This window comes from Salvelinus namaycush, chromosome 6 (genome assembly GCF_016432855.1).
Source record: "Salvelinus namaycush isolate Seneca chromosome 6, SaNama_1.0, whole genome shotgun sequence".
NCBI classification, from domain to species: domain Eukaryota; kingdom Metazoa; phylum Chordata; class Actinopteri; order Salmoniformes; family Salmonidae; genus Salvelinus; species Salvelinus namaycush.
The window spans coordinates 19,098,147-19,241,398 of NC_052312.1; the positions used below are offsets into that span (position 1 = coordinate 19,098,147).

At 43.3% G+C, this 143,252-nt stretch overlaps 8 protein-coding genes across 10 annotated transcripts in view; 4 read left to right on the plus strand and 4 right to left on the minus strand.

Annotated features, from left to right (window-relative positions):
• The first annotated feature begins 6,930 nt into the window (after positions 1–6,930).
• dhrs4 (dehydrogenase/reductase (SDR family) member 4) lies at positions 6,931–10,287 on the plus strand. Its single transcript, XM_038996083.1, has 9 exons — positions 6,931–7,046; positions 7,588–7,730; positions 8,025–8,202; positions 8,373–8,474; positions 8,850–8,920; positions 8,990–9,041; positions 9,146–9,280; positions 9,441–9,496; positions 9,787–10,287. Exons 2-9 carry the CDS (start codon positions 7,591–7,593, stop codon positions 9,899–9,901), a joined length of 849 nt encoding a protein of 282 aa, XP_038852011.1. The 5' UTR covers positions 6,931–7,046; positions 7,588–7,590; the 3' UTR covers positions 9,902–10,287.
• tinf2 (TERF1 (TRF1)-interacting nuclear factor 2) lies at positions 10,239–15,073 on the minus strand. The gene is made up of 9 exons (XM_038996082.1): positions 14,769–15,073; positions 14,078–14,280; positions 13,725–13,823; positions 13,465–13,560; positions 13,022–13,256; positions 12,124–12,901; positions 11,746–11,813; positions 11,498–11,583; positions 10,239–11,222 (listed from the first exon to the last, which is right to left on the minus strand). The coding sequence occupies exons 1-9, from the start codon at positions 14,794–14,796 to the stop codon at positions 11,037–11,039; spliced, it is 1,779 nt and encodes a 592-aa protein (XP_038852010.1). The 5' UTR covers positions 14,797–15,073; the 3' UTR covers positions 10,239–11,036.
• A 6,519-nt stretch (positions 15,074–21,592) lies between these two features.
• Positions 21,593–31,586, plus strand: LOC120049724 (cell death activator CIDE-B-like). The gene is made up of 5 exons (XM_038996086.1): positions 21,593–21,725; positions 26,926–27,049; positions 27,294–27,452; positions 30,679–30,869; positions 30,976–31,586. Exons 1-5 carry the CDS (start codon positions 21,700–21,702, stop codon positions 31,115–31,117), a joined length of 642 nt encoding a protein of 213 aa, XP_038852014.1. The 5' UTR covers positions 21,593–21,699; the 3' UTR covers positions 31,118–31,586.
• Positions 31,587–31,647: 61 nt separating this feature from the next.
• LOC120049723 (zinc fingers and homeoboxes protein 3-like) lies at positions 31,648–37,561 on the minus strand. 2 transcript variants are annotated; one of them, XM_038996085.1, is made up of 4 exons: positions 36,205–37,561; positions 35,751–35,855; positions 34,057–34,349; positions 31,648–33,864 (listed from the first exon to the last, which is right to left on the minus strand). In XM_038996085.1, the coding sequence occupies exons 3-4, from the start codon at positions 34,312–34,314 to the stop codon at positions 32,470–32,472; spliced, it is 1,653 nt and encodes a 550-aa protein (XP_038852013.1). In that variant the 5' UTR covers positions 34,315–34,349; positions 35,751–35,855; positions 36,205–37,561; the 3' UTR covers positions 31,648–32,469. The 2 variants fall into 2 exon arrangements, with proteins under 2 accessions (XP_038852013.1, XP_038852012.1); XM_038996084.1 differs by lacking the exons at positions 35,751–35,855; positions 36,205–37,561 and having other exon boundaries at positions 34,057–35,532.
• Positions 37,562–43,591: 6,030 nt separating this feature from the next.
• LOC120049725 (GMP reductase 2-like) lies at positions 43,592–59,930 on the minus strand. The gene is made up of 10 exons (XM_038996087.1): positions 59,821–59,930; positions 54,623–54,762; positions 54,254–54,373; positions 52,379–52,462; positions 52,052–52,225; positions 51,725–51,806; positions 51,497–51,603; positions 46,293–46,335; positions 45,958–46,117; positions 43,592–45,560 (listed from the first exon to the last, which is right to left on the minus strand). Exons 2-10 carry the CDS (start codon positions 54,707–54,709, stop codon positions 45,371–45,373), a joined length of 1,047 nt encoding a protein of 348 aa, XP_038852015.1. The 5' UTR covers positions 54,710–54,762; positions 59,821–59,930; the 3' UTR covers positions 43,592–45,370.
• A 272-nt stretch (positions 59,931–60,202) lies between these two features.
• Positions 60,203–63,219, plus strand: LOC120049726 (NEDD8). 2 transcript variants are annotated; one of them, XM_038996090.1, is made up of 4 exons: positions 60,203–60,396; positions 60,623–60,670; positions 60,815–60,897; positions 61,187–63,219. In XM_038996090.1, the coding sequence occupies exons 1-4, from the start codon at positions 60,379–60,381 to the stop codon at positions 61,305–61,307; spliced, it is 270 nt and encodes an 89-aa protein (XP_038852018.1). In that variant the 5' UTR covers positions 60,203–60,378; the 3' UTR covers positions 61,308–63,219. The 2 variants fall into 2 exon arrangements, with proteins under 2 accessions (XP_038852018.1, XP_038852017.1); XM_038996089.1 differs by lacking the exon at positions 60,203–60,396 and having other exon boundaries at positions 60,406–60,670.
• Positions 63,220–65,783: 2,564 nt separating this feature from the next.
• On the minus strand, positions 65,784–100,328 carry LOC120049727 (large neutral amino acids transporter small subunit 2-like). Its single transcript, XM_038996091.1, has 11 exons — positions 99,293–100,328; positions 84,033–84,237; positions 81,283–81,434; positions 76,112–76,237; positions 74,664–74,817; positions 74,283–74,406; positions 73,820–73,923; positions 72,057–72,153; positions 69,814–69,963; positions 68,270–68,447; positions 65,784–67,464 (listed from the first exon to the last, which is right to left on the minus strand). Exons 1-11 carry the CDS (start codon positions 99,432–99,434, stop codon positions 67,310–67,312), a joined length of 1,587 nt encoding a protein of 528 aa, XP_038852019.1. The 5' UTR covers positions 99,435–100,328; the 3' UTR covers positions 65,784–67,309.
• A 37,119-nt stretch (positions 100,329–137,447) lies between these two features.
• Positions 137,448–143,252, plus strand: part of svep1 (sushi, von Willebrand factor type A, EGF and pentraxin domain containing 1) — a 131,634-nt gene continuing 125,829 nt past the window's right edge. The window contains exon 1 of the mRNA XM_038995253.1: positions 137,448–138,201. Coding sequence (XP_038851181.1) covers positions 137,659–138,201 — 543 coding nt within the window. The 5' untranslated portion in view covers positions 137,448–137,658. The remainder of the gene's footprint in view (positions 138,202–143,252) is intronic.

Here is a 143,252-nt window from a genome sequence, read left to right on the forward strand (position 1 = left end):
GATGCCAGGGCACACTCAACGCCTCTCTACCCTAGAGGTGCCACGGCAAAGGACCTCATGGCAGCTCAAGAAAATAAGGTGCAGAGAGAAATGGATAAAGCTGTTGACAAAATCAGACGACATTGCGATGATAAAGACAGAGACAAAAGGATAAGTCGAAGTAACTTAACGAAGGGAAAGAAGAGAAGAGGAGATAAGACGAGAGAGAGCGGAAAGTGAAGAAAGAGCAAGAAGTGAACAATACATAAGACAGTGGGAAGAAAAGAAGAGAGAGGAGAGAGAACGTGAACAATTAAAAGAACACGAAAGTGGAACTGAAGATGAAGAAGATGGGTCTTGCGAGAGTCACAAGGACTCCCAAGCGCATGCCGGCGGCCAACAGAACATAAAACAGCAACTGGATCAATCGAGGGAGACATTGAGGCGCCTATCAAACATGGTGCAAAGTGAGGTAGCACTATTACAGGGTGAATTTAAAAACATACAGCCCCGAACATCACAGAGACTGGAGATGAAACGAACTGAATGGATGTAGACACAGCCAGGTGAAGATGACCGTCCTGTGGGAACTTACCCTCTGGTGATAAAAACAGGACAACCGTACTATGATTACAAACCATGGAGTTTTGGGAACTTGGACACAGCAGCGAAACCATTGCCCCGCCTATCTAAAGGAGCAGACAGGTGCATTCACACCTTTGAGACTGTTATAGCCTCACACAATCAGCTGTGCCTGGGTGACCTCAGAGCTCTCATGGCTAAGGTCCTGACCCCTGGACAGTGTGACACCGTTTGGAATCAACTACAACTTACTCAAGGCCATGTCGAACTGCCGTTTACCCATTTCAGACAAGCTCTCTACCGGCAGTTGAGGGAAATGTTTCCCACCACCAGGGACGTTGCCAGACTGGGTTAACTTCTTTTCACTGATATGATGATATCCTCGACTGGATTGATAAACTTAAGACAGAGTGGCAAGGAGAAACCACTGAGAGGTTCGACTCCTCTGATACCACTGAAAACCTCCTCTATGCCCGGACTCTGCAGGAATCTCCCTGAGTGGGTCAGAGATAAACTGATGAATGTTGTGGGATGGGATAGATTTGAAGGCCCTACTAAAGAGGACCACATTAGACATCACTACAGAGCCTGGAAAAATATGAATTATGAAGAAAAAGCAAAGAAGGCTGGCCTTGACACACAACTCAAGAAAGCCCAACTAGACAAAGGAAAAATCAACAATCTAATGGTGGCTGTAACCCCAGCTGACCTGTAGCAGCAACATCCTCCACCGCCTGCTCCACAGTTCACCCAAGCACCTGCTACTCAGTTCCCTCCTCAACCATATGGGAACCCACAACCATACCTACCCACACAGAGACAACCGCTGGTGTGCTGGTACTGCGGTGTGGCAGGCCATATGAGAAACATGTGCCCTCACCAACCACAGCAGCAGCAGCCACCCTGGCAGCAGAGAGGGAGAGGTCAATGGAGAGGAAATACTGTCAGGTGGAAGATCAGCCTACACTGGACAGCCTCAGCCTGCCTTTTCCCAGACTCAACCAATGAATGGTTGACAATATGGATGGCCCAACAGCCTCCTGCGACAAACCAGGCGTTGTTCCCACCACAGAATAATCAACAATAGGGATGCCCTGAACCCCTTCTCCAGTGTCACTAGTACATATTTCCGGATGGTACCAAAGAACCAAACATTACAGCCTCACCTTACGATTCAACAATGCTCTGTTGTTAACCCAGAACAACTGCAAGTGTCTCTGGAAGATGGAGAACCACACAACTGCTCTGATCTGGTCCAACGTGACTGATCTTTACGATGAACCTCTTGTGCTCCCTGATGTTACTCTCTTTGTTGATGGCTCTACCTTTATTGATAGGGAGACTGGTAGGAAACATGCAGGGTTTGGTATAGTTTCACTAAATAGGACATTGTTGATTGAACAGCCCTTGCCTGAACATTGCTCAGCACAACAAGCTGAGCTCCTGGCCCTTACTGAAGCAAGTATATTAGGTAGTGGTTTGAAGATTAACATTTATTCTGAGTCTGCATACGCCGTTGGTGTTTGCCTCTCCTGGGTTGGCGTTTGGAAGGGTAGGGACTTTGTTAGCGCATCTGGTACCCCTATTAAACACCGTTTACAGATTGAAGCCCTGCTGGAGGCCACGTTGCTTCGAGCTGAGCTGGCTATTTTTAGGGTCCGTGCCCACACAGGTAACACTGACAGCGTTAGTTTGGGTAATGCAGCTGCTGATGCTGCTGCTAAGAATGCTGCTTCCCGCTGCCATACTCATGCTGTTCTGCTTGCCTCCCTGTGTACGTCTGAAATCACTGATCTGGACCAACACCAGGCTGCGGATGCACTTAATCATCCCTTGTGGGAGTCTAGAGGTTGCTCTAGGGGCCCTGATGACCTGTCGAGACAATCCCTCTCTGGCAAACCAGTTCTGCCTCTACCTCTCGTCTCCTCTGTGTGTCGCCTGGCCAAGGGGTGGGTCACGCGCCAAGTGGGGAGATGGTAAGACTAATATCTGACACCTGGTTTTGTCCAAATCTGATTGAAATGTGCAAAACACACATGTTAAATGTACTACATGCAGGCAATACAACACTGGTAAGGGTACCCCCCTGAAAACAGGAAAATGTCCAGCACCGGCCGGCCCGTTCACCCATTTACCTATGGATTTCATAGACATGGCTGAACAAAAAGAAAGACAGAAAGAGATACTGTCTGGTAATAACTGACCGCTTTACCAGGTGGGTCGAAGCATTTCCAACAGTACACTGTGATGCGAAAACAGTAGCGAAACTTCTGGTAAGGGAAAATATCCCTAGATTTGTTATTCCGGAAGTTCTTTCCGCAGACACCCATTTCACAGGAGATGTGGTTCCACAGGTGGCTGGCCAAATGGGGATAGATCTGAAGTTTATTTCTATCTACCACCCACTGTCACGCTGGAATAAAGGATTTGGAGACAGACGCTGTAGGGGTTTTTAATACACCCCAGGAAAACACGTATACAAAAAACACTAGGCTGTACCCAAACAAAAGAGCGAGGGTAAACCTCGTTGAACGACACGGGATGATACACGTAATACACAATATATAAAACACGCAGCATAACAGCTGCACCAACGCATACAGTTGAAGTCGGAAGTTTACATACACCTTAGCCAAATACATTTAAACTCAGTTTTTCACAATTCCTGACATTTAATCCAAGTAAAAATTCCCTGTTTTAGGTCAGTTAGGATCACTTTATTTTAAGAATGTGAAATGTTAGAATAATAGTAGAGAGAATGATTTATTTCAGCTTTTATTTCTTTCATCACATTCCCAGTGGGTCAGACGTTTACATACACTCAATTAGTATTTGGTAGCATTGCTTTCAAATTGTTTAACTTGGGTCAAACGTTTCGGGTAGCCTTCCACAAGCTTCCCACAATAAATTTTGTGAATTTTGGCCCATTCCTACTGACAGAGCTGGTGTAACTGAGTCAGGTTTGTAGGCCTCCTTGCTCGCACATGCTTTGTCAGTTTTGCCCACAAATTTTCTATTGGATTGAGGTCAGGGCTTTGTGATGGCCAATCCAATTCCTTGACTTTGTTGTCCTTAAGCCATTTTGCCACATCTTTGGAAGTGTGCTTGGGGTCATTGTCCATTTGGAAGACCCATTTGCGACCAAGCTTTAACTTCCTGACAGATGTCTTGAGATGTTGCTTCAATATATCCACATAATTTTGCTCTTCATGATGCCATCTATTTTGTGAAGTGCACCAGTCCCTCCAGTAGCAAAGCACCCCCACAACATGATACTGCCAACCCCGTGCTTCACGGTTGGGATGGTGTTCTTCGGCTTGCAAGCATCCCCCTTTTTCCTCCAAACATAACGATGATCATTATGGCCAAACAGTTCTATTTTTGTTTCATCAGACCAGAACACATTTCTCCAAAAAGTACGATCTTTGTCCCCATGTGCAGTTGCAAACCGTAGTCTGGCTTTTATATGGCGGTTTTGGAGCAGTGGCTTCTTCTTTGCTGAGCGGCCTTTCAGGTTATGTCGATATAGGACTCGTTTTACTGTGGATAAAGATACTTTTGTACCTGTTTCCTCCAGCATCTTCACAAGGTCTTTTGCTGTTGTTCTGGGATTGATTTGCACGTTTCACACCAAAGTACGGTCATCTCTAGGAGACAGAACACGTCTCCTTCCTGAGCGGTATGACGGCTGCGTGGTCCCATGGTGTTTATACTTGCATACTATTGTTTGTACGGATGAACGTGGTCCCTTCAGGCATTTGGAAATTGCTCCCAAGGATGAACCAGACTTGTGGAGGTCTACAATTCTTTTTCTGAGGTCGTGGCTGATTTCTTTAGATTTTTTCATGATGTAAAGCAAAGAGGCACTGAATTTGAAGGTAGGCCTTGAAATACATCCACAGGCACACCTCCAATTGACTGAAATGATGTCAATTAGCCTAACAGAAGCTTCTAAAGCCAAGACATCATTTTCTGGAATTTTCCAAGCTGATAAAGGCATAATCAACTTAGTTTATGTAAATTTCTGACCCACTGGAATTGTGAAACAGTGAATTATAAGTGAAATAATCTGTCTGTAAACAATTGTTGGAAAAATGTACTTGTGTCATGCACACAATAAATGTCCTAACCGACTTGCCAAAAGCTATAGTTTGTTAACAAGAAATTTGTGGAGTGGTTGAAAAACGATAATGACTCCAACCTAAGTGTATGTAAACTTCCGGCTTCAACTGTATATATACAGTACCAGTCAAAAAGTTTTTCTTTATTTGTACTATTTTCTACATTGTAGAATAATAGTGAAGACATCAAAACTATGAAATAACACATATGGAATCATGTAGTAACCAAAAAAGTCTTAAACAAATTAAAATATATTTTATATTTGAGATTCTTCATAGTAGCCACCCTTTGCCTTGATGACAGCTTTGCACACTCTTGGCATTATCTCATCCAGCTTCATGAGGTAGCCACCTGGAATGCATTTAAATGAACAGACATGCCTTGTTAAAAGTTAATTTTTTAAATTATATTTCTTCTTAATGCGTTTGAGCCAATCAGTTGTGTTGTGACAAGGGAGGGGTGGTAACAAAATATAGCCCTATTTGGTAAAAGACCAAGTCCATATTATGGCAAGAACAGTTCAAATAAGCAAAGAGAAACGACAGTCCATCGTTACTTTAAGACAGAAAGGTTAGTCAATCTGGAAAATTCAAGAACTTTTAAGGTTTCTTCAAGTGCAGTCACAAAAACCATCAAGCGCTATGATGAAACTGGGTCTCATGAGGACCGCCACAGGAAAGGAAGACCCAGAGTTACTTCTGCTGCAGAGGATAAGTTCATTAGAGTTAACTGCACCTCAGATTGCAGCCCAAGTAAATGCTTCATGGAGTTCAAGTAACAGACACATCTCAACATCAACTGTTCAAAGGAGACTGCGTGAATTAGGCCTTCATGGTCAAATTGCTTCAAAGAAACCACTACAAAGAACACCAATAATAAGAAGAGACTTGATTGGGCCAAGAAACACGAGCAATGGACAATAGACCAGTGGAAATCTGTCCTTTGGTCTGATGAGTCCAAATTTGAGATTTTTGGTTCCAACCGCCGTGTCTTTGTGTATGCAGAGTAGGTGAACGGATGATCTCTGCATCTGTGGTCCTTCCGTTAAGCATGGAGGTGTGATGGTGTTGCGGTACTTTGCTGCCAACAGTGTCAGTGATTTATTTTGAATTCAAGGCACACTTAACCAGCATGGGTACCACAGCATCGATACGTCATCCCATCTGGTTTACGCTTAGTGGGACTATCATTTGCCAATTGAGATGGTTTGGGATGAGTTGGACTGCAGAGTGAAGGAAAAGCAGCCGTCAAGTCCTCAGCATATGTGGGAACTGCTTCAAGACTGTTGAAAAAGCATTCCAGGTGAAGCTGGTTGAGAGAATGTCAAGAGTGTGCAAAGCTGTCATCAAGGCAAGTCATGGCTACTTTGAAAAATGTCAAATATAAAATATATTTTGATTAACACTTTTTTGGTTACTGCATGATTCTATATGTGTTATTTCATAGTTTTGATGTCTCCACTATTATTCTACAATGTAGAAAATAGTACAAATAAAGAAAAACCCTTGAATGAGTAGGTGTGTCGAAACTTTTGACTGGTACTGTATATATATAATTGTTTACATTGAATTAAGCATAATGATTATGGCTTCATACAGCAGGAAAAATCTGTTTCAGGTGTTAGAAAAATGCAACATTCTCCAACTTCTGGACTGGTGGCCTACCTCCCCTCTGGACCACACCCAGGCATTTCTCACATACTTTGTGCCACCTCAGATTTTTTGGGTGCATGATGCCCCTGGTCAATAGCGATTTAATGTTATTTTTTAAATCATCATTGCAAACATTGGCTAAACAGGAGGAAAACTTCTGGCTATATGACAGAAACTATAAGGATTATATCATCAAACAAAATGCTAATTGTTTTGCCCCCAATGCAATGTGTAGACTGCATATTGCTTGTGCTACTACGGCAATATCCGTTACAACAGACAGAGAACGTTGTAGCCTTCATAATATTTTTGGAACGTTCGTTTAAATCGCAGCTGTTCAGAAATATGAGGAAGAGACATAGGATTCATCATCATATCGATCAAATTGGTTGAGGGTTCAGAAGAGGGTGAGTAAAAGAGATTTCAGAAAGTTTCCAGAGGGGCGGGGGCGAAAACTCAGTTTTCCAAACATTAGCCTTTTTCCAATGGTAAACTGCCTGAGTAAGTAATCTTCATTTATCCATCATCGTTGGTGTGGCCCATAGGCTGCCGTACAGAGGAAAGTACAGGCGCGAGACCAATTGTTGCAGTTAAATCATATTTGGAACACCCAATGTAGGACTTTTATTTTGAAAAAGTGCCGGAAACGCCGTATCCCTCGTCTTTAAACTCGTGTTTTTGTCGCTGTACTGAACGGACTCATCAACAGAGGTAGATTTATTTTTATTTTTTATATAAACCAACATTATGCCCAAACGTTGATTATTGGCTTTTCATGTAGCTCTTGTTGAAGGGAAGGTCATCTCTTTGCATTTTGAATTCAGCACAAACTATAGGCTACTGTAGTCGCGTGCTTGCACAATTCAACTTTCACCTAATTTCATATCTTCAAGCTCGTCGACTGCTTGACAACTACAATAAGGAAGCACATAAATTCAGTTTAAACATATTTGTGTCCTCCATCATGGATAAAGCAATGCAATAACTAAGGTAGCCGATTAAACTCAACTCCAGGATTTACGATGGAGTTGAGCGGTGACTAGTGTTTTTCTCAAAAACTCTGATTTCAGCACTCAAAGAATAGGCTGCAATTATACAAGTCACCGCTCAACTCCATCGTAAATCGTGGAGTTGAGTTTTAGTCTGCTATTATTAAGGGAGCTTGTAAGTAAGACATTCAGTTGTGTTTTTGCATCCTGAATATGTGAGCCTACTGTATGTGTGTGCATTGAGAAATGTTCTCTATTTCCAGGTAATGCTGCGGTGTCTTGTTAGCAGGTGCCTTTTGACCAATCCCGTCGCAGGTCAGACAAGAAAGATGTCAGGAGGCAGTCTTGCTGGGTCTCAAAGCAGTCTTGCAGGGAAGGTTGCCATAGTCACTGCCTCCACAGATGGGTAAGTAATGGCTGTACCAACCGTTTTGCTGGGGTTGTAGTTCATTTGTTTATAGTGAATTGCTCTCCTGCTCTATGTTCCTTATAGTGAGTTTTTCCTGACTACTTGGCCTGACCTGGAAAAAATCTGGACACTTAGTTAGCCTATATTGTGTAACTAGGGTATATCTACAGTATAGGGCCCAGAGTTTTCCCTGATTAGGTCATCCTGGCAGGAAAACTCTGGGCCCTACAGTATATCATGCAAAATATACATATTTCTCCTACTGACTAGGACTTGTGGCATCTCTTCCAGAATCGGTTTGGCTGCAGCCCAGGCTCTGGGGCAGAGAGGGGCTCACGTTGTGGTGAGTAGCAGACGCCAGTCAAACGTCGACAAGGCCGTGGCACTACTGCAGAGTGAGAAGATACAAGTGACCGGGACGACTTGCAACGTTGGGAATAGTGAAGACAGAGCTAGACTTGTTAACATGGTAAAGAAAACATCCATAAAGTTTGGTCCCATTCTAACAGTTGCATCCAGAGTAAACATCAATTGATAATTCTGGCTTGGCCTTATACAGGGAGACTTAATACATGATCACAGGCACAGCCATCAGTCACAAGCCTAAACTGAATTTCAGTGTTATTATTTTCTGTTTAGACAGTGGAACAGTGTGGTGGTGTGGACATCTTCGTTTCGAACGCGGCAGTCAACCCTTTCTTTGGGAACATTATGGACTCGACAGAAGCAGTCTGGGATAAGGTGTGTGCCTGGCATCCCTATTATCTAGGTCAGTGTTTTTTAATCTTGTTCCTGGCTCACGTTGTGGTGAGTAGCAGACGCCAGTCAAACGTCGACAAGGCCGCGGCACTACTGCAGAGTTGATGATTTGAATCAGGTTTGTAGTGCTAAGGCAAACACAAAAATGTCAACCCCTCTGTGTCCCCAGGACCAGGATTAAGAAACACTCATTTAAATAACCAAACACAAAATGCATCAAATAACCATACATTTAGGAAGATATAGTTTCACTTAGTCTGAGAAGGATGATAGCATATGAGAAAAGTGGTATTTGAGCTATGTCCAAAAAAAGAGTGTTGCGATATCAGCTGATATTATATTGTGCACTTCACACAGATCCTGGATGTGAATGTAAAGTCGGCCTTTCTTATGACCCAACTGGTGGTGCCTCATTTGGAGAAGAGGGGGTAAGAGAGAGAAATAGGAATAGAAAGTTCGGAAATTGTTTTGTGAGCTATAAAATATCTGTTTTCCAGGGGTGGGAGTGTTGTGTTTGTGTCCTCTGTCGCTGGGTACCAGCCTATGCAGGTAAGTTCTTCTGATTTGACCTCTAAATTCCTCTTGGTTTGATCATTAGATCAATTTGCATTGTTATGGAGAATTCTTACTTTCTTTGACCTCCCCACCACCAGGCACTGGGCCCTTACAGCGTGAGTAAGACGGCCCTGTTGGGACTAACCAGAGCCCTGGCCCCTGAACTGGCCCAGAGCCACATCCGGGTCAACTGTGTGGCCCCTGGCGTCATTAAGACCCCCTTCAGCCAAGCAGTGAGGACCCCCCTCCCTTTCTATTCTGTCATCTTTACCTGTGTACCCTTTTCACTTCACCTACCCTCCTTACCCTCACTCCTCTTCCTGTCACACATTTATCCTTTGTTTCCCTCTATAATTCATAGAGTAGGGTGTTTTGACGATTCTGTGTTCTCAGTTGTGGCAGGACGAAGACATTGTGGACGAGTTCAAGAAGCAGCTTAGCATTAAAAGGTTGCCTTCAACTTCATTCTTGGTTGTGTTATTTAGGGCACATTCTTACCTTCAAGTGTTATTGTTTTTGTGATGTGTGGCCACAAGTGCCTCATTGTGACTGAATTGGTAGAAATTGTGACATGGTCTGTGTTTATTGATTTATTTTAGTGGCGTACACCATGAAGTAATCTGACACTATTCATCAAGTACAAAATTAAATGCATAATCGTAGCATGTGCAACTACCACCTTGTCACAAGGTTATTTCATACAAAAAAAAATACATCCATTCTTGTTATATTCTCCCAGGTTTGGCAAGCCAGAGGAGATCGGTGGAGTAATCGCCTTCCTGTGCTCTAAGGATGCGTCTTACATCACTGGAGAGACAATCACTGTGACTGGAGGGATGAGCTGCAGACTGTGAGGCTGATTGACTGGAAAGTGTTAATAGAATCTGGCAACGGTGACTGTAACACTCAAAGGAAACGATGCTTTTGTAATATAATAATGGACTGTAAGATTCACTATACATTGTCATTTCTTTCTCTCAAAATAAAATGACTTGAGGACACGAAGCCAGGAAGCAATGGGGAAGTGGACAGTCGCCACCACTGATATTCTTTCTGGGTATGTTTTTCAGTGGGCACTATACAGTGCAGTCAGTTAACAAATAAACGCCATGTTTTTTTACTACGCTTTTAAAAATCTGTCACAGCACATTGTAAGCATTTGATCTCACAAGCAGGATCCAAACTCAGGCCAGTTTATACCTACATTGCCTTAATAAAAAGGACTACACTGCTATTCATGTTTTGGCTTATTGTACCTCATTAAGAGAACTACATGGTAATTAGTGAAACCAAGAGAAGTGTGTATAAAAGACAGCCAAAACAGTGTAATAGTTTACACAGTAATAAAGACATTGAATGTGAAAAAGGTATTACTATACTACTTGGCAGATGCTTAATTTACATTTAATTCATGACATTATAGCTTAAACAGTTCTTAGAATACAGTTATGAAAAGTTATGACAAGATACAAAAGTACATATTAAAACCCCACTCATTGAGTACATAAAATAATTAACAAATACTTGATTGAAAAATATGTTAGAAAAAACATTTTCTCCAAGTTATTACAATCAGGCATCAGAATCTGAAGATATTGAGCTGAAATAAAAATTGGTTGAACTCTTGACAATTACTTAAATTGTCAACCAATATGAGAAAGCTCTTGCCTCAGTTATCGCAGCCATCAACATCTGAAGATATAAGTATGACCCCAAAAAGAAAATGTGTTGGGACATCTGAACTCTTGACAATGACAGCACACAGGCTGTAAGTATTGGTGACATAGGTTAATCCTCTTGATTTCAAAATAAGTCACAGGTTTTTAAATAATGCTTATTGCAAAGTGATTCAGATACAAAGAATCCTAAAACTGCCAATCATACACTTTTACAACCATGGTTGTGTTCAGTTGGCCAAACTGTAGCAAAATGTTTTTGCAGCAAGAAACGTGTTCCTATTGGAGAAGTTCAGATGGTACCCTTCCTGTTTCAAAATGCATTTTTTGCTCCCCATGGTTGGTGAAAGGATTTTGCCATAGGTCTGTGAATTATTGAGCGTGTCATCGGTGTCCGTTGCCGGGAGACAGCAGGTCGTGCCAGGCCGGGCTTCCAGAACTCCCTGAGAGTGGGTACATAGGTGTCGTGCTTGGTCTTATAGTAGCGCTTCATAAACAGCTAGAAGAGACAGAGCACATTAGAAAGACATGGTAGTAGTCCATTTTATTATCCCACAATGGTAAATTTGTTAGTGGCCATTTTAAAAAGACATGCCAAACATGATAGCAGCAGTAGGGTCTCAGTAAGGAGGAAACAATTTGAAACAGAACCTTTACTTTTTTTTGGTCTTCAGATGCAAAATGTTTTGTTACGATGTAACCTACTGAACATGAGGGGGGAACTAAAGGTGCATCTCGATATTCTAAAGTAACTTCAACAGGATCAATTCTTACCCTGCCTTTGAAATTCTTTGTCGCTTCATCCTCTGAATCTCCTATGACGTCATCATTGTCACTGGTTACTGGTGAGGTCAGTATTTCTAGAAGGAGACAAGATGGAAAAACATAAGGCTTAAAATAACAAATCTAAGAGTGTTACTGGGTTACCATTGCACTGTAAACTAATTCATAAACAGTACAATGAGTTCATGCTCACAGAAATGATGAAACATTTATCATCTTTTAGGGGGTGGGGAGATTACCTGTGCTTCTTCTCATTTGAGGCAGAGGAACAATGGAGGGAGAGCTAACTGAAGGAAGCACACAGTTCCTGAAAAATGGGAGGTGTAACAATGAGTTAAATGTCCTACATTTCTGTTAGTATTGATAATCTTTTTACAATATACATCGTTATGGCTCTAGTTTTAAGTATTGGTACTAGTAGTATTTTACTAGTTTAGTTGCCAGATCTGTTTGAGCTTTAATCAATTCCACAATTGTTTGTCGTCATGCCATGTATGAAATGACAATGAACAACAGCGGAGTTGGCTAAAGAAACCACAGCCAGATCTGGCAACCAGGCTAGCATAAAAAAAGTAGTCTTGGTTGTTTAATTAAATCAGCACCCGTCTCTCTCTTACTCTTTGTCAGCTGATGCTGGAAGCGCCACATCTAGGGTCAACGAGCTGTCATTCAACTTCCGTTGCTGGGTCGAAGGAAGCCGACGCACCGTTATCGTCAGCCTCTTGTTCTGTCCCCATGGAGATCTCCCTGCTGTTGGTGTCTTGTTGCTGCAGGAAGGACTGCGAGGTTGTGACCTCACATGTGCAGTGATGTCTGTGGAAGTCAGTCGGGGGATGAGCACTCTGGGTTGGTTAAGCAGACAGGATGTGATGTAAGAGCAGAGGTGCTGGTCTTCCGGAACCTTGAGGCCTGCAATCCCCAACTGAACCAAACAGTCCCTTTGAACGTCCCTCTCAGTCTCTTCATCTGTATCACTCGTCAAATCCTTCTCTTCACTCCTCCTCCTCCTCTTCCTCCCTCTTCTCATGACTATCACCTCCTCGTCCTCTTCAGATTCCCCCTCAGTATATTTTGACCTTGCCGTTGACTCGGCTTTCTTCTCCACTTCTCTTGAATCCGATTGGATAGTAACGTCTTCCTTGCAAGTTCTTGGCCTGTTATTGGCTGAAGCCATGACTGGCAGTTCTTCGTTGCAAATCCCACCTATCACAGGCGTGATGGGTGATGACCTGTTTTGTGTCTGTCTGCGATTGGTCAATGGGGTTAAAGACTGAGGGTTTGGGGTGGAAACAAAGGCAGGCTTAGATCCTGATTGTTCGCTTTGCTGAGATCTTCCAGAGGGAGGGAGAGATAGGGATGAAAGGATGGAGTCGCCCATACAGGGAGGAAGAGAAGCTGAAAGGAGATAACAGACTGATGAGGTTAGCTGATAAGTTAAACACCTAACCAGGTGTTGTGAGATATGGCTGGTGACGCCAACGTAGTCTGCCTGGAACGCGCCCTATGTAGACCCACCTGCCAAATCCAGGTGTCCCAGGCAGATCTGGTGCTGGAGCAGTGTCCTCAGGAGCTGGGGTTGGGAGGCAGCCTTCGCACACTCCTCTAGGACAGGAGGGGCAGCAGTGAGCCAGGACACTGTCTGAGCCAGGTTAGGGACTGGGAGAAGTTGGTTCAGTCTGAGCAGGAACTCCCACAGCAGTTTCTCCAGTTCCTGATCAAACTGAGGGCCATACTCTGAAGGAAACTCCACCTGAAGGGAAGACGAGAGAAGAGTGAGGTGGAGGGAGGGAGGGAGAGAGAGAGAAAGGGACAAACAGAGAGCGTGAGTGAGAGAAAAATAGGGGGAGAGAAAGATGGAGACAACCAAAGAGAGCGAGAAGGGGGGCAGTTCCTAATTTGATGGTCTCTCAATAAAATCTGTTCATTTAAACATTGCATCTGGGAGGAGGCAGTCTCACCATGTAGAACAGTGCTCTCTCTGTGGGGTCTCTCAGGAGGACTTCCACCAGGCCATGCAAGTTGGTGACTGCGGTCTCAATCTTCACATCCTTCTTCTGCAACATAGGCATGCAAAAACATAACTTACAGCAAACACTGTATTTCTCACAAAATGATTGGGAAAAATGTGTTAAAAGGGTGATAAAGGCCCATTCAAATACCACACTCTTGGTACAGAGAATTGCTGACTTAGAGGGGTCAGTATTTGACTGTCACTCACCAGTGCAGAGGAAGGAATAAGGGCACGGATCCTGTCCAGCTGGGGAAGGATAACCGCTGGATCTGGTGGGTCCAGGCCATGGCACACTTCTAAGATCAGCTATAAACAACCAGAGCAGTGAAAATTAGGGACTGAACAGAGATAGACAATAGTTCATACAGTGGAAGCACATACTGTATACATACAAGGTTGTATTCATTAGGACACACCATAGCAAAAGAAAACAAAATCGAGTCTCTTATTGGACAAGTTGAGATAGTCCCACCATGTTTCAGTTTGTTTTCTTCCGTTATGTGCCAAATTAATACAACCCTTTTTCACTACAACATAACTGTCCCAAAAGTCTCACCCACCCGTGCCCTCAGCCCCAGAGCCAGCTTGGCCTGGTGTCTAGATGTGAGCAAGCCAGGGACTGTCTCGCAGGTTGACGTCACAAACTCCTCCAGCGTCCCATAATGCATCACATCGCGTTCCTTTATCACCTTCCACATGGCGGCAGAGACCAGCCGGAGAGGAGGGGCCAGGAGGCGTAAGGAAGATAAGGGGAGGGAGATGTCTGAGGGTGAAGGAGAGGGATGAGTGACTGGCTGTTCTTTAAAAAAAAAAAAACATTACTGACAACTTCCTACCACAGTAACCACACAAATATCAATACAAACAATGTTGGGCAAAATGATACAAATGTAAGTAGTTGTGCAAGTTACTGCAAGCCCTTAGCCAAGCTAACGTTAATGGTTGATGACACCAGAATTTATTGACTGGGTTGTAAAACTGTCTGGCAACTGTCAATGTCACTGATTTTACACTGACTAGCGGTCTTGTTTTACGAGACTAATTGCTACTGGTAAAATAAATGGTTGAACAAGCTAGTATGGCAACCACCGCAGGGTTTGGAATGTTCTGAACTGATTAAAAGTAATTTAGCCCGCCACGGCAGTTAGTTATGCCGTGTCTTTACTGTCAATGGTTGCTAACTACTGCTACTAGTTCACTAGTGTCAATGCAGAGAACAGTTAGAAACCAAATATAATCAAAGTTAATTACCCATTTCAGATAACTTCTTAGTTGCCATATCGTCCAGTCCGAATTTAGGCAAAGTTTGCTCGATTTCTATAGCTGGGATAGTTAACGTTGTATGCTAACAACGTTAGCTAGCTAACAAAGTGCTTATTCTGAGATTGCTGGATATTGTTAACGACGAGGTTACAACAACAGTGATTAACTAGCTATACAAACTGAAAATATGCAACTCTTGAAGTTCTGTAACTATTACACTGACTTTGAAAGTTTGGACATTTTAAAAAGAAAAACAATCTGTGTTCTTTTATAGCTCAATCACCATGTCTTCTCCCGCCTTGTCCAGAAAACTTTCCTTTCAGGATGTGACGTATTGTGATGGCTCTCGCAGTAGTATTGCCGCGTTCAAAACAACTGGGAACTGGGAAATGAATTAAATTTCAATTGAAGGGGATTTATTGGCATGGTAAACATATGTTTACATTGCCAAAACAAGTGAAATAGAGAATAAACAAAAGTGAAATAAACTAACAAATTAACAGTAAATATTACACTCACAAAAGTTCCAAAATAATAAAGACATTTCAAATGTCGTATGTCTATATAAAGTATTGTAATTATGTGCAAAGAGTTAAAGTACAAAAGGGAAAATAAATAAACATAAATATAGGTTGTATTTACAATGGTGTTTGTTCTTTAACTGTGATTGGACACTGTGGTATTTCACCCAATAGATATGGGAGTTTATCAAAATTTGATTTTTTTTTCAAATTCTTTGTGGGTCTGTAAAATCTAAGGGAAATATTTGTCTCTAATTTGGTCATGTATTTGGCAGGAGGTTAGGAAGTGCAGCTCAGTTTCCACCTCATTTTGTGGGTAGTGTGCACATAGCCTGTCTTCTCTTGGGAACCAGGTCTGCCTTCAGATAACTTCTTAGTTGCCATATCGTCCCGTTTGAATTTAGGGAACGTTAGCAAGATTTCTATACTTAGCTAGGATAGCTAAGCAAGGCTATACTCACTGAGTGTGTACATAGTCAAAGATTTCCTTAATTTTTGGTCAGTCACAGTGGTCAGGTATTCTGCCACTGTGTACTTACTCTATGTTTAGGGCCAAATAGCATTCTAGTTTGCTCTGTTTTTTTGTTGTAAATTCTTTCCAATGTGTCAAGTAATTATCTTTTTGTTTTCTCATGATTTGGTTGGTTGTGTTGCTCTCCTGGGGCTCTGTGGGGTCTGTTTGTGTTTGTGAACAGAGCCCCAGCCAGATCCTAATTGGTACGTCAAATTTATTTATATTTTTTTAATGCATAGAACGCCCTTCTTGCCTTGTCTCTCAGATCGTTCACAGCTTTGTGGAAGTTACCTGTGGCGCTGATGTGTAGGCTGAGGTTTGTATAGTTTTTTGCGTGTTTTAGGGCAACGGTGTCTAGATGAAATTTATATTAGTGGTCCTGGCAACTGGACCTTTTTTGGAACACCATTATTTTTTTCTTACTGAGATTTATTGTCAGGGCCAAGGTCTGACAGAATCTGTGCAGAAGATCTAGGTGCTGCTGTAGGCCCTCCTGGATGGGGGACAGAAGCACCAGATCATCAGCAAACAGTAGATTTGACTTCAGATTCGAGTGAGGTCGGTTAGGGAGGTCAACCCTCCCTAACCCGGACGACGCTAGGCCAATTGTGAGTCGCCCCACGGACCTCCCGGTCGCGGCCGGCTGCGACAGAGCCTGGGCGCGAACCCAGAGACTCTGGTGGCACAGCTAGCGCTGCGATGCAGTGCCCTAGACCACTGCACCACCCGGGAGGCCAAAACGTTCTTAATATTAGATTTTGTGCACCAGCTGTTGTTTATAAATATACACAGATCGCCACCCCTTGTCTTACCAAAGGCAGCTGTTCTATCTTGTCGATGCAGCGTAAATCCCACCAGCTGTATTTTATCCATGTCGTCGTTCAGCCACGACTCGGTGAAACATAAGATATTACAGTTTTTAATGTCCTGTTGCTAGGATATTCGTGATCGTAGTTTGTCTATTTTGTTATCCAATTATTGTACGTTGGCTAATAGGACTGATGGTAGAGTCAGATTACCCACTCGTCATCGGATCCTCACAAGGCACCCCGACCTATCTCCCCGATATCTCTGTCTCATGCGAATGACAGGGATGTTAACCTTGTCGGGTGTCTGATGAAAATCCTTTGCGTCCGACTTGTTGAAGAAAAAATCTTTGTCCAGTACGAGGTGAGTAATCACTGTCCTGATATCTAGAACCTCTTTTCGGCATAAGAGACGGTGGCAGAAACATAATGTACAAAATAAGTTACAAATAACGCAAAAAAACACACACAATAGCAAAATTGGTTGAGAACCCGTAAAACGGCAGCCATCTCCGCTGGCGCCATTATTCTAGTGTCCTCGTTAATTCGTTGATATATATGTTGAAAAGGTTGGGGCTTAAGCTGCATCCCTGTCTCTGTGGAAAGAAATGTGTGTGCGTTTTTTGCCAATTTTAAAACGCACACTTGCTGTTTTATAATGTCGTATGTTTTTCCCCCAACACCACTTTCCATCAATTTCTATAGCAGACCCTAATGCCAAATTGAGTCAAAAGCTTTTTTGAAATTAACAAAGCATGAGAAAACTTTTACCTTTGTTTTGGTTTGTTTGTTTGTCAATTAGGGTGTGCAGGGTGAATACATGGTCTGTCGTACGGTAATTTTGTAAAAAGCCAATTTGACATTTGCTCAGTACATTGTTTTCGCTGAGGAAATGTACGAGTCTGTTGTTAATGATAATGCTTAGGATTTTCCCAAGGTTGCTGTTGACGCATATCCGCCGATAGTTATTGGGGTCAAATTTGTCTCCACTTTTGTGGATTGGGGTGATCAGTTCTTGGTTCAAAATATTGGGGAATATGCCAGAGCTGAGGATGATGTTAAAGAGTTTCAGTATAGCCAACTGCAATTTGTGGTCTGTATATTTTATCATTTCACTGAGGATAACATCAACACCACAGGCCTTTTTGGGTTGGAGAGTTTGTATTTTGTCCTGTAGTTCATTCTTTGTAATTGTAGAATCCAGTGGGTTCTGGTAGTCTTTAATAGTTGATTCTAAGATTTGTATTTGATCATGTATATGTTTTTGCTGTTTGTTCTTTGTTATATGCTATAGAGACAAAAAGATTGGAGAAGTGGTTTATCCATAGATCTCCGTTTTGGATAGATAACTCTTTGTGTTGTTGTTTGTTTAGTTTTCCAATTTACCCAGAAGTGGTTAGATTCTATGGATTCTTCAATTACATTGAGCTGATTTCTGGCATGTCGTTCCTTCTTTTTCCATAGTGTATTTCTGTATTGTTTTAGTGATTCACCATAGTGAAGGCGTAGGCTCAGGTTTTCTGGTTCTATGTTTTTGGTTGGATAGGTTTCTCAATTTCTTTCTTAGGTTTTTGTATTCTTCATCAAACCATTTGTCATTGTTGTTAATTTTCTTAGGTTGTCTGCTTGAAATGTTTAGATTTGATAGGGAAGCTGAGAGGTCAAATATACTGTTTAGGTTTTCTACTGCCAAGTTTACACCTTCACTATTACAGTGGAACGTTTTGTCCAGGAAGTTGTCTAAAAGGGATTGAATTTGTTGTAGCCTAATTGTTTTTTGGTATATTTCCACACTATTTTCCTTCCAGCTATAGCATTTATTAATATTATTCTATTCCTTTTGCTTTGATGCCTCATGATTGAGCATTGCTCTGTTCAAGTAGTGTTATTTTGCTGTGATCTGATAGGGGTGTCAGTGGACTGACTGAACGCTCTAAGAGACTCTGGGTTGAGGTCAATGATAAAGTAGTCTACAGTACTACTGCCAAGAGATGAGCTACAGGTGTACCTACCATAGGAGTCCCCTCGAAGCCTACCGATGACTATGTACATACCCAGCGTCCGACAGAGCTGCAGGAGTTGTGACCTGTTTTTGTTGGTTATGTTGTCGTAGTTGTGTCTATGGGGGCATATGGGGGAGGGAATGCTGTCACCTCTAGGTAGGTGTTTGTCCCCCTTTGTGGTGAGGGTGTTGGGTTCTTGTCCAGTTCTGGCATTTAGGTTGACACAGACTAGTACATGTCCCTGAGCCTGGAAATTGTTGATCTCCCCCTCTAGGATGGAGAAGCTGTCATCGTTAAAGTATGGGGATTCTATTGGGGGGATATAGGTAACACACAAGGACATTTTTCTCTGTTGAGATCATTTCCTTATTAATTTCTAGCCAGATGTAACATTTTCCTGTTTTGACTAATTTAATAGAGCGGGTTAGGGCTGCTCTATACCAAATTTGCATACCCACTGAGTCTCTTCCCTGTTTCACACCTGGTAGTTTGGTGAATGGGACTACCAGCTCTCTGTAACCTAGAGGGTAACCAGTGAGTCCGTCTCCTTTATACCATGTTTCTTGTAGGATGACAATGTCTGTATTTCCAATTTCTTTGATGAAGTCTGGGTTCCTGCTCTTTAGGCCAAAAGCAGATGACCTCACACCTTGTATATTCCAGGATGAGATAGTAAAAGCTTTCTGTTCCATAGTGTCTGGTGTTGTTTTTGTGTGGTTTAGGCCCGGACCATCACAGTAGGTGTGAGCAGAGCATGTTGAGCATCTGATACATACTTCTTAAGTCACAGGATGGGGCTTGGACGGGTGTAATAGTGGGAGTTGTTGCTCTGCTCACGGCCTGGTCATATGTCCTGCTGTCATGTTGAGGTCCTTGCAGCAGGGGCGGGGGGCATGGGGTGGGCAGAAGTTGCATAGGTCTGATATGGGGGGGCCTATATAGGGTTTGGCCAGGGTTTGCTTGGGGTGGTCTTAGCTGGTTGCGCTGGTCTGTTTTGTAGGCTTGTTCTGTCTGGATTGTGTGGACTAGCTCTCTGAGCTCCACCATGTCTCTCTCCAGCTCTGTGAATGTATCCCTCTCAATGATGGAGAAGCGGTGCAGTTGTGGGACCTGGGTGTGTTCAGTGCTGAGGGGGTGACTATCCTCGTCTGCAGGACAGTTTGAAGAGGTGTGATCAGGCTCACTCAGGATGGGGAAGTCGTCACAGTATGAGAGCTTTTCCTGGGCCAATACCTTCTCTCTTTACATTGGGGTAGTTCTTATTAGCACTGTGCCATGACAGGGGATGGTTTGTGTGAAAATTGCTTACATTCCCTTTTTTGTAGCAGTCAGCAAATAGTGTCTCTGGATTGTCTTTGAGGAGTTTTTTTGTAGTTATTCCTTGCAGGGTTATTTTTAATATCCATGGGGTACTGTATTGATCTCTGGACAGGGATAAGCCATTGGGGCTTCTAAGGCCTCTGCATTTGGGTGGGGGTCTGTGAAACTCTCCTGCTATTGTTGGGCTCAAGAATGTTCACACTTCTGACTTCACACTGTTCTGTCTGTCCTAGCAGCTTGGTAGCTTAGTATACTTATTTTCTTAGCTTTATATAACAGAGATGATTGTCTTTTACTTTTTGGCTTCAGAAGTAGCTTCAGACTGAATATTACTCATTCAGTTTTGTGTTGGAACTTCATCTGAATGGAAATCTCTGACTTTCAACTTCAGTGCGTTAAAAAAAACAGGGAACTCAGAAAAAATTATCTCTGACTGGGAAAATCTATTTTTATATTTATTTAACAAGGCAAGTCAGTTAAGAACAAATTCTTATTTCCAATGATGGCCTACACCGGCCAAACCCGGACGACGCTGGGCCAATTGTGCACCGCCCTATGGGACTCCCAATCACGGCCGGTTGTGATACAGCCTGAATTCGAACCAGGGTGTCTGTAGAGACACCTCTAGCACTGAGATGCAGTGCCTTAGACTGCTGCGCCACTCTGCCATCCAACTCGGGTCTCGTTTTTGAGCTCAGACTTTCCAGCCTGATGATCTTTTGACGTCAATATTTGACCTAGTTTTTTCCGAGTTCCCAGTTGTTTTGAACCAGACATAAGGAACGCTGTTTGGGTCTTTTTCCATGTTCAAAACAACTGGGAACTCAGAAAAATACGAGGTCAAATCATGACGCAAAGTCAGAGCTCTAGAAAGAGGCCCGAGTTTACGAGTTGGATAACTAACAGGTCAAATCCATTTCCCCTGTGGGAGCTCGTTTATTTTCCGAGTTCACAGTTGTTTTGAACACACGGGTCGAAAACCAGAGATTTCCGAGATCACAGTTGTTTTGAACGCGGTAAAAGTAACATTAGCACGCAATCAATGACTCTGAAGATTCGTTTGATCAAGTCGTTTTTCAAACCGTGTGCTACTGAAAAAGAGATCCCACTGATTTCGCTATGATTCCGGTGTTTTCTTCGATTCCAAGTTGGTTTCAAACACCGACCTCTAGTTGATACCATACTTACGATGTAGTTAGGATTTTTGTTCATGATACGTCATCTGAACGGTATCTCGAAACACTGCGGCACTAAGATTTGATTGACATTATGGAGAGAAAAAAAACGTTTATATGAACGCTGATTTTCATTGTTGACCAGCAGGTGTCACTGATCTGCATTGTGTTAATCTCCGAGTAATGAACCGTTTCTCCGCTTTTCGGCACAGTTTGCTGAAGCCCCAAAGGCTTCTGAAAGCCACCGTTTCACATTACTAGTGACGTATGCTCTTCATTAGTATTATCGTAACTTCACTGAAAGAGGGTATAAAACTGCTGAAAGGTAAAACGTTTTACAAATGTGGATTGAATGCCATGCCACAGTAAATTATATGGTCAATGTTATCATCTCTCTCACGCACGCACACAGAGAGACAACTTTGCTCTATGCGCGTTTATCTGATTCATCGTCATAGGTCACTCACGGCAAAGTCCATCCAAAAGAAATTGGTGAGTCAGACACGCAGAAATCGAGAGGCCACAGCACTGACACAACAACAGGAGGAAAAACAAAAAAAAGAGTTAGAAAAAGTGGGATATGGAGACAACGTCATCACTAATAAAGTAAGTAGTTACTTCCTCCTAATTTCCCACATTTTGGGTTGCAACAGCTCATTCTGAGTATTTACGATATAAAATATCATTGGATTTTCAATTGTTCAATCAATTGTTATATTTTGAGATTCTGATTTGGTAAGCACGCTATTGTATACTATATCACTCACCGTTGGTTACTTGTTTAGGTGTGGGTTGTTGAAGGACCAGGGTAGGAATCATCAACTATAATGAACAAAAATATTTTTTATTTAACCAGGTAAACTAGTTGAGAACAAGTTCTCATTTACAACTGCGACCTGGCCAAGATAAAGCAAATCAGTGCGACACAAACAACAGAGTTACACATGGTATAAACAAGCGTAGTCAATAACACAATAGAAAAAATAGTCTATATTGAAAGAGATTTGCGTCAGTTCAAATCTGGCATCAGGACAAAATGTGATTCATAGTCACCGAAGATATTTTAATTAAACTCAAACTATAAATGGTAAATGCAATTTTCGTATATACGGGTTCACTGGATCTCCGCGCAGGGTAGATCAGAGAACTGTGGAATGTACTCAAAATAGTAGTTTTATACTATAACACTTTCATTCTCTCCTTGTCCAGTTGGCCTATCATAGTAGAGGTTTAGCATGGTTCATACTCTTGCTCCTCCTTTGTGGGCCCCCAAACTTGTCCAAGCCCCTTGGCGTTTTCCTTCTCCACATCTGGTTGTTGGGTAGAGCAGCTCCATCTTGTTTCCCCCTCGACCATTCACTAAAACAGTTCCTAATATGGTATTGTCCAGTATTCTAAACTCCTGGTTGGTCTAGAGCAGGGGTGTCAAAGTCAAATGGACGGAGGGCCAAATAAAAAATTTAGCTACAAGCCGAGGGCCGGACTGTTCGAATGTTCATTGAAATTTTTTTAAATGACGCATATAGTCTAGTGAACCTAATTGAACCTACTGAAAACCTAACAAATATATTCCAATATGATCAGATAAATAAAGCAATATTTTCTTATGGCTCTGTCAGTAATCTTTAATTTTCAACAGACACAAAAGACAAATTTCCTTTATATAAAAATCCCCATAACATGAACATTAAATGAAAGAAACCGGTATTCAAGGCACCATCAGTAGCCTATATTTTCTATTTTAGCAAAAGTGGGCTAAATTTACTTCAAAGAAAAAAACAATAATAGCAATTTTCTATCATCCACTCAACTGAAATATTTTTAAAATATAATTGGATTGAAATACAATAAAATAAAGTGCAAAAATCTAGCCTTTTGTAGCCTTTGTTCCATGTCCATATTCTTGTTTTTGTCCGCGTGTTTCGTTTCATAATGTCGTCTCAGATTATACTCTTTCAGTACCGCCACACTTTCTCCACACAGAAGACACACAGGTTTTCCAGCTACCTCCGTGAACATATACTCCGACTCCCACCTTGTTTGAAACCCCCGGTTCTCAGTGTCCACCTTCCGTTTTGCCATTTTTGATGGGTATCTGAAAGTTAATTTTACTGTGATGCTGACGACTGCTGTGCCAATAAATATTGAAATGAAGCAGCCTACTGCTCGGTGCGTCACCGTTGCATTGTGGGAAATGTAGTATTGGTGCGTGTAAAAGATCTGCGGGCTGCCGGCTTGCTGCGGTCTGCGGGCCGGTTCTAATAATAAATCAAGATCATCCCAGGGGCCGTAAAAAACCTTCTCGCGGGCCGGATGTGGCCCGCGGGCCTTGACTCTGACATATGTGGTCTAGAGAGATGCACCCCTCCCCTCTCCAGACTGTCCACAGCTTTTATGGCCTGTGGTGGTCAGTTCTTACACACCTACCCCCTCTGTATTGTGTGTGTGTGCAACAAAACATCATTCACCTTCAACTAATATGCTAACAGCCTATAGTGCATAAACATAAATCCTAACAATATACAGTGTGTGCAAATGGCGTGCCGCAGTGTTTCGAGATACCGTTCCGATTTACGTTCCATGAACAAAAATATAAACACAACATGCAAAAATGTCAAAGATTTGACGGAGTTAAAGTTCATATGAGGAAATCAGTCAATTGAAAAATGTATTAGGCCCTCATCTATGGATTTCACATGACTGGGAATACAGATATTAATCTGTTGGTCAAAGATACCTTACAAAAAATGGGCCTCAGGGTCTCGTCACGTTATTTCTGTGTATTCAAATTGTGTTTGTTGTCTGTAGCTTATGCCTGCCCGTGCCATAACCCCACCTCCATCATGGGGCACTGTTCACAACGTTGACATCAGCAAACCGCTCACCCACATGACTCCATACATGTAGTCTGCTGTTGTGGGACCAGTTGGAAGTAATGTCAAATTCTCTAAAACAACATTGGAGGCAGCTTATGGTAGAGAACTGAACATTCAATTTTCTGGCAACAGCTCTGGTGGACATTCCTGCAGTCAGCATGCCAATTGCACGCTCCCTCAACTTGAGACATCTGTAGCATTGTGTTGTGTGACAAAACTGCACACATTTTAGAGTGGCCTTGCACCTGTATAATGATCATGCTGTTTAATCAGCTTCTTGATATGCCACACCTGTCAGGTGGATGGATTATCTTGGCAAAGGAGAAATGGTTACTAACAGGGATGCAAACAAATTTGTGCACAAAATTAGAGAGAAATAAGCTTTTTGTGCGTATGGAACATCTCTGGAATATTTTATTTAAGCTCATGCAACATGGAACCAACGGTTTACATGTTGCGCTTATATTTGTGTTCAGTGCAGATTCAGCTATGGGCCAATTTGTTCTGGTGCAGGTGGTTGGGGGGCCGGGACATAATAAAAAATGTAGACTGCAAATTGACCTCAAGAAGCCTAAAGTTATATATTTGACTAAAACATAATCATTTCAAACCTTGATTACATTTGGGAACATTGTCCTGCGTAGGGTGCCGGCTTTCGGATGGGACGTTAAAATGGGTGCCCTGACTGTCTGTGGTCATTCAAATTCCCATAGCTCTTGTAAGAGTAGGGGTGTTCACCCCGTTTTAATGGCTAATTTCCCAACCTGTCCAAATTCCATCATGGCCACCTAATCATCCCCCTCATTCCTAATTGGCATATATCACTCCTCACCTCTCCACCTGATAGCTGATGTGTGGTGAGATTTCTGGCACAAAAATAGTCGCCGTGCATCACTGAGGTTGGTGCTACACATTGATGGTGGATGAGGTGAGTTTCTCCCTACTATGTAAATACTTTGAGTACCTCAGTTGATAGAAAAGAGCTATATAAATCCAATTAATTATTATTATATGTATATGATCACATACAGTATGTCTCTCTATTATGCAATACTTGGGAACAGATTTCCCAATTTAAAATCACTTGGAGCTGATTTCCTGGTGTTTTTACAGTCTTTTATGGCCAACAACTAAAAAATAAATAAATCATTATATATAGTTTTTTTTTCTTTTTCGGGCCACCAGTTGGGGAACCCTGGCCTAGGGAGTTGGCAAAAAGGCACAGTGACAACAAACCACTGGAACATTTATATAATTGGGGCCTCTAATTGGAGTTGGACTTATTTCCACACTTTGTCTCACAGACACTGTATTGTCTCTACTACCACATTCACAGACGTTAACTGCTGTAGCGCCTATTGACGATAGCAAAACTCCCCCGGTCAGAAGAGACTAAATGCCCCAACGCTTGCTGTAAACATTATCACACATCACTTGTGGTACTGTTTTGGAGACATAAAGAAGTATCTATCATATCAGCGAGAAATGTTTTTCAAAAAACAAAAGTTTAAATTACTACACACCTCTTTAAAGGGTTAGTGCTCACAGCCATATCTCCATGTTACAGCACTTGTGTAGTGGAAGTGTAGTTTATTCGGATGGAGGCACCCATAGCTGTATGATCTGTGCAAAACTGCTACAGTTACTGCATATTTCTTTATTTGAAGGGTTCTTTCTCGCTGATGAAAGGGCCATATGTTTCGAAACCCGTATCGCAAGCGATGATTATTGACTTTTTCTAAACTTTAAAACACAGCGTCTGGATTGTAGTTCACACGAGCCAGTCGTGGGCGAAGCTAATCGCTTAAACCTGTAAGGAGAAGGCAGAATGCCTCAGAGTTTTCGAGAGCTACACTACATGGCCAAAAGTATGTGGACACCTGCTTGTCGAACATCTCATTCCCGAAATCATGGGCATTAATATGGAGTTGGTCCCCCCTTTGCTGCTATAAGAGCCTCCACTCTTCTGGGAAGGCTTACCACTAGATGTTGGAAAATTGCTACGGGGACTTCCTTCCATTCAGCTACGAGCATTAGTGAGGTTGGGCCCTGATGTTGGGGCGATTAGTCCTGGCTCGTAGTCGGCGTTCCAATTCATCCCAAAGGTGTTCGGTGGGGTTGAGATCAGGGCTTTGTGCACTTCCACACCAATCTCGACAAACCGTTTTTGTATGGACCCTAGCTTTGTGCAGGGGGCATTGTCATCCTGAAACAGGAAATGGCCTTCCCCAAACTGTTGCCACAAAATTGGAAGCACAGAATCGTCTAGAATTCCATTGTATGCTGTAGTGTTAAGATTTCCCCTCACTAGAACTAAGGAGCTTAGCCCGAACCATGAAAAACAGCCCAAGACCATTATTCCTCCTCCACCAAACTTTACATTTGGCACTATGCATTGAGGCAGGTAGCGTCCTCCATGCATCCGCCGAACCCAGATTCGTCCGTGGGACTGCCAGATGGCGACGTGTGATTCATCGGTGGAGGAGAATGCGTTTCCACTGCTCCAAAGTACAATGGTGTCGAGCTTTACACCACTCCAGCCAATGCTTGGCATTGTGCATGGTGATCTTAGGCTTGTGTGTGGCTGCTCGGCCATTTTATCACTCTTACTAGCTCTCAGTGAAATATTTGTATACCAAATCAATCTTCCATAGTGCATTTGTATCTATGGACTAGGTAGAAGTTGTCCCTAACCGCTGATACAGTCAGGTTGTACATCCCCTTCATGGTTCTGGTTAGGATTGGTGTGTGTGGTAATCTGATACAAGAATAGGGCAACTTCAAGCCTTCCCCGAGACCTGTTTGCGTGACAATGACCGTAGGCGTTGATAAAACCGCATAAACAGATCTGGGACCAGGATAGGCAAATTCTACATCAAGCTGGCTGTGTCTGGCCTTGTGAACATCTTCTTACTCCTCTTCCTCCACAGGTCTGTGACCAGGCGGGTGTGGTTGTCGGCCCCTGCCCATCAGAGACCGTTCAGGGTGTGTTCCCATGACAGGGGCACCAGGAAGGGCATCACAGCAGGAACCCTGGAGGAGTTGAGAGAGAGGGTGAGAGAGAGACGGACATGATGAAAATACACAAAGAGAAAAAATTAAGAAAAAAGGGGTTTATTTTTATTATAAGGCCATGAGTGACCATGTGACCTGACCAGGAAAAGCTCTGGGCTGTAGTTGTATAAGGACAGGTCTGGGATCTGGAGCACTTGCCAGAGAAGAATGTATTTGTGCCTTCAAAATACATACACTGTGTCTGTATGTCCTCTGAATATATCTACCTTTGTTGCTACCCCAGGTGTGCCAGGCTTTGATGCTGTGTTTGTCCAGTCTGGCTGTGGTGCTGGTGTGTGAGGAGGATGGGACAGTGGTGGACTCTGAAGACTTCCTGATGTCTCTGCCAGACAACACAGTCCTCATGGCCCTGGAACCTGGACAGACATGGAAAACCCCTCCGGTAGGTATGTCCTGATCTACACTACCGGTCAAAAGTTTTAGAACACCTACTCATTCAAGGGTTTTTCTTTATTTGTATTATTTGTACTACATTGTAGAATAACAGTGAAGACATCAAAATTATGAAATAACACATGGAATCATGTTGTAACCAAAAAAAAGTGTTAAACAAATCAAAAAATATTTGAGATTCTTCAAATAGCCACCCTTTTCCTTGATGACAGCTTTGCACACTCTTGGCATTCTCTCAACCAGCTTCCCCTGGAATGATTTTCCAACAGTCTTGAAGGAGTTCCCACATATGCTGAGCACTTGTTGGCTGCTTTTCCTACACTATGCGGTCCAACTCATCCCAAACCATCTCAATTTGGTTGAGGTCGAGGGATTGTGGAGGCCAGGTCATCTGATGCAGCACTCGCCTTCTTGGTAAAATATCCCTTACACAGCCTTGGAGGTGTGTTGGGTCATGGTCCTGACGAAGAACAAATGATAGTCTCACTAAGCCCAAACCAGATGGGATGGCGTATCGCTGCAGAATGCTGTGGTAGCCATGCTGGTTAAGTGTGCCTTGAATTCTAAATAAATCACAGACAGTGTCACCAGCAAAGCACCCACACACCATCACACCTCCTCCTCCATGCTTTACGGTGGGAAATACACATGCGGAGATCATCCGTTCACCCACACCGCGTCTCACAAAGACACGACGGTTGGAACCAAAAATCTCAAATTTGGATTCCAGACTAAAGGACACATTTCCACCGGTCTAATGTCCATTGCTCGTGTTTCTTGACCCAAGCAAGTCTCTTCTTATTATTGGTGTCCTTTAGTAGTGGTTTCTATGCAGCAATTCGACCATGAAGGCCTGATTCACACAGTCTCCTCTGAACAGTTGATGTTGAGATGTATCTGTTACTTAAACTCAGAAGCATTTATTTGGGTTGCAATATCTGAGGCTGGTAACTCAAATTAATTTATCCTCTGCAGCAGAGGTAACTCTGGGTCTTCCATTCCTGTGGCGGTCCTCATGAGATCTAGTTTCATTATAGCGCTTGATTGTTTTTGTGACTGCACTTGAAGAAACTTTCAAAGTTCTTGAAATATTCTGTATTGACTGACCTTCATGTCTTAAAGTAATGATGGATTGTTGTGTCTCTTTGCTTATTTGAGCTGTTCTTGCCATAATATGAACTTGGTCTTTTACCAAATAGGGCTATCTTCTGTATACCCCCCTACCTTGTCACAACACAACTGATTGGCTCAAACGCATTAAGAAGGAAAGAAATTCCAAAAATTAACTTTTAACAAGGCCCTCTGTTAATTTAAATGCATTCCAGGTGACTACCTCATGAAGCTGGTTGAGAGAATGCCAAAAGTGTGCAAAGCTGGCATCAAGGCAAAGTGTGGCTATTTGAAGAATCTCAAATATAAAATATATTTGGATTTGTTCAACACTTTTTTTGGTTACTACATGATTCCATATGTGTTATTTCATAGTTTTGATGTCTTCACTATTATTCTACAAAGTAGAAAATCGTAAAAATTAAGAAAAACCCTTGAATTAGTAGGTGTTCTAAAACTTTTGACCAGTAGTGTAGGTATCTCAACTTGAATGTGTTTTGTTAGCACAATATGTACATGTGTGCACACCCTTGTCAAATGATTAAAGATAGGTATGGTTCTGAGTTTTTCTCTCCTACATGACCCGATCAGGAAAATCTTAAAGGCCCAGAGTTTTTCCTGGTTAATAATGTATAATATATGCCATTTAGCAGACACTTTTATCCAAAGCGACTTAGTCATGCATGCATACATTTTACGTATGGGTGGCCCCAGCGTGAAACAAACAGTAGCAGTGCATGGGTAAAATCACTGGGGAAGCCAAGCCAGAAAAAAAGCCATATTACAACCTACGTGTTGTGATAATTGCGTTGTTTGCTCTATAACCTGTTAGTTCATATGCCTTGCGACCGTGATAGATAGGCCTAATGCCGAGACAATAAGAAAAGACACTGGCAGAATAAATTAAACCACACCTTTGTTTCATCACAAAACCGGAGAGCAACCTCTGTCCGGTGAAGTCCACAAAGCATATTACATGTAACAAACAGTTAGGTGACCTACAGCATGGTCAAGCAAGTTAATGTTTCCAAAATTTTCAGACTACTAAATAACTATTGATTTAGAACCACGGAGTTACCACCATTCTAGCACCATTTCAACATCATCAAATCATGCTTAGTCTAATACAGTGACAATTGTATTTAGTCCAATCAGCGTAAGCTAAATATGATGTGGCTATCCATGGTTCTGATTTCTGTGTGTGTGTATGTATCTGTGTGTGCGTTCGTGCAAGTAGAAAAAACATGTTGACTCACCCTACTTGTTGAGAAACGCCAATGCCATCCTCTCTTTCATGTTGACGAAATGGTCTATGTCATACAGTACACGCTTGTATTTTTTGTTTTCTTAAGCTACCTGGCTAAAATGCTTGCTGGCTAACCTACCTTCCTTTCATGGGCAATGTTAGCTATTTAACGTTAGCCTTCTACATCTAGCTACATATTGAACTTACATCATCTCAGGCCAGGGGCCCATTGTATACATTTATGGTTGGATCAGAATCGCCATTATAATCATTGGCCAGTACGGAGAATTAAGTAAAACCACAAGTACAAATCCCTGTCTACATCCATGGCTAATTTAGGAAAGGGACAATTTTAGCTAGCTAGCTAGCCACTGGAGGACAACAACACAACGAGATATAACAATTAAAGTTGTTTTTGTCAGTGACCTATTGCTCTCGATGTGATTGGAGTGAAGCCAAATCCAAACTGGCTTCCCTTTACATTTTTTTTTTGTGTGCCAGGACCATTCACAGTTGAGTTCACTCGGTTTAGCTCAACGCTGATTGGCTATTATTTGATACTTTTTTTATCAAGGGAGGCCAAACGCTCGCTGGCATCCTTTGCATTCAATGCTACGGGCGGCAACAATCTTATACTCTTTTTGACCTGACAGCATCAGATAGATGGCCTACACATATAGAGACAGAGGGGCGCTGTGAGCTCTAAACTAACAATGCTACCGTCTCTCCTGGAGTAGGGTGCTGATCTCGGGTCAGCTTTGCATTTCCCCCACTAACCTGATCCTAGATCTGTACTTAGGGGACACTTCACCCTGGAGTGTCTCTCCCTCTCACACCATATCCTATGCTAAACCTACAGGGTACAACGCTCTCTAAAGCCCAAGACCCCAACCAGCCGCGGACAGGAAAGGATATAGCCTGCGTGACCTTTGACCTGTACCGGCAGAACCCCAAGGATGTGTTTGGCTCCCTGAACGTGAAGGGCACCTTTTCAGGCCGGTACTCTGTCAGCGCCGACTTCAAATGTCTGGGGCCCAAGAAAGTCCTCAGGTGAGTAGAGTGGAACGGGATGGGAGGAAGTCTTGTCCCTGGTGGAATGTGTCTGTAACAATGGTAATTTATAATACTCTCTCTTTCCCCCTTCTCTCTCTCTCAGAGAGGCCCTCCGCGTGGCCTCCACCCTCCTCCAGGCGGCAGGTCAAATGTTGATCTCCTCAGCTAATCTGATCAAGCGGCTCATCGAGGAAGCAGAGTTCTGGCAGCCCCAGAGGGCGGAGGTTACAGAGTGCTGGAACTGAGACAGTTGAGGCTGTAATTAAGGCTTTTGAGGCTAGAATTGAGTTTATGTACAGGTCCAATCTTAACACGAGCTCAAGTTAGGACATGGCCCTATAAAGTATTGCTCTAGGATCAATGAAGAAGAGAAGAGATCCAATGTTTATTAAAGCTGAACACAACAACCACACTCGTAGTAATACCAATTGCTGCAGCGCAACATTCCTATTTGTCTGTTGCATTTTAAATACTGTACCATGTGTATGATAGCGTGATGCAAGGTTGTGATGAAGCTATGTGCAGAAAGACAATTACTCACATGGGCGTGTTGTAAAATAGGATGTATCTATTTCTATAAATCTTGGGAATTTCCCATGAAAGTAAGGAATTGAATAAGAAAAAAAAGAGTAGGCATAAATGTTTTACTTTCTTTGTAGTTTCTCATCACTGTCTCATTTTGTGTTCAATAAATGCTTTCAGTTGTTACATTCAGACGGTCACCTGTCAACAAGGTAGAGGTTCGCGATCCAAAATATAAAAGAAAGATACCCAATTGCAGAACAAGGAGAACAGTTATTTTTATTCACAAAAGGGAAGAAACCTGTTCACCACACAAAGAACCAGATACGACTCAACATGCTAGCTCTGAGATTTTGATACTGCAGGCTATAGCGGAGTTAGTGAAGTCAAAATAAATGATCGACTTTCTTACTACCGATAAGGACACACCTTATGCTATGTCCCAATAATCTCTGTTCTCCCAAAGTGTGCACTTGTTCACTTCCCTTAATGGACTCACCCCTAGTCTACATCAATCTAATGATTTTAACTTTATGGGGAGGAATGAACGCGCAAGTGCACACATCAGGAGGAAGGAGAGATTATTGGGACGCACCCAAGGACATAGGTTGTAGCAGGTCTGGTAGTTTCCCCAATTCTTTACACCCTGAACATATCAAACAAGGAACATCAATGCAATGTCATAGAAACTTCCCAGCATAAACCCGTGATGGAGCTGAAACATGAATTGACATTTGAATGAATAACTGAACAGGAAGTGCCAGTTTCAATAGCGCTACAACTAAAGTAGACTAGATCATAAACATAATCAACAACTTGTAACATACAAACAAAATGCTGCCTCATTCGTAACAATTCCTAATATGTAGCCTAACAGTCCCTTTTCAGCACCCTCCAGGCCTCTCCAGCTTTACAGCAGGGGTGTGACTCAATACTTAGCTTCCTTCTCCATCACTGCAGACAAGTGAAAGTTTCAGATCGATTTCAAGTTTCAACAAATAACATTTCACCTGTTAGGCCATGCTGGATCAGTGCTCCTAGACGAGAGAGCACAAGGAGAAGAAGCCTTTTTATACTATTGAGTACCCCAAGTCTGTCTCAAAGTCCCAGCTCCATCCTCCTCCCTACCAGCCTCCCCATTAGCACTATGAGTCACGGTACGCAAAGACGGCACGGAGGAGGACCCCGATGGACCTGTTTCCTCAGTCATCAACCAGTCCCTCTGCCGTTGCCTCTGCTTCTCCCTAATCTGCGCCAGGACCTTCCGGTGCTCCTCCCCACTCATCCAGCGTTCCATGCCCTTCTTGACGTAGTAGCGGGTGTCTCCGAACCACTGGGTGAGAGCCTTCCGCGAGAGGCCTGTCTGCTGCTGCAGTTGCGTGTAGTCCCCTTTGTTGGGCCACTGGCAGGTGAGGAAGAAGTGTCTCAGGAGCTCCAGCTGGGCTATTGTCTTGTTCTTCGGCCACGGGCCCATTTTGATAACTTGCTCTTTTCCGTCGTCATCGATGAATTTGGTGATCCCCACCGCGTTCCGCTCCTCCTTCAGTTCCTTCTTGATGTTCTTTTCCCATCTCTTAACTCCAGCTCTGGCCGTTTCCTCTTTGTCTGCTGTTCCCGTCTTCTTCTTCTGTACTTCCGCTGGTTCTTTCTCTTTTTCCTTCACGTTTGACCTAATCTGGTGGGTGGTGTTAGCGGGGTTGCCATGGACATGGTTACCATTGCGGCTCCTGCTTAGGAAGTCGACATCATCTACTTGACAGACCCTTTTCTTCGTCGGTGACGGTCTGACCCTGCTGTCAGTTGGCGGTGGTGGTTGTGTCAGACGCTGAATAAGCTGTGTCTGTGACGACAGGAGGTCGTTGGGCTGTGACTGGCCGTTCTCTTCAGACTCTGGGTCGGCCTTGACGCGGTGGTGGAGCAAGAAACGCCGGTTGCAGAACCACTTGCGGATGTACTTCATGTGGAGCCTGGTGAGGGCCTGCAGACGCTGGAGCTCCTCCTTCGGAGGATTTGTGTTACAGCCGAAGCTCCGCCACAGCTCTGAGTGAAAATCCTGACAGTGCCTCTGGGGTTTGAGGTTTTCGTGGGCTTTGTCGGGGGCTTCTAGGGTTTGCCCTGTGGTTGTGGGGGGCGCCACTAAACACAGAGGGACTGGAGGTGAAGGGTGTTGCGGATTGGAGTTATTGGGTGCAACAACAGGGTGGCGTTTACGGCGTTTTCGAGGAACGGGTGAGGAGGGCTCAAAGGTCAGGCTGCTAAGCTGATTGGAGGTGGAGACAGGTGAATGTTCACTCCTGTTTCTCCCATCACCCTCCTTACTGAGGGGAGGCAATACCTTCTCTTCTTTCTCTTTTTTGTCCTTCTCCTTCGCCTGGTTTGGTCCGCAAATCTTGCACCGTGCCATACAGATCTCTTCTGCATCCCAGCTGATCCCATAGCGGAGCCGCTGGACCATGAACCACACTCTGACCTAAGATAAGGACAGGATAAGATTGGTTGTTTTCACAAGAAATGTGCTGCTGACTCCTAATGACTACAGGAAGGGGCTGCAAATGGAAAGAAGCTGAGCAAGGACCATGTGTTGGTAGTTTGCCCATGCTATGTCGAAGTGGACAGCCATGTATCAGGGCAAGAGGACTGGGGACTGTACAGGGGACTATACCTGGTCCAGATGCAGAGAGCAGCTCTGGGCGAGCGACGCCATCTCCCCCAGGGTCGGGTATGGGAACACGTTGAAGGCCTCTATGAGATAAGCCACGCCGTCCAGTTCCTGGGTCTGGTCTGAGCACGCCCACAGGAGCTTCAGGTGTTCGGAGACCAGAGGCAGACACACCACGTGGTTCTGGTTGAGGTCGAAGGGAGCCGGAGCCAGATTGTAGGGGGACGCTGTGCCTACCCTCCCCTGACTTTTGGGGTACATTATCCCTGTGCCCCCCTTGCTGCTGTCAGCGGGGCCTACAGGAGGGAAGGGAGTGGGGTCAGGGATGGAGGCTGGGTACCGTGGTTGTGGTATAGGGGTAGCTGATGTTAGGGCTGGAGCTAACTCACTCTTCTCTGTGAGCTTAGCAGCTGGATCTGGATGCTTGTCCAGCTCTGCTGTCCGCTTTGTTCTGGTCATCACAGCACTCTTATGGTAATGAATATATATAATTTAAAAACTCCTATGTTTTTTGTATATTCTTTTCATAATGTAAAAAACAAAGTTGGCTAGCTAGTTTGCTACTATAGTTAGAACTGCTTTGGACAAATTAGCTAGCTACACTTCCATCCATGTGTTGTTGTCATTGTTGTGTGTATATGCATTCCGTGCATAGGTTGTGTGCAATGCAATGTAAGTAAGCTACAGTATTTGCTACTGTTAACCAACAATGCTAGCTTGCTAGCTAACTATTTGCTAGCTACTATAGCTAACTGGGATTTATAGTTAGCTAACTAGCGCTACTTATCACTGTTATTATCCCAACAACAAATATTTATCTAACAGTACTTAACGTTACCATTAGATACCATTAATCGAACTCACAGTATGGCTGTTTGCTGTGCTTCAGTGTTGTTTCTCATACCATGGGCACCGTATCCATGACCACGTAGCTAGCTAACTTTAAGCGTCAACCCTAGCTACATGCCACCGATTATTATTTTTGATTACAGGATGGATGGATTCAGGTTTACATGTAAACTTGCACTTTGTCTCCCCCTGTTGGCTGTGTTGTACATCTAACATGAGTTCCATTAATTTATGCCCTGGATCCCTTTCTCCCGGTTTCCACTAGATACAGTGGTGGAAAAGGTACCCGATTTTCATACATGAGTAAAAGTAAAGATACTGTACCTTAATAGAAAACGAATCACGTAAAAGTGAGTCACACAGTAAAATACTACTTGAGTAAAAGTTTCAACGTATTTGGTTTTAAATGTAATTAAGTATCAAAAGTAAATGTAATACCTAAAATATACTTACGTTTTAAAAGTAAAAGTATAAATCATCCAACATTTCTTATATTAGGCAAAACAGATGGCACAATTTCCTTGTTATTTTAATTTATGGCTAGGCAGGGGCACACTCCAACACCCAGACATAATTTACAAACGAAGCACTTGTGTTTAGTGAGTCCGCCAGATCATAGGCAGTATGGATGACCAGGGATGTTCTCTTGACAAGTGCTTGAATTGGAGCATTTTCCTGTCCTGCTAAGCATATGAAATGTAACGAGTACTTTTGGGTGTCAGTGAACATTTATGGAGTAAAAAGTACATAATTGTCTTTAGGAATGTTGTGGAATAAAAGTAAAAGTTGTCAAAAATATAAATAGTAAAGTACAGAGACTTACAAACGACTTAAACTATAACCCTTACCTAACTCTTACTTTAACCATTTAAAATGTCAACTTCAATGGTGTAGGTACTCTCAAGGATTCAGGATGGCACTGACCGATTCCACAGCCACAAAGTCCAAATTTGCTACAAAAAGTTATACAAAATGTGTGTTATACATAAGGTTAGCAGTGTGGTTAGGATTAGGTTAAAAATACAATTTTAAGAAGATACATTCTAGAAATGGGTGGGGTTTAGACATAATATTGGCTGTATTTAAGAGGATCAAAACGACTGCAGGCGACTGCTGACTGACTGATCTACAAAGCACCTTTCATCAAAACGACTCATTATTATTTGTAGATCAGTCAGTCACAATTTACCCATGATGCGTTGCGGGTTTGAGCCTCTCGAACACGGCCTATGACTGTTGCTGTGTTAATGATACATTGGAGCTGAAGATTCGAATCACGTTCTTTACCACTACTTTACGCACATTTTGGTGGTCACCCAACCTCGAGTCCGTTCACATTTCCCACTGTCCATCGTGAATGATAATTCTTCAAGTTTTCACTTAGGGCCCTCAAAGGGCTAGGGCCGGCTTTGACTGCATGTGCTGGTATGGATGTGGGTACTCAGACCTGCAAGCCACTGAGGGCCCTCATGAAGACTTCAGATTTTTTGTGGCCCCCCACCCCTATCCAAGTTGGCATCCCTGATTTAGCTCTTCTTGAGACGCTGTTGAGTTTTGGCAACATGAGAGAAGCATGTAACCACGTGCACAATCATCCTAAAACCTCCTAAGGAATTTGGTGGTGTTTTTTGTCTTCCAGTAATGTTATACTATGCTATTACTATATTTGGGTATGTTATGTAGAATACTATCATTATGTGATCTTGCAGCCATTGATTCGGCTTTGACCTAACTTTATTAAACAAGCACCATTCGCCAGAGTAACATGTTCTCAGGAGATGACCCAGCCATTGCCAGACAGTATGGAGCGCAGCAGTGGGGATGCCCATGTGGAGAGGTCTATCAGTTTCAACAGCAGTCTTACCACCACCGAAACCTAATGAGTGAGTCTCATCAGGGTCCGATGTGCAAGTGTGAGAGGGTTACTGGTATGCTGTATATAGAGGAATTCTGTGAGCTTGTCTAGGCAATATCTTAAATGTATTGAATTCAGTTTGGATCCCGACTATTGTGCTGCCATGCTATGTTGTCGTCTTAGGTCTCTCTTTATGTGGTGTTCTGGCGTCTCTCTTGTCATATGTGTTTTGTCCTATATTTTTATTTAATTTTTAATCCCAGGAGACTTTTTGCCTTGTGGTAGGCCATCATTGTAAATAAGAATTTGTTCTTAACTGACTTGCCTAGTTAAATAAAGGTGAAACAAAATAAAAAATATTGTGTCTTACACTGGCTAGATTTCAGTTAACATACAAGGCAGGACTTTGTCTCCCCCTGCTAGTTAAATTACCCACCTATCACAATGTTGTTCCATTGAACTTCCATCTTTTCATGTCCCTTAATCACGTTTCATTGACCTCATCATTGTACAATATGCTGTGGTTTCTGTCCAGATATTTTGAAATGGTTAATTTACAAACAGGTCTGAGGAATACATTGCCATTTTCTTAAGGTGTGTAACTGACTAGTTTTCATTATGTCTGTATATTTACTTTACTTCATAGTGTTTTCCAGGATGATTCATTTTCATATATTTTGGTATTAGTCAAACATGTCATGCCGTTTTTAAGCCACATTTGTTGTTGTTTCAGTCTTGTCAGATCTGACCAGTCGGATAAACACTCCAAACAGCCTACCCGACCGCTCGGGGTCGTCCGCATGGTCCTAAAGCACACCGTCGCCTGGTTTTGTATCACATTCCAATAGTAAAACTGAAAATGCAATTTCAGAATGACATGTCCGCCCCAGTGAAAGTTGCGCCCCTGGTTCTGACCAATAAAGAGCATTCCATATGACTTGTTTCACCGTTTGTTTTAGAGCAATGGTCACCATCGACCGGTCCATCTCCAAGGCATTCCTAGTCGATCACCAAGCATTTAGGTAAAAGAAAACAACGATAAAGCGCAGAAACACGCCATCGGGTCGGTCGTCTCGCGTCGAACAGCGCAAGATGTGCAAGCTGTCAAATCAAAGGCACTCATTTGATATAAAGTATTTTTTTACGAAAATTAAAACGTAAAAGTAACAAACTGGGACGAGGTTGGAGTAATAACATGTTCAACTACTTAAGACATTGTCTCGAATCTAGAAAATTAACAGCTAAAGTAGAATTTTTCACTTCGCTCATTGACTTCTCAAACCCAGGCCTGTTCTGCTTCGCAAGCTTTCCCGGAAGTGTCACGATGTTGCGTCTCTGGGTTTAGAAACTTTGTGATGAAGCCTAGCGTTCCTTATTTAATTGTATTTATTTCGTACAGTTGACGGTAGGTGCACTTTATTCCGCAGTCCCAGCAAAAGGAAGGCAAAGTGTTCCCATTTTGAACCATTTCATGTGTCTGAACTCCGCCTACCCTGCAGGCCCAGAGAGCAAATCAAGTGCACCTATAGGACAACACTTTAGCTCAGCTCACCTATCTGCATAGGCGGAAATCCCAGGGGGGACGGGGGGGACACGACCCCCCCATCCTGGGAAAAATATGATTTGTCCCCCCCAATATATCACTGTAAACATAACTATGTAATTTCAATAATATTAATAATACGCAATGAAAGCACTTGTGCTGATTATAGACACTTAATAGCGCGTTTTTAAGTTTCACAAGATTGCGACCCCCCCGCCCTTTGCCTCACAATGATTTGATCCACTGCCAGTTCTTTAGCTTGCAAGGTAATAGAGGGTTCGTATCTACTGTCCGAAAGGCACTCAATGTACGTAACTGACGTGAGGTAATCCAGTCAATCGCGCCATAGCAATGTATATATTTTTTTAATGTTGCAGGGTTCACACACTAGCTGAATTTGCAGAGCTAGCGCGCAAACTAAAGCAAACATTAACTATCAAGCTAGCTAGTACCTATTCCATTTATGTGGCGTCGTCAAATATGGAATATTTGCTATCGTCAGTTTATTCCAAGATTAGCATGCAGCTGTAGTGCTTCAAAGTCCCTGTGATAAGGTTAGCGATAAACTGAAGTCCAAACTGAACAGAACTACACTCTCTTATACCATTGTCTTAAATATATTTAATGGTCTCGTTGCAAAAGCTAAATTGTCGCTAGTGATTTTTTTTTTCACCTTTATTTAACCAGGTAGCAAAGATTATAGCAAACACCACAGAAACGGAATTGGTGCTCGCTAGCTTTGCAAATTCAGCTATTGTTGGAAGCCTGCCAATATGAAACAAACTATGTTAAAATTTCAAAACGTTGCAGCATGTGTTGTGTAAATGTGTGTGTGTGCAGCTAGACCGGCCAGCCAGCCAGGTAGAAACATGTCAGAAAAAAGTAAAAAGACGGACATCAGAGTATTTTTCAGTACACCAAAACGCAAAGTAAGAACTCTAGTAGCCTAATATCTCAAAGACGAGTTGATAAAATGTTCATAAGAAAGAAGTGAAATGCTAATGGAAATGTTTCACAATGATGTCATTAGGCAGAGCAGGCAACAGATGGCACACAGACAGCAGAGCTGGGGACAGATATGCAGGGTCAGATTGGCAGAGACAGGGAGTCTCAGGTAAGTTTGTTGAGTCTTTGTTTGGCAACATTATGAAAGGTTCTCAATTTTTTTGATTTGTAAAATAGGGACATAATTGGAAAATGCCATGGATACCCCCACTCAACTTAAACTGGTGACTAAACTAAGATTTGTTTAATGCAATGGTATTGCTGTTGTGATTAATTGTGTAGTTTTGGGTACCGGTAGTTAGGAGTACAGCAAACACCTTATTTCTTTTCTAGGAGACAGACTGTGAGTCAGTGAGGGTGGTGAAAGGGAAAGAGCCAAGGAGAGAGACTTCAGAGGACAGTGTCACAGCCACGGCAGGACCAGGTGTCACCCTTGTTGCCAGCAGCACCAGTATAGGGGACAGTGGCACAGCATCATCCAGTTACCTCAGTGATGGCACAAAACCATATCAGCCACACCCACAATTTATAGAACCGCAAACAGAGTGTTGACGTTTCAAGAGAGATGGTTTCGCGATTTCCCCTGGCTACATTATAATCCATCAATAAAAGGAGTGTTGTGTTTTCACTGTAGCCAAGGGTTTTCAAGCCAGCCATCTTTTGGCCAAAGAGCAGATGCTGCCTTCATTAGTGCAGGATTTAGGAACTGGAGAAAAGCCATTGAAAAATTCACAGCACATCAAAACTGCCAAACCCATCGCCACTTTGTAACTGTAACAGCACACCAGCTAAATCCAATCAGTGTCCAGTTATCCAGCGCGTGGGGTAAACAGCAGGAGGACGCAAGGCATTGCTTGATGAAAATTGTTAGTTCGGTGCGGCATGTAGTAAGACAGGGACAAGCCTTTAGAGGCCACACGGATGACAGTGGGAATTTATACCAGCTTTTGAAACTCAGGGCAGAAGAGGATGATCCCATTTTACTGAAGTGGTTAACAGAGCGTACCACAATGTACACAGGCCCCAAAGCACAGAATGAAATTCTGAACATCATGGCCAATACAGTCATTCGAGGCATTGCAGCTGAGATTAGGTCTCTTCCGATTGTACAATTTTCATTAATTGTTGATGGTACTCAAGATGTCTCTGGTGCTGAACAGGAGAGTGTCTGTCTGCGTTATGTTGACCATGACCTTGTCCCTCACGAGGAGTTTATTGGGCTATACAGGGTGTCGGAGACAACAGGCGAGGGCATTGCGAAAGTGGCAACTGATGTGTTGTTGAGGCTCAATTTGCCCATGTCTGGCTTACGTGGGCAGAGTTACGATGGTGCCTCAAACATGGCAGGAAAATACACAGGTGCACAGGAAATTGTGAGGAGGCAGCAGCCATTAGCCCTCTATGTCCATTGTGGAGCACACTGTGTAAATCTGATTACACAGGCTGGCTGCTCAGCCTCCCCACTGATCCGGGATTCCCTTTCTTGGGTCCATCAGTTAGGTGTCCTTTATGGCCAGTCAGGAAAGTTTAAGAGCATGTTTGAATCAATTGCCACATCCAAAGATACGAATCTGACCACCCTGAAACCCCTATGTCCAACAAGGTGGACTGTGCGGAATACTGCTATTAGAGCTGTGCTAGGGCAGTATGAGCGGGTACTCAGCAGCCTAGAGGAGATGGCAAAAACTGCATCCAAGACAGCTTCAACTGCCAGTGGCTTATTCGAGCACTTCAGCAAAGGCAAGACTGTGTTGGGCCTCACACTTGCCTCTGCTGTTCTTGGAGAGCTTGAATGTCTAAACATTTCACTGCAGAAGAAAACTCAGACTGTCTCTGGTATGCAGGCTGCAGTCGAGTGTGTGCGGTCATCTCTTAGGGGCAAGAGAAATGACGAAAGCTACCTTGCACTGTATGAGAAAGCAACAACTTTGATTGACTATTGAATCCATTGAGACGCACTCAAGACGATTTGCTGGCAAAGCAGTGGATCACTATAGGGCAGAATTTTTTTAAGTGTTGGATGGTGTGGAGGTTCAGTTTGGCGACCGTTTTGACCAGGACAGTCTAAATGTCCTGCAAAAGTTGGAAAGAGCGCTTCTCACGGGGGAGTTGGATGAGTCTCTAGATCAGTACCCTGAGCTGAACATAGATTCTCTTTCAGTGCAGATCCCTCTCTTTCACAACAAATACCCCTGTAGCAGCAGTGGAGAGGCAGCAGAGGTCCTCAGGAGGCTTCCAGTGGAGGTGCGGGGGTTGTTTGACCAAGTTGAGGTGCTGATCAGAATTTTGTTTGTGGTGCCAGTGTCTTCATGTGAGGCTGAGAGGAGTTTCAGTGCACTCCGCAGGTTAAAGACTTGGCTACGGGCTAGCATGGGCCAAGAGAGACTGAACGGCGTAGTTGTCTGTAATGTACATAAAGACAGGCTGGACAGTCTCGAGGGAAAATATCTGCCAGCAATTTGTTGGATCCATTGAAACCCGCAAACATATGTTTGGTTCTTTTGTTCAGTAGTGTGTATAGCAGTGGTTCTCAACCTTTTTTGGGTACTGGAACCCCTGCATATTTTGAGGCAAGGCAGGCAAGGTTTTCAGCGGTCCTCAGGGACCACCACCCCTTCTATATTATATGTAAACTTACTGGAAACCTTGTGGTACTGACTACATTCATTACACTTTTTTATTTCACGGACACCTTGCAATTAGTCCATGGACCCCTGTTTGAGAACCCCTGGTGTAATTGATATTTGTTCTGTTGTTTAGTAGTTTTCAGTTTTTAGTACATGACAGTACACTTACAAATTATTTATTTCATGTTATTTTATTTAAAATTGCATACTTTGTGTGACATACTTGTCCATAGCTGCTGTTTGAAGAGTTGAGACACTGACTGAAGGATATTTTGTTTGATTTATTTGGGTTTTTCATTTAAGTAGTTATTTTGCTTTTAGAACTGTACTTATTTTAAGCTTTTTGTTCTTGTAAAGATATTGTAGTAGACTCAGGCCAGGTGCACATATTTAATGACTATATAAATGTATCACAAAGTCAAATTAAATACGGAGACCAACTTTGTGATGTTTCTCAATGGAGATTCTTTACGATGAGATCACACCATGTTCATTGTATTTATGAAAACTACTCCCATACAGTGTACAGTACCATTGCCGCCTACTGGCCTTTCTTGATATTGCTGGTTGTAAGTACGAATACCTGCATACATACTGGACTGATAAGGAACACTGCTATAACTATTATTAGTAGTAGTATTATAATGATTTAAACAAGTTGGGACAACCCTTCAGTTAACTACTGTACCTAACAATTATCCAGTAGTAGTGATTATGGTCCCTCAATATACATTTAAAATATTACAGCGTAGGCTGTGTTACAGTACTACTTTTGGTGTCCCCCTCAGGAATTGCTCCTGAGAAAATTTCATGTAATTGTCCCCTCCAAGGTTGATATCAGATTTTCGCCCCTGCCTATCTGCACAGTTTCCTCGAGCCAAAGACTAAAAATAAGCATGGAATGCACAGCAAAATGTATACTGTAAGATTTTAAAACCCTGACTACAGAGAGACTCAACGAATACATCAAAGAGCCAATGTTTTTATGAGTAAGTTCATGTTTAAGTTGTTATTCAGCACTGTCAACATGTTAAGCCATAAAATGCACGTTCTCCCTACTTCCACTCACGCTACAACCATCACTGCAGCTGCAATGAAGAAGTATAGATGGCAAAGTGTTCCCGATAAGCTTGCGTTTGTTATGATTAGCGACTTGTCTTTTCTAACATGAAGGACTATTTCACTTTCTCTGGTCATAGGTGTAACAACATGAATTTGTGCATGAGGCAGAAATACGTTTTGACATCGGCTGGAAAACTGTCCCCTGTCCTCAGTGGAGGGAAGGTAGAGCGTAGGGACGGTGAGAGGCAGCCTCACCGCTGCTCCTTCTCTCCCCTCAGACTGACCATCAGATGCAGGCCATCAGTCCAGTAAAAAAAAAAAAATGTAATTATTATGCTCACTCAGCTGTGCCTCACAAGTAATACAACAAATGATCAATTACCAGTGGGATCATACACCTAACATGTTTAAATATGATTTCAAAATGGTCTGAGAAGAACAACATTAGCAGGGCAATTCAAGCATTGCCAATATGCAGTGACAATGTATTGGGCCTATAGCCTACGGCACAAACCTCATTGCTACACAACTGTTTAATTGGTTAATGTTGCGTAGGCTTATGTTTTTTTAAGTCATGTTGTATTTTGATTCAGAAAGTGATCTTGACTCAGAGAGCATTGTTTATTGTTAGTTCATTGTTCATTTTAAGAGTAAATCTTAATATGACAGAAATATCCACGTAATATAGTATAGTATACAAAATACAGTACATAAATAAACTGTACTGTTTGATATGTCACACTGTTAAAACAATAATGCATAGACAACATTCTAGCAAAGTAACTGAATATCCAGTAAAGTAATAATGTGAATACTGATAGAATCTCCATGCAATCTAGTCTAATTGACAAAAGTGAGAAATTAACAGTAAGTCGAGGTAACAATCCAAGCTGTCCTGCCTTCCTTACGGTCAAAACATACTGTCGCGAATTCAGGAGAGAGCCCCGACAAGGACTCGAACCGTGTCCAGCGACTGTCAAGCCAACACCTTAACCATTAAGCTAAGAAGTCCGAACCTCTTGACTAGGTCGCTAGGTGTTGTGTTAAGGTCGCTACAATACTTTGAATTAGGGTTGCAAAATTCCAGTTACTTTCCCAAATTTCCCAAGTTCTCTATAAATCCTCTCTGGAGGTTTGCTGGATTTCCTGCTTTTTCTGCCATATTCTGGGAATCTTCCAAGTTCCACTCAGGACTTCTGGAAAACCTGGGAATTTGGGTAAAGTTACAGGAATTTTGCAACCCTACATTTTGTATTCTACAACCGTTTCCCGTCAACTTGCTGTGTGTAATTTGACTGACCGAGTTGCTGCTGTAGCTGTACAGTACACGAAACACCTGTTTGTCAGTATTTTCATTCAGTATCTATTTCCTCCTCGCTTTAATATTTGGTCCGCATGAGAATAGCAGAAAAACTAACTTGCTATGGGGAAAACGACTGGAATACTAAATCATTGCAAATCATTAAGTGCAATATATATATTTAAGTTATTTTGAAAAGAAAGGATAAAATAATCTGAAATATTTTAAAATCAGCGGTATTGGTCATTATAATGAACATCTGAATCTCTTCACTGTATGTAGCCCGTCCACTTGACTCAGAATTTGTTGACTATCTACAATAATAAAAGCAGATGTTTTTAACGCTTGCAATCTCAATATAGTACATACTTCATACAGTGAAATACTGTATATTCATTTATGGCATATGGTTTTCAAACAGCATGGCGATGAGATGTCTTGAAAAACAGGGATGTGCATAGAAGTGTTAGGAAAATGGGGGATTGGGAGGCAAAGAGAGAGAGAGAGAGAGCAAGATCATGTGAAATGATAGGACGCGGTAGATAATATTGGACATAGAGAGAAGCCTGTACTCACGGCCCCCAGAGCTGAATGGGAATGATTGAGCAAGATGACAAAAGAAAAACCTGGAAATACATCCTGAAGTGCCCTCAGTTCACTTATTACCAAGAAATGTACATTTATGGCAGTTTAGAATAAATCAAATATGTTTAAAGTTGAATTATGAACTGGGTGGATTCGAGCCCTGAATGCTGATTGGTATGACAAAATGTTTATGGTATATTGCCAATATACCACGGCTAAGGGCTGTAAACAGGCACTCCACGTTGTGTCGTGCATAAGAACAGCCCTTGGTCATGGTATATTGGCCATATACCACACCCCCAAATGCCTTTTGCTTAAATATGACTCTTAGATAAGGGATTGTTTGATAGTATTATCTAAAAGGGTTTTGGTTTTGGCAACCAAACATTTATCCTAGGTTTAAGTTTCTCAAATGACTGATTCTTACTATCAACGGTATGGTGTATGTGTGTGTGTGTGTGTGTGTGTGTGTGAACCAGCCTGGACCTCGCCTAGTTATCGTTCCCAAAGACGGTGTTGAGCTGCTGGGTGACCCTGATGAAGGTGGTCCTGCGGCTGAGCTCCTTGAGCTTCCCTGCACCCACGTAGGTGCAGGTGGAGCGTACCCCGCCCAGGACATCCCGTATGGTCTCGTCCACGGGACCCTTGTAGACTACCTCTACCGTCTTCCCTTCAGATGCCCTGGGGGAAGAAAGAGGGAATGGTTTTTCGTGATCTCTTATGCTTCCCCAGATTAGAGTCCTGTCAAGGGGGTGTACTTGTACATCAAGCTGCCTCATGCTACAGAAACAGGAGATAGGTTCCTGGCATGCCCCTATGGGCTGTTCTGACTCAGACAAGGCTTACTTGTCCAATACTGACTTACTACTTATTCTTTCCCTAAAGTGTGTTAGTCTTATTCTTTCCCTAAAGTGTGTTAGTCTTATTCTTTCCCTAAAGTGTGTTAGTCTTATTCTTTCCCTAAAGTGTGTTAGTCTTATTCTTTCCCTAAAGTGTGTTAGTCTTATTCTTTCCCTAAAGTGTGCTACAAAGATAAAAACTGCTAATTTCCTGCTTTGCTGCCAGTAACATCTCTGACCTGTACTCGGCCACACCCCCGGCGTGTCTCTTCATGGCCGTGTCGGAGCTCATGCCGTAGAACAGCTTGTACTTCTTCCCGTTCTTCTCGATGACCTCGCCCCCGCTCTCTGAGTGGCCGGCCAGCATCCCGCCCAGCATCACAAAGTCCGCCCCGGCACCTGTGAGTCACACACAACCACAGCACACAGCCAATCAAAATGCAGAGCAAATCCAGCCGGGGTCAGACACATAGTACTCTGTTGTAGAGTCTCTGTACATGGTTGAAGGCTGATTAAAGTAAGTACTGTATGCTCTGTGAGCTGAAAAATCGAATTTGACCGTTACAAAACTCACCAAAAGCCTTGGAAACGTCACCGGGGCAAGTGCATCCACCATCCTTTATGAGAGAAAAAGAAAATAGGGAATAATAAAATAATGCACATTTTCAGGGAAAGTCTCTATCCTCGGAACAATCTTTGTATGTACAGGGACAGTGACACACCTTGATTGTAAATAAGAATCTAATGTTTTAAACACTTGTACATTAATGTGGATGCTACAGTGATTACGGATAGTCCTGAACGAATTGTGAATAATGATGAGTCATAGCATCCACATTAATTGTAGATGTGTTTAGAAACATATTCTATTCTTATTTAGAATAAAAGTGACTCCAAAATGACACAATACATTATTTACCATTCATTTGTATTGGGCACAAAAATGATCGAAAACACAAACAAAACAAACAGCAAATGCATCCAACAAGTTTGTAGAGTCACAAGCTCGATGTAATCATTGTCTGCTTGGAATATGAGACAAAATACTAAACTTTTGACTACACTATAAGTGTAATTGTCCCAATACTTTAGGTTCCCTAAAATGGGAGGACTATGTACAAAAAAATGCTGTAATTTCTACACGGTTCACCAGATATGGATGGAAATACCCTCAAATTAAAGCGGACAGTCTGCACTTTAACCTCATAGTCATTGTATAATTTAGAATCCAAAGTGCTGGAGTACAGAGCCAAATCAACACAAAAAAAACTTGTAACTGTCCCAATACTTTGAGCTCACTGTGTGTATATCAAATCAAATCAAATTGTATTTGTCACATACACATGGTTAGCAGATGTTAATGCGAGTGTAGCGAAATGCTTGTGCTTCTAGTTCCGACAATGCAGTAATAACCAACAAGTAATCTAACCTAACAATTCCACAACTACTACCTTATACACACAAGTGTAAAGGGATAAAGAATATGTACATAAAGATATATGAATGAGTGATGGTACAGAACGGCATAGGCAAGATGCAGTAGATGGTATAGTGTACAGTCTATACATATGAGATGAGTAATGTAGGGTATGTAAACAACAAGTGGCATAGTTTAAAGTGGCTAGTGATACATGTATTACATAAAGATGGCAAGATGCAGTGGATGATATACAGTACAGTATATACATATACATATGAGATGAGTAATGTAGGGTATGTAAACATTATATTAAGTGGCATTGTTTAAAGTGGCTAGTGATACATTTTTACATAATTTCCATCAATTCCCATTATCAAAGTAGCTGGAGTTGAGTCAGTATGTTGGCAGCGGCCACTAAATGTTAGTGGTGGCTGTTTAACAGTCTGATGGCCTTGAGATAGAAGCTGTTTTTCAGTCTCTCGGTCCCTGCTTTGATGCACCTGTACTGACCTCGCCTTCTGGATGATAGCGGGGTGAACAGGCAGTGGCTCGGGTGGTTGTTGTCCTTGATGATCTTTATGGCCTTCCTGTGACATCGGGTGGTGTAGGTGTCCTGGAGGGCAGGTAGTTTGCCCCCGGTGATGCGTTGTGCAGACCTCACTACCCTCTGGAGAGCCTTACGGTTGTGGGCGGAGCAGTTGCCGTACCAGGCGGTGATACAGCCCGACAGGATGCTCTCGATTGTGCATCTGTAGAAGTTTGTGAGTGCTTTTGGTGACAAGCCGAATTTCTTCAGCCTCCTGAGGTTGAAGAGGCGCTGCTGCGCCTTCTTCACAACGCTGTCTGTGTGGGTGGACCAATTCAGTTTGTCCGTGATGTGTACACCGAGGAACTTAAAACTTTCCACCTTCTCCACTACTGTCCCGTCGATGTGGATAGGGGGGTGCTCCCTCTGCTGTTTCCTGAAGTCCACAATCATCTCCTTTGTTTTGTTGACGTTGAGTGTGAGGTTATTTTCCTGACACCACACTCCGAGGGCCGTCACCTCCTCCCTGTAGGCCGTCTCGTCGTTGTTGGTAATCAAGCCTACCACTGTAGTGTCGTCCGCAAACTTGATGATTGAGTTGGAGGCGTGCATGGCCACGCAGTCGTGGGTGAACAGGGAGTACAGGAGAGGGCTCAGAACGCACCCTTGTGGGGCCCCAGTGTTGAGGATCAGCGGGGTGGAGATGTTGTTACCTACCCTCACCACCTGGGGGCGGCCCGTCAGGAAGTCCAGGACCCAGTTGCACAGGGCGGGGTCGAGACCCAGGGTCTCGAGCTTGATGACGAGTTTGGAGGGTACTATGGTGTTAAATGCTGAGCTGTAGTCAATGAATTAGGGCAGTGTGCAGTGTGGTTGCGATTGCGTCGTCTGTGGACCTATTGGGTCGGTAAGCAAATTGGAGTGGGTCTAGGGTGTCAGGTAGGGTGGAGGTGATATGGTCCTTGACTAGTCTCTCAAAGCACTTCATGATGACGGAAGTGAGTGCTACGGGCCGGTAGTCGTTTAGCTCAGTTACCTTAGCTTTCTTGGGAACAGGAACAATGGTGGCCCTCTTGAAGCATGTGGGAACAGCAGACTGGGATAAGGATTGATTGAATATGTCCTTAAACACACCAGCCAGCTGGTCTGCGCATGCTCTGAGGACGCGGCTGGGAATGCCGTCTGGGCCTGCAGCCTTGCGAGGGTTAACACGTTTAAATGTTTTACTCACCTCGGCTGCAGTGAAGGAGAGCCCGCAGGTTTTGGTAGCGGGCCGTGTCAGTGGCACTGTATTGTCCTCAAAGCGAGCAAAAAAGTTATTTAGTCTGTCTGGGAGCAAGACATCCTGGTTCGCGACGGGGCTGGTTTTCTTTTTGTAATCCGTGATTGACTGTAGACCCTGCCACATACCTCTTGTGTCTGAGCTGTTGAATTGCGACTCTACTTTGTCTCTATACTGGGACTTAGCTTGTTTGATTGCCTTGCGGAGGGAATAGCTACACTGTTTGTATTCGGTCATGTTTCCGGTCACCTTGCCCTGGTTAAAAGCAGTGGTTCGCGCTTTCAGTTTCACGCGAATGCTGCCATCAATCCACGGTTTCTGGTTTGGGAATGTTTTAATCGTTGCTGTGGGTACGACATCGTCAATGCACTTTCCAATGAACTCGCTCACCGAATCAGCATATTCGTCAATGTTGTTGTTGGACGCAATGCGGAACATATCCCAATCCACGTGATCGAAGCAGTCTTGAAGCGTGGAATCAGATTGGTCGGACCAGCGTTGAACAGACCTGAGCGCGGGAGCTTGCTGTTTTAGTTTCTGTTTGTAGGCTGGAAGCAACAAAATGGAGTCGTGGTCAGCTTTTCCGAAAGGAGGGCGGGGGAGGGCCTTATATGCGTCGCGGAAGTTAGTATAACAATGATCCAAGGTTTTACCAGCCCTGGTAGCACAATCGATATGCTGATAGAATTTAGGGAGTTTTGTTTTCAGATTAGCCTTGTTAAAATCCCCAGCTACGATGAATGCAGCCTCAGGGTGTGTGTTTTCCAGTTTACAAAGAGTCAGATAAAGTTCGTTCAGGGCCATTGATGTGTCTGCTTGGGGGGGAATATATACGGCTGTGATTATAATCGAAGAGAATTCCCTTGGTAGATAATGCGGTCATTCAGAAAGTATTCAGACCCCTTGACCTTTTCCACATTTTGTTACGTTACAGCCTTATTCTAAAATGGATTTAAAAGAAATACCCCATAAGCAAAAACAGGTTTTATGATTTTGTTTTTGAAATGTATATGTAAAAAAACTAACTGAAATATCACCTTTATATAAGTATTCAGACCCTTTACTCAGTACTATGTTAAAGCACCTTTGGCAGCGATTACAGCCTCGAGTCTTCTTGGGTATGACGCTACAAACTTGGCACCTGTATTTGGGAAGTTTATTCCATTCTTCTCTGCAGATCCTCTCAAGCCCTGTCAGGTTGGATGGAGAGCATCGCTGCACCGCTATTTTCAGGTCTCTCCAGAGTTGTTCGATCGGGTTCAAGTCCGGGCTCTGGCTGGGCCACTCAAGGACATTCAGAGACTTGTCCCGAAGCCACTCCTGCGTTGTCTTGGCTGTGTGCTTAGGGTCGTTGTCCTGTTGGAAGGTGAACCTTCATCCCAGTCTGAGGTCCTGAGCGCTCTGGAGCAGGTTTTCATCAAGGATCTCTCTGTACTTTGCTCTGTTCATCTTTCCCTCAATCCTGACTAGTCTCCCAGTCCCTGCCCCTGAAAAACATCCCCACAACATGATTCTGCCACCACCATGCTTCACCATAGGGATGGTGCCAGGTTTCCTCAAAACGTGACGCTTGGCATTCAGGCCAATGAGTTCAATCTTGGTTTCATCAGACCAGAGAATCTTGTTTCTCATAGTCAGAGTCCTTTAGGTGCCTTTTGGCAAACTCCAAGTGGGCTGTCATGTGCCTTTTACTGAGAAGTGGCTTCTGTCTGGCTACTCTACCAAGGCCTGATTGGTGGTGCTGCAGAGATGGTTGTCCTTCTGGAAGGTTCTCCCATCGCCACAGAGGAACTCTGGAGCTCTGTCAAAGTGACCATTGGGTTCTTGGTCACCTCCCTGACCAAGGCCCTTCTCCCCAGATTGCTCAGTTTGGCCGGGCGGCCAGCTCTAGGAAGAGTCTTGGTAGTTCCAAACTTCTTTCATTTAAGAATGATGGAGGCCACTGTGTTCTTGGGGAACTTCAATGCTGCAGACATTTTTTGGTACCCTTCCCCAGATCTGTGCCTCGACACAATCCTGTCTCGGACCTCTATGGACAACTCCTTTGACCTCATGGCTTGGTTTTTGCTCTGACATGCACTGTCAACTGTGGGACCTTCTATAGACAGGTGTGTGCCTTTCCAAATCATGTCCAATCAACTTAATTTACCCCACGTGGACTCCAATGAAGTTGTAGAAACATCTCAAATATGATCAAAGGAAACAGGATGCACCTAAACTCAATTTCGAGTCTCATAGCAAAGGGTTCTGAATACTTATATGAATAAGGTATTTCTGTTTTTGATCTTTTATAAATTAGCAAAAATGTCTAAAAACCTGTTTTCGCTTCGTCATTATGGGGTATTGTGTGTAGATTGATGAGATTATATTTAAAAAAAAATCTATTTTAGAATAAGGCTGTAATGTAACAAAACGTGGAAAAAGTGAAGGGGTCTGAATACTTTCCAAATGTATAATGAAGTTCAGGGTGTATAAACGTTTTATAAAGACTGTTGAGCCAAAAGGATGTGAGTGTATAACTATAGGTGTATAATAATAATGGAGGCTTACAGAGATGATGTGTCCGCCCAGGCCGTGGGCAGCATCGGCACACTCTATCACAGCGCTCAGCTGGGGATAACCCACCCCTGTTTTCTTACGGGTGGTGCACACAGAGCCTACAGACAGACAGACATACATACAGACAGAAAGTTAGGTGTTTATCAGTACGATCAGGCCTCAATTCAATACGACGATCCAGAAAACAGCAATGTGATAGTCCCCAGTTTATGACATCACCTGGTCCGATGCCCACTTTGATGATGTCAGCGCCAGCGAGGATCAGCTCCTCCACCATCTCCCCGGTAACCACATTCCCCGCCTGTGGCAAAGACAACACAATCACTTTCAGTGTCTTAAATGGTGCACTATTATATAGTGCACTACTTTTGACTAGTCCTATATGGCCTCAATTGACACCCTGAGTGCACTACTTTGACAAGAGCCCTCGGGAATAGTGTGATTTGAGACGTATCAACTATCATCAATATCATCACTGTAAAAACACTCCAAAAGGCCTAACCGGAGTTCGCCCAATAGAAAAGACAGCGTAGAGGAGTCACTGACCATGATGGTGTGTGTCGGGTACTTCTGACGCACGTCTTTAACAAAGTGGACAAAGTGCTCAGAGTAGCCATTGGCCACATCCACACAGATGTACTGGAGCTGAGGCACAGCGGCTGTGATCTCACCCAGCCTGTCAAAGTCCCCTTCACCTGTCCCTGTGCTGACTGCCATACTCTAAGAGAGCGGGAGGGAGCGAGAGAGTCAGAGAGCGAGAGAAAGAGATAGAGAGACCAAATTAACACGTCATTAAAAAACAAGAGGAGTCTTGTCATACAGTTATTACAAGGAGTCATACTTTGGATTACAACTGATATTGTTTCAACGTACCGGTACACATTCTGGATTCTTTGTTGCAAACTCCTTCCAGTCATCTACTGAATAGTGCTTGTGAATGGCAGTGAAGAGTGTGAACTGTGGGGGAGAAAGAGAGACAAGAACACTTACTTTAAAAACACCTTTAAAGTTATAAAACCTATGTGTACAGAGACTTCCGAAAGTATTCAGACCCCTTGACTTTTTCCACATTTTGTTACGTTACAGCCTTATTCTAAAATGGATGAAATTTAAAAAAAATCCTCAGATCTACACACAATATCCCATAATGACAAGGTGAAAACAGGTTTTTAGAAAAGTTTGCAAATTTATAAAAAATAAAGAACAGAAATACCTTATTTACATAAGTATTCAGAGCTATAAAACTCGAAATTGAGCTCAGGTGCATCCTGTTTCCATTGTTCAACTTGACTGGAGTCCATCTGTGGTAAATTCAATTGATTGGACATGATTTGGAAAGGCACACACCTGTCTATAGAAGGTCCCACAATTGACAGTGAAAAAACCAAGCCATGTGGTCGAAGGGAATTGTCCTTAGAACTCTGAGACAGGATTGTGTCGAGGCACAGATCTGGGGAAGGGTACCAAAACATTTACGCAGCATTGAAGTTCCCCAAGAACACAGTGGCCTCCATCATTCTTAAACGGAAGAAGTTTGGAACCACCAAGACTCTTCCTAGAGCTGGCCGCCCGGCCAAACTGAGCAATCGGGGGAAAAGGACCTTGGTCAGGGAGGTGACCAAGAACCCGATGGTCACTCTGACAGAGCTCTAGAGTTCCTCTGTGGAAATGGGAGAACCTTCCAGAAGGACAACCATCTCTGCAGCACTCCAGCAATCAGGCCTTTATGGTAGAGTGGCCAGGCAGAAGCCACTCCTCAGTAAAAGGCACATACATGACAGCCCGCTTGGAGTTTGCCAAAAGGCACCTAAAGACTCTCAGACTATGAGAAACAAGATTATCTCTTTGGTCTGAATGCCAAGCGTCACGTCTGGAGGAAACCTGGCAACATCCCTATGGTGAAGCATGGTGGTGGCAGCATCATGCTGCGGTGATGTTTTTCAGTGGCAGGGACTGGGAGACTAGTCAGAATCGAGGCAAATATGAACTGAGCAAAGTACAGAGAGATCCTTGATGAAAACCTGCTCCAGAGCGCTCAGGACCTCAGACTGGGTTGAAGGTTCACCTTCCAACAGGACAACGACCCTAAGCACACAGCCAAGACAATGCAGGAGTGGCTTCGGGGGAAGTCTCTGAAAGTCCTTGAGTGGCCCAGCCAGAGCCCGGACTTGAACCCGATTGAACATCTCTGGAGAGACCTGAAAATAGCTGTGCAGCGACGCTCCCTATCCAACCTGACAGAGCTTGAGAGGATCTGCGGAGAAGAATGTGAGAAACTCCCCAAATACAGGTGTGCCAAGCTTGTAGCATCATACCCAAGAAGACTCAATGGTGTAATCGCTGCCAAAGGTGCTTCAACAAAGTACTGAGTAAAGGGTCTGAACACTTATGTAAATGTAATATTTCAGTTTTTTATTTTTAATAAATTAGTAAACATTTCTAAAAACCTGTTTTTGCTTTGTTATTCTGCGGTATTGTGTGTGGATTGATGAGGGGGAAAACTATTTAATACATTTTAGAACAAGACTGTAACGTAACAAAATGTGGAAAAAGGTGTCTGAATACTTTCCGAAGGCACTGTACTGTATTTGTAGTTTGCTTTCTATGGGAGCCAGGAGGGGATATTTGTGGGAGTAGAGGTTGTTTAGTATTAGAAGGTTGGACTGAGGGAGGAGGTTGATGATTGTTTTTTGGTATCTATACCCAATGATGTATATACACACACTATGTATTTCTCTATGTCTATACCTTGGACAAAGCCAGAGCCATCTCGAAGGTGCCGACGGTGTCCATGTTGGCTGCAACGATGGGGATTCCTCTGTAGCTTCCCTTGGAGTTCCTGAAGGTGTAACTTCTCATCAGGTCCACCTGGAGGAGAAGGACAGACAGGCAGACAGACAGACAGGCAGAGAAGCAGGCAGACAGGCAGAAAAGCAGGCAGGCAAAAAGACAAAGACAGACGTACGTACGGAGGGACAGACAGACGTGTTATAATTAGAGAAAAATACTTAATTATTATTGAAGAGCGATATGCTGTGTTTGTCTGGTACAAACGGGTATTTGAACACAACAGAACAATACATAAACAGTACAAAATAGGACAAAGGAGTTATGCACCTCACTACGGGACTTGAGTGTGCTTCGTTTCGGACGGAGAAGTACGTCCTTGAAGTCCAACTTGATGTCATTCTCAATGCGAGGCATTTCTACTGCTGGTTATCTGTAGTATGGACACGTTGTATCTTTGTCTGCTCTGTCTGCAATGAGGTCGACAAAACGAACAACAAAATAGAACAGGCTGTCATACCAACCCACACACAAGGTTGTGTTGGTTACTTTCTAAATGTAATCCGTTAGTTACTAGTTACCTGTCCTAAATTTTAATCAGTAACGTATTTTTCTGGATTACCCAAATCCGTAATTACTTTCAGTTACTTTTGGATTACTTTCCCCTTAAAAGGTATTAGTAGAAGACAAAAATAATCCATCAAATACATCTGGTGTGTCATCATAGCGGTCTCTGACTAAGTGAATAAAACAATAATCCAAGAAGTAATCATCTAGTTTTTCAAAAGTATCTGTAATCTGATTACAATATTTTTGCAGGTAATGTAACTGATTTAAAATTACATTTTTTTTGGTAATCAGATTACATTACACCTCAGCTAACATAACATTATGATAACCATATGTTTCTTAGAGCTTGGTGAGTGTACTGTATGGTCGTCCTATGGTTATTTTGCATACAACCTTCTCACAACTTTCTTGGAGCGGTGCAGGATAGTTGCTTGGCTTTGGAACATTCTCAGCAGATTTAACGAACTTGACAAAAAACATAATTTTCTTGGTATTTCATTAGGCTACGTTAACAGAACGTTTCCTAAAAGTTAAAACATGGTTACATTTCATTTCAATTTTGGTAATGTTCTAGGAACGTTCTCCAACTGGTTTGACATTGGGTATGTTCTCAAATAGGCTAGTTTAGAGAATGTTAAGAGAACATATATATTATGTGGGAATTTCAATACTTCAGCATAATATTTCCGACAGGTTTCCTCATGGTTCTAGTTAAATTAATCAGCGGCGTCAAACTCATTCCATGGAGAGCCATGTGTCTGCGGGTTTTTGTTTTTTCCTTTCAATTAAGACCTAGACAACCAGGTGAGGGGAGTTCCCTACTAATTAGTGACCTTAATTCATCAATCAAGTACAAGGCTGAAGCGAAAACCCGCAGACACTCGGCCCTCCATGGAATGAGTTTGACACATGTGGTTTGAATAGACTAAAATTAACAGCTTTGCATGCGTAAAAAAAACATGGAATTCAGTAAAAGTTTTAAGAAAAAGAAAAACCTCCAAAAAAACTATAATTTTTGTTTTCAGAGCGTTAATAAAACCTCCCAGGAAAACTTTCAAGGAACCATAGTAAAACGTTCTCAGAACCTCGCTGCAACCTAACAATAAACGTTCCCAGAACAGGCTACATTTTCACTTCTGTTCTCAGTGCGTTTAAATAAATGAGTAAATCAGTTTTACCAGTCAGGAAACATATGGACTTGCTCCCAGAACCAATGTCAAACCAAAAACATACGTTTCCACAACTTACATGTAATCAGTTACTACTCCACAACCCTCCCCATACACACGCACTCACTCAAACTAACGCACAATATTTGTATTAAATCATACACAAATGCACATTTTTGTAATTGTATGATTATACAAATTTCAATCAAACATAAGGAAAAACGTGATAAACAATGTGTGCATAACAAATAGGTCACAGAAAACAGCAGAGTAAGCACATTTTTGCATAAAATCCCATTGATGGTCTGTTCATTTTAGTGACAGTGGGGTAAGAAAAAAAATACACCCTTTAAAATGTTTAAAGTAATTTTTTGATCATCACTATCAAATTAACAGTATATCCATAATGGGCCAAGTGAGATATCGCTTGTGACTAACGAATTTTAGTTAATTACTAGAGCTCCCGCTGTCGCTTGGGTCAATCATTGTAATTTTGTAAATGCCGGCTCTCTATGGCGATCCAAGACACATCAAGTTTCGCCAAAATCGGACCAGTGGTGTCTGAGATATTGCGTGTGTCTAACAGATGGAAACCTGGTGATCCATAGATAGTCCATAAGGCATTCTATTACCAGAAAAAAACGGGGGACTATCTAGCAATACGATATATACAAAAGCATGTGGACACACCTTCAAATGAGTGGATTTGGCTATTTCAGCCACACTCGTTGCTGACAGGTGTATATAATCGAGCACACAGCCATGCAATCTCCATAGACAAACACTGGCAGTAGAATGGCCTAACTGAAGAGCTCAGTGACTTTCAAAGTGGCACCTTCATAGGATGCCACCTTTCAAACAAGTCAGTTTGTCAAATTTCTGCCCTGCTAAAGCTGCCCCGGTCAACTGTAAGTGCTGTTATTGTGAAGTGGAAATGTCTAGGAGCAACAACGGCTCAGCCTCAAAGTGGTAGGCCACATAAGCTCACAGAACGGGACTGCCGAGTGCTGAAGCGCGTAGAGCGTAAAAATCATCTGTCCTTGGTTGCAACACTCACTACTGAGTTCCAAACTGCCTCTGGAAGCAACGTCAGCACAATAACTGTTAGTCGGGAGCTTGATGAAATGGGTTTCCATGGCCGAGCAGCTAGACACAAGCCTAAGATCACCATGCGCAATGCCAAGCGTCGGCTGGGGTGGTGTCAAGCGCACCACCATTTGTCTCTGAAGCAGTGGAAACGCGTTCTCTGGAGTGATGAATCACGCTTCACTATCTGGCAGTCCGATGGAAGAATCTGGGGTTTGACGGATGCCAGGAGAACGCCACCTACACCTAGTGCTAACTGTAAAGTTTGGTGGAGGAGGAATAATGGTCTGGGGTTGTTTTTCATTGTTCGAGCTAGGCCCCTTAGTTCCAGTGAAGGGAAATCTTCAAATCAAATCAAACCACACTGCCAGTTCTCTGACCTCCTCCCTATAGGCTGTCACATCGTTGTCGGAGATCAGGCCTACCACTGTTGTGTCGTCAGCAAACTTAATGATGGTGTTGGAGTCGTGTTTGGCCACGCAGTCGTGGGTGAATAGGGAATACAGGGGGGGACTAAGTACACAACCCTGTGGGGCCCCAGTGTTAAGGATCAGCGTGGCAGACGTGTTATTGCCTACTCTTACCACCAGGGGGAGTCCTGTCAGGAAGTCCAGGATCCAGTTGCAAAGGGAGGTGTTTAGTCCCAGAGTCCTTAGCTTAGTGATGAGCTTCGTGGGCACTTTGGTGTTGAACGCTGAGTTGTAGTCAATGAAAAGCATTCTCACATAGGTGTTCCTTTTGTCCAATTGAGAAAGGGCAGTGTGGAGTGCGATTGAGATTGCGTCATCTGTGGATCTGTTGCGGCGGTATGCGAATTGGAGTGGGTCTAGGGTGTCTGGGAGGATGCTGTTGATGTGAGCCATGACCAGCCTTTCAAAGCACTTCATGGCTACCGACGTGAGTGCCACGGGGCAGTAATCATTTAGGCAGGTTACCTTCGCTTCCTTGGGCACAGGGACTATGGTGGTCTGCTTGAAACATGTAGGTATTTCAGACTCGGTCAGGGAGAGGTTGAAAATGTCAGTGAAGACCCTTGCCAGTTGGTCCGCGCATGTTTTGAGTACACGTCCTGGTAATCAGTCTGGCCCAGCGGCTTTGTGAATGTTGACCTGTTTAAAGGTTTTGTTCACATCGGCTACCGAGAGCGTTATCACACAGTCATCCAGAACAGCTGGTGCTTTTTTTCTTCCTGATTGCACATGTGACATCCTGGTAAATATTTGGTAAAACTGATTTATGTTTGCCTGCAGTAAAGTCCCCGGTCACTAGGAGCGCCGCTTCTGGGTGAGCATTTTCTTCTTTGCTTATGGCCTTGTAGAGTTGGTTGAGAGCGGTCTTAGTGCCAGCTTCACTTTGTGGTGGGAAATAAACGGCTACGCATAATACAGATGAGAACTCTCTTGGTAGATAGTGTGGTCGACAGCTTATCATAAGGTACTCTACCTCAGGCGAGCAATACTTTGAGACTTCTTTAATATTAGACATCGCGCCCCAGCTGTTATTGACAAAAATACACATCCCCCACCACTCGTCTTACCAGAGGTAGCGTCTCTGTTCTGCCGGTGCATGGAAAATCCGACCAGCTCTAAATTGTCCGTTTCTTCATTCAGCCACGTCTTGGTGAAACATAAGATGTTACAGTTTTTAATGTCCCTTTGGCAGGATAATCTTAATAGTAGGTCATGAATTTTATTTTCCAACTATTGCACGTTAGCAAGGAGAATGGAAGGCATTGGGAGTTTGCTCGCTCACCTCCAGATTCTCAGAAGGATCCTCGATCTGCGTCCTCTTTTCCGGCGTCTTTTCTTCACGCAAAATGCGTGGATCTGGGCTTGTTCCAGTGAAAGCAGGATATCCTTCTCGTCGGACTCGTTAAAGGAAAACGTTTCTTCCAGTCCGTGGTGAGTAATTGCTTTTCTGATCTCCAGAAGTTATTTTCGGTCATAAGAGACGGTAGCAGCAACATTATGTACACAATAAGTTACGAAATAAATTACACAAAACGCAAAAAAAAATATTAAATTGCACAATTGGTTGGGAGAATGTAAAACGTCAGCCATGTTCTTCGGCGCCATCTAACGCTACAGCTTACAATGACATTCTAGATGATTCTGTGCTTCCAACTTTGTGGCAACAGTTTGGGGAAGGCCCTTTCCTGTTTCCGCATGACAATGCCCCCGTGCACAAAGCGAGGTCATACAGAAATGGTTTGTTGAGATCGGTGTGGAAGAACTTGACTGGCCTGCACAGAGCCCTGACCTCAACCCCATCAAACACCTTTGGGATGAATTGGAATGCCAACTGCAAACCAGGCCTAATCGCCCAACCTCACTAATACTCTTGTGGCTGAATGGAAGCATGTCCCTGCAGCAGTGTTCCAACATCTAGTGGAAAGACTTCCCAGAAGAGTGGAAGCTGTTATAGCAGCAAAGGGGGACCAAATCCATATTAATGCCCATGATTTTGGAATGAGATTCTCGACGAGCAGTGTCGACATACTTTTGGTCATGTAACGTAGCTACTAAAAAATCTAGTCAGTACAGGCTATCCTGCTGTCATTTCGATGGTCCTGTCAAAATTCAAGGTTAGCTAATATTGAATCAAAACCGCCAAATGAGGTTAAATTCCCTATATCTGTACAGTTAGATGTAATTATATAAGTAACCATGTTCTTCTCTACGAAATGAGGCATAAACTTCTTACCGTTATGAAATGTATGAGAAAGATGTCTCATTTCACCAGCACTGTTTCCGCTACAAATGCGAGGCATGAATGTTTAAGAGGACGGGTCTTTAATGTAAAGCCATTATTGTAGTTCTATTATTCGACTATCTGTGATATTTTTCGTGCAGTGGAGGTTGAGAAAAGACTACAAATAAAGACTCATTTACGTAAGTTTTTTTTTAAAGTCTACGATTATTATTTTTTTAACAGTAGTAATGGGGCTACCTCTAGGGATTTTTCGCACAATAACTAAACTATTTAAATAAACATATTTAATCTAATACAACTTTTTGACGGAGAAAACGTAACACCGTAGTTTACTAAGCACATCGCGGAACTCTTTCGTTGTGAGCACGGAGAATAGTGGGACCTATTTCTGAGAAACACAGGAACTTCAATTGAATTCTTTGCGTCAAAGAAAGATTGGTGTAGAAATGTCTCATATTGTAGCTAAGCAGGATACCACATTTATCTGATATTACACAGATACCAAATCAGTTATAGTATAATTGTGTTTAGAAAACAAAATAAGTCAAAATGTTGATTAAAGTCAAGGTAAGAGAACGTCAGACACGTACAGTATATGCAGCCACACAAGCAATTTGGATAGTTTAGGTTTTAATTCAGCTGCTCAGTGCACACAGTCAGTAGCTAGCTAGCTACATGGGTCCATAAAATAAGAATCGAATAATTTAGATAGATCATAAGTAACTAACTGACGCGTGCTGGTTATGAAGGCATCCTCTTTAACATGACTAACTATTTTATCAATGTCTGTCAGACACTCACTGGGAAAGAAATTGAGATTGACATAGAGCCCACAGACAAGGTATGTCGCTAGAATTTTTTCCAGTATTCCCTTTGTTCGTTATCAGTGTGTGTGTGTGTGTGTGTGTGTGCGCATGCCACAGCCCTCAGTGAAACCATACAGTGATATTATGTATTCAGTGTGTGTATTCTCTGGCTCGCTCAGGTGGAGAGGATTAAAGAGCGAGTGGAGGAGAAAGAGGGGATTCCGCCTCAGCAGCAGAGGTTGATCTACAGTGGGAAACAAATGTAAGGCACAGAGGCAACATCGTGGAATTAATCATGTGTAAAAGAAACCTTAGCTTATATATTCTCTGTGTTCAAGTGATTGCCCTGAATTAGTCTTGGAAGTTCCAGACCTAGGGCAACAGCACTGGACCATTGTTAATGTAGGAGGCAACTCGTCTTCCTAGGAAGAGTACACGTCCACAGACATTCTCTCTAGTCAGTGGTCAGATAACAACACACACAAAAATAACAGTTTGTGCATGAGAATGAAATTGTCCCTCTCTTCCTAATATCAGTTTCTTTCCCTCAGGAACGATGAGAAGACAGCAGCAGACTACAAGATCCAGGGAGGCTCCGTACTACACCTGGTCCTTGCGCTAAGAGGAGGGGAGGTCCTCCACTGTCCCACGAGCCTCCTGCTTGCCTTGTAACCACCACACCCGCCTTGGCCCCAGTAGATGTTGCCCTTAGGCACAGATCTAGGATCAGCTTAAACATCCTCAAATCCAAACCATAACCATTATGGGCTACAATTGCTGAACTGACCATAGATCAGTGCTTATGGGCAACTTCAGCCCTCTCTCAACCCTAGACCTTCTTGGAGACATATTACCCTGTTACAATCACTCATGTGTCATTAATATTAAAATATGAGGGCCCTGCTTCATATCTGTAAAGAGAAGGTTTTGTCCTTTGGGCTTATCACCATGTCAGCACTCGCTCCTGTCCCTCCCTCTTTCGTGTGCATCAAACTGATGATGACAAAAATCATTTGCAGCAGAAAAGTATACAAAAATTGCTTAATTTATTTTAACTATCGGTCTATTAGGCACCCAATGGTGCCAGGAGGATTAAGTATGGGGGTCACAATCATATTGCTTAGAACAAAAACGTAGTGAGACTTCACATCATGTATTGCATGGCTTTTAGCACATCCATCTACATCAACACATAGATAGGCATAGCCATAGCCTGGTTAAATTTGTTGTTATTGCGCTCACCATTGTTTCACTTGGTGAGCGCAACGTTCAGTGTGGTTTAACCAGGCTAGCATAGACAAGAAGGTGGGCAATGATTTACTGAGGTGTGTTTTGCAATATATAAAAATAGAATCTACCTATTTTATTTCTATGTTGCAGTACTACACACACCAAGGCTTCTACTGTATATTCCTGAACCACCATTGAAGGCCTGCAGTCCTCTGTTTGGTCTGTGTCAAGGGAGGCAATTACTTGGTGTTATTAAATAGTGCATCAGTTTAGATGAGGCAGTGATTGAGTAGCCTGGTTCTATCTGTAGTCTCTGTGCTTTAGCCATTCATTGTACGCTACCACAGTGATAGTCAGGGTTGCATATACAGATCTAAGACCAGGCTAATATTGACCAAGCAGAACAGAAGGTCTGATACTACAACGTAAGCAGAACAGTAGGTCTGATACTACAATGTTGTTACAACAATTTCTCATTGGTAACGCATAATAGTTGAAAAGATGAATATTCTACTGAAAGAAATAGCAAAATGGGGATATTTAAGTGCTATACCTGTGGTATTCTTCGTCAGTAATACACAAATGATACACATTGGGTTTAACATTGGGTTACCATGAATGTATACAAAGCCGTCAACCCTGTGCACATGCATCGCAATGTCCTTCTGTTGTAAGAGTAAAGCCATATTGTTTCTGAGGTGACCGAGCTGATGGTAATGGATTAATAATGCACAGTTATGTCGATAAAGAGGATACATTACCCACTTTAAAAAACGTTTTTTTTTTCCTGTGGTAAGTTTCCATACAGTACGTACAGTAGAATATATAGTTAATGTGACATCTAGTGATATATAGGCACAAAACACATCCATATCACACAACTTTCAAAGATACCCTGTCTGAGCTACAGTATATGTTGAAGTTCCAGGCAGACTACATTGCAGACGCATGCCAGATCTCACAACGCCTGGGTATGTGTTTAACACATCAGCTAACCACATGATATAATATAGCAATCTGATGCCTGACTGCCCAGTTGATGACGTGACACATAACCATTGATTGATGCAATGCAACATCAGCAATGCAGTCGCCCTGGAACTCGACCTTTGACCCTGAACCCTGTGATTATTAAACCTTCACAAGGATAATAGACACCGACCCATACCATGACTTTTGACTTGTGCTAGCACTGCAGAGGGCAAACTGTCTCTATACAAACTGGTTGACTTATCATAAACTGCATGTATAGATGTATATTGGTTTCAATGACTTAATACTGTAAAGTATGTGTCTAAGGTCCAAATCTGTATTATTATTGTACATTATTAATACAACTGCATCCATTACATTATTTTTGTATCTGCGTGATCAGTAAATGACCATTGGAAATAACATTAATATGATTTTAGAGGAATGTGTATACATTTATGAAAGATTAAGACATCTAGACTAAAGGAATGACATCTTCTCTTCACTGGTAAGAGGTCTTAAGACAAAGGTGGTGGATCATTAACATAAAGCCAGCCCTCTATGGAAACCGGTGAGCTATTGAGTGTTCATTGGCTTTTGGCAGTGTGGAGAAGGCAGTGTGAATGTACTGAGAAGGCCTCAAACTGGTTATAAAATCGGAAGAAGAGCAGTGTGTGTACACGTGTGTTTCAAAGGTCAAATAGCAAGGCCATTGTTGGTAAACTGGGTCACACTACCATCCATAGTATACACTACCGGTCAAAAGTTTTAGAACACCTACTCATTCAAGGGTTTTTCTTTATTTTGACTATTTTCTACATTGTAGAATAATAGTGAGGACATCAAAACTATGAAATAACACATATTGAATCATGTAGTAACCAAAAAAGTAGCCAATAGCCACCCTTTGCCTTGATGACAGCTTTGCACACTCTTGGCATTCTCTCTTCATGAGGTAGTCACCTGGAATGCATCTTTCTGTCTCTCTCTTTCTCTCTTTTCTCTCTTCTCTCGGAGGACCTGAGCCTAATGACTCCTTGCTGTCCCCAGTCCACCTGGTCGTGCTGGTGCTCCAGTTTCAACTGTTCTGCCTGCGACTATGGAACCCTGACCTGTTCACCGTACGTGCTACCTTGTCCCAGACGTGCTGTTTTCGACTCTCTCTACCGCACCTTCTGTCTCTAACTCTGAATGATCGGCTATGAAAATCCAACGGACATTTACTCCTGAGGTGACCTGTTGCACCTTCTACAACTACTGTGATTATTATTATTTGACACTGCTGGTCATCTATGAACATTTGAACATCTTGGCCATGTACTGTTATAATCTTCACCCGGCACAGCCAGAAGAGGACTGGCCACCCCTCAGAGCCTGGTTCTCTCTAGGTTTCTTCCTAGGTTCTGGCCTTTCTAGGGAGTGTTTCCTAGCCACCGTGCTTCTACATTTGCATTGCTTGCTGTTTGGGGTTTTAGGCTGGGTTTCTGTATAGCACTTTGTGACATCGGCTGATGTAAAAAGGGCTTTATAAATACATTTGATTGATTGATTAACAGGTGTGCCTTCTTAAAAGTTTATTTGTGGAATTTCTTTCCTTCTTAGTGTGTTTGAGCCAACCAGTTGTGTTGTGACAAGGAAGGAGGGTATACAGAATATAGCCCTATTTGGTAAAAGTCCATATTATGGCACTTTTACCACTTTTACTATTTGGATAGTCCATATTATGGCAAAAACAGCTCAAATAAGCAAAGAGAAATGAGAGTCCATCATTACTTTAAGACATGAAGGTCAGTCAATACGGAATATTTCAAGAACTTTGAAAGTTTCTTCAAGTGCAGTCGCAAAAACCATCAAGCGCTATGGTGAAACTGGATCTCATGAGGACCGCCATAGGAATGGAAGATCCAGAGTTACCTCTGCTGCAGAGGACAAGTTTATTAGAGTTACCAGCCTCAGAAATTGCAGCCCAAATAAATGCTTCACAGAGTTAAAGTAACAGACACATCTCAACATCAACTGTTCAGAGGAGATTGTGTGAATCAGGTCTTCATGGTCGAATTGCTGCAAAGAAACCACTACTAAAGGACACCAATAAGAAGAAGAGACTTGCTTGGGCCAAGAAACACGAGCAATGGACATTAGACCGGTAGAAATGTGTCCTTTAGTCTGGAGTCCAAATTTGTGATTTTTGGTTCCAACTGCCGTGTCTTTGTGAGACACGGTGTGGGTGAACGGATGATCTCTACATGTGTAATTCCCACCATAAAGCATGGAAGAGGAGGTGTTATGGTGTGGGGGTGCATTGCTGGTGACACTGTCTGGGATTTATTTAGAATTCACACTTAACCAGAATGGCTACCACAGCATTCTGCAGCGATATTCAATCCCATCTGGTTTGGGCTTAGTGGGACTATCATTTGTTTTTCAACAGGACAGTGACCCAACACACCTCCAAGGCTGTGTAAGGGCTATTTTACCAAGAAGTAAAGTGATGTAGTGCTGCATCAGATGACCTGGCCTCCACAATCCCCCGACCTCAACCAAATTGAGATGGTTTGGGATGAGTCGGACCGCAGAGTGAAGGAAAAGCAGCCAACAAGTGCTCAGCATATGTGGGAACTCCATCAAGACTGTTGGGAAAGCATTCCAGGTGAAGCTGGTTGAGAGAATGCCAAGCGTGTGCAAAGATGTCATCAAGGCAAACGGTGGCTATTTGAAGAATCTCATTTGTTTAACACTTTTTTGGTTACTACATGATTCCATATGTGTTATTTCATAGTTTTGATGTCTTCACTATTATTATACAATGTAGAAAATAGTGAAAATAAAGAAAAACCCTTGATTGATTAGGTGTTCTAAGACTTTTGACCGGTAGTGTATGTATACTGTACATTACAGAGTCACCTGACAACAAATAAACAGAACATTTCTCGTTCATATAGGGGGTGTATTTAAATCCCTGACGTCACTTTAACAACAAACGTAACTTTACATTCATGTAATATTATCCAGTTATTATTTTGTGAATAAAACATGATCAGTTATATTAATTCAAACATCACTAAATAAAGCACTATCAAACTATTTTGAAGAGTAGATGTATAGATGTGTATTAATCTACAAAAATACTGAATTGCCTCATTAATGATAGACATTAATAATAGACATTTACATCAACACCAGCACACCACTGCTGTTGATTTACATTGCAGTAAGCTTAGCTACACATACAATTCAACTTCTGACTATTTTCTCCCAGGGCGTGGACATGCGAGTGTGTGTTTGTGTGCATGTGAGTGTGTGTGTCCGTGTCTCTATAGGTGTAAGAACTGTAGTCGGCGTGTTAGTCTGTGCTTCTACTCTTTTAAATCATCAGACTGTTCATTTGTAGAGTTGATTGTCTGCCTTTAATGAAATCTTCCTCAGATATCCAGTAAACACACTGAGTCAACCTGGAATATTCAAAATGGCCATTTCTTTGTTTTTTTCATCATTATTATTATTATTTTTCAAAAATCTCTTTAAAAATCTCTGGATGAAATAATCTGTCAACATCAATGATAACAATTACATACCAATACCTAAGGCACCGAACCAGATCCCTCATAGACTCTTAAAAGTATACCTTCGCTGTTGCAAAAAATAAAAATAAGACCCAAAAGTTATTGATATTGAACAGAAAAAAACATTAAAAATAACATAAAAAAACGAATATAATAACAATGACACGTGATATAAACAATTATAACAATTATAAAAAACATTTTGGAATCACAGACAGTATTTAGTGTATTTGAAACAGAACATTCAAAGAATTTATCTGAATTTGATGGTTTTGACAATAAAGGAATACAGCTTTGGTGTGTTTTCAGTAAGACAAGGCAAATTCTATTCAAAAGGAGGCAAAAAAAAAAAAAACGAACACAAAAGCAATGCTGATGATGAATCTGCCACAGTACAGTACGAGTACTTTAAAATGGCCAGCGCTCTCTCACTCATGGAGTGTGCAGGGAGTGTGTGGAGGAAGATGAGGAGGATGAAGAAAAAGAGTAGTTAAGGGGGTACATGAAAGGATTAGAGGATGAAAAGATGAGTGTGTATCTGTGAGGATGTCAGGTTGGATATGTCTTCTGCAATAAGTAGCGTTAAAAGGTGGCACACTGAAATGTAATGACCGGATATAGGTCTATATAGGTCTCCTCATCTCCTCCTCCTCTCCTCTATTTGGCACAACATTGGTGACTGAAACAAAGATACAATCAGATGGATGAACACATAAAAACAGTGTGTAAGAGTATTTCCGAGTCTATGAGTGTTAACTCCTCTCTGCCATAGTGATATACCTGAAACTCTGACTCTACCTCAATGAGAGTGTGTTTCTCTGAGTTTGTGTGTGTGCGTGTCTGTGTGTGAGTGTTGAGGAGTTGGTGGGTGGTAGTGGTGTGGGGGGGGGGGCTAGTAAAGGTGTGTGTTTAGCAGTCTGCAGACTTTTGTGTCTCCCCATCGTCTTGCGAGAGAGGAGCCTGGGACTCCTTCAGCTCCTCGCCCTCCTCCCCGTTCCCTGCTCCCTTCGTTTCCCCTGGATACACCACCACACAGAACTTCTGGCCCAGGTAGGTCATCTTGGCTGAAGAGAGAGAAGAGGAGCGGTTAAGACACTAGAGTAGACTCCAAAACTAGTCAGTGGATCCATAGTAGAAATAGAGGGAAACAAGAGGATGACAGAAGACTGCAAAAGTATAGTGAATGCAAAGTTGATATAGAGAGAAAGACAAAGAAGTTTATAAGTATCACATCATAAACAGAATACAATAGAGCCTTGGCACATGTAACATGAAAATACACAGGGTTAGATAGTTAGATTAGTAACTGTGGCCGTGTCTGAATACCCGGACTTGCGTTCTAAATAGTAGGCATTTTGGGTTTGGGAAAATATAATGTTTTATAGTAAGTGGAATTTTGAAAATCTAGTATGCTTTAAATCCCAGGATGTCATACTAATTTTGGCTTTTCATCTCGTAGAATTCGCTGCACACTAATGAGGAAGAGAATCATCTTTCGAGACCTCTGTGTGATTACTACACAGTACATACTAAATGATATGCAGTATGATTAGTACACAGTGTGTTGTTTTAGTAAGCAGTAGGCAACACATATTTCGGACATGGCCATAGTCTATCATAACAGCCTTAACATTGCTGATTTGGTTGTGGCCACTGAGATTAGTAGTGACACGCTGTGAATCTACATACGTAACATAACGTCAAGTGACCAGAGAAGACAGTTGAGTTAATAAAAACAACAACGATTTTAAAGGTTGAATAAAGTTGAACTCATCTGAAGGAAGTTCCAGTTTATTGTAAATACGAAGTTATTCTTAATTGACTTGCCTGGTTAAATAGAGGTTAAATAAAGAAATAAAGTTGCCGTACAAACGAAGTTGTTGAAGCATTCAGGCTTGTTGTCCCAGTAGACACCCAGGAAGTAGACCGGTACTCCAGTCAGCATGATAGCCATGCCGAGGCCACACACAATGGGCTCAGAGTACAGGGAGAAGATGAGCAGGAAGGCCCAGAACAATAGGTAGATGACCGGCCATACCAGACTGATCTGGAGGGGGAGAGAGAGAGGGAGTGGGTGAGGGTAAGGGAGAGAGAGAGTAAGGGAGAGAGAGAGTAAGGGAGAGAGAGAGAGAGAGAGAGAGAGAGAGAGAGGTGGTCATAATGCAAAAACACAATGAGAATAAGCCCTCAAATACCTACAGTCAGATTTACCAAAATCTTTGCACCAGCTATAAAATTTGCACCTATTTTCAAAAGGGAATTAAACACTGAGAAACAAACTAGATGACACTTTTACATTAAGTAAACTTGTGGGACTTGATTTAGCTCTTTAAAAGTATTCTTGTGGTAGTGGAGGAAGTGTTCCGATTTCAGATTTACAATAGCAGAGAAGTAGACCGAGATGTCATAATGTGACACCCCTATGGCCCTCGTCCCTCAACTGATCTGTCTTGTAGGACGTGGAACTCGTCTCTAAAAATCAAGATTTTTGCTCATCGATCTAACACTAGTTCCTAAATTTAAAAAATCGCAGTAGCTATGACACACAGTAGCTATGACGCTATGACGCACTGATGAAGTTGAACGGCACCAAAGTTATTGGACTGTTCTCAGAAATCAGCATGTACAGTATCTGAGTGACAGCTGGCACTGTGCCTCGCTACCTTGTAACATTTGTCCAACACGATGATAATGTCGCAGAGGACAGTCAGCTGTGCTGTAGAACTGGGCGCACTATTACGGCAGAACAGATATATTGAAAAAGTATTTGTGCATTAGCAACAACTTCACTACACTACGTAGCTAGGAAAGGTGGTTCAGTGGACGCTGTCACCTTGGTAACATTTTCGAACGTTAGAACAGCCAAATGTATTTTTAGCTATCCGGTGGGTGCGCGTTATCAGACAGATCAGTGCAGACGGTCGTCACGCTATCTAACATGAGACAATGGGGAAAGTGGTCAAAGTAGCTGATTTGTGTCAAAAATGACATTGTTGACAATGAATATAATGTTTGAAGTCATGGAAGTTTATAACAATGGGACTTTTAGAAGGTTGAAGAAATCCAATTCAAGTGGAGGATTACATTTTTTTAAGGACAAAAAGCGTAATAGGTTAAAAAGTACAAATATTATCAAAAAGTTGTATCCAGACCAGTCTACACATTTTAAAGTGTGAATGTAATTTCTAGCTTAAACGGTGTAAGAGGAGTAGTTTGCTAAAGAATCATAATAAGATAGATGTATGACAAAGATTTAAAGTGGGACGTCCAATTAAAAAGTAAAATAAAAAGTTTGGAGAAAAAATAAGATACAGTATATATAAAGTGTATCCTAAATGAAGATTTGTTGGAAACGTTTAGTAAATATAGCCTCGAGAACCCAGTGCCAAGAAAATGTATTCTTTGAAATTCACCCTGATCGGTCGGTGCATGTCGGGTGCCTTGATGCGCAGCACGATCTGCCCGGCAACAGTGACCCCGTAGAAGAGGTAGTTGATGAAGCCCACGTAGTTAATGAGGGTGTACATGTCACTGGTGCACAGCATCAACAGGGTGGACAGACACTGGGGGAGGGAGGGAGAGAGGGAGAGAATGGGTCAATATGTGTACAGTATATGAACATATAAGGTACACTACATGGCCAAAAGTATGTGGACACCTGCGAACATCTCATTCCAATATCATGGGCATTAATGTGGAGTTAGTCCTCCCTTTGCTGCTATAACAGCCTCCACGCGTCCACATACTTTTGTACATACAGTGGGAAGAAAAAGTATGTGAACCCTTTAGAATTACCTGGATTTCTACATAAATTGGTCATAAAATTTGATCTGATCTTCATCTAAGTCATAACAATAGACAAACACAGTCTGCTTAAACTAATAACACACAAACAATTATAAATGTTAATGTCTTTATTGAATACACTGTGTAAACACTCACAGTGCAGGTTGGAAAAAGTATGTGAACCCTTGGATTTAATAACAGGTTGACCCTCCTTTGGCAGCAATAACCTCAACCAAACGTTTTCTGTAGTTGCGGATCAGACCTGCACAGCGGTCAGGAGGAATTTTGGACCATTCCTCTTTACAAAACTGTTTCAGTTCCACAATATTCTTGGGATGTCTGGTGCAAACCGCTCTCTTGAGGTCATGCCACAGCATCTCAATCGGGTTGAGGTCAGGACTGACTAGGCCATTCCAGAAGGCGTATTTTCTTCTGTTCAAGCCATTCTGTTGTTGACTTACTTCTATATTTTGGGTTGTTGTCCTGTTGAATCACCTAACTTCTGTTGAGCTTCAATTGGCGGTCAGGTAGCCTTACATTCTCCTGCAAAATGTCTTGATAAATTTGGGAATTCATTTTTCAGTCGATGATAGCAAGCTGTCCAGGCCCTGAGTCAGCAAAGCAGCCCCAAACCATGATGCTCCCTCCACTATAGTTTAAAGTTGGGATGAGGTTTTGATGTTGGTGTTACGGCTGTCGAAGTCGTTCTCCTCCTCAGACGAGGAGGAGCATGGATCGGACCAACACGCAGAGTGGTTAGTGTTCATAATGATTTATTAAAACGAAACTGAATACTGAATTACAAAACAAATAAACGAAGTGCATAAACCGATACAGTACCGTGTGGTGCAACAAACACAGACACGGAAACAAACACCCACAAAACACACGTGAATCCCAGGCTGCCTAAGTATGATTCTCAATCAGGGACAACGATTGACAGCTGTCTCTGATTGAGAATCATACCCGGCTGAACACAAACATCCCAACATAGAAAATAACACATAGACAACCCACCCCAACTCACGCCCTGACCAACTAAATAAATACAAGAAAAAGGAAAAACAGGTCAGGAACGTGACAGTTGGTGTGCTGAGCCTTTTTTCTCTCCACATATAGTGTTGTGTGTTCCTTCCAAACTACACAACTTTAGTTTAATCTGTCCACAGAATATTTTGCCAGTAGCGCTGTGGAACATCAAGGTGCTCTTTTGCGAACTTCAGACGTGCAGCAATGTTTTTTTTGGACAGCAGTGCCTTCTTCCGTGGTGTCCTCCCATGAACACCATTCTTGTTTAGTGTTTTACGTATTGTAGACTCGTCAACAGAGATGTTAGCATCTTCCAGAGATTTCTGTAAGTCTTTAGCTGACACTCTAGGATTCTTCTTAACCTCATTGAGCATTCTGCGCTGTGCTCTTGCAGTCATCTTTGCAGGATGGCCACTCCTAGGGAGAGTAGCAACAGTGCTGACATTTTTCCATTTATAGACAATTTGTCTTACCGTGGACTGACTTTTAGAGATAGTTTTGTAACCCTTTCCAGCTTTATGCAAGTCAACAATTCTTAATCTTAATCTGAGATCTATTTTGTTTAAATTATGTATTCAATATAGACAAGAAAAATACAATAAGTTGTGTGTTATTAGTTTAAGCACACTGTGTCTATTGTTGTGACTTAGATGAAGATCAGATAAAATTTGATGTAAAATTTATGCAGAAATCCAGGTAATTCCATACATACTTTTTATTGCCACTGTATAGTGTACTGTGTATATACAGACACCTGTGTCAAAGGTAAATACATATAGAGAGAGAAAGAGAGAGGGGAAGAGCGATGGAGAGAGAGAGATAGAAAGGATTTAGCACTCACAGTGAAGAGCAGAGCAGGGATGGGGGTACAACGCTTCACGTGGATCATGGCCAGGAGACTGGGGAGGTGGCCCTCTCTGGCTCCAGCAAAGAACAACCTGTTCGAGAGAAAGAGAGAGAGATCGAGAGTGAGTGAGAGACAGGTTAACTACTAATACAATCTAACGCAGTACAACAATACGGAGTAATGAAAGGGTGACGTGAAGGGATAAGTACATCGATAAAAAAAAAAGAGAAATTAGTTAGAAGACAGAGTTCACAGAGAAAGATATACAGTACCAGTCAAACGTTTGGACACACCTACTCATTCCAGGGTTTTTCTTCATTTTTACTATTTTCTACATTGTAGAATAATAGTGAAGACATCAAAACTATGAAATAACACATAAGGAATCATGTAGTAACCAACAAATCAAAAATATATTCATCATCATGTTGAATCATGTTAAACAAATCAAAATATATTTTATATTTGAGATTCTTCAAAGTAGCCACCCTTTGCCTTGATGACAGCTTTGCACACCCTTGGCATTCTCTCAATCAGCTTCATGAGGAATGCTTTTCCAATAATCTTGAAGAAATTCCCACATATGCTGAGCACTTGTTGGCTGCTTTTCCTTCACTCTGCGGTCCAACTCATCCCAAACCATCTCAATTGGGTTGAGGTCGGGTGATTGGGGAGGCCAGGTCATCTGATGTAGCACTCCATCACTCTCCTTCTTGATCAAATAGCCCTTACACAGCCTGGATGTGTGTTGGGTCATTGTCCTGTTGAAAATCACATGATAGTCCCACTAAGCGCAAACCAGATGGGATTGTGTATCGCTGCAGAATGTTGTGGTAGCCATGCTGGTTAAGTGTGCCTTGAATTCTAAATAAATCGCTGACAGTGTCACCAGCAATGCACCCCCACACCATCACACCTCCTCCTCCATGCTTCATGGTGGGAACCACACATGCAGAGATCATCCGTTCACCTACTCTGCGTCTCACAAAGACATGGCGGTTGGAACCAAAAATCTCAAATTTGGACTGATCAGACCAAAGGACAGTCTAATGTCCATTGTTCGTGTTTCTTGGCCCAAGCAAGTCTCTTCTTCTTATCGGTGTCCTTTAGTAGTGGTTTCTTTGCAGTAATTTGACCATGAAGGCCTGATTCACGCAGTCTCCTCTGCATAGTTGATGTTGAGATGTGTCTGTTACTTGAACTCTGTGAAGCATTTATTTGGGATACAATTTCTGAGGCTGGTAACTCTAATGAACTTATCCTCTGCAGCAGAGGATGAGAGCCAGTTTCATCATAGCGCTTGATGGTTTTTGCGACTGCACTTCAAGACACTTTCAAAGATCTTGAAATTGATTGGCTCAAACGCATTAAGGAAAGACATTCTGCAAATTAACTTTTAACAAGGCACACCTGTTAATTTAAATGCATTCCAGGTGACTACATCATGAAGCTGGTTAAGAGAATGCCAAAAGTGTGCAAAGCTGTCATCAAGGCAAAGGGTGGCTACTTTGAATAATCTCAAATGTTAAATATATTTTGATTTGTTTAACACTTTTTTAGTTACAACATGATTCCATATGTGTTATTTCATAGTTTTGATTTCTTCACTATTATTCTACAATGTAGAAAATAGTCAAATATAAAGACAAATGTTGGAATGAGTAGGTGTGTCCAAACTTTTGACTGGTACTGTATATGGAGAGAGATAAAGAAAAACAGAGATACAAGAGGCAGATAAATAATGTGGAGGAGAATACCGTGAGGAGGTGAAGAGGGACCCGTTGACCCCTCCGAAGGTGGACAGAGCAACAGAGATGGGCATGATCCATGACATCACGCCTAGCAGCTTCTCACCAAACGTCTGGAGGGAGAAAAGGAAGGAAGGAAGGAATAGACGGAGGAATATAGGGAGGAAGAGAGGGGACAAGAGAATATGGTGAAACACACAATTACACATTCAATGAACTGCTACATAGCTACAACACAAGATTTGATACTTATACACTTAAAAGTTAAAATTGTAGCATCAGTTGATTGATAATATGGTACAGATATGCCACTCCACTAAGCAGAATTCAAAGTTGAATCTGAATTTAAGGACCATTATCTCTCTGTGACCGCCAAGGGGGCGCCAGAGGCCTTTGTTAATACTGAGGTTGAACGTGAATAAACCCAAAGCTGCTTCCTGATCCTGGCAGGATGGTGGGTGGAGCTACTCACTACAGCAACAGCGTTGGAGGCCAGCAGCTCCTGAGGACTCATGGCTGTGACGTAAGCGATGTTGGCAAACACGTACACAAACGTCACCAAGGGGATGGAGATGAAGATGGCACGAGGAAGATTCCTAGAATAGAGAGAGGAATGGAGGGATGGGGGGGAAGGTATATCATTCATTAAAGACACGTAGGTAATAGGTATCAGTCCAGTTCAGAATAGAGAGAGGGATGGGGAAAAGGTAGACCAAAAAGGTAGACCAAAAAGTTAGACCATTCATTAAAGACATGTAGGTCTCATTCAATAGGGATCAGTCCAGTTCTCAAATATAATATCAAAAGATTGAATTTGGGACACATGCATGGACTAATTGTAGTAGGGCTTTACACATAGGGGTCAACCAGCTCCTCAGTGACGTAGTTGAGGAAGTTCCATCCTCCGTATGCGAAGGAGCCTTGTAGGAAGGCCAGGGCTATCAGCCCCACGTCGTACTCCTGGAAGGGCTCAAAGGCATGGGCTGGCTCCAGCCAATAGTACTCCCCTGGAGGAGTAGAGAGGAATAGAGGGGAAGAAGAGCGAACAAATGGGGTTTAGAATGAGGATTTTATGGTGGTGCAGGCCTAGAATTTAGGGTGGTGTAGGCCTAGATTTTGGGGTGGTGTAGGCATTGATTTTGGGGTGGTGTAGGCCTAGATTTTAGGGTGGTGTAGGCCTAGATTTTAGGGTGGTGTAGGCCTAGATTTTAGGGCTGGTGTAGGCCTAGATTTTAGGGGGGTGTAGGCCTAGATTTTAGGGGGGTGTAGGCCTAGATTTTAGAGTGGTGTAGGCCTAGATGTTAGGGTGGTGTAGGCCTAGATTTTAGAGTGGTGTAGGCCTGGATTTTAGAGTGGTGTAGGCCTAGATTTTAGGGTGGTGTAGGCCTAGATTTAGTATTTTTGTGAAATACGTATTTATAAAAAATAAAAAAATTTGAATGAGGATTTTTTGGGGATGTGTAGAGATTTTAGCTTTGTGAAATTGGTTCACTACTACTGCAATGCAGATTGATAAGGGAGCTGCCAGGTCACACATAGGACATAACAATAAGGACGCAGTGTGTGCATGTGTGTGTGTTTGTGTGTGTGACAGAGTACACACTATTGGCTTGCACACCATGTCTACTTCCGACCCCGTCTATCTCTGTCCTTTCCTCCTAGTCTCATCTTTTCGTTGTCATGCCAATACGAACAGGTCATGCATCCTTAATCTCTCTTCCGGCCTCCCTCTTTCTTCCTCTCCTTCTTTCTCTGTCATTGTCTGCCTCTTCCCCGCCTCTCTCCCTCAGTTTTTGCTCTTACTCTCTCTTTGTCCCCATCTGAGTTTTATCAGAGGCCCCAGAACTGTGACATCTTATCTCTGTGAATAGGGAAGCTATGTCTGTGTCGCAAACAGCACCCTATTCTCTATGTAGTGCACTGCTTTCGATCAGGGCCCATAGGGCTGTGGTGAAAAGAAGTGCACTATATGCGGATTAGGGTGTCATTTGGGACACAGACTTTGAGTCCACAGTGACCCAGTGATAGGATGTCAGTGGGGTTTGGTGTCTTTGTGGTGTCTCTGGACCGAGAGAGAGATGGCGAGATGGGCAGACTCTGTGGTATGGAGTGTGATACACACACACACACACACACACGCACACACGCACACACAAATACACACACACACAAATACACACACACACACACACACACACACACACACACACACACACACACACACACACACACACACACACACACACACACACACACACACACACACACACACACACACACACACACGGTGCCTAGTCCTACCCTTGCAGATCTGCACGATGCCCATGATAATGATGAGAGCCAGGGCGAGCAGCTTGCCGGCTGTGAATATGTCCTGGACTCTGGTGGCCCATCGCACACTGGAGCAGTTCACCCACGTCAACAACACTGAACGAGAGAGAGAGAGAGAGCGAGAGAGAGAGGGAGAGGGAGAGGGAGAGGGAGAGGGAGAGGGAGAGAGAGAGAGAGAGGGAGAGGGAGAGGGAGAGGGAGAGAGAGAGAGAGAGAGAGAGAGAGAGAGAGAGAGGGAGAGGGAGAGAGAGAGAGAGAGAGAGAGAGAGAGGGAGAGAGAGAGAGAGAGAGAGAGAGAGAGAGAGAGAGAGAGAGAGGGAGAGGGAGAGAGAGAGAGAGAGAGAGAGGGAGAGAGAGAGAGAGAGAGAGAGAGAGAGAGAGAGAGAGAGAGAGAGAGAGAGAGCGATAAGAAAGAGTGTTACAATTGATTAAATGTGTTTTTATCATTATGCGTTTTTGCTGTGGCAATATAACATAGGGACTTATAATGCCACGAAAGCTTGTTGAATTAAACTGAATTCAATTGTCAATAAAGCTTGAATTAAATTGAACTACAAGAAATATTACACAACAGAGATCAACACAATACAATTCACGCTGGGCGTTGTGCTCCGTTCATTCATGTCCTCCACTGCTCTCTGCTACATTACACTAGCCAGGCCAGAATAACATAGGAACACAATGGCGAATCCCAGTACAATAAACAACATAGTAGACTGGAGGAATTCTCACCATAGAATTCTCATCAACTCAGCATAGATCTGTTGCTAACAATGCACAAAGGGAGAAGTACACGACTACACTATATTTCCCTTCTGTTCTGTTTTTTTGAAGGGCTTCCAACAGCGGTCAGTGTGAGTGCACGGACACTAGCTAGTGGTCACAGTACTAGAAATGGTGACGTAAGGAGAGAGGAATAGAGGGAGAGAGAGAGAGACTGGGAAACAGAAACAGTAGGAGCGGATGGATAGAGAATCGGAAGGAGGGAGAAGAAGGTGTGTGTGTGTGTGTGTGTGACGGGAGATACAGTAACACACATTGTGCTACAACTGGCCAGGACGTGTCATAAAAGGTGACGCACGCAGTTACCTTTGCTACCGTCAATGAAATGACGTGCAAACCACGTGGATTCAACCAGTGTGTGCCCAGTGGGGCTGTACCATCACAACGAACTAGGACCCCCTCTCTCCTTGCCTCTCAACTTCTCGGACACAATGACACGTACCACGCGCCAAAGGCTCATGGGTCTGAGTTCATCCACAGACACTGACTGGGGTTCAGCGTGTCTATCCTGCACTCTGTCCCACCTCCACCTTTCTCGTACTGCTGTACAGTACATGTCACCACGGTCCCACAATGGAATAACGTCCTGTCCAGGGGGTGTACTTGTACATCAAGCTGCATTACGCTACAGAAACAGGAGATAGGCTTCTGGTCTATGGGCTGTTCTGGCAGACCTGCTTCCTTACTGTTGCAAGGGTAAGGATACTTACTTACTCGGGTAATGTTAGACGTGATAGTAACGATAGGGGGAGCAGGTAGCCTAGCTTAAGAGCGTTGGGCCAGTAACTGAAAGGCCGCTATTTCAAATTCCCCAGCCGACAAGGTGAAAAATCTGTCGATGTGCCCTTGAGCAAGGCACTTAACCTTAATTGCTGCAGGGTCGCCGTCGGTAGTGAGTGTCTCAGGGGTAGTTGTGATATGCAGAATAAACATTTCCAATTCACACGTGTGTATAACACGCACTTGTACATGTGTGAAATAGAATGACTACAAGCACCCGCCAATTGATTTATTAATAGTGCAGCTATTGGCAGCCGTCTGGGCTGAATACGGTTTACAGAACCCTGTCAAGACCCTGTTGTTTCACACATGACATGACACACACGTCACACTAGAAATACCGCCGAGCTGATCTGGTCAGTCTGCCAAGGAACAGTGACGGGCTGCTCTGCCAGACACAGATGGAGAGGAGGAGAGGAACAGGGGAAGAGAGGAGGGGCTTGTTAGTAGTTTATAGTTGTGAAAGAGTGTGTGATGTTTAGAGGTCTGGGGGAAGTCGAGGGGGTAGTGAGAGGAAAGGGGGTAGGGGGCTGTTTGGCCTGATCTGTGGGCATGTTGTCAGCCGGTAACACATAGTTAGTCTGGTCCCAGATCTGTTTGTGCTTTATCCAACTCCTCTGAATATTGTTGTACAATAGAGCGTAAAAAGCGCATAAAGTACACATCTTGGATCAGGCTAACAAAATAACAGCTGCAACAAACTGTAGACACAACAGTGGTAGTGGTGTGTGGGAGAGCCAGTGTACGCTATGGGGAGTAAGACTGTGCTGTTTCTGCACTCTCATTTGATAAACAGGAAATACAGACACACACATATGAGTTGAGCAGTGTGTGTGTGTGTGTGTGTGTGTGTGTGTGTGTGTGTGTGTGTGTGTGTGTGTGTGTGTGTGTGTGTGTGTGTGTGTGTGTGTCTAACCACACATCTAAATTTAAACGAGAACTATATGTAACAAAGAACGAACAGTACAGATGTGCTCTCTCCCAGGGTGATGTCACGCGGCAAGTGCGTTTGCAATCACTACAGTAACAATAACATATGTAATGGAATACATCAGTGACATTTCTGCAAAATGCCCCTGACAGTGCAGTCATATCCACTTGGCAGCACATGCGTTTTATTTTTACCTGTGGTGCAGGGCAGGGAAACTTTTTAATCAGCCCTACTGTAGGCTGTCTCATACTCTCATTTTCAAAACAGCACGAATCCCACTCCTCTCTGTTCTACATGTGGTCAGGCTAAGAGGAACATATACTGGTTGACACCTGGGAAACCGGGCGCGTTCTGAGAACCTGAGTCATTCTCAGCTGTTTGTAAGCTGAGTACACACTGGGACATTCGGAGGTCCATAACAAGGCACCACGCAACTCCAGGCCACGGAGACAGAGAGAGGGGAGGAGCTGGCTTGCGGCACACAACCACTAACACTTTCCTAAAGTAGCTGCAGCACGAGTCTATCGCCAGTGACCAATGAATGGTTAGTGGTTGTGTGTTTACAAAAACAGGAGTGGGGTACGGGAGTGTGTGTGTGTGTGTGTTTGTGGGGGTGGGGGGGGGGGGGGGCAGTTAATATATATATATACTGTATTGTATATTTGAGTTTTTTTGGTGTATAGTCAGAATAAGTGACTGCACAGCACCATTCAGATACTGGAAACACATACACCCTCACAAAAAAACATCCCCATACCTGCTATAGATTGTATATTGATTTTCTAGGGCCTCTGTGATAGAAAACAGACAGCAAGGACGCCTGGACTCTCACGACTCTCTTAGACACATAAAACCTCTTGTATAACACAACCTACAGAATACCTCTGACACCCACCCTCCCCAAGACACAGTCAGCCAGTCACAGATCCAGAGTGCACTGTACGTTCAAGGGGCAGTAAGAAACCACAAAAAAAAGAGAGACGGAGGAAGGGCAGAAAAAGGGAGATAGGGAAGAGGGGGATGAAAAAGAGGAATTGTACTAAGGGTTCAACTATCAGAGTATACTGCTCTATGGGCAACATGGGCAACAAGATAGATACAGGTACATTACAGATAAAGTGGGTACTGTAGACGTGAATGGTGACACTAAAGAACAGTTTCCCAAACTATTAATCAGTCGCTCAAGTAACAATTGATCCAAGTGCAAAGATCTATTGATAAGATCTTCTTAGAAAATACTGATTTGAAAATGATTATTAAACAGTTCTTAGGGGTTTTTTGGAAAGATTTAACAGACAGACGACAATATTTGGGAGGTTGTTGCTTTTCACAAACTAGCTTCACACTGTTCATACTCCCTCTCTCTGTGTAACGTTCGTCTAAGTCGTTCTCCTCCTCAGACGAGGAGGAGCAAGGATCAGACCAAAATGCAGCGGGTGATGAATACATGATGAATTTATTTAGACAAGACGAAACACGAAGCACACTTGATAAATACAAAATAACAAAACGACGTAGACCGACCTGAACATGAGAACTTAACAAACAACGAAGAACGCACGAACAGGAACAGACTACACAAACGAAACAGTCCCGTGTGGTACAAACACTGACACGGAAGACAATCACCCACCAACAGCCTACCTTAATATGGTTCTCAATATGATGAACGGTAAGATGAAAGGAGACATTTATACTGAGAGGTTGGCGGGAATTTGAAACACAATACTGCAATGATTACTAGGTCAGTTGGAGGAAATAAAAGTACATCATTTGTCGCCGGCAACACCTTTTCAGATATAAAGAAAAGTCGGTAAAAATTTGGCGGCAAAACGTCTCGTTTTGAAAGGTGTATCTGTCTCTCTCTGACTGTCTGAGCACTGCTTGTGGTATTTGGGCAGCGTGTGTGAAGTTCTTAGAGAGGTCCGGCACTACGACTCTCAGAGTGGAGCAAACACAAGTATCCGTTTGTCTTAAAACACTCTCCCACTCTGCTACACTCTTGCTGTGTTTTTTGCTACCTTCTTTTATACCCACTCTCTTCCTTACATGCTCTTTGACCCTGGGTGACCTCACAAAGTTGTTCCCTTCTTTTTGCCCTTCACTCTCATTCACAGATCTGATATGATTGGATAGGTGAAAGCTATAAGGCGTAAACCAGGTGTAGCTACTGCTGGCACCTATCCCATATTCTTAGATTTGTGAAAGAACAGTCTGTTGATGTTTCACTCCTCTTTCTTTCTTATGTCCTTTTCCCGCCCTTTCCACTCTTCTATCTCTCTCTCTTTCACATCCATGTGTGACTTTACCCATGGTCAGAGAACTCGGATCATGGCCAAAACACCAAGTGGCGCTACTACAACACAAACAAAGAATCTTTGGCATGCAGAGAGTTGACAGGATAACTAATTTAAAGTTGTCAAAGTTTAAAGAGTTTTTCAGACTTTCAGTAATTGTTGCACAGCTGAAAGTGCCTCCCTCCCTCCCTCCCTCCCTCCCTCCCTCCCTCCCTCCCTCCCTCCCTCCCTCCCTCCCTCCCTCCCTTGCTCTCTCTCTCTCTCTGTCGGTCACATTCAATCCATTCAACTCTTCAACATCCCTCCATCCCCCACCATCCCCCTCTCCCTCCAGGATATAGGGTACTCACGTAGGCAGACGGCGGCCAGCAGGCGCAGTCCGCTCTCCGGGGCGAAGCAGGTTGGGAAGAGGGGCTGTAGAACGTAGTTGGAGAAGGTGAGGGCAATGACTGCCTGGTTGGTGGGGTAGATCACCAGTACCGCGATCCACAGACGCAGGAACCTAGAGGAGGAGGGAGGGAGAGATGGAGGCAGAGGGGTTAATTAGGGTTATGAACGGCATTTAGACACTGATGTACGCACACACACACACACACACACACACACACACACACACACACACACACACACACACACACACACACACACACACACACACACACACACACACACACACACACACACACACACACACACACATACACACACACACACTAGCTTCAGGTCAGAGTGTGGTAACACATACAGTAGGTCGAATGGATAACATTGTATCAAATATGAAATTAAGGGGGCAGAGTCTACACTTAGAAGAATACAGGTTATTCACTTAGAATGTGTGTGTGCGCGTGTGTGTGTGTGTGCGCGCGCGCGTGTGTGTGTGTGTGTGTGTGTGTGTGTGTGTGTGTGTGTGTGTGTGTGTGTGTGTGTGTGTGTGTGTGTGTGTGTGTGTGTGTGTGTGTGTGTGTGTGTTAGGGAGGGGGCAATGGGGAGTTGAGATTTAGCTGACTAGAGAGGAGGCCACATTAGGACATGGTTTTTCCACAAATTCTCCACAAGCTTATGGAGCGAGCATTACGCTTCGCTGCGTCCACCTTGTTAGCCTGGTTGTCCCTCACAAAGCATGTGTGTGTGTTTATGCGTGTGTGTGAGCGAGTGTTGAGCCAATGTATGTCTAAGTGTTTCTATATATGTGTGTGTGTGTGTGTGTGTGTGTGTGTGTGTGTGTGTGTGTGTGTGTGTGTGTGTGTGTGTGTGTGTGTGTGTGTGTGTGTGTGTGTGTGTGTGTGTATGTGTGTGTGTGTGTGTTAACAAATGTTCACAAAGCAGTAAGTCTGTAAGATTAAACTAAAGCCCCAAAGCTGAGCCATCAGTTAAGGACTTTATTTGCTAACACTGCGGATAGCGTGTCATCACGACTGTATGTCACCACCACCACCAAGTCTGGCCCCTGGAATGCTTGGCCCTGCACCACTGGGATGAGTGGGCACTTCCACAAAACCCTATGGAGACCTGTGGAGAGTCTCCGTGGAAGAGTCCACTCCCCCCGGGAACACAGGGGTGTCCTTATCGACACCCTCCTCCTACTCCTATACAGTACACCATCCAAACAAACACTCCTTGATTGTAGCTTGGTATCACAGAGAGAAGGAAACAGGGAAACAGTATGCGACCCGAAAAACTTCAAACCAAAACATCTGAGGCACCTGGAGGAAACAGTTCAAGACCATTTCTAACATACCAAACAAAGCCTTCAAACAGAGAATATCAGTTGGTTCTGGGTAGAAGTTCATGTTTCATTGTACATTTCTTATTGATGTATTGATGTCTATAATGGGACACTAACAATAGTCTGAGGTGCTGTTTTGTCTGGGTGGATTCCTATCTGAAAATACCCATGTATCCATGAGACTGTTACAAGACAAGGTCAAAACTCAAGTTGTGTGTTTACCGTCTGGGAGAACACTATGTACACACAGACAGTCTTCAATCAATGTGGACAAAGGTTTGATGATATGTTCTGGGTAGAAGTTGTCAGAGAAGATAAGAGGGTGAGCGAGTGAGTGACACAGAGAGAGAGCGAGAGAGCGAGAGAGCGAGAGAGAGAGAGAGAGAGAGAGAGAGAGAGAGAGAGAGAGAGAGACCTCCTCCTCCATGCTTCACGGTAGGAACCACACATGCAGAGATCATACATTCACCTACTCTGCGTCTCACAAAGACACGGCGGTTGGAACCAAAAATCTCAAATTTGGACTCATCAGACCAAAGGACATTTTTCCACTGGTCTAATGTCCATTGTTCGTGTTTCTTGGCCCAAGCAAGTCTCTTCTTCTTATTGGTGTCCTTTAGTAAGTGGTTTCTTTGCAGCAATTCGGCCATGAAGGTCTGATTCACGCAGTCTTCTCTGAACAGTTGATGTTGAGATGTGTCTGTTACTTGAACTCTGTGAAGCATTTATTTGGGCTGCAATTTCTGAGGCTGGTAACTCTAATGAATTTATCCTCTGCAGCAGAGGTAACTCTGGGTCTTCCTTTCCTGTGGTGGTCCTCATGAAAGCCAGTTTCATCATAGCGCTTGATGGTTTTTGCGACTGCACTTGAAGAAACTTTAAAAGTTCTTGACATTTTCCGGATTGACTGACCTTCATGTCTTAAAGTAATGATGCACTGTCGTTTCTCTTTGCTTATTTGAGCTGTTCTTGCCATAATATGGACTTGGTCTTTTACCAAATAGGGCTACCTTCTGTATACCACCACTAACTTGTCACAAAACAACTGATTGGCTCAAACACATTAAGAAGGAAAGAAATTCCACAAATTAACTTTTAACAAGGCACCCCTGTTAATTGAAATGCTTTCCAGGTGACTACCTCATGAAGCTGGTTGAGAAAATGCCAAGAGTGTGCAAAGCTGTCATCAAGGCAAAGAGTGGCTACTTTGAAGTATCTAAAATATATTTTTGATGTCTTCACTATTATTCTACAATGTAGAAAATAGTAAAAAATAAATAAAAACCCTGGAATGAGTAGGTGTGTCCAAACTTTTGACTGGTACTGTATGCTGTGGGTCAAAGGTCACCAAACACCACAGCTCTAGTCACTCACCCTGCCAGTCCTCCGAAGATGTCCTTGACGTATGAATAGTCTCCCCCTGACTTGGGGATGGTGACACCCAGCTCGGCGTAGCACAGCGCTCCGATGGCCGTGATGATGCCGGTGACAATCCACACGATCAGCGCCAGACCCACTGAGCTAGCATTCTCCATCACGCCCTTAGGGCTGACAAAGATCCCAGAGCCGATGATATTACCTGGGATAGAGAGAAGAAGAGGGGGATGGTTATTCATGTGACACAAACAGTTATTTGAGACACTGAGGAGAAAGGGGAACGATTATTAGTGTGACACCAGTGTCATTCATAAGCTGGAAGAGCTGAAGGGGGAGAAGAGCTTAAGTGAGAGAACATCTGACTTGCCTAGCTAAATAAGTGTTAAATGAATAAAATGAAAAAAACATCTGTTCCACCACCTAATGATGAGGGGAGAGGGGACCGTTATCGATGGGACACCAGCATGTCACAGGGTGCAATCAGGAGCTCAATTTGGGGGAGTGGAACAGATTGAAAACAATGAGAGGGATTCTAATCAATATGTGTAACAAAAGCACAGTTCCACCTCCTACAGAATCCCGATTCCAACCGTGAGTGTAATCTACACTGAGTATACACAACATTTGGTACACCTGCTCCTTCCATGACATAGACTGACCAGGGGAATCCAGGTGAAAGCTATTATCCCTTAAAGATGTCACTTGATGGCTGACGTTTTACATGCTCCTAGCCAACTGTGCTATTTTGTTATTTTTTTTGCGTTGTTTGTAACTTATTTTTTAACTTATTTTGTACATAATGTTGCTGCCACCGTCTCTTATGACCGAAAATAACTTCTGGACATCAGAACAGCGATTACTCACCACGAACTGGAAGAAGCTTTTTCCTTTAACCAGTCCGATGAGAAGGATATACTGCTCTCCCGGGACCAGGCCCAAATCCCCGTTATTTGCGTGAAGAAAAGACGAAGGAAAAGGGGGCGTGTGGTAGGACGAGGGGTGGGGGGTGTGTGTCTTTTTGTCAATAACAGCTGTTGCGCGATGTCTAATATTAAAGAAGTCTCGAGGTATGCTTGAGGTAGAGTACCTTATGATAAGCTATAGACCACAATATCTACCAAGAGAGTTCTCATCTATATTATTCGTAGCTGTCTATTTGCCACCATACACCGATGCTGGCACTAAGAATGCACTCAACCAACTCTATAAGGCCATAAGCAAACAAGAAAATGCTCATCCAGAAGCGGCGCACCTAGTGGCCGGGGACTTCAATGCAGGCAAACTTAAATCAGTTTTACCAAATTTTTACCTGCATGTCACATGTGCAACCAGAGGGGAAAAACTCTATACCACCTTTACTCCACACACAGAGACGCATACAAAGTTCTCCCCCGCCCTCCATTTGGCAAATATGACATTAATTCTATCCTCCTGATTCTTGTTTACAAACAAAAACTAAAGCAGGAAATACCTGTGACTCGCTCAAAGTGGAAGTGGTCAGACGACGAGGATGTTTCGCTACAGGACTGTTTTGCTAGCACAGACCAATGGCATTGAGGAGTATACCACCTCAGTCATCGGCTTCATCAATAAGTTCATCAACGACGTCGTCCCCACAGTGACCGTACGTACATATCACAACCAGAAGCCATGGATTACAGGCAACATCCGCATCCAGCTAAAGGCTTGAGCTGCCGCTTTCAAGGAGCGGGACACTAATCCGGACATATATAAGAAATCCCGCTATGCCCTCAGACGAACAATCTAACAAGACAAGCGTCAATACATGATTAAGATTGAATCCTACTACACCGGCTCTGACAATCGTCGGATGTGGCAGAGCTTGAAAACTATTACGGACTACAAAGGGAAACCCACACGTGAGCTGCCCAGTGACGTGAGCCTACCAGACGAGATAAATGCCTTTTATGCTCGCTTCGAGGCAAGCAACACTGAAGCGTGCACGAGAGCACCAGCTGTTCTGGATAACGGTGTGATAACGCTTTCGGTAGCTGATGTGAGCAAGACCTTTAAACAGGTCAACATTCACAAAGCCGCGGGGCCAGACAGATTACCAGGACATGTCCTCAAAGCATGCACGGACCAACTGGCAAGTGTCTTCACTGACATTTTCAACCTCTCCCTGACCGAGTCTGTAATACCTACATGTTTCAAGCAGACCACGAAGGTAACCTGCCTAAATTATTACCACCCCATAGCACTCACATCGGTAGCCATGAAGTGCTTTGAAAGGCTGGTCATGGCTCACATCAACAGAATCCTCCCGGATACCCTAGTACCACTGCTGTTCGCTTACTGCCCCAACAGATCCACAGATGACGCAATCTCAATCGTACTCCACACTTCCCTTTCCCAACTGGACAAAAGGAACACCTATGTGAGAATGCTGATCATTGACTACAGCTCAGCGTTCAACACCATAGTGCCCATGAAGCTCATCACTAAGCTAAGGACCCTGGGACTAAACACCTCCCTCTGCAACTGGATCCTGGACTTCCTGGCTGGTCGCCCCCAGGTGGTAAGGGTAGGCAACAACACATCTGCCACTCGGATCCTCAACAATGGGGCCCCTCAGGGGTGTGTACTTAGTCCTCTCCTGAAAAGATTTGGCATGGGTCCCCAGATCCTCAAAAAGTTCTACAGCTGCACCATCGAGAGCATCCTGACCGGTCAGATCACCGCCTAGTATGGCAACTGCTTGGCATCTGACCGTAAGACGCTACAGAGGTACGGCCTAGTACATCACTGGGGCCAAGCTTCCTGCCATCCAGGACCTATATAATAGGCGGTGTCAAAGGAAAGCCCATAAAATTGTCAGAGACTCCAGTCACCCAAGTCATAGACTGTTCTCTCTGCTACCGCACGGTAACCGGTACCAGAGCGCCAAGTCTAGGTCCAAGAGGCTTCTGAACAGCTTCTACCCCAAACCATAAGACTGCTGAACAATTAATCAAATGGCCACCGGACTATTTACATTTACCCCCCCCCCCCCCCCCCCCCCATTTGTTTTGTACACTGCTGCGACTCGCTGTTTATTATCTATGCATATTCACTTCACCCCTACCTACATATACAAATTACCTCTAACCTGTACCCCCCACACTGACTCGGTACCAGTACCCCCTGTATATAGCCTCGTTATTGTTATGTTATTGTGTTACTTTTTATAATTTTTTACTTTAGTTTATTTGGTAAATATTTTCTTCACTCTTCTTGAACTGCACTGTTGGTTTAGGGCTTGTAAGTAAGCATTTCACGGTAAGGTCTACACTATTCGGCGCATGTGACAAATAAAATTTGATTTGATTTGATAAATCCACTTCAATCAGTGTAGACGAAGGGGAGGAGACCGGTTAAAGAAGGATTTTTAAGCCTTGAGACAGTTGAGAAATGGATTATGTAGGTGTGCCATTCAGAGGGTGAATGGGCAAGACAAAAGATTTAAGTGCCTTTGAATGGGGTGTGGTAGTAGGTGTCAGGCGCACTGGTTTGTGCCAAGAACTCTGGCTGTGTAATGGGGGATGCAACTAAATATTAGGAAGGTATTCCTAATGTTTTTTACACTCAGTGTATATCACTGAGAGACCACCCACTGGGCACACACTGGTTGAATCAACATTGTTTACACGTCATTTCAATAAAATGACGTTAAACCAATGTGGAATAGACATTGAATTGACATCTGTGCCCAGTGGGAGTACTCTGTTACCATGCCCATGGGGAAGAGTAAGCTTTGCACCAGAGGCCGTTAAGGCCCCTCATTGCTCCGCCTCTCAGTTCTAATGAGAGTGTGTGGAAAGAGGAGGAGAGAAAAACAGAACAATGGGAGATTAACATTGGTGTAGTGCAAAATGGATGAGGGAAAAAGAATGGTGGCAGAGAGAAAATTGGACAAAGGAGACAGAGAGAGAGAGACAGACAGAGAGCGAGAGAGACAGCGAGACAGAGAGAGATAAAGAGAGAGACAGAGAGAGAGAAAATGTTGTTTCAAAAGCAATGAGCAGCCCGCCAGCAGACAGTGGGAACGCAATGTGCTGAGTGAGCACTGAGGATGAGGAGTCATGGAGAGAGAGACTGAGGGAGAGAGAGGGAGAGAGAGAGAAAGAGGGGGAGAGGGGTTACAGAGTACAATGAGGAACGAGAGGCCCGTGTGTATGAGTGTGTACTAGGGAGGAGCCTCCACTACATCTGAACATCAGAACAATGCACTGACAGCCTCTATAAGCATCAGACTGTCAGTCAGTTTATAGAGCAAGGAAACATGAAAGAGACTGTGTGTGTGCCTGTATGCGTGTGTGTGTGTGTGTTTCTGGTTCAGACAGGTTCACTACTCGCGCTCCATCAGAGATCTGACAAAGCAGTAGGGATCAGAGGTCAGGGGTTGAGAATCAGAAAGCTGACTGATTGGCTCATAAACATTGACAGCCAATAGGGCTTCAGGGCCAAAGGTTATATGTTAGAGCTTGCAGTCGGAGCTGAGTGTGGAGAATTTAAAGTTCAAAGTCAAAGATATTGATACTGTTTGAGATTTGAATGTGCTAGTGGTGTAGTTTGATGAGGGCTTGCGTGTGTCTGTGTGTGTGTGTGTGTGTCATATGTTCTCTTTCACTTCAACATTTCTCTACACGTGCAGTACCAGTCAGAAGTTTGGACACACCTACTCATTCAAGGGTTTTTATTTATTTTTACTATTTTCTACACTGTAGAATAATAGTGAATGAATCAAAACTTTGAAATAACACATATGGAATCATGTAGTAACCAGAAAAGTGTTAAACAAATCAAAATGTATTTTAGATTTTAGATTCTTCAAAGTAGCCACCATTTGCCTTGATGAAAGCTTTGGCATTCTCTCAACCAGCTTCACCTGGAATGCTTTTCCAACAGTCTTGAATGAGTTCCCACATATGCTGAGCAATTTTTGGCTACTTTTCTGTCACTGCTGTCTAACTCATCCCAAACCTTCTCAGTTGGGTTGCGGTTGGGTGATTGTGGAGGCCAGATCATCTGATGCAGCACTCCAACACTCTCCTTCTTGGTCAAATAGCCCTTACACAACCTGGAGGTGTGTTGGGTCATTGTCCTGTTGAAAAATAAATGATAGTCCCACTAACACGCAAAACAGATGGGATGGCGTAGTGCTGCAGAATGCTGTGGTAGCCATGCTGGTTAAGTGTGCCTTGAATTCTAAATAAATCACAGACAGTGTCACCAGCAAAGCACCGCTACACCATCACACCTCCTCCTCCATGCTTCACGGTGGGAACCACAAATACAGAGATCATCCGTTCACCTGCTCTGCGTCTCACAAAGACACGGCGGTTGGAATCAAAAATATCACATTTGGACTGATCAGACCCAAGGACAGGTTTACAACGATCTAATGTCCATTGCTCATGTTTCTTGGCCCAAGCAAGTCTCTTCTTCTTATTGGTGTCATGAAGGCCTGATTCACGCTGTCTCCTCTGAACAGTTGATGTTGAGATGTGTCTGTTACTGGAACTCTGTTACTGTTACTGTTACCCGTAGGTTAAACTACGGGACACCTTATCTGTGGGATGAGCTTCTAGTTTCCTTATTCGGAATGTGTGTGTGTCTGTGTGTGAAGGGTGCAGAGTGCTGACTGAAGTGGAACACACATGCATACACACGCATGCACGCATACACACACCGATTCACGCACACGCACGCACACTCACTTTCGCCCTGCTTCCCCTTTGTGTGAATTGTACCGGATAGGAACACCCCTGATGCACACACAACCATGCACACACACACACTCACTCACACACATACGCACACACACACTTTTCTTGTTCTCTCTGTCTACCTGCTTCCACTTCCTGCTTCCTGTTCTCACTTTCCCCCTGGTGCCCTTTGTGTGAACTGTACGAGAAAGAAACATCCCTGACACACTCTGACACAATGCTCCAGAACGGGTGGTTTTCCTCTCTCCTCTTCCCTCATTCCCTCCTCTCATCCTCCAGGGTGAGTTCCCTTCCTACCTCTGATACCAAGGCTGCGATTCTCCACCCTTCTCCAAATAAAGTAGTGCACTATGTAGGGAATAGGGTGCATTTGGTAAGTAAGCCTCGTCCATGACTTGAACGGCTTTGTCTGAGCTTTAGGCCTACTACTGTAGCTTCGTTTTAAGGCCAGTGATGTTTTGGCTATATTCTCCTGGAGATTACACATGTTGGGTTTGGCTCTTACCTGCTCTGGTGCTTCCAGAGATTATCCACCCTTTTCAAGAAGTGTGCGGTTTCACACGCCCCGTCATAGATTTAACAATGGCGGAAACTATCTCCAGCCAACGTCTACACCAATCCTACACTTTTAAATCCATCACGGGAGTGTGCAAGTGCCCACTTTGGAATAGGGTCCCATTTGGGAAGCAGACATTGTTTACTTCAGCTTTCTGATCCCCTTTTCATGAACAATGTGCTGTGTTGTGTGCACTAGTCTACTACTCCTTTAGCAGAAGCAGAGTCCTAACCACAGCTTCCAAGCACCAAGCTATGAGGAACAAACAAACAGCCCAGAAAAACAAAGACTGAGCACAGCTGTAATGTGTACAAGACTATCCAGCCCTCCGACTTAGACTCGGTCCAACCGTGTGCCTACTCAGGCTTTTGCACATGAAATGTAATGATACATATAGTGTCAGCAGCAGTGTAGTACTACGGTGTAGTTTCGGGGAGATCGCTGATGATTGGTGTCAAGGTTGGACTTCTATCCATGTCCTGAGGACTTCAGGAAATGCCTTCGAAATCGGCCACTAGGGGCAACAGTGAGCACTATCACCATCAAGTGGGCTTGGGTTTTGCTTGGGTGTTGTGGACGGGCGTCGCGTCATCCCGTGGACACTGTTTTCTATTTTTATTTTACCCTATCCAAAACCTTAACCCTTGCTTTAAACATTCAGAATGACTGCCTTAACTTTACCCTTAACTTCTACATTTGATGTTCGGAGAAATAGAACAATACAGAGCAGCAGGAACAACAAAAACGCTTTCAAATTTGAAGTTTGGAGAACGTGGATGAACGTCTATTTCTGTAGTGAGAGCTTGTTGGTAGTTTTGCATTTTCCCCATTAATGGTTGAGTTTAGGATTGGGGCCAACTACTGCTTGGACATTGTCCAACCTCTCCGAGGACACACACACACACACACACACACACACACACACACACACACACACACACACACACACACACACACACACACACACACACACACACACACACACACACACACACACACACACACAAACACACACTCACTCACAGGTGCATGCATGTACATTCACTAATACATACACACACACACACACACACACACACACACACACACACACACACACACACACACACACACACACACACACACACACACACACACACACACACACACACACACATACACACACACAAAAAAACACACACACCTCAGAGGGCGCTGCCATCAGCACTTCTCATTACAGCAGGGCCCAGCTTTGAGTTTAATGGAATAAGGAGGTGAAAAATTAGGAGGAGGAGTAAGTGAAGAATGCAGTGAGCTACTGCAATCCCCATCATCCATCCGCCTGACTGTGACTCCTGCCACCTGACTCTGAGCTCTCCTGATTGCATTGCTTTGATTAGGCCTCCTCGCCCATCTCACCCTCCTCGCCCTCCTCGCCCACCTCACCCTCCTCACCCCTCTCAGTCCTCACCCACCTGCCCATTTCCTTCCCATTTCATCCCAGTCCAAAACACCTCACCCTTCTCAGTGTTCACCCTCCTCGCCCACCTCACCCTCCTCACCCCTTTCAGTCCTCACCCACCTGCCCGTTTCCTTCCCATTTCATCCCAGTCCAAAACACCTCACCCTTCTCAGTGTTCACCCTCCTCGCCCTCCTCGCCCACCTCACCCTCCTCACCCCTCTCAGTCCTCACCCACCTGCCCATTTCCTTCCCATTTCATCCCAGTCCAAAACACCTCACCCTTCTCAGTGTTCACCCTCCTCGCCCACCTCACCCTCCTCACCCCTCTCAGTCCTCACCCACCTGCCTGTTTCCTTTCCCTTTCATCCCAGTCCAAAACACACCAACCTCACCATAGAGATGATGATGATGTCCCCTACTGTCACCCTAACTATGTCTGAAATGACACCCATAGTGCACTACTTACAGTATACCTGATATAATGCACTACCTATACTGATATAGTGCACTACTTATACTGATATAGTGCACTACTTATACTGATTTAGTGCACTACTTATAACCATATAGTGCACTACCATAAACACTATGAATAGAAGCCATAGAGGCCTCACAGGCTACATAAGCTAAGCCAGCTCAACTAATAAAACAGCAGTATCACCTCAGGAATCTTAGTTCCTCCAAATCTGCAAAAGTTCACTTCTGATCCCAGCTTTGCGTGGAGGAGGGGAGAGGGGGGGGGGGGGGTGGGCTGAAGAAGGGGGTGGAGGTGGACTTGAAGGAAAATAGGTGTACCTTAAGCTCATAAAGAACTCCCTCAGCCCACTTTGAGGAAACTCAGCGAAGCAGACAGAGAACAAAGGGAAGAGTTTGAACATGGCAGTTTGAGTTCAGTGATCTGACGATAAGGCCTCTCACGTGAGATAGGAGGAGAGATCAGGGTCATTTTCATTTGGCACCAAACGAACAGAAGAAACAGGGAGGGGCACTGTCTGAACTTATCCAATAAGAAACGGCCCTTTTTGTATTATGTTGCAAAACCTTGTGCTATGGTGTAAAAAAATAAAAAAATAAAAAAATCTTTCACCTTTATTTAACCAGGTAGGCCAGTTGAGAACAAGTTCTCATTTACAACTGCAACCTGCCCAAGATAAAGCAAAGCAGTGCAACAAAAACAACAACACAGAGTTACACATCAACAAACGTACAGTCAATAACACAAAATAAAAGAAAAAAAGAAAGATCTATGTGCAGTGTGTGCAAATGTAGAAGAGTAAGGAGGTAGGCAATAAATAGGCCATAGAGGCGAAAATAATTACAATTTAGCATTAATACTGGAGTGATAGATGTGCAGATAATGATGTGCAAGTAGAGATACTGGGGTGCAAAAGAGCAAAAGGGTAAGTAATAATATGGGGATGAGGTAGTTGGGTGTGCTATTTACAGATTGGCTGTGTACGGGTACAGTGATCGGTAAGACGTTCTGACAGCTGATGCTTAAAGTTAGAGAGGGAGATATAAGACTCCAGCTTCAGAGATTTTTGCAATTCGTTCCAGTCATTGGCAGCGGAGAACTGGAAGGAGAGGGGGCCAAAGGAAGTGTTTATTTATTATTTTCCACCATATTCTGCAAATAAATTCATTAAAAACCCTACAATGTGATTTTCTGGATTTTTTTTTCTCATTTTGTCTGTCATAGTTGAAGTGTACCTATGATGAAAATTACAGGCCTCTCTCATCTTTTTAAGTGGGAGAACTTGCACAATTGGTGGCTGACTAAATACTTTTTTGCCCCACTGTACCTGCTGGAGCGCCTGCTACGGGTGGGTGTTGCTATGGTGACCAGTGAGCTGAGATAAGGCGGGGCTTTACCTAGCAAAGACTTATAGATGACCTGGAGCCAGTGGGTTTGGCGACGGATATGTAGTGAGGGCCAGCCAACGAGAGCAGACAGGTCGAAGTGTTGGGTAGTATATGGGGCTTGGTGATAAAACGGCGAGGCTACATACAGCGAGGCTACATACAGACACCGGTTAGTCAGGCTGATTGAGGTAGTATGCACATGTAGATATGGTTAAAGTGACTATGTATATATGATGAACAGAGAGTAGCAGTAGCGTAAAGTAGTGATGCTAGTCGGGCGGGAGGGTGCGGGCAGCAATCGGTTGAAGAGCATGCACTTAGTTTTACTTGCATTTAAAAACAGTTGGAGGCCACGGAAGGAGTGTTGTATGGCGTTGAAGCTCGTTTGGAGGTTTGTTAGCACAATGTCCAAAGAAGGGCCAGATGTATACAGAATGGTGTCGTCTGCGTTGAGGTGGATCAGAGAATCACCAGCAGCAAGAGCGACATCAAATCAAATCAAATTACATTTTATTTGTCACATACACATGGTTAGCAGATGTTAATGCGAGTGTAGCGAAATGCTTGTGCTTCTAGTTCCGACAATGCAGTAATAACCAACGAGTAATCTAACCTAACAATTCCACAACTACTACCTTATACACACAAGTGTAAAGGGATAAAGAATATGTACATAAAGATATATGAATGAGTGATGGTACAGAACGGCATAGGCAAGATGCAGTAGATGGTATAGAGTACAGTATATACATATGAGATGAGTAATGTAGGGTATATAAACATAAAGTGGCATAGTTTAAAGTGGCTAGTGATACATGTATTACATAAAGATGGCAAGATGCAGTAGATGATATAGAGTACAGTATATACATATACATATGAGATGAGTAATGTAGGGTATGTAAACATTATATTAAGTGGCATTGTTTAAAGTGGCTAGTGATACATTTTTACATATATTTCCATCAATTCCCATTATTAAAGTGGCTGGAGTTGAGTCAGTATGTTGGCAGCAGCCACTAAATGTTAGTGGTGGCTGTTTAACAGTCTGATGGCCCTGAGATAGAAGCTGTTTTTCAGTCTCTCGGTCCCTGCTTTGATGCACCTGTACTGACCTCGCCTTCTGGATGATAGCGGGGTGAACAGGCAGTGGCTCGGGTGGTTGTTGTTATATCATTGATATATACAGAGAAAAGAGTCGGCCCGAGAATTGAACCCTGTGGCTCCCCCATAGAGACTGCCAGAGGTCCGGACAACGGGCCCTCCGATTTGACACACTGAACTCTATCTGAGTAGTTGGTGAACCAGGCGAGGCAGTAATCATTTGAGAAGCCAAGGCTATTGAGTCTGCCGATAAGAATGTGGTGATTGACAGAGTCGAAAGCCTTGGCCAGGTCGATGAAGACGGCTGCACAGTTTGTAGAAATTGTAGAACGGCAGGGCAGGATGTATATAGGTCTATAACAGTTGTTTGCTCATGATTTGGAAATGAATGAATACGGCCCAGATGTGTTTGTAAATGAGTGACCGTATCAAGGACACTAGTTTGGGCAAGGTTGGTTCTGGTGATCAACCGCCACTATGGCTGAATGTATATGGATGGTCATAAACATTATCCTTTTAAACATTAATGATTGGGGGTTAAACTATGTGGATTTAACGAATAATTATATTTAAATGATGAAGAATCTATAGACCGAGAGGGAGCAATTCACTACTCTTGTCTCTTCATCTCTTCTGGAATATAAACAACAAAGGCTGTGTCCCAAGTTACCCTATTCTCTATACAGTTCACTACTTTTGACCAGGCCCCAAAGGGTTCTGGTCAAAAGTAGTGCACTATGAAGGGATAGGGTGCCATATGGGTTTTTGAATGCTTCTGTTCCAATGATGGAGAGTCTACTACTTACAGGGCCTTCGGAAAGTATTCAGACCACTTGACCTTTTTCCACATTTTGTTACATTACAGCCTTATTCTAAAATGGATTAAAAAAAAGAAAATCCTCAGCATAAACACAATACCCCATAATGACAAAGCAAAAACAAGTTGTTAGAAATTTTTGCCAATTTATAAAAAAAAAAAAACTGAAATACCTTATTTACATAAGTATTCAGACCCTTTGCTATGAGACTCGAAGTTGAGCTCAGGTGCATCCTGTTTCCATTGATCATCCTTGAGATGTTTCTACAACTTGATTGGAGTCCACCTGTGGTAAATTCAATTGATTGGACATGATTTGGAAAGGCACACACCTGTCTGTAAGGTCCCACAATTGACAGTGCAAAAACCAAGCCATGAGGTCGAAGGAATTGTCCTTAGAGGTCCGAGACAGGATTGTGGCGAGATACAGATCTGGGGAAGGGTATGAAAACACTTCTGCAGCATTGAAGGTCCCTAAGAACACAGAAGCCTCCATCATTCTTAAATGGAAGAAGATCGGAACCACAAAGACTCTTCCTGGAGCTGACTACCAGGCCAAACTGAGAAAACAGGGGAGAAGGGCCTTGGTCAGGGAGGTGACCAAGAACCTTATGGTCACACTGACAGAGCTCTAGAGTTCCTCTGTGGAGATGGGAGAACCTTGCAGAAGGACAACCATCTCTGCAGCACCACCAATCAGGCCTTTATGGTAGAGTGGCCAGACGGAAGCCACTCCTCAGTAAAAGGCACATGACAGCCAGCTTGGAGTTTGCCAAATGGCACCTAAAGAGTTTCAGACCATGAGAAACAAGATGGTCTGGTCTGATGAAACCAAGATTGAACTAAACCAAGATTGAACTCTTTGGCCTGAATGTCAAGTGTCACGTCTGGAGGAAACCTGGCACCATCCCTACGGTGAAGCATGGTGGTGGCAGCATCATGCAGTGGGGGTGTTATTCAGCGGCATGCACTGGGAGACTAGTCAGGATCGATGCAAAGATGAACGGAGCAAAGTACAGCAAAATCCTTGATGAAAACCTGCTTCAGAGCGCTCAGGACCTCAGACTGGGATGAAGGTTCACCTACCAACAGGACAACGACCCATAGCATACAGCCAAGACAACGCAGGAGTGGCTTCGGGACAAGTCTCTGGATGTCCTTGAGTGGTCCAGCCAGAGCCCGGACTTGAACCGAGCCCGGACTTGAATCGAACATTTCTGGAGAGACCTGAAAATAGCTGTGCAGCAATGCTCCCCATCCAACCTGACAGAGCTTGAGATTATTTGCAGAGAAGAATGGGAGAAACTCCCCAAATACAGGTGTGCTAAGCTTGTAGCATTATACCCAAAAAGACTCGAGGCTGTAATTGCTGCCAAAGGTGCTTCAACAAAGTACTGAGTAAAGGTTCTGAATGCTTACAGTACCAGTCAAAAGTTTGAACCCACCTACACATTCAAGGGTTTTTCTTTATTTTTACTATTTTCTACATTGCAGAATAATAGTGAAGACATCAAAACTATGAAATTACACATATTGAATAATGTAGCAACCAAAAAAGTGTTAAACAAATCAAATTGTATTTTTATATTTTAGATTCTTCATAGTAGCCACCCTTTCTCCTTGATGACAGCTTTGCACACTCTTGGCATTCTCTCAACCAGCTTCATGAGGTAGTCACCTGGAATGCATTTCAATTAACAGGTGTGCCTTGTTATAAGTTAATTTGTGGAATTTCTTTCCTTCTTAATGCGTTTGAGCCAATCAGTTGTGTTGTGACAAGGTAGGGGTGGTATACAGAAGATAGCCCTATTTGGTAAAAGACCAAGTCCATATTATGGCAAGAAGAGCTCAACTAAGCAAAGATAAATGACAGTCCATCATTACTTTAAGATGTGAAGGTCAGTCAAAATGTCAAGAACTTTTAAAGTTTCTTCAAGTGCAGTCGCAAAAACCATCATGCTCTATGATGAAACGGTCTTTCCTGAGGACAGCCACAGGAAAGGAAGACCCAGAGTTACCTCTGCTGCAGAGGATAAATTCATTAGAGTTACCAGCCTCAGAAATTGCAGCTTAAGTAAATACTTCACAGAGTTCAAGTAACAGACACATCTCAACATCAACTGTTTAGAGGAGACTGCGTGAAACAGGCCTTCATGGTCGAATTGCTGCAAAGAAACCACTACTAAAGGACACCAATAAGAAGAAGAGACTTGCTTGGGCTAAGAAACACGAGCAATGAACATTAGACAGGTGGAAATCTGTCCTTTGGTCTGATCAGTCCAAATTTGAGATTTTTGGTTCCAACCGGCGTGTCTTTGTGAGATGCAGAGTAGGTGAATGGATGATCTCTGCATGTGTAGTTCCCACCGTGAAGCATGGAGGAGGAGGTGTGATGGTGTAGCGGTGCTTTGCTGGTGACACTGTCTGTGATTTATTTCGAATTCAAGGCACACTTAACCAACATGGCTACCACAGCATTCTGCAGCGATACGCAATTCCATCTGGTTTGCACTTAGTGGGACTATCATTTGTTTTTCAACAGGACAATGAACCAACACACCTCCTGGCTGTGTAAGGGCTATTTGACCAAGAAGGAGAGTGATGGAGTGCTGCATCAGATGACCTGGCCTCCACAATCACCTGACCTCAAACAAATTGAGATGGTTTGGGATGAGTTGGACCCCAGAGTGAAGGAAATGCAGCCAACAAGTGCTCCGCATATGTGGGAACTTCTTCAAGACTTTTGGAAAAGCATTCCAGGTGAAGCTGGTTGAGAGAATGCCAAGAGTGTGCAAAGCTGTCATCAAGGAGAAAGGGTAGCTACTTTGAAGAATCATTTTGATTTGTTTAACACTTTTTTGGTTACTAAATGATTCCATATGTGTTATTTCATAGTGTTGATGTCTTCACTAGTATTCTACAATGTAGTAAATAGTAAAAATAAAGAAAAACCCTTGAATGAGTAGGTGTGTCCAAACTGTTGACTGTACTGTATGTAAATGTAATATTTCTGTTTTTTTGTTTTTAAAAATAAATTAGCAAACATTTCTAAAAAAACGTTGTCATTATGTGGTATTGTGTGTAGATTGATGAGGAAAATATGTTAAATACATTTTAGAATAAGGCTGTAACCTAACAAAATGTGGAAATAGTCAAGGGGTCTGAATACTTTCCGAAGGCACAGTAGCTCTGGTGATCAGATTTAGTGATCAGATTTAGAAATCATACGTAGCGTAGTTCGCTGGTTACATCGGGTTTCCATTTCTACTGGTAACGTGGGTGTAAATAACTTGTATTTACAAAAAAAGGTCAGTTCAGTCATCTTAATTTACAGTAATGATGGGGATAATGTCATGACAGTTTCGGTTTGCGCTGAAGATCAAAGAGATTATCAAACCACCTCACAGAGAGATAAAGAATGACTGTTAACTGTTGAAGTGATGCAATAGGCATCAATGATAATTAGCCTTCATTAGAAGCTTAAAAACCTACATTATAAGTTGAAAGTGATCAATAACAAGTAATAGAGTAGGTGACCTTATGCTACTTAACCCAAACCTTGTTCTAGTCTGTGTGAACTCACTATATAAACCTGACTGCAAACCAACTCTCAGCAAACCTGAGCAGCAGTGGTCAGTTACATTTTCTACTAGGCCTATTCATAATTCACACACAATCAAACCTTTGCAAATATACATCAAAATTAGGACATTATATATACCCATTTTATTTTATTTTTTACTTACCAACAATAATTCCGCAAGCGCTCACAAGACCGATCTCTTTCTTCAGAGCCACCCCTCCTTCTCCTGACTCTTTCCCGGACTCGGGGACAGCATCCCCGCCAGACGCCGATGAACATCCTCGTTGCCTTGGTCCGTCCGTCATTTTTCTGATAAGAGTTGTTCAGTCCTCGTTGACACTTGCTGCTGCAGCTGTGCCTGTGGTCGCTCTCAGTTGACAGCTAAAGAGCGCTTGGACGCAGGGGCTCAATTTGCGCTTTGGTAAGACAGCACAAGACACTTCACCCAAAGTTGTCGAAGATGATCAGATACAAGTTATTTTGACTTGTTGCTGTATGCTGGTATAGCTATTCAACCCTTAACAAATCGAATGGAGATTTCAGATATTATGGGCACCGCACTACACAAATGGGTAATTTATATATACATAAAGTCAGTGCACTTACACTTTATGTAAACTTTGTTTTTAGCTCTGTATCATCGTCATGTTTCTGTTGTCCAGAATGCCAATGTATTTGTTGTTATAATGTTGCACTCGTGCGCTGCTTGCGCACTAAGGAATTTTGTCAAATAAAAAAACAAATGCCTAGTTTGCGCTACGGGCAACCACAACAAAACATTAGATGAGATAGCTTTCTATCTCGTTTGACCAGTAATGCGACTAGCACATTTGTGATTTCATTGTGATATAATATATTTTCACTGTTTGACGTCTTATTGAAAATGGCTAAGCAAACAAGTAACACGTATTCAATAGTACATTTAGTGAACAAGAATTGCGTATTCCAGTGACATACTGCGAAAGAAACCTCCTGTCACAAAACAATAGCTTTCACTGCTTCCTTGTTTCCAGGCAAGAGCTCGAGAGACCCGACTAAAGCATCCCCTTTTTTTTTTACTCACAAACAAAACTTGTTGAAAAACACACGGCTGTGTCTTCCCACCCCAAAATCGACCCTCAATAAAAATTTCCTTTCTGGTCTTCAGACACGAGCTGTATCCTTGCCGCTTTGGTTTGACTCAGCAGTGAGCAAGATATTGGGTAAATATACATATCCCTTCATATGAGTACAGTAGGACCGCCCCTTTACCGCTTCTAGCCCGCTCCTCTTCTCTCCACCACTATTTCCTGAGCTTGTTTTCTTCCTTCAGTTCAGCCTGTTCCATATACCCAAACCCTCCTCCCCCATATTCAAGCAATCAGCTGTTCCTTCACCCACCTCTGCTCCATACAGTACACTACCATATCCCCCCCCAAAACACACAGCAAACGTAGTACTACACTGTCTCTCCCTCCACCTTTCTCTCCCTCTCATTCATACGTATTCTTCAAGGTGCAACCAGAGTCTAAGTGTAGCATGTTCACTTGCACCTCTTGTGGAGAGTGAATTTTTCTGACTTCAGGGTGATGAAATTCCACTATGACCTTGTTGTCATTGCACACACAGACTACACACACCATGCACACGCAGACACCCAACACACCGTGCACACTATGAATGCATTTGATGTGTCTCTTGGGTGTGGCTGACGTGCTGCTCTTTGTATCCTTGATTATATGCTGTGTGTGTGTGTGTGTTTGTGTGTCAGACCTGGGCAGAAAATAGTTGTCTTTTTCAGTTTATTTGAAAATACCAACTTTTCAAATTCTCGAGGTAGTCGAATATAGTTTATACACAGGACTATGACAGGAACAAGTATAAGAAGTAAAAATATATTTATATTTATTTGATGGCTGCCAAATATTTGATGAAGAACCAAAAACTACAACAGTTAGTTGAATTAGTCTAAATATACGAGCATAAGCACATGGTTTTGAGGGCTTTAAGATGTGAATCTTAATATAGCCTATAGCCTAGAATTAAATACATGAGGGACATGGAATCACCTCTTACGCAGCTTCAAAATGACTAACAAATATATTTTCATAATGAGTGCGACATAAGGTAATACGGTAACGCTTGACATAAAGTTCTTATACTGTACATGTGTAGTAACTTTTTGATTATTACAATAGCAACATTGTAGTTATAGAGGACTTTATAATTGCATAATAATGGAGTTATTACATAAGTGGATTAAGGAACAGTCACTATTCCTATTGTGTACAGTAGTTACAAAAACGCTCCGCTCATTGTTATGCAATTAAAATGCAATTTCCAAAGTATCATGTAACAACATGCTAATAAAACATTGGTCCAAATGTAATTACAGTTTTATTACAGGCACAATAACAGTTTAATGTTTTTTATTTATACATTTTTTATTTAACCTTTATTTAACTAGGCAAGTCAGTTAAGAACAAATTCTTATTTACGACGAGGGCCTACCAAAAGGCAAAAGGCCTCCTGGGATAAGAACGGGGGCCTGGGATAAAAATAATAATGTTTGTTGTCACTGAGAATGCAAACAGTACCAAAATATGGCTATTAAGTGTCAAATAGATACTAAATATTCCAAAACGGCCTTCTTGAATCAACTACAGCCAAGGTGAAAAATGATGTTAGTTTGCATGTCCCCAGGAAGATGTAGTTACTTTCTGAGATCTGTATTAAAATAGTTTTGAAAAGTAGTTACTTTCTGAGATCTGTATTGAAATTGTTTTGAAAAGTAGTTCCTTTCTGAGATCTGTATTGAAATAGTTTTGAAAAGTAGTTACTTTCTGAGATCTGTATTGAAATAGTTTTGAAAAGTAGTTACTTTCTGAGATCTGTATTGAAATAGTTTTGAAAAGTAGTTACTTTCTGAGATCTGTATTTAAATAGTTTTGAAAAGTAGTTACTTTCTGAGATCTGCATTGAAATAGTTTTGAAAAGTAGTTACTTTCTGAGATCTGTATTGAAATTGTTTTGAAAAGTAGTTCCTTTCTGAGATCTGTATTGAAATAGTTTTGAAAAGTAGTTACTTTCTGAGATCTGTATTTAAATAGTTTTGAAAAGTAGTTACTTTCTGAGATCTGTATTTAAATAGTTTTGAAAAGTAGTTACTTTCTGAGATCTGTATAGAAATTGTTTTGAAAAGTAGTTACTTTCTGAGATCTGTATTGAAATAGTTTTGAAAAGTAGTTACTTTCTGAGATCTGCATTGAAATAGTTTTGAAAAGTAGTTCCTTTCTGAGATCTGTATTGAAATAGTTTTGAAAAGTAGTTACTTTCTGAGATCTGTATTGAAATAGTTTTGAAAAGTAGTTACTTTCTGAGATCTGTATTGAAATAGTTTTGAAAAGTAGTTACTTTCTGAGATCTGTATTTAAATAGTTTTGAAAAGTAGTTACTTTCTGAGATCTGTATTTAAATAGTTTTGAAAAGTAGTTACTTTCTGAGATCTGTATTAAAATAGTTTTGAAAAGTAGTTACTTTCTGAGATCTGTATTGAAATTGTTTTGAAAAGTAGTTCCTTTCTGAGATCTGTATTAAAATAGTTTTGAAAAGTAGTTACTTTCTGAGATCTGTATTTAAATAGTTTTGAAAAGTAGTTCGTTTCTGAGATCTGTATTTAAATAGTTTTGAAAAGTAGTTACTTTCTGAGATCTGTATTGAAATAGTTTTGAAAAGTAGTTCCTTTCTGAGATCTGTATTAAAATAGTTTTGAAAAGTAGTTACTTTCTGAGATCTGTATTGAAATTGTTTTGAAAAGTAGTTCCTTTCTGAGATCTGTATTGAAATAGTTTTGAAAAGTAGTTACTTTCTGAGATCTGTATTGAAATTGTTTTGAAAAGTAGTTCCTTTCTGAGATCTGTATTAAAATAGTTTTGAAAAGTAGTTACTTTCTGAGATCTGTATTTAAATAGTTTTGAAAAGTAGTTCGTTTCTGAGATCTGTATTTAAATAGTTTTGAAAAGTAGTTACTTTCTGAGATCTGTATTGAAATAGTTTTGAAAAGTAGTTCCTTTCTGAGATCTGTATTAAAATAGTTTTGAAAAGTAGTTACTTTCTGAGATCTGTATTGAAATTGTTTTGAAAAGTAGTTCCTTTCTGAGATCTGTATTGAAATAGTTTTGAAAAGTAGTTACTTTCTGAGATCTGTATTGAAATAGTTTTGAAAAGTAGTTCCTTTCTGAGATCTGTATTAAAATAGTTTTGAAAAGTAGTTCCTTTCTGAGATCTGTATTGAAATAGTTTTGAAAAGTAGTTACTTTCTGAGATCTGTATTTAAATAGTTTTGAAAAGTAGTTACTTTCTGAGATCTGTATTTAAATAGTTTTGAAAAGTAGTTACTTTCTGAGATCTGTATTGAAATTGTTTTGAAAAGTAGTTACTTTCTGAGATCTGTATTTAAATTGTTTTGAAAAGTAGTTACTTTCTGAGATCTGCATTGAAATAGTTTTGAAAAGTAGTTACTTTCTGAGATCTGTATTGAAATAGTTTTGAAAAGTAGTTCCTTTCTGAGATCTGTATTAAAATAGTTTTGAAAAGTAGTTACTTTCTGAGATCTGTATTGAAATAGTTTTGAAAAGTAGTTCCTTTCTGAGATCTGTATTAAAATAGTTTTGAAAAGTAGTTACTTTCTGAGATCTGTATTTAAATAGTTTTGAAAAGTAGTTCGTTTCTGAGATCTGTATTTAAATAGTTTTGAAAAGTAGTTACTTTCTGAGATCTGTATTGAAATAGTTTTGAAAAGTAGTTACTTTCTGAGATCTGTATTGAAATAGTTCTGAAAAGTAGTTACTTTCTGAGATCTGCATTTACATTTTTTTGAAAAGTAGTTACTTTCTGAGATCTGTATTAAAATAGTTTTGAAAAGTAGTTACTTTCTGAGATCTGTATTGAAGTTGTTTTTAAAAAGTCATAATTTTTGGGTTATTAATTTTTGGAAATTAAAATAGTTTTGGAAAGTAGTCACTTTCTGAGATCTGTATTCAAATAGTTAAAAAAAGTAATCATTTTTGGGGATCTGTATTCAAATAGTTTCAAAAAGTAATCATTTTTGGGCATCTGTATAGTTGTAGTCACCTCCAAACTAACTATTTGTTCCGTGGGTAAAATAGTTACTTTTCCACAAAGCATAGTTAAACCTATAGTTAACCCAGGTCTGATGTGTGTACTGTATGTCTAAAATTGAGTAAGAGTGTCACGATCGTCATGGGAAGAAGTGGACCAAAGCGCAGCGTGGTACGTGTTCATTCTATTTATTTAATTAATGAACACCGACAAACAACAAAACAAAATACAAACGTGACGTTCTGCAGAGCAAAATAACAATCAATGCAAAAATAAGAACCCACAAATGAAAGAGGGAAAAAGGACTGCCTAAGTATGATTCCCAATCAGAGACAATGATAGACAGCTGCCTCTGATTCGGAACCACACTCGGCCAAAAACAAAGAAATAGAAAATATAGAAATAAAGATACTAGAATGCCCACCCTAGTCACACCCTGGCCTAACAAAAATAGAAAATAAAAACCTCTCTATGGCCAGGGCGTGACAAAGAGATAGTGAGAGATTCTGATTTTAATTTTTTAATTTTTTAAAAACGATTCCACATTGTGTTATATTTTTTCTCTCACCCATCTACACACAATACCCCATAATGACAAATTGAAAACATGTTTTTAGATTTTTTTTGCAAATGTTTGGAAAATGAAATACAGAAATATCACATTTACATAAGTATTCACACCCCTGAGTCAATACTTTGTAGAAGGACCTTTGGCAGTGATTACAGCTGTGAGTCTTTCCGGGTACTGTAAGTCTCTAACAGGCTGACCACACCGCTCGTGTCTCGTGCACGAGCGTTGCAAAATACATTTAGAAATCTATGTTATTCAATTATTGCACCCATACTTCTCCCGCGCGCCAACGAGCGTCTGCGTTGCCAAGGGCTAAAATAGAAATCAGTTCTATTTCTGACGCTGATCGTGCTGCAAGTCCTGCCTCTCCCATCTCCTCATTGGTTTATAGAAGCAGGTACCCACGTGCCATCTCCTCATTGGTTATACCCACGTGGGTGACTGAAAGACGAACGAGGTCAGTGGCAGTAATGCACCTAATTTATGAAAATTGCCAATCGCAATATAAAGTCAAGAGAAGAAAAAGCCTAGAAGGAGGAGAGATGACTAGAAACGATTCGGTTGACCGTTTTATGTGTGGATTAATTGGCGGAGTAGAGGACCTTGTACGTTTCAGGTAAAATAACAACTCAATGTTTATATCCCAGGACAAATTAGCTAGCTAAATAGGACAAATTAGCTATCAAGTGCAAGCTAACTAGCTAAATTGCCATAAATGTTTAATGCTTTTCGACCTGTTCCCAAATTAATATAATTGGTTCAGAGTTTGTTTTGATATTTTAACCTGCGTGTCGTGATCGCGTTAGGTGTGGGGGGACAAAATAAATGTATGCACGATGGCGCACGCGTGCAGCCGGTTTGGGTTCCGTGTAAGAGCTTTCCACACCTGGATTGTGCAACATACTGCCCATTATTATTTAATACAAATTATTCAAGTACTGTCAAATTGGTTGTTGATCATTATTAGACAACCATTTTCAGTTCTTGCCATACATTTTCAAGCAGATTTAAGTCAAAACTGTCACTCAGGAACAGTCACTTCTTGGTAAACAACTCCAGTGTAGATTTGGCCTTGTGTTTTAGGTTATTGTCCTGTTGAAAGGTGAATTAATCTCCCAGAGTCTGTTGGAAAGCAAACTGAACCAGGTTTTCCTCTAGGATTTTGCTGTGCTTAGCTCCATTCAGTTTCTTTTTTATCCTGATAAACAGTTCTTAACGATTACAAGCATACCCATAACATGATGCAGCCATCACTATGCTTGAAAATATGGAGAGTGGTACTCAGTAATGTGTTGTATTGGATTTGCCCCAAACATAACACTTTGTATTCAGGACAAAAAGTTTATTGCTTTGACAATTTTTTTTACAGTATACTTTAGTGCCTTGTTGCAAACAGGATGCATTTTGTAAAATATGTTTTATTCTGTACATGCTTCTTTCTTTTTACTCAGATGATTAGGTTAGTATTGTGGTGTAACTACAATGTTGCTAATCCATCCTCAGTTTGTTTCTTCTAAATATCTACAGACAGCTGTCAGCGGGGCTTTCCATGGTACCATTACACCCTCGTTCACGGTTTCTCATAAAACTAGTGAATAGCCTTCTCTCTATAAGACTATGGGTACCTTTTTATGCGTTACTTGCCTTGATATTATTTTTTATCATTTTTTTTCTTTTTATACAGATTCATTTAAATTGACCTACTGAAATCAGTTGCCGTCCCTCAATTGTTTGCGGATGATGTGTCTCCTACTGGGCAGCTCACAGTAAGGGTCTGGTCTGGGTGGGTCCTCGTCCTCTTTTGGTCAGATGGGAATTTCCCTCACGCTTCATCAAATGCACCACCGTTTTTTCTCACAGATCCCACTGGAAAGCTCCGCAGGCAGAATCAATCATACTGTTTGTTGACGCCAAATTGTTGTGGAAATTGCCGGCCCATCTTGGTGGGGGGGGGGGGCAAGCAGTTTCCCACTGATCAGGCAAATGCTCAAATAACGACAACAGAGAAATAATCTTGTCCCTTATTTTTTTGGTAAATGTTTGTAATTTTTATTTGTCCATTTCGACTGTCCCACCCAACAAAAAGATTGTCCGGCACATCTGCCATTGGCCAATCCACCCATGTGTGTATGTGTATGTGTGTCCGTGCTTGTGTCACTGGGTGTTTGCGTGTGTGCGTGTGTGCGTGCCAGTTAGTGTGTTTAGGTCTGTGTGTGTGTCAGCGTGTCTGTGTGTGTGTGTGTGTGTCTGTGTGTGTGTGCATACACGTGCCTGTCAGTGTGTACAGTGCCTTCAGAAAGTATTCACACCCCTTGACTTTTTCCACATTTTGTTGTATTACAGCCTGAATTTAAAATTGATTACATTGAGATTTTTGCCACTGGCCGACACACAATAACCCATAATACCAAAGTGGAATTATGTTCTTCGAAATGTTTACAAATTCATTAAAAATGAAAAGCTGAAATGTCTTGAGAGTCAATAGGTATTCCACCCCTTTGTTATGGCAAGCCTAAATAAGTTCAGTAGTAAACAGTTGCTTGACTTTTTACTTCAGTGGGCTAAATCAGGGTCACACAGAGTGATTCTTGGTAGTCTTCAGCAAATCTATTTTGAAACAAAAGTATATACATGGTTATGGGCTTTAAAAAAAGACACCGGTACCACGTCAGATATAGAGTTGCCATTTATTCCATTTTGAGTTTGCATCCCAATATTACACTTTATATACATCACAGAAGACTGAAATATAACAAAACTGTTCAACATAGAAACACCACATTTTCATCAAGTTTTTATGAATGACATTCCACCCATGAGGCCAAAGAGGACGCTTTTGATCATTGACTGCAGGAAAGGGCTACCAAGTCACATAATACGTTGCATGGACTCACTCTGTGTGCAAAAATAATGTTTAACATTATTTTTGAATGCTACCTCATCTCTGTACCCCACACATACAATAATCTGTAAGGTCCCTCAGACGAGCAGTGAATTTCAAACACAGATTCAATCATAAAGACCAGGGAGGTTTTCCAATGCCTCGCAAAGAAGGCCACCTATTGGTAGTTGGGTAAAAAAAAGCAGACATTGAATATCCCTTTAAGCCCGGTGAAGTTATGAATTACACTTTGGATGGTGTATCAATACACCCAGTCACTACAACGATTAAAGCGTCCTTTCTTACTCAGTTGCCGGAGAGGAAGGAAACCGCTCAGGCATTTCACCATGAGGCCAATGGTGTCTTTAAAACAGTTGCAGAGTTAAATGGCTGTGATAGGAGAAAACTGAGGATAGATCAGCAACATTGTAGTTACTCCACAATACTAACCTAATTGATAGAGTGAAAAGAAGGAAGCCTGTACAGAATACAACTATTTAAAAACATGCATCCTGTTTGCAACAAGGCACTAAAGAAGCTCTGCAAAAAAATGTGTCAAAGCAATTCACTTTTTGTCCTGAATATGTAACGGATGTGAAATGGCTAGCTAGTTAGCGGGTACGCGCTAGTAGCGTTTCAATCAGTTACGTCACTTGCTCTGAAACCTAGATGTAGTGTTGCCCCTTGCTCTGCAAGGGCCGCGGCTTTTGTGGAGCGATGGGTAACGACGCTTCGTGGGTGACTGTTGTCGATGTGTGCAGAGGGTCCCTGGTTCGCGCCCGTGTCGGGGCGAGGGGACGGTTTAAAGTTATACTGTTACATTGATGCTGTTGACCCGGATCACTGGTTGCTGCAGAAAAGGAGGAGGTTGAAAGGGGAGTGAGTGTAACGGATGTGAAATGGCTAGCTAGTTAGCGGGTACGTGCTAATAGCGTTTCAATCAGTTACGTCACTTGCTCTGAAACCTAGAAGTAGTGTTGCCCCTTGCTCTGTAAGGGCCACGGCTTTTGTGGAGCGATGGGTAACGACGCTTCGTGGGTGACTGTTGTTGATGTGTGCAGAAGGTCCCTGGTTCACGCCCGTGTCGGGGCGAGGGGACGGTTTAAAGTTATACTGTTACATTGATGCTGTTGACCCGGATCACTGGTTGCTGCGGAAAAGGAGGAGGTTGAAAGGGGGGTGAGTGTAACGGATGTGAAATGGCTAGCTAGTTAGCGGGTACGCGCTAGTAGCGTTTCAATCAGTTACGTCACTTGCTCTGAAACCTAGAAGTAGGGTTGCACCTTGCTCTGCAAGGGCCGTGGCTTTTGTGGAGCGATGGGTAACGACGCTTCGTGGGTGTCAGTTGTTGATGTGTGCAGAGGGTCCCTGGTTCGCGCCCGAGGTCGGGGCGAGGGGACGTACTAAAGTTATACTGTTACAAATACAAATGTTATGTTTGGGGCAAATCCAATACAACACATTACTGAGTACCACTCTCCATATTTTTAAGCATCATGTTATGGATATGCTTGTAATTGTTAAGGACTTGGGAGTTTTACAGGATCAAAAAGAAACTGAATGAAGCTAAGCACAGCAGAATCCTAGAGGAAAACCTGGTTCAGTCTGCTTTCCACCAGACACTGGGAGATTAATTCACCTTCCAGCAGGACAATAACCTAAAAAAGCACGGCCACTGAAGATGCTTACCCAGAAGACAGTGAATGTTCCTGAGTGGCCGAGTTACAGTTGTGACTTACATCTGCTTCAAAATATATGTCAGAGGTTGTCTAGCAATAATCAACAACCAATTTGATAGAGCTCGAAGAATTTAGAAAATAATAATGGGCAAATGTTGCACAATCCAGGTGTGGAAAGCTCGTAGAGATATACCCAGACAGATTCACTGCTGTAATCACTGTTAAAGGTGCTGCTACCAAGTATTGACTCAGGGGTGTGAATAATTATGTAAATAAGATATTTCTGTTTTTCATTTTCAATAAATGTTTTTTAAAACATGTCTTCACTTTTTCATTATGGGATATTGTGTGTAGATGGGTGAGGAAATAAATATCTATTTAATCCATTTTGAATTCAGGCTGGAACACAACAAAATGTGGAATAAGTCAAGGGGTGCGTATGTGTGTGTGTGTTTATGTGTGTGTGAGTGTGTCAGTGTGTGTGTGTGTCAGTGTGCGGTCACTTTAAATAAGACCTACTACACTCTAAAACATGCTGGGTTGTTTGGAAGACCCAACTGCTGAGTTGCAGACATTGGGTCACTTAGTTGGGTTGTTTTCTTAAAATATAGCAAGGTTGAGTTGTTCATCCTGGGTCATTGATGAGTAAATGTCATTCCGGTTCATCTGTTCTGTTGTATTGTCATCACATGTTAAGGTTGAATGAGGCTTTAATGAGGCTTACACAAGTGTATGGATTCCTCAAGAGCCTATGCATATCCCAAATGTAGGGAAAGTTACCACTTTGTTACAATATGTAAATAATAATGTTATGAACTGTATATTAAAACATGTAACGTGCAAAAATATTCATGGAAAATAGAACATTACAATGTACAATCTTAACATGAGCAGCAATGACATTAACTCTCACGAGTGGCCAAAAATAACTATCTGAAAGCCACAGTCCTAATAAGCCAAGCATCTTGAAAATAACCTGTGGATTATATTTAAAAATACCCAGCTGCTGGATCAACCCAGTATGAAAGTGAATAAAGGCCCAACTGATGGTTAAATTAACCTATGTTTGGTTAATCCAAACAACCCAACTGGCTGGGTCAAAATAACCCAGCGTGTGATCTGTACAATATTTACCCAGCGCTGGGTTAACAAATAACCCACATTGTTTTTAACTGAGCATTTTTTTTAAGCGTAGGTGATACTTCTGTTCTGTCCCACTCAATAGAGAGCAGGCATGCCAAATGGCACCCTATTCCCTATATAGTGCACTACTTTTAACCAGGGCCCATAAGGAATAGGGTGCCATTTGGGACAGAACCTCGCTGAAGGCTATTGTAAGAAATCATTAGTCCAGGTTATGCAACTTGTTCTTTGTTCTGAGTGCTTAGAGCTCTTGTGATGAAAGGATTAAATGTGATTCTGATGTTTCAGTTTGTTCCAACAATGTATGAGAAGGTGAGGAGCTAAACCTGTTTGGCTTGTTTAAATTAGTATGACATGTTTAGTTTATTAGGATCCCCATTAGCTACCGCACATGCAGCAGATACACTTCCTGGGGTCCACATAACATGTACAAATACATGACAAAGTACAGAACAGTAATAGACAAGAACTACATAAGATATTACATTAAATTCAAAATAAAAATGTTAATAAGAGATATGTAGGAAAGACACCAAGAGACATCAAAAATACTATCTACACACGATTCGTATACATCTTCATATTCTTATGTACAGTACAGTTAAAGTAGATCTTTAGAAAGAGGAGAGGCATTGGGGATACAATTGTTTTTTAAATCTGTTTTTTAAAGCTTTTTTTTGTTGCCCTGAGTAACCTCTGGTGGCAGAGCATTCCATGATGTCATGGTTCTACACATTACTGAGCGACATATTAAATCTGTTTTTTAAAATTGGTTACCGTGAAGAAACACATAGTGGTATGGCTGGTGGGGTATGTATGTCTGTTTGAAGTGTATGCAAATAGATTAGACAAGCGGTTAGGCATTTTCAACAGACAAATGTTTCTTAAAAAGACTAGAAGAGAAGTAGTCCATTTCTCCTCTACCATGAAAGACTATGATGCATGTTGTTGATGTCAGTTCTGTGTGTGCAGTTAAGGGCAAGGCGTGTTGCTTTGTTTTGAGCCAGCTGCAGCTTAGCCAGGTCTGTCTTTTCTGCACCTGAACACATTACCGGACAGGTATCAAGACGGGACAAGATCAGAGCCTGAACAAATAGTACAGATGATCTTTGTGTCAAAAACAAAGAACATATATTTTTTTATAACAGACATACCTCTCCCCATCTTCACAACAACTTTGTCAGTATGACTGGACCATGATAACTGACCATCCAATGTTACTCCTAGGACCTCAGCTTCTTCAACTTGTTTTGTCAATAACAAATTATGATCAATAACATCATAGGCTGCACTGAAATCGAACAATACAGCTCCAATTATAATCTTATTATCCATTTCTTTTAGCCAATCATCAGTCATCTGAGTTAGTGCAGTTGAAGTCCCCTTCTGTATATGCATGCTGAAGGTCAGTAGTTAACTTGTTCTTTAAAAAATATAATTGTATTTGTTCAAAGTTAAACACAATTCGCTCCATCAATTTACTAAGAAGCAATTGGCTGTTAGAGCCAGCAAAGGGTGCTTTACTATTTTTAGGCTGTGGAATTACTTCAGCTTCCTTCCACGCCTGTGGACACACACTCCTTTAGGCTTTGGTTAAAGAAATGGCAAATACCGGTGGCAATACCGTTTCCCATCTAGGTTGTCCATACCTGGTGGCTTACCATTATTGATGGATAAGAACTGTTTTCCCACCTCTTCCACACAAACTTGACCAAATTCAAAAACAGAAATCCTTCTCTTTCATTATTAGATCTTCATTACACACATACGATGTCATTTCACTTCTCAGTTTGCCCACTTTACCGGTGAAATAGTCATTGAAATTATTGTCTATATCAAAAAGTTTAGTTATAAATGACTCATCAACTTCATTAAACGATGGAGATGAATTGGGGTTTCATTCCATTATATAATTTAAGGTGCTCCGAAGTTTTTTTTTGTATGTCATTTATCTTGTTTTGGTCATATAATTTCAGTTTAGTCACATTTCTCAATTAATACAAATCAGACCAACATACATTTTTTACATCTTCAACAAAAGAGTCCTGGTATACTGTCACGTCTACTCCCCCTCTCCGGCGCTCAACGTCGACCATCATTACGCACACCTAGCACCATCATTACGCGCACCTGCACCTCATGAGACTCACCTGAACTCCATCACTTCACTGATTACCTCCCCTATGTCTGTCACTATGTTCATTCCCCAGGCAGTATTGGTTATGTGTTTCATGTCCAAACACTACTCTTGATTTGTATCGTTCCATGTTTCTTGTATTATTAATCTCACCCCCTGCACCTGCTTCTTGACTCACAGCGTCTCCGTTGCAGAATACTGCTTCAACAAATGGAAGCAGCAGGGAATCTGGACATCTCCCAGACGGTCAACGAACAGGGATACCTACTTTGTCAGCACCACGACCAGCTGGCGCAACTGGGGACGGCTATGGTGGAGGTCCTTCGCATTCTTCAACGTCTCGAACATACTGAGAGGCGTTGCCTTCAACTAGCGGAGGATACTCTACCACCATTCAACCCAGCGAGCCAGCACACCAGTCCATTCAGCAGTCCACCCATGTTAGTGATGTCTGTTTGTCCCTCCCGGACAAATATGACGGAACTCCATCTAAATGCCGTGGCTTCCTACTCCAGTGCTCCCGCTATTTTGCGCACGAGATGGGAGCTCCCACCACCGAGAGGTCCAAGGTTGCCATGATTATTTCTCTGCTGACTGGGCGGGCGTTGGAGTGGGCTACGGCTGTCTGGGAGAGAGGAGAGGAGGAGCCGGGTTCGTATGAGGGGTTCATGGCTCTGTTGGCTCAGAGGTATCTTCGATCATCCACTGGAGGGCAGAGAGGGCGGTGAGCGCCTATTCCAACTACGGCAGGATGACCAGATCGCTGCCGAGTAGGCGCTCACCTTCCAGACAGTAGCAGCATCCAGGAGATGGAATGGGCCGGCGCTCCGTACGCTATTCAGATGAGGACTGCGCGAGGAGGTCCAGACAGAACTGCCATGTCGAGACGATAACCTCTCCTTGGACACACTCATCACGATGGCCATCTGTCTGGATGACCTACTTCGGGAGCGTCGGTACCCTCATCGCTTCTCTGCCTCCCTCAGTGACTGCTCAGAGCCTGAACCCATGGAGTTAAGGGTCAAACGACCCCCGCTGCTGGGACTCTGTCCCTATTGTGGTCAAGGGGAGTACTATCTTCAGCAGTGTCTGGTACGTCCCAACTTGGGATCCACGAGAGCAGAGGGACAGTCACGTTATGTTCCACTTCCTGGTGCAGATGTGAGTATCCCATCTTCATCATTTTCTGCCAAACCCATTTCAGTGTCGATCACACTAGCCGGCTGTCCCTTATGTACTGTTTCTACAGCGCTAGTGGATTCCGGTGCCATGGGGAACTTTATTGACCAGACCCTTGCCTCCTCTCTGAACATCACCTCATAACTGTTCTCCTCTCCGTTTCCGGTTCAAGCCCTTGGTAATCGGCCACTAGGATCCGGAACCATCACACATCACCACACCACTCACCCTCACCGTGGAGTCCATTCATAAGGAAAACATTCCATTCTTCATCATTAGTGCACCAGCTAACAAGATCATCCTCGGCCTCCTATGGCTCCAACGCTATAAGCCGACCATCTTATGGTCGAGGATGAGAATCACGGACTGGTCACCCGAATGCCGGACGACCTGATTTCCCGTCCTCTCTCGAGTCGTATCCCCTGTGGTCTGGGACGTAGATGTGGACATTCGCCAGGCTCTGGAGAGGGAACCCGCACCCACTACCTGTCCTTCTAAGCGCATCTACGTTCCCATGGCACTTGGGTGCACACAGCTGTCGTCGCTGGACATCCAGGGATCACCCGTTCTATTCAATCTCTCTCCGAAAAGTTGTGGCCCGCCTTGGCGCAGGATGTTATTCGCAATTACTGTTCTGTGTGCACCCAAACTAAACCCAACACGGCATGCTCCAACAGGGGAAATCCTTCCCCTTCCCGTGCCTCAGTGTCCCTGGTCTCATCTATCCATTGATTTTGTCACTGATCTCCCGGTTTCACCACCATTTTGGTGGTTGTGGATAGATTCTCCAAATCCTGTTTTATCCCTCTCTCTAGTCTCCCTACCGTTCTCCAGGACTCCAAGGCACTGTTCCAGTAGGTCTTCCGGCATTATGGTCTTCCGGCATTATGGGCTTCCCGGAGAACATCGTCTCCAACCGCGGCCCCCAAATTCACTTCCTGGCCAGAATTCACTACGTCACTCCTCCACTGAGCTGACTACCTTCCAGTGTGTTCTGGGTTATCAGCCGGCCCTAGCTACGTGGAGCCCGGGCCAGACCGAAGCACCTGCAGTGGATGAGAAGTGTGGAGCGATGTTTCATTTCTAGACACTACTCTTGTTTTGTATTGTTCCACGTTTCTTGTATTAAAACTCACCCCCTGCACCTGCTTCTTGACCCCCAGCGTCTCCTTCTTGACCCCCTGCACCTGCTTCTTGACCCCCAGCGTCTCCTTCTTGACTCCCAGCGTCTCCTTCTTGACCCCCAGCGTCTCCTTCTTGACCCCCAGTGTCTCCTTCTTGACTCCCAGCGTCTCCTTCTTGACTCCCAGCGTCTCCTTCTTGACCCCCAGCGTCTCCTTCTTGACCCCCAGTGTCTCCTTCTTGACTCCCAGCGTCTCCTTCTTGACCCCCAGTGTCTCCTTCTTGACTCCCAGCGTCTCCTTCTTGACTCCCAGCGTCTCCTTCTTGACCCCCAGCGTCTCCTTCTTGACCCCCAGTGTCTCCTTCTTGACTCCCAGCGTCTCCTTCTTGACCCCCAGCGTCTCCTTCTTGACCCCCTGCACCTGCTTCTTGACCCCCAGTGTCTCCTTCTTGACTCCCAGCGTCTCCTTCTTGACCCCCAGCGTCTCCTTCTTGACTCCCAGCGTCTCCTTCTTGACCCCCAGCGTCTCCTTCTTGACCCCCAGTGTCTCCTTCTTGACTCCCAGCGTCTCCTTCTTGACCCCCAGCGTCTCCTTCTTGACCCCCAGCGTCTCCTTCTTGACTCCCAGCGTCTCCTTCTTGACCCCCAGCGTCTCCTTCTTGACCCCCAGCGTCTCCTTCTTGACCCCCTGTACCTGCTTCTTGACCCCCAGCGTCTCCTTCTTGACCCCCAGCGTCTCCTTCTTGACCCCCAGTGTCTCCTTCTTGACTCCCAGTGTCTCCTTCTTGACCCCCAGCGTCTCCTTCTTGACCCCCAGTGTCTCCTTCTTGACTCCCAGTGTCTCCTTCTTGACCCCCAGCGTCTCCTTCTTGACTCCCAGCGTCTCCTTCTTGACCCCCAGCGTCTCCTTCTTGACCCCCAGCGTCTCCTTCTTGACCCCCAGTGTCTCCTTCTTGACTCCCAGCGTCTCCTTCTTGACTCCCAGTGTCTCCTTCTTGACTCCCAGCGTCTCCTTCTTGACTCCCAGCGTCTCCTTCTTGACCCCCAGCGTCTCCTTCTTGACCCCCTGTACCTGCTTCTTGACCCCCAGCGTCTCCTTCTTGACCCCCAGCGTCTCCTTCTTGACCCCCAGTGTCTCCTTCTTGACTCCCAGTGTCTCCTTCTTGACCCCCAGCGTCTCCTTCTTGACCCCCAGTGTCTCCTTCTTGACTCCCAGTGTCTCCTTCTTGACCCCCAGCGTCTCCTTCTTGACTCCCAGCGTCTCCTTCTTGACCCCCAGCGTCTCCTTCTTGACCCCCAGCGTCTCCTTCTTGACCCCCAGTGTCTCCTTCTTGACTCCCAGCGTCTCCTTCTTGACTCCCAGTGTCTCCTTCTTGACTCCCAGCGTCTCCTTCTTGACTCCCAGCGTCTCCTTCTTGACCCCCAGCGTCTCCTTCTTGACCCCCAGCGTCTCCTTCTTGACCCCCAGCGTCTCCTTCTTGACCCCCTGTACCTGCTTCTTGACTCCCAGCGTCTCCTTCTTGACCCCCAGCGTCTCCTTCTTGACCCCCTGTACCTGCTTCTTGACTCCCAGCGTCTCCTTCTTGACTCCCAGCGTCTCCTTCTTGACTCCCAGCGTCTCCTTCTTGACTCCCAGCGTCTCCTTCTTGACCCCCAGCGTCTCCTTCTTGACCCCCTGTACCTGCTTCTTGACCCCCAGCGTCTCCTTCTTGACCCCCAGCGTCTCCTTCTTGATCCCCAGCGTCTCCTTCTTGACCCCCAGCGTCTCCTTCTTGACCCCCAGCGTCTCCTTCTTGACCCCCAGCGTCTCCTTCTTGACCCCCAGCGTCTCCTTCTTGACCCCCAGCGTCTCCGTTACATATACACTCCAGTTGGTTGAGTGATAACCTTAGTCATGTTACAGGCATTAGTCACAGTAAGAAGCTTCTTCTTGAGAGGGCAACCTGATGATAACCAGTTAATGTTCAGGTCACCAAGAAAATATATTTCTCTGTTAGCATCAGAGATCTTATCTAAGATCACACACATATTCTCCAGATACTGACCGTTTGCACTTGGTGGCCTATGGCATCAGATAAGGCAGGTGAACACAGCACTTCTACTTCATTTGTCACAAGATCCTCTCTGAGCTTTACAGGAATATGGCTCTGAATATATACAGCAACAGTCCCCATGTAGACATTCCTGTCTTTTCTATAGATGTTATATCTTTGTATTCTTACTGCTGTATCATCAAAGGTGCTATCTAAGTTAGTCTCAGAAATGGCTAATATATTCATATTTTCTAAGATTAGCAAATTACTCATCTCATGAACTTTGTTTTTGAGGCTACATATATTTATGTCAGCTAACTTCAACCCTTTCCTGGGTAGCTTATATAAGACGGAACTCATAATGATAATATGCTCATGTAGATTCATAGAAAGTAAACATGCAACATATTAACATGCTACCCGGTTACACCCTGGAGCGCTTAAGATCGTCTTTCTTCAAGAATTTTCAACATTCATCAGAAATGATGAGAATCTATTTTTGTTGCTCCGAAATCAGTTACGATAGTCCGTAATTGATCAACACAGTATATTTCCTTATTTTAATGCACTTACAGTAACGTGCTCTGGATGAGAGTGTCTGCCAATGATAACGTTGTACAATGTTTCTCTTTTGAATAATAGCATCAGAGCAGTGAATAGGTTAAGAAGGATCTTTCTGTTTGCACAGTGGCTTGTTGGCTCACATAACAGACCTGAGGTAGAGACAGGCTCCTACAGTGTGTGTGTATATATGTGTGTGTGTGTGTTGTGTGTGAGTGTGCGCGCACATGTGTGTGTGTGTGTTTGTGTGTGTTGTGCGTGAGTGTGTGCGCACATGTGTGTGTGTGTGTTTGTGTGTGTTGTGCGTGAGTGTGTGCGCACGTGTGTGTGTTTATGGCTTGATGATCTTTCCACTGGACCATTAGGGCAACGAGTTAAAGGAAAGACAATGCCTGCTAACACACAGGAGATGGAGGTGAGAGAGAGAGGGAGAGACAGAGGGTAGAAATAATTGGCAGATGAGAAATGAATAGAGAGAAGAATGATAGGCGGGAAGGGGGATCCGTGCAAAAATGAGAAATGAAAACCACAAAATATCTAAGACAAAAAGATTACAGGGAGGGAGCTAGAGGGGAAGAAAGAGTGTAGAAGGAGAACCATAAAGAAGTGTAGAGGGGAAGAAATGAGGCTAGAAGCAAAAAGGAGTGTAGAAGAAGAAGAAAAGGCAGAAGAAGAAGAAGAAGAAGCAGAAAGGAGTGTAGAGTAAGGATAAAGGAGCACTGTAAAACAAATCTAAATATTATATAAATATTATTGAGTAACTGGCTCCACGGGCTTTTAATACTCAACTTTTCTGTCAAAGTGTTACCTGAACGTAATGTTTTTAGTTGTCCCAAACTTAGCTCTAACATGAGAAAACATATGAATTCTGTCAGCCTAAAATGATGTGTTAGCTCAAATTGTGTCATATGTTAATTCAACTAGAAATTATTATTTGGGCATCTTATCTAAAAAAAAAAAGGCAGTGGAACTAGTTACACACAGTGCTTTTGTCACGCCCTGACCTTAGAGAGCCTTTTTATGTCTCTATTTGGTTTGGTCAGGGTGTGATTTGGGGTGGGCATTCTATGTTTTGTTTTCTATGATTTTGTGTTTCTATGTTTTGGCCGGGTATGGTTCTCAATCAGGGACAGCTGTCTATCGTTGTCTCTGATTGGGAACCATACTTAGGTAGCCCTTTTTCCCTCCTTTCGTTGTGGGTAGTTGTCTTTGTTTGTGGCACTATAGCCCTTTAGCTTCACGGTTGTTTTTTGTATTGTTTATTGTTTTTGTCGGTGTCATTCAAATAAAAAGGAATATGTACGCTTACTACGCTGCACCTTGGTCCACTTCCTTCAACGACGGCCGTGACAGAACTACCCACCACAAACGGACCAAGCAGCGTGGTCAGCAGGAGAGGACAGGACGGAACCCCGAGAGGCAGCCCCCAATGTTCTTGGGGGGGGGGCATATGACATGGGCGTCAGTGCTGAGGGGTGAGTCCGAGACCGAGGAGGAATTCTTGGACCGTTTGAGCGAGGAGTGGTTGGCAGTGGAGAGGGACGAAAGAGTTTGGAGAGGTTGGAGTCTGGAGCAAGATAGTCGCTTTGAGGAGCGTGGTACTGTTCAGGCACCGTGTTATGCGGTGAAGCGCACGGTGTCTCCAGTGCGCGTCCACAGCCCAGTACGTCCTGTGCCAGCACCCCGCAGTTGCCGGGCTAGGGTGAGCATGCAGCCAGGACGGGTTGTGCCAGCCCTGCTCTCCAGACCTCCAGTGCGCCTCCTCGGCCCAGTATATCCTGCGCCGGCTCTACGCACAGTGTCTCCGGTGCGTCTGCACAGCCCAGTGCGTCCTGTGCCAGCGCCCCGCATGTGCAGGGTGAAGATAACCATCCAGCCAGGACGGGTTGTGCAGGCTCTACGCTCGAGACCTCCAGTGCGCCTCCACTGCCCAGTGTATCCGGTGCCTCCGCCAACAACGAAGCCTCCAGTGATGATCCATGGCAAGAAGCCTCCAGTGATGATCCATGGCAAGAAGCCTCCAGTGATAATCCATGGCACGAAGCCTCCAGTGATGATCCATGGCACAAAGCCTCCAGTGATGATCCATGGCAAGAAGCCTCCAGTGATGATCCATGGCACGAAGCCTCCAGTGATGATCCATGGCATGAAGCCTCCAGTGATGATCCATGGCAAGAAGCCTCCAGGGATGATCCATGGCACGAAGCCTCCAGTGATGATCCATGGCAAGAAGCTTCCAGTGATGATCCATGGCACGAAGCCTCCAGTGATGATCCATGGCAAGAAGCCTCCAGTGATGATCCATGGCACGAAGCTTCCAGTGATGATCCATGGCAAGAAGCCTCCAGTGATGATCCATGGCACGAAGCCTCCAGTGATGATCCATGGCAAGAAGCCTCCAGTGATGATCCATGGCACGAAGCCTCCAGTGAGGAGTCATGGCACGAAGCCTCCCACGACGGCCTCCAGTCCGGAGCCTCCAGCGACGGTCCCCAGTCCGGACCCTCCAGCGACGGTCCCCAGTCCGGGGCCCGCAGCGAGGGTGCCCAGTCCGGGGCCCGCAGCGAGGTTGCCCAGTCCGGGGCCCGCAGCGAGGGTGCCCAGTCCGTGGCCCGCAGCGAGGGTGCCCAGTCTGGGGCCCGCAGCGAGGGTGCCCAGTCCGGGGCCCGCAGCGAGGGTCCCCGCACCAGAGGTGCCACCAAAGTGGGGTGAGCCAGTGGTGGAGCGGGGTCTGCGTCCCGCACCTGAGCCGCCACCGCGGATAGATGCCCACCCAGACCCTCCTCTATAGGTTCAGGTTTTGCGGCCGGAGTCCGCACCTTTTGGGGGGGGTACTGTCACGCCCTGACCTTAGAGAGCCTTTTTATATCTCTATTTGGTTTGGTCAGGGTGTGATTTGGGGTGGGCATTCTATGTTTTGTTTTCTATGATTTTGTGTTTCTATGTTTTGGCCGGGTATGGTTCTCAATCAGGGACAGCTGTCTATCGTTGTCTCTGATTGGGAACCATACTTAGGTAGCCCTTTTTCCCTCCTTTCGTTGTGGGAAGTTCTCTTTGTTTGTGGCACTATAGCCCTTTAGCTTCACGGTCGTTTTTTGTATTGTTTATTGTTTTTGTCCGCCTCATTCAAATAAAAAGGAATATGTACGCCTACCACGCTGCACCTTGGTCCACTTCCTTCAACGACGGCCGTGACAGCTCTAACATATTTTTTCCCCGACTTACATATTTGACAAACTTTGACATACACGTTACATTGTGCATTTTCATTTATACACTCTTAGAAAAAAAAGAGCTATCTAGAACCAAAACGGATTCTTAGGCCGACCCCATAGAATAACCATTTGACAAATCCCTTTTGGTTCCAGGTAGAACCCTTCTACCTGGAACCAAAAGGGTTCTACCTGAAACCAAAAATGGTTCTCCTATGGGGACAGCCTCAGAACCCTTTTTTCTAAGAGTGTACAGTAATTGTTATTCAACATGTCCTCACCTGGGATTTGAACTCCTCTTGGATCACAGCATGCCAATCCTTCTGCTTTGCCACCAATAACTGATTTCACCTGTTTTGCTACACTTCGCAATTCAAAGTAAATCTCAGCTCTGTTAAAAGTACACTCAAGAAAAACGATTGAATTGATCATAGTGATTAAGGAGTAACATTAAAACAGAGAAATATGCCCCACCAACATTAGACAACGATACAGAAAAAACTAAAATTGGCTAAATAAGTCAATCAAATAAATGATGAAAGAATAGTCAAATTAACTTATAAACTGACACAGACATAGTGGCTTAGCAGGAAGATTGGAATTCTGTGAATCAAGTGGTTGTGAGTTCAAGTCCCAGGTGAGGACATGTTTGGGTAATAATGACAGTCTAAATGAACATGCACAAAGTAAGCATGTGTGTCAAATATGTAAGATAAAAGCACTGTGTGTGTGTAACCAGTTGCACAGCCATCTTTAGTTAAGATGACCAAATAATAATTGAGAGTTGAATGAACATATGAAACAAGTTGAGAAAACACATAATTTTAAACTGACTGCATTTTTGCCAAATGCTTCTCAAGTTGGAGCTATGTTTGGGGCCACATTTTGTTGTTGTTCAGTTAACACTTGTACTGAAAAGTTGAATAAAAATAAGGCTGTGGACCCACTTAATAATTAGTTGAAACATCTACATTTATGTGGCTGTGCTTCTCTTTTTACTGTGAGTGGCAGTGCTGTGCTCTGTGTCCTGAGTGTGAACTCCAACGGCCTGTCCTGACTCAGCGGTTCCTCTGCTTTTATCACAGTGATAACATATAACAATATGCACACACACACACACACACACACACACACACACACACACACACACACACACACACACACACACACACACACACACACACACATACACACACAGACACACACAGACACACACACACACACACACACACACACACACACACACACACACACACACACACACACACACACACACACACACACACACACACACACACACGCCCCTATGGGTGATGAAACACCAAGTGAAAGGCGGGGATATTCTCCAGATATGGAGGGTTAATGTGTAACCGTGGCCTTTCAGTTCGTTTGCTGCTCAGTGGCTGGAAAATTGGAACAATAACATGCAAACACAAAGGTAATGGCTGTGGTGCCACTGAGACCCGAGAGAATGCCAAGTAGTCAACCGAACCTCACCTAACAAGCCATTAGATTAGTTAGTTCTACAACAATCACAACCGTCCCTACCAGACCCAGCCGTAAAGCTCCAATGGCTGTATATCAGGGTTATATTTGTGGAAAAAGAGCAAGACGATTTTGTCCATATCATCTTATCGCATTTGAAGCCATTCCCTGTACCTACCTACAATAACAAGGAAAGAAGAAAAGAAACCTGTTTATTGTTAAGACAAGTGTGTTTTACTACTTGCAGTAACATCCACCATCCATTATGACTGGAATGTGCATCATCTGGTCAATCTGTGGGCTGATTGAGGTGATAAAATGGATGGGCCCATTGTAAAAGTGAATGATAGTTGTTCCACTGTGGTTTCCACCTGGAACTGCTATGATGCAATAGGCAGAGTGCTGGGGCTGGGGTGAGGAGGAGGAATGGGTGGGTGGGAGAGTCACACTCACTGTGTATAGCATAAGTAGGGCTGTGGAAGTAATCATCACATGGGCCAGGAGTGTTTCCTCTTCATGTGACCTAGCAGGGAAAATCTCCTGGCCCTTGTTATCTCACGCAGTTACACTATATATACAAAAGTATGTGGATACCCCTTCAAATGAGTGGATTCGGCTATTTCAGCCACAATTGTTGCTGACAGGTGTATACATTCAAGCACACAGCCATGCAATCTCCATAGACAAACATTGGCAGTAGAATGTTGCACCGTTATAGGATGCCACCTTTTAAACAAGTCAGTTTATCAAATTTCTGTCCCAGTCAACTGTACGTGCTGTTATTGTGAAGTGGAAACGTTTAGGACCAGCAACGGCTCAGACGCGAAGTGGTAGGCCATGCAAGCTCACAGAATGGGACCGCAGAGTACAAAAATGATCTGTCCTTGGTTGCAACACTCCATACCGAGTTCCAAACTGCCCCTGGAAGCAAAGTCAGCACAATAACTGTTGTCTGGAGCTTCATGAAATGGGTTTCCATTGCTGAGCAGCTCCACACAAGCCTAAGATCACCACGCACAATGCCAAGTGTCGGCTCTAGTGGTGTAAAGCCCCAGAGCATTGGACTCTGGGGCAGTGGAAAATCGTTCTCTGGAGTGATAAATCACGCTTTAACATCTGGCAGTCCGACGGACGAATCTGGGTTTGGTGGATGCCAGGAGAATGCTACCTGCCCCAATGCATAGTGCAAACTGTAAAGTTTGGTGGAGAAGGAATAATGGTCTGGGGCTGTTTTTCATGGTTCAGGCTCCTTAGTTCCAGTGAAGATAAATCTTAACACTACAGCATACAATAACATTCTAGACCATTCAGTGCTTCCAACTTTGTGACAACAGTTTGGGGAAGGCCCTTTCCTGTTTCAGCATGACAATGCCCCCGTGCACAAAGTGAGGGCCATACAGAAATGGTTTATCGAGATCGGTGTGGAAGAACTTGACTGGCCTGCACAGAGCCCTGACCTGAACCCCATCGAACACCTTTGGGATGAATTAGAACGCCAACTGCGAGCCAGGCCTAATCGCCCAACATCAGTGCCCGACCTCACTAATGCTCTTGTGGCTGAATGGAAGCAAGTCCCCGCAGCAATGTTCCAACATCTAGTGGAAAGCCTTCCCAGAAGAGTGGAGGCTGTTATAGCAGCAAAGGGCGGACCAACTCCATATTAATGCCCATGATTCTGGAAAGACATGTTCGTCGAGCCGGTGTCCACATACTTTTGGTCATGTAGTGTATGTTCTCAGCATTTTCTGTGATTTGAATCACAGAAATCAAATCATCAGGGCCCGTGTCCATAAAGTGTCTCAGAGTAATGGTGCTGATCTTAGATCAGGTCCTTTTCTGCCCATGATATGTTGTTCATTATGATCTGAAGGCAACACTGTGTCTGGAACAGCACTCACACTCAGCACTCATTTGAGACTCTGTATGAACATGGGCGCTGAAGAAGTCAAGCGATGACTCAGTATAAATAAAATACAGCTGCTTCCATGGAAGGGCGGATGTGTTCTCAGAACCCTGTCTACCTATTTAGACATGGGGGAGGTGTTACAGCACGTGGTCTATCCACAGTATGACTAGTGACAAATAATGATTCATCACCTGGTGGTATAAATATTTTAATTGCCGAAACACAAGAGGGATCTGCCACGGCCACACGGAGTTCCAATCAAATCAAATCAAACCTTATTTGTCACATGCGCCGAATACAAGTGTAGACCCTACCGTGAAATGCTCACTCTCAAGCCCTTAACCAACAGTGCAGTTCAAGAAGAGTTAAGAAAATATTGACCAAATAAACTAAAGTAAAAAAGTATAAAAAGTAACACAATAACATAACAATACCGAGGCTATATACATGGGGCACCGGTACCGAGTCAGTGTGCGGGGGTACAGGTTAGAGGTAATTTGTACATGTAGGTAGGGGTGAAGTGACTATGCATAGATAATAAACAGCGAGTAGCAGCAGTGTACAAAACAAATGGGGGGAGGGGTCAATGTAAATATTAAATAGTCCAGTGGCCATTTTATTAATTATTCAGAAGTCTTATGGCTTGGTGGTAGACGCTGTTAAGGAGCCTTTTGGTCCTAGACTTGGCCCTCCGGTACCGCTTGCCGTGCGGTAGCAGAGAGAACAGCCTATGACTTGGGTGACTGGAGTCTCTGACAATTTTATGGGATTTTCTCTGAAACCGCCTATTATAGAGGTCGTGGATTGCAGGATGCTTGGCCCCCTTGATGTACTGGGCCGTACGCACTACTCTCTGTAGCGCCAGATGCCGAGCAGTTGCCATACCAGGCGGTGATGCAACCGGTCAGGATGCTCTCGATGGTGCAGCTGCAGAACTTCTTGAGGATTTGGGGACCCATGCCAAATCTTTTCAGTCTCCTGCCCTCTTCACCACTCTCTTGGTGTGTTTGTACCATGATAGATTGTTGGTGATGTGGACACCAAGGAACTTGAAACTCTCGACCCGATCCACTACAGCCCCGTTGATGTTAATGGGGGCCTGTTCGGCCCGCCTTTTCCTGTAGTCCACGATCAGCTCCTTTGTGTTCTTCACATTGAGGGAGAGGTTGTTGTCCTGGCACCACACTGCCAGTTCTCTGACCTCCTCCCTATAGGCTGTTTCATCGTTGTCGGTGATCAGGACTACCACTGTTGTGTCATCAGAGAGACAGAGAGAGAGAGAGAGAGAGAGAGAAGGGTTGTTCCTGGACCATGTGTTCCTCAGCGACTTGGTAAACACATGGCTCGAATTACGCTCCTACACTCCACACCTCTTACACTCCTTCTCTCCTTTACAGGCCTCTTACACTCTCTCTCTCTCCTTCCTCCATGAAGGGGAGAGGGAGTGTAAGAGGCGTGTAGTGGAGGAGTGGAGGAGCGTAATTCGAGCCATGTGTTTACCGTGCTGCTGAGGAAGGCCAAGGTCCAGGAACAATATGTTCAAATCCTTCCTCAAGCAAACGTATGGATCACATCGTCATCTTCCACTATCTGTTTATCTGCTCTGTTTTCCAACACTCGTTGAAAAAAAAGGTTCCAAAAGGGTTCTTCGGCTGTCCCAATAGGAGAACCCTTTTTGGTTCCAGGTAGAACCTTCTGTGGAGGGTTCTACATGGAACTCAAAAGGATTTTACCTGGAACCAAAAAAGGGTTCTTCTTCCCTTGGGGATATCCGAAGTACCCTTTTAGGTTCTAGACAAACACATTTACACTTCGTGCAGAGGCACAATACTAACTATAGACACACGCACACGGCACACACGCACACACCTCACCCCTCACTCACTTAATCACCCTCTCACCAAAACAAACTGAGATGCAGTACACGGTTAGAAAGAAAGTGCTAAGAGTGTACTGCATCTCAGTTTGTTTTGGTGAGAGGGTGATTAAGTGAGTGAGGGGTGAGGTGTGTGCGTGTGTGTATAGTTAGTATTGTGCCTCTGCACGAAGTGAAAAAGTGTTTGTCTGTGTTTGTCTGCCAATGCTTTTGTTTGTTTGTATGTCAGGCACCATTAGCACCTGTTTTTTTGTGTGTGTGTGTGTGTGTGTGTGTGTGTGTGTGTGTGTGTGTGTGTGTGTGTGTGTGTGTGTGTGTGTGTGTGTGTGTGTGTGTGTGTGTGTGTGTGTGTGTGTGTGTGTGTGTGTGCGTGTGTGTGTGTGTGTGTGTGTATTTCTGGTTAGTGGGTGGTACTATTGGCAGTGTTTGCACATGTTTATATCTTGACACAGGGTTATATTAATAGTATTTCACTTTTCATCTAGCTTAATTTTGGCCAGATAAAAGCCATAACACTGATCAAGCAACGTTGAATCTGCATTTCATACTGGTCAAATTAAGATCCAACCAAAAACTGTTTTGTTGCGAGCACCATGCCTCCAACTAACTGAGCCAGCTGAACTCTGAGTATATGACAAAAGGCAGTGTAGGTCTGATGCTTTTTGTCAAGCAACTAGCTATAGCTGATTAACCTAAACCCATTTGTTTCTCTTTCACCTATTGAGAGGTATAATGCACCTTATACAGTACCAGGCTGAGTATGTATGTGTGTGTTGCTGTGTGTGTGTGTGTCTCATATTCACCCCAGATGCCCCGCCGCCGCCGGACCTCTCCACCCCCTCCTCCGCATGTACGGGTTGATAGGAGTGTTTTCATGGAGGTCTGGCTCAATCCAGTTCCCACTTCCACTTCCTTCTGCCAGGGCCCCTTCGTCTCTTCGCCTGCCCCCCTCTCCCACCCCCCCCCCCTCTCTCTCTCACTCGCTATTTCTCCTTTGTGACTCCCTCTCGCTTCCTCAACCTTCGCTCTCATCCTTCCCCTGTCTCTATCCTCTTTCTCTTCCTTGACTTTTCTCTCTCGCGTTCTCTTCCTTCAATTCTCTCTCTCTCTCTCTATCTCTCTCTCTCTCTCTCTCTCTCTCTCTCTCTCTCTCTCTCTCTCTCTCTCTCTCGCTCTCTCTCGCTCTCTCTCTCTCTCTCTCTCTCCCTCCTTCTGACACCATGTGACTTTAGCACTAGCGTGAGGATTTCTTTAGTCAGCAAACTGACAAATTGCTCTACATGAGTGAGAAAAAGAGGAAAATGGAGAGTTAAACTGCAGAATGTGGTGAAGTGTGTTTGTGTGTGTGTGTGTGTGTGTGTGTGTGTGTGTGTGTGTGTGTGTGTGTGTGTGTGTGTGTGTGTGTGTGTGTGTGTGTGTGTGTGTGTGTGTGTGTGTGTGTGTGTGTGTGTGTGTGTGTGTGTGTGTGGGCTACCTATAATGCAGTGGAAGCTGCTGAGGGGAGGATGGATCATAATAATGGCTGGAACTGAGTAAATGGAATTGATGAAGTGTGTGTGTGATGTATCTGATACCGTTTCACTGATTCCGCTACAGCCATTACCACGAGCTCATCCTCCCCAATTAAGGTGCCACCAACCTCCTGTGCTATAATGTCAGGTGAATGTGAATGTTTTGATGTTTCACAATGAATGAGTGTGTACGTGTCTGTGTGTGTGCGTGTGCGTGTGTGTACATGTGTGTGTGTGTGCGCCTGTCTGTGTAGTGGCACTGTAGAGATGTCATTTATCTGTGAAATGTTACACTATGCATTTGTGTGGACGTTTCCCACGATACAGCTCTCCATGTGTTCACCTGTGTGTTATTGAATGAGTGTGTGTGTGTGTGTGTGTGTGTGTGTGTGTTTGCACATGTGCTGCTTGTATGCATGGATGCAAGCAGTCTAGAAAGTACATATATGGAAATGACGTCATGTTATAGACAACTTGCTCATGGTGCGAAATATGAAATATGCATTACGTGTGAGGAGCGGGAGGAGCGATGGGAGGAAGGGCTCATTGTAATGGCTTGAATTGAAGTAATGTAACGGCGTCAAACATGTGGTTTCCATATTTCTATTATATTTTATAATTATTATTGTAATTATTATCATATTTTAATCAAAACAAGTTGAGGAAGAAACAAGGAGGCCTCATGTTTCAGTTATATGCTCTTCCTCATATTTTAACTATGCAAGTCAGTTAAGAACAAACTCTTATCTTCAATGACGGCCTGGGAACAGTAGGTTAACTGCCTTGTTCAGGGGCAGAACAACAGATTTTTACCATGTCAGCTCGGAGATTTGATCTTGCTGCCTTTCGGTTCCTAGGTCAACAGTCTAACCACTTGGCTACCTGCCACCCCATCTTTAATCCTTAATATTAGCGACTGCATAGCAATCATTACTAAAGTGAAACGGAAAGTTCTAATCAAAGCCCCAGTCAGGCGAACAGAACGTGATGTAGTGTGCTTTTCCAGCAGCTGAATAGAGTGTGTGTGTGTGTGTGTGTGTGTGTGTGTGTGTGTGTGTGTGTGTGTGTGTGTGTGTGTGTGTGTGTGTGTGTGTGTGTGTGTGTGTGTGTGTGTGTATGTGATTCAGTAAGCAGAGTTAAAGGTGAAATCTCTCTGTGGCATCATTCCCCTCACTGCACCGTAGTCATCTAATCTTACTTCCCTTGACACACACACACACACACACACACACACACACACACACACACACACACACACACACACACACACACACACACACACACACACACACACACACACACACACACATGGTGATTCCTAAGAAACTTTCACTGGCTAGTGGTAGGCAGTATTATATGGGTCAAAAAGATTGGTAAACACTGTCCTCTTTTGGAAGAATTTGAAGATTTCTTGAAGCTAGAATCCATAGTTAAAATGTACATTTTTGGACTTATAAATTATTGATATATACCCATTCTTGAAGAATATGACTTACAGTGCCTTCAGAAAGTATTCAGACCCCTTGACTTTTTCCACATTTTGTTACGTTACAGCTTTATTCTAAAATGGATTTGAAAAAAAAGTATCCTCCGTCATCTGCACACAATACCCCATAAGTGAAAACGGGTTTTACACATTTTTGCAAATGTATTACAAATAAAAAACAGAAATACCTTATTTACATAAGTATTCAGACCCTTCGCAATGATACTTGCAATTGAGCTCAGGTGCATCCTGTTTCCATCGATCATCCTTGAGATGTTTCTACAACTTGATTGGAGTCCACCTGTGTTAAATTCAGTTGATTAGACATGATTTGGAAAGGCACACACCTGTCTATAGAAGGTCCCACAGTTGACAGAGCAAAAACCAAGCCATGAGGTCGAAGGAATTGTCCGTAGAGGTCCGAGGCAGGATTGTGTCGTGGCACAGATCTGGGGAAGGGTACCAAAAAATGTCTGCAGCATTGAAGGTCCCCAAGTGGCCTCCATCATCCACCAACACAGTGGCCTCCATCATTCTTAAATGGAAGAAGTTTGGAACCACCAAGACTCTTCCTGGAGCTGGCCGCCCAGCCAAACTGAACAATCTGGAGAGAAGGGCCTTGGTCAGGGAGGTGACCAAGAACTCGATGGTCACTCTGACAGAGCTCCAGAGTTCCTCTGTGGAGATGGCAGAACCTTCCAGAAGGACAACCATCTCTGCAGCACTCCACCAATCAGGCCTTTATGGTAGAGTGGCCAGACAGAAGCCACTCCTCAATAAAATGCACATGACAGCCCGCTTGGAGTTTGCCAAAAGGCACCTAAAGGACTCAGACCATGAGAAACACAATTCTCTGGTCTGATGAAACCAAGATTGAACTCTTTGGCCTGAATGCCAAGCGTCACGTCTGGAGGAAACCTGGCATACTGTAGGGTTGTTTTTCAGCGACAGGGACTGGGAACCTAGTCAGGATCGAGGGAAAGATGAACAGAGCAAAGAATATAGAGAAATCCTTGATGAAAACCTGCTCCAGAGCTCTCAGGGCCTCAGACTGGGGTGAAGGTTCACCTTCCAACAGGACAACAACACTAAGCCCACAGCCAAGACAACACAGGAGTGGCTTCGGGACAAGTCTCTGAATGTCCTTGAGCAGCCCAGCCAGAGCCCGGACTTGAACCCGATCAAACATCTCTGGAGAACCCAGAAAATAGCTATGCAGCAACACTCCCCATCCAACCTGACAGAGCTTGAGAGGATCTACAGAGAAGAATGGGATAAACTCCCCAAATACAGGTGTGCCAAGATTGTAGCGTCATGCCCAAGAAGACTTGATGCTGTAATCGCTGCCAAAGGTGCTTCAACAAAGTACTGAGTAAAGGGTCTGAATACTTATGTAAATGTCATATTTCATTTTTAATTTTGATATCATGGATGTCGCATCCATAGCTCTGTCTATGCATGGCTGGACTACTGCATTTGGGGCCTCTTACTTATCAGCTAACTTACTGTGTTTCAACACATTTTGCCATGGTGCAGAGAACATTTTTGCTGTTTTAGAGTGCCATTATACACATTTTCATGAGGCTAAGAGAAAATGTTGCCGTTTCACAGCAAATTTCCTGCAGTTCTACACATTTGTCACCTACTGTATGCTGCTCTGTTTGTTACCCATTAGATTTTTTTTTGACAGTTATTGCTACTATGCCACCTAGTGGACAAAGAGTGTGTGATTCGACATCACACTCCGCGTGAGTTCCACGCCCATTGTCTCTTGTGCGTTCAATAGGAACTTATGACATGACTACTTTGAGAGGCATACTTAGCCCTTCTAACTCCATTACATAGGTTTCATTGAAAGCTTGGAGTATTTGAAAGGAGTCATTGAAAGACTGTATGGTATATCTAAAGCCTTGTCTGAGTACCCAGACTGAGGAAAATTAACGTTTTAGACATGAAGAATAATCTATAAAAATAAAATTGAGTATCATCCATTTAGAGTGCTTTGCGTTTGTACTGTGTTCGCTCGTTGCTGCTTCTCGGGCAGGTCTGCACTCAGTTACAAAGCTCTAACAGTGGTTCCCAAACTTTCTACCGTCCCGTACCCCTTCAAACATTCAACCTCCAGCTGCGTACCCCCTCTAGCACCATGGTCAGCGCACTCTCAAATGTTGTTTTTTGCCATCATTGTAAGCCTGCCACACAAACACTATAAGATACATTTATTAAACATAAGAATGAGTGTGAGTTTTTGTTACAACCCGGCTCGTGGGAAGTGACAAAGAGCTCTTATCGGACCAGTGCACAAATAATAATATAATAATAATCAATAATTTTGCTCTTTATTTCACCATCTTACATATAAAACCTTATCTGTTCATCGAAATTTGTGAATAACTCACCACAGGTTCATGAGAAGGGTGTGCTTGAAAGGATGCACATAACTCTGCAATGTTGGGTTGTATCTGAGTTTTCATGCTAGTGAGGGCCGAGAATCCACTTTCACATAGGTACGTGGTTGCAAAGACAGCGTGATTTGCCAAGGCAGGATACTCTGAGCGCGGCCCAATCCAGAAATCTGGCAGTGGCTTCTGACTAAATTACATTTTCACAGAACTGCTTGTTGCAATTTCGATGAGGCTCTCTTGTTCAGATATCGGTAAGTGGACTGGAGGCAGGGCATGAAAGGGATAACGAATCCAGTTGTTTGTGTCATCCGTTTCGGGAAAGTACCTGCGTAATTGCGCACCCAACTCACTTAGCTGCTTCTCTATATCACGTTTGACATTCTCCGTACGCTTGAGTTTATTTGCACACAAAAATCATACAATGATGGAAAGACCTGTGTGTGTTGTCCTTGTTAATGCAGACAGAGAAAAGCGCCAACTTCTTAATCAATTTTGTCCCGCACATTGAATATAGTTGCGGAGATTCCCTGTAATCCTAGATTCAGATCATTCAGGCGAGAAAAAACATCACCCAGACAGGCCAGTCGTATGAGAAACTAGTCATCGTGCAAGGAGTCAGAGAAGTGAAAATGATGGTCAGTAAAGAAAACTTTAAGCTCGTCTCTCAATTCAAAGAAACGTGTCAATACAAAGAAACTAATCAATAGATTCTGTCATTTTGTCAATGTATTATTGCTTGAGAAAGGTCTGTGAATATTACGTGATCTTAACCCTCGAAACGCCAATGGGGTCAATTTTGACCCCAAGGGGTCAACATGTCATCATTTCGAACACCTTTTTTTTTGTCCTTCTGAAATTGTCGGACTTACCCTGCATTCATAACCAAGCGGGAAGGTGGTATTTACCAGTGGTGGGGAACGTATTCAAATGTCATACTTGAGTAAAAGTAAAGATACCTTAATAGAAAATGACTTGAGTAAAAGTGAAAGTCACCCAGTAAAATACTACTTGAGTAAAAGTCTAAAAGTATTTGGTTTTAAATATACTTAAATATCAAAAGTAAATGGTATTTCTAAAATATACTTAAGTATCAAAAGTAAAAGTAATAATAATTTAAAATTCCTTATATTAAGCAAACCAGACGGCACAATAATTTTTTCTTTATTTACCGATAGCCAGGAGCACACACCATCACTGACATTCATTTACAAACAAAGCATTTGTGTTTAGTGAGTCCACCAGATCAGAGGCAACTGAGTTGATAGACCATAACGTTCCAAAGGTAGAGCTAAAACTCTGATGGCACTGCTACCCATATCGCCCATATCGCCCATATTGCCTATATCGCCTATATCACCCATGTCGCCTATATCGCCCATATCGCCCATATCGCCCATATCGCTATCGATGGCCATTTTAGGTTGTACCGTTATGTCAGATTAGCTCAAATCGCCAATTTCTCAGCCTCTGAGTAACACAGAAACACAAAATCGGCTATGAATGAAATTGATCCAAATAACTTTTCAAAACACACAAACAAAAACATCTTGGGGCATTTAAACAATTTACTTGTGTTACAAACGGTTAATAAAATAAAACGCTTCACTGCTTGACAGACAGTGTCTCTTTGCAATCATTACCAATTTGGGGTAAAAAAAATTACCCCTTTTGGCGCTTTTAGGGTTATGATAGATGGCTGTATAGCCTCAGCTTGTAAACAAGGCAATGGTTTTGCCCAGGGAGTAGCAGGAATGGCTACTTTTGGTTATTTTTGGTTATTTTTACCTGACTTTGCCAGTGGTCTGTAATATTTGTTTGTTAGTGTGTCCACGAGGGTAGGGTAGTAGTCTGTGATGTAAGTCTACAGTGCCTGCAGCCTGATTCTAGGTCAGACCCAGTTTGAAGTTTAATTTAGATATCTGCCCATTTTTGCCAACCTTCTTATTTATTCATACCGTTGCTACCACTACCATTATTTTGAACATACATAGGCCTATCACCATTTTGCACTAAAAAGGACTACTTTTCTGCCTGCCTACCTGTTGGGAGACATGTTTTACTCTTCACGGTGTCAAAGGCACAGAACTAGAATGAGATTCAAGTTCCCATGGTCAAAGCATCTTGGCATCGCTGTGGCTGTGGGCAGCTGTAGAGACAGGACCAGTGCATAGTGTTATACCACCTGGCTCGGATTGGCCTGATCAACCCGATGAGGGTCCAAAGACGAGCCAGGAGCAGCATAACCGCCGTTGAAAGGTGAAAACACAGTGAAGTAACACCCTTTGACCTGGAGATGGCAGTGTAACGTAGGTCTTTATTTTCAAATTCCAATTTCCAATCTTTGTGGGGAGTTGTCGTTTAATAGCTTCTCTGTGACCCAAATAAGTAAAACACAGCTTTATAAAAAGAGGTTGTTGGTGCGGCAGCATACACACGTTTATGTCATTCAGTCCCAGATCTCAGTGTGTGTTCTCACACTTTAAACTGCTCTATAAAACTAACATGGTACGGGGCTAATTAAACAATTAAAGTAAAGGCTTTTCATGATATTAATATTGAATGTCAATGCAGTTTAGAGCTTGTGCTCATGCTCCCTCTTGTTCTTCATGGCGTATTGCTGATTTAAACTGATCCAGTGGGTGTTGGTTGTGTGAACTACGAAGTGACTATGTTTGTTACTTTCTTTTTTTAACACAACTGGTAAAATGTGGTTCAGTACTACTAAAGCACGTTTACTAGACAAGTAAAAGTGTTTTTCAACCATTTTTACTGTGTGGAACTGAATAATGATATTGTAACAGAACACAGTGATGTGGTATGTTAACGGTATGTTTCGCTTAATAGGCAGAATCGTGTCTATCATGCTAGGTTCAGATGGAGTATTTTAAAGTACCGAACTACTACCGTTGTCGTGTTTAAAAAAAAACTTTATCTTCCTCCTCCTTTCTCTTCTCTCTTTCTCTGGACAGATATGTGAGGAATTTGTTGTCACTTACATCAGTCTTCAGTTGCCGTGGGAGCTACGAAAACAAATGTATGCACTCACTACTGTAAGTCGCTCTGGATAAGAGCGTCTGCTAAATTACAACATGTATTTATTTTAAATGTATAAGGACAGGTGAGAAGGCAGGTGAAGATCTGTGTCAATGTGTGTGTGTGTGTGTGCTTATGTGTGTGTGTATGCATCTATATGACCGTCTGCGTGTATATGTGCTAGTATTTGCGTGTGTGTGTTCCTCAGACCTCGGCCGAGGACAGCTCTTTGCTCTCTCTGCTCTGTAGTCTGTCTGGGCGTGTTGAACACACCAGACTCTGACAGTGGACAGGCTGTGTTTTTGGTCAAGACCAACTGAGGAGTTTATTTACAGAGTGGAGCAGCAATGCTGTTTGTGTGTGTGTGTGTGTGTGTGTGCGTGTGTGCGTGTGTGCGTGTGTGCGTGTGTGCGTGTGTGTGTGTGTGCGCTGCAGGGAGAAGAGGAGTGCCCCAGAGGCCAAGGCATAGCACTAGCACCCACAGAGATCTAACCACAGGAAGGCCTATTCTCAGGCCATCAGACAGGACCTGTGGGATGCACAGAGAGAGAGGGGGGGGGGGGGGGCTTTGTGTGTGTGTGTGTGTGTGTGTGTGTGTGTGTGTGTTTTACTTTGTATCCACAAAGCAACTGTGAGTATGTGTGTTTTTGCACACACGCTATGTGCTATGTGTGTGTGTCTCTGTATTTCAGCCTGGGCCTGTTATAAACCAGATCCTCTTTAGTGATTTCACGCTGGATTTTCTCTCAGACCACCAACTCTGTGAGGATCTTTACACAACCCTCCAGTTCCCTTCCCCCTTTCCCTACACCCTCTTTACACTCATCCTCGCCCCCCCCCCCCCCCCCCCCCCCCAACCTCCCTCAACTTCCCATGGGACACCAGAGTCTGTGGAAGGGTATGTGTGTGTTGCCAAAAGCAGGAAGTTGCAGCTGTTCTGATCAGTATGTTTGTCTACATTCTGACTTTCTGTGTCTCTCTGCTGACTAAATTATAAATTCAAGGGGCTTTATTGGCATGGGAAACATATGTTTACATTGCCAAAACAAGTGAAATGAACAATAAACAAAAATGAAACAAAGAAAACAAAACAACATAAACGAAAAACGATTCGAAATTAACGGTGAACACTCTCTTTCTCTGGGAAAATGATGTCTGCCACTCTGATGAGCTCCCAAAACGTTTTGAAGACGCACACATGTCCTGCACCTGATCCAAGTGGGGTTCATTGGACGTTCTTCTTTATTGTCTGACTGAGCATCTCTCTGTTCCTGCTCTGTCCCGGCCACTGAACTGAAGTGAAGCCATCTTACTTATCTGGTGAGTGTGCCTGCGTCCGAAATGGCACCCTATTCCCTTTATAGTGCACTACTTTTGACCAGTGCCCATAGGTAATAAGGTGTCATTTGGGATACACCTTATGACGTTGCCTTCTATTCCCACTTGTCAGACTAGAAGTTTCCAGTGCTGTTAAGACCAATGGGTTTATATGGGCTCCCTCTCCAGTCTTGGCTAATGATAGGGCCTCTCTCTTTCTCTCTCTCTTTTTCTCTCTCTTTCTTTCTCTCTCTCTCTCTCTGTCTCTCTCCTCCCTCTCTCTGTGTCTGTGTCTCTCTCTCTGTGTCTGTCACTCCCCCCTCTCTCTATGTCTGTCTGTCCCCGCTCTCTCTGTGTCTGTCTCTCTTTCTCTGTGTCTCTGTCACTGTGTCTGTCCTCTCTTTCACTTTCTCCTTCTCTCCGGTGGGAAAGTTTTGCCTCTGTCACTCCTCTGTTCTACCTTCTAACACAGAACTTCTAAAGTCATTTATTCTCTATGGCCATTCCAGTTCCACAAGATCCAATTTTTCTCCTGATATTATTTGTCCCTGAACAAGACCCTTCTTGAGAAGGGAGGAGAGGGAGGAGAGGAAGTGATAGCTACAACGGGCATGAGGATTTGATGAAGCACCGATTCTAGAGTACACCGTATCTCTGATCTGATGCCCTCATCTATCTCTTCTTATATCTCTCTGATCCACTCTTTATCTTTATCTAGTAAACATTGTCTATGTACATTTTTACCTCTCCCCTCTCTCTCTCCCTCCCTCCCTCACTTCTTCTCTCTGTCACTCCCTCTCGCTCTCTCTCTCTCTCTTTCAGTATTTCTAATTCAGATGGTTCTGCTGATGTCTGCTGTGCACGATGGTGTGACTGTGTCTGTGTTTGTGTGTGTGAGAGAGAGAGTGTGAGTGGCGTCCTCCTGCCAGACATATGGACCTGATCACAGCCGCCTGGTGCTGATGTTTTCTTTGGGAATGTTGACATGCTGACAGGCAAGACGCTCCACTGACATAAAAATCCTAGTTAGAGAGAGAGAGAGAGAGAGAGAAAGAGAGTGGGGAGAGGAGAGAGAAAATTAGAGACTGAGATTGAAGAGAGAGAGAGACAGAGAGAGAGAGAGAGGAGAGAGTGACATAGCGAGAGGGGAGAGAGAAAGAAAGAGAGAGAAAGAGGGAGAGAGAAGAGGGAGAGAGAGAGAGAGAGAGAGGGAGAGAGAGCGAGAGCAGAGAAGAAGAGAGGAGGAGGAGAAAAACATTTTTTACTTCACGGCTGTGACTGCCCCTGCCCCTTTTCCCTCTGCCTCTCTCTCCTTCTCTCTCCGTGTCTTTCTCCCTCTTGCGCTGAACTTTTTTCACTCTTTTTTTAAATGATTTTTGGAGAGGGGGGGGGAGAGCCATTTGAAACCTGATTGGGTGCTGGAGCATCACACACACACAGGAGCCTGAGGGCAAGAAACTGAGAGAGAGACAGAGAGAGAAAGGATCAGCTGTAGCCTTCTCCTAGCGGGACAGACAGACACTTCACTGTAACTGCTCAGCCACACGCCCTCTCCAGTCAGCACCCTCCCTCGCTAATAGAAAGACCAGATCAGGACTCCAACAGAGAAGAGGAGAGACAGACAGACAGACGGGGCCACAGGACAACTATTTCATCATCATCACTGGTGCTATTTTCTTTTTGGAAGTGCTTTTGGAGAAATTCTTGTGGAAAAATTCTCCCTTGCCTGGCGTCCATGTTGCAGTGTGGCTGGAGACAAATGGGAACGTAGGAAAACACCACCATCATCAAATACTTGTCATCGTCACTATTGGACATCCTGTTTCAAAGTGTTTTATAAGAACTCTTTCCTCTGCTGACACCTGGAGCTGACAGGACAGGACAGGACAGTATGTCTACTGTAAGGAACCCAGTGTCTATGTGGACCTATATCTTGCTTCTGTGGAGCTTCCTGGTTTGTAGGACTTCATCCTGGCCGGCTTCGGAGCAACAGCTCCACCATCTCAGCTCCCTCCGCTACGGCTCCGGACCCTCAGCCTCTCCGGCCCTCAACCTCACCCTCTCTGAGAGCGCAGAGTCCAAGGTGGAGCGCCTGGGCCAAGCCTTCAAGAAGAATGTGCGCACGCTCCGGGAGAAGAGTGGACGTCTGGACCTGGTGTTCCTGGTGGACGAGTCTTCCAGCGTGGGGGCCAACAACTTCCTGAGCGAGCTGCGCTTCGTACGGAAGCTCCTCTCGGACTTCCCCGTGGCCCCGGAGGACACGAGGGTCGCCCTGGTTACGTTCTCATCCAAGACCCACGTGGTGACCCGGGTGGATCACGTCAAGGCGCCGAAATCCCACCAGCACAAGTGTTCTCTGTTGAACCACGAGATCCCTGCTATCACCTACAGAGGAGGAGGGACCTATACCAAAGGAGCCTTCCAACGGGCTGCGGTGAGTGTCGATGCGTGGGCGTATGCGTCTCAGTGTGTGTAACCTGGATTCTTTGATTCTTTGATTTAGTGTGTGTGTGTGTGTGTGTGTGTGTGTGTGTGTGTGTGTGTGTGTGTGTGTGTGTGTGTGTGTGTGTGTGTGTGTGTGTGTGTGTGTCTATACCAGATTGTATTTTTGCATGTATGTGGGTTGTGGGTGTGTATACATCTCAGATTCGACATCACTGATTGAAGTGGATTTAACAGGTGACATCAAGAAGCGATCATAGCTTTCACCTGGATTCACCTGGTCAACCAATGTTATGGAAAGGATCAGGTGTTTCTAATGTTTTGTTCATTCAGTGTATATTATAGTGAGCTATGTCAAGAATCCAATATATACAGCGCATTCGGAAAGTATTCAGACCCCTGGACCTTTTCCACATTTTGTTACGTTACAGTCTTATTCTAAAATTGATTAAATCGTATTTTCCCTCATCAATCTTCACACAATACCCCATAATGAGAAAGCAGAAGCAGCTTTTTAGATTTTTTTTGCAAATGAATACAAATAAAAATGGAAATATCACATTTACATAAGTATTCAGACCCTTTACTCAGTACTTTTTGAAGCAACTTTGGCAGCGATTACAGCCTCGAGTCTTCTTGGGTATGATGCTACAAGCTTAGCACACCTGTATTTGGGTAGTTTCTCCCATTCTTCTCCACAAATCCTCTCAAGCTCTGTCAGGTTGGATGGGGAGCGTAGCTGCACAGATATTTTTAGGTCTCTCCAGAGATGTTCGATCAGGTTCAAGTCCGGGCTCTGGCTGGGCCACTCAAGGACATTCAGAGAGTCGATCCTGACTAGTGTCCTTGCCTCTGAAAAACATCCCCACAGCATGATGCTGCCACCACCATGCTTCACCGTAGGGATGGTGCCAGGTTTCCTCCAGACGTGACACATGGCATTCAGGCCAAAGAGTTCAATCTTGGTTTCATCAGACCAGTGAACCTTCTTTCTCATGGTCAGAGTCCTTTAGGTGACTTTTGGCAAACTCCAAGTGGGTTGTCATGTGCCTTTCACCTTGACCCCCATCACAGTAGACATACTGTCCTGTCCTGTCAGCTCCAGGTGTCAGCAGAGGAAAGAGTTCTTATAAAATACATTACAGTAACTGAGTGTGTGTATGCGCGCGTGCATGTATGCGCCCATTCGAGTACCAAGGTAAATACCTTTTCCATACTGAAGCCCGGGGCCCTCGGAGGCTCTCATGACCAAAAGGTTTTGAACCGTGCCACTGTCTGTGTAATGGTACTGACGTGCATTTACATGTGTCATTGTAGTCATTTAGCAGACACTCTTATCCAGAGTGACTTACAGTAGTGTTCATACTTTTGCATGTGAGGGTGAGATGAAAAGGTTGGACAAGCAGGCAGGCAGCAGATGTGCAGTGCGTTTTCTTTCTCCATAGGTGGTATACATGCCATAGGTTTTGAACTATCAATGAGTAATAGCGGTAACGAGGCATGTGAAGGCGAGACAGACAGAGATCTCAGCAGATGTCTACAGATGTCTACAGGACCAGATTGCACCTTACTAATTCACATTGACGTTTACAGTCTGTCTGAGTATGACTAACCCTTGTCTGAGAGAGGAGGACTGGGTCCCAAATGGCAACCTACTTTTGACCAGAGCCCTATGGGGAATAGGGAGCACTATATAGAGCACAGGGAGCCATTTAGGATGCACTTGAGATGTTGGAAAATATACCTTCTATGATATATCATCTTTTATCTCTGCTGCTCTTTTATACTGCTACTTCAGCAAGTCCTACTGTCGTTGCCAAGACAGCACAAACAGATTTGGGACTAGGGTAAATTTAGCTAATCCCTCTTGTTGGAAAAAGTACAGTTGAATAATGTTTTCCATTCTTTTTTTCCATTTTTAACAGCATATATATTGTTAAATATGCCCTCGCTAACGGTAATCTGCAAGGGCATCAGGTTGTCACGCTATACAGTTAGCCTAGCAAAGCGTTTGGTAAGGCCTGCATGGTGTGTGTGTGTGTGTGTGTAATTGATAATAGATGTAATAACAAAGCCATATTTCATTCCAAGCCAGAAACTGGCTGTTTCTAAGTACTGAAGAGAGCTGGGATCCATTACTGAGAGGGAGAGAAGGCTTTTCCTGGTCCAGTGTAGAGAACGGCTGTTCTTCAGGATATTTCTCATTTTAAGATGACTGTCCAGAGGGATGACATAGAGGGATGATAGTGAGGGATGAGAGATGGACAGGGCTCTTCATCAGGCTCTCTCAGCTGTGCAGAGGGCTGAGAGAGTGATGAGTCGGATGGATATAGAGGGAGTGTGGATGTGCATATGGAGATGAGTGATTATTATTGCACACTGACAGTGGATGTAAGGACCGTGGGGTTTGTTAAGGACATCATCTCATCTCAATTATGGTGGTTCAAGATTTACTATATTTTCAAGTCAGTTTAGTTTATAATAAGTTTAGCTGTTTCCCATTCCATGTGTGTTTGTTTGTGTGTGTGTGTCAGTGGCGGTCGGTGCCGTTTAAGATGAGGGAGTCTCTACTTTTATCTAATGTAAAAAAAACTCTACACACAGCCTACATCGTTGTCACCATAATACCAATTTTCCCAGTTGGAGCTCAGTTGTCTTGAATGCACTGAAGTCGGAAGTTGGAGATTTCCGAGTTCCCAGTACTAAGTTCCCAGTTGTTTTTAACGCGGAAATAATCCCAACCCATACTAGCAATACAAACTAACTGTCATAGCTAGCCAACATGCACGAATCTGCAGGTAGCAAAAGCTAACAAACTAGGTTCAATGTTAGCTAGCTAGAGATACAAATAATATTACTACACAGATCATACACGTAACATTATCTAGCGAGCCAGCCAGCTAAAGTTAGGTAGCAAGCTAACAGTACACTTTAACTTGCAATGAAAACAACTGTGGCAGACGGCACGGAGAGGTCAGGGGAGTGGTTATTGAGGGGAGATATCTTGCTGGCTCCACCCCCACGCTTTATATGGACTTCCTGGCTGTGGTTCGATAAGCTAGGGTATGCTTGGGGATAAAGGAGGAAGCAGCCTGCACAAAGGGGCAGAATAGGAGAGAGCCAAGTGTGTTATGAAGAGTGGGAGAAGAGAGAGCAATATCTGTGAGATTACCCGTCGTGACCTGGACTGTCGGACTACCGCCCTTGTGTACCAGACCTGATTGGCTGAGGACCCGAGTGTGAGGATTACCCCTGGAAAACAGAACGGACAACGAGAACGGCTTGTGGACGGTGAGGTGATTGGTGAATTCCCTCCTCTTCCCCAGTATACCAAAATCCCTAATAAACTCCCCATTTGCATTCTATTTGTGCTACTGGTGCATGTTTTGTTATTGCACTTGGTGACGTGGAAACCCCACACCCTTGAGCCTGCTACACACATTTCTGACAAAATTAGAAACTTATAATATCTGAAAATGTAGCTAGCTAGATTCCCTCTCTGTCATTGATGCCATGGCTGCCCTTAGCTTGAAGATGTAATCCGGCGACAGGTGTTTCATACAACAGCCTTCTGTGTTCTCTTTTCAAAGCCCTCTGCATATTTGCAATCAAACGCCAGAATTGAGAGAAACGTTGAGGACAGTGGTGTCCCTCTATCACAGGTGAAGGATATTTTAAACAAACAAACAAAGTTTGAAAAGCAGTTGTTAGAACAACAAGAAAATAGCTTCAAGTGTTTCGTCCAAATACTGGTGGAGTCAACTAATAAAATAATAGACAACCTGACCAGAGATGTCCAGGACCTGAAGAACAGCTTTCAGTTCTCCCAGGGTCAGCTCGATGACTTTAAACAGGAGAACGGCAAGACGACAGCAATCTGTAAGTCCTTGAGAGAGGACATCAGTTATGATAACATGATAACAATGACAGAGAAATCAGATTATCTCGAGGGTCAATCAAGACGGAACAACATGGCTATGAACGGAATTGCAGAATCTCCACATGAGACCCGGACGGGGTCTGAGGACAAAGTGAGGGAAATGATCTCGGAGAAACTGAAGATGGACCACAGGAAGATTGAGGTGGGGCACGTCCACAGAACTGGAAAACCCACCACCGGACCAGGTGACAGGCCCAGGCCGATTAGTGGTCAAGTTCCTGAGGTTCAAGGACAAGGTAGCTGTTCTGGAAAGAGCCAAGAACTTGAGAGGAACGTATATCTTCCTCAACGAGGACTATCCGGAAGCTGTGTGCCAGAAGAGGAAAGAACTTGCAGCCATGAAAGCGTGTGGGGACATTGTTTAAATCTGCTACATCTGATATGACAGGCTCATTGTCCACCCTCCCTCCTAAAAGACTGGAAGGGATGAGGGAGCCAAGCCTAAGGGTTTGTAGTTTCAACCCCGCTGCACACACACACTTACACACACCAACTGATTAATGGTCTGGTGAATGTAGATTTTTTTTCTTGCTTTGTTTACTCTTTTCCACATTATGTCTATCTCTGATAAGCTACCCAGGAAAGGGCTGAAAATAGTCCATATTAGTATATGTAGCCTTAGAAATAAGGTAAATGAAATCAATAACTTGCTAACATCAGATACCATTCATACAGTATATTAGCTATTTCTGAGATTCACTTAGATAATTAATTTGATGATACAGCAGTAGCAATACAAGGATATAACATCTATAGAAGCGACAGGAATGCTTATGAGGAGGTGTTGCTGTATATATTCAGAGCAATATCCCTGTAATGCTTAGAGAAGATCTTATGTCAAGTGTTATTGAAGTGTTGTGGCTGCAGGTTCACTTGGCACATCTAAAGCCTTTTCTTTTGGGGTGTTGCTATAGGCCACCAAGTGCTAATAGTCAGTATCTAAATAATATGTGTAAAAAGCTTGATAGTGTATGTGACGTAAACAGAGAGGTCTACTTTTTTGGGAACCTGAATATTAACTGGTTTTCATCAAGCTGTCCGCTCAAGAGGAAGCTTCTCACTGTAACCAGTGCCTGTAATCTGGTTCAGGTTATTAATCACCC

Excerpts from the sequence above, each read along its gene's own strand:
- dhrs4 (XM_038996083.1), top strand. The coding sequence starts at position 7,591 with ATGCTGCGGTGTCTTGTTAGCAGGTGCCTTTTGACCAATCCCGTCGCA. Across the intron at positions 8,921-8,989 it reads CCTCATTTGGAGAAGAGGGG|GGGTGGGAGTGTTGTGTTTG; the intron begins GTAAGAGAGAGA and ends TCTGTTTTCCAG. Across the intron at positions 9,281-9,440 it reads AGACCCCCTTCAGCCAAGCA|TTGTGGCAGGACGAAGACAT; the intron begins GTGAGGACCCCC and ends CTGTGTTCTCAG.
- tinf2 (XM_038996082.1), bottom strand. The coding sequence starts at position 14,796 with ATGGCAACTAAGAAGTTATCTGAAATGG. Across the intron at positions 14,281-14,768 it reads TAAGAAGTTATCTGAAATGG|ACATCTCCCTCCCCTTATCT; the intron begins GTAATTAACTTT and ends CTTCACCCTCAG. Across the intron at positions 13,561-13,724 it reads TTATTCCTTCCTCTGCACTG|AAGAAGGATGTGAAGATTGA; the intron begins GTGAGTGACAGT and ends CCTATGTTGCAG.
- LOC120049724 (XM_038996086.1), top strand. The coding sequence starts at position 21,700 with ATGGAGACAACGTCATCACTAATAAA. Across the intron at positions 27,050-27,293 it reads TGGAGGAGTTGAGAGAGAGG|GTGTGCCAGGCTTTGATGCT; the intron begins GTGAGAGAGAGA and ends TTGCTACCCCAG. Across the intron at positions 30,870-30,975 it reads GGGCCCAAGAAAGTCCTCAG|AGAGGCCCTCCGCGTGGCCT; the intron begins GTGAGTAGAGTG and ends TCTCTCTCTCAG.
- LOC120049723 (XM_038996084.1), bottom strand. The coding sequence starts at position 34,512 with ATGACCAGAACAAAGCGGACAGCAGAGCTGGACAAGCATCCAGATCCA. Across the intron at positions 33,865-34,056 it reads GCTCTCTGCATCTGGACCAG|GTCAGAGTGTGGTTCATGGT; the intron begins GTATAGTCCCCT and ends TCCTTATCTTAG.
- LOC120049725 (XM_038996087.1), bottom strand. The coding sequence starts at position 54,709 with ATGCCTCGCATTGAGAATGACATCAAGTTGGACTTCAAGGACGTACTT. Across the intron at positions 51,807-52,051 it reads ACCCGACACACACCATCATG|GCGGGGAATGTGGTTACCGG; the intron begins GTCAGTGACTCC and ends TCTTTGCCACAG. Across the intron at positions 46,118-46,292 it reads TGACGTTTCCAAGGCTTTTG|GTGCCGGGGCGGACTTTGTG; the intron begins GTGAGTTTTGTA and ends TGTGACTCACAG.
- LOC120049726 (XM_038996089.1), top strand. The coding sequence starts at position 60,593 with ATGACTAACTATTTTATCAATGTCTGTCAGACACTCACTGGGAAAGAA. Across the intron at positions 60,671-60,814 it reads ACATAGAGCCCACAGACAAG|GTGGAGAGGATTAAAGAGCG; the intron begins GTATGTCGCTAG and ends TGGCTCGCTCAG. Across the intron at positions 60,898-61,186 it reads ATCTACAGTGGGAAACAAAT|GAACGATGAGAAGACAGCAG; the intron begins GTAAGGCACAGA and ends TCTTTCCCTCAG.
- LOC120049727 (XM_038996091.1), bottom strand. The coding sequence starts at position 99,434 with ATGACGGACGGACCAAGGCAACGAGGATGTTCATCGGCGTCTGGCGGG. Across the intron at positions 81,435-84,032 it reads ATCTTCGGAGGACTGGCAGG|GTTCCTGCGTCTGTGGATCG; the intron begins GTGAGTGACTAG and ends CTCCTCCTCTAG. Across the intron at positions 74,407-74,663 it reads GAGCTGGTTGACCCCTATGT|GAATCTTCCTCGTGCCATCT; the intron begins GTAAAGCCCTAC and ends TCTCTATTCTAG.